This window comes from Muntiacus reevesi, chromosome 1, assembly GCF_963930625.1.
Source record: "Muntiacus reevesi chromosome 1, mMunRee1.1, whole genome shotgun sequence".
NCBI classification, from domain to species: Eukaryota; Metazoa; Chordata; class Mammalia; order Artiodactyla; family Cervidae; genus Muntiacus; species Muntiacus reevesi.
Window position 1 is genome coordinate 164707490 of NC_089249.1, and position 143419 is coordinate 164850908.

The following is a 143419-nucleotide window of genomic DNA, read 5'->3' on the forward strand; positions in this document are numbered from 1 at the left end:
CGAGGGCCAATTATTAAAATTTCAGGAAATTTTCAGGATTGAACAACTGCTGGTAACTTGAAATTGGCTACAGTGGGAATATTTACACTCCGGAAATAGGCAAATGCTACAAACTAGGCCTTTCCCACTGCCCTCCTCCCCGACACCAGTGGTGAGATCCTTCCCCTCAACCAACACATAGACTTGCCTTCCAACACTGTCATCAGTGATGGAGAATCACAGGTCTCTTGGGCCCACAGGGTCCTAATCACAGAATCTGCCCCAGCACAGCCAGCCCCGCTTGCTCAGGCATGCACAGGGCGGGCAGCAGAAGACACAGGCCTGAGCAGAGCAAACTGGTTGTTCTCAGACTCAGGGTACACTGGGTAGTGGCTAAGATACTGGAGTCTCACACACCTGGGATGTTATTCCAGTTAGATCTCTCTTGGCTGTGTGGGTTTAGCAAAGTTTCTCGCATACTGGGGCTCAGTTTCCTCATCTGTAAAATGGGGACAGGGGACTTCCCTGGTGGTCCAGTAGTTAAGACTGTGCTCCCACTGCAGAGGGCATGGATTCTAACCCTGGTTGGGGAACTAAGACCCCACATGCCACATAGCCCCCAAATTTAAAAATACTAATTAAATAAAATGGGGACAGTCCTGACCCAGCAAGATGGTTTCCAGGATTAAGTGAGAATGCCATCAAGGTGAGAGGAAAACTTCCACACCTGGGCCTGGTACAGACAGGTATTTAGTAAATGTTAGCCAATGCTGTTGTTACACCTCCACACACATTCTGGCTGAATGCTCGCTCTCACTCTCTGCATCCTGGAATGGAAGGGCTCAGTGAGTTGCTGAGAACAAAGGCAGAAAGAGGCAGCTCAGTTTTCCAGCTTTTATGAAAATTAATAACATTAATAGATCACAGACATATACATACATACAGACTGCTATGTACATGGTCATTAAGTTATTAATTAGTCTCTGTATACAACGTTTCTACATTAGTGTTCCAGGCTAGGCCCGATCAGTCCTTGGCATATTCACAGTAGCAGTCCCTGGGCTTGGCCCCCAGGGTGGTCACAGGGAGGCCGGTGACTGATGCCCGCCCCATGATAGGCACAGGAGGTGTCCTGGGTTGCTTACTATGAAGTCTTTAGCTCCCTTCCTGGCATCTGGAGACCAGCTATTCAGGGAGCAGGCAAGCGGGCCTCGAGTCTTTGTGTGGCCTGGTGACCCAGGCCCTGTATATAGTGGCTTTGGGACATCCAGTAGGCACTAGAGGATGCTGGCCAGTTCTGTAGAGTCTGTGTCAGAGCAGCCCGAGCTGCTGGCCTCTTCTCTGCAAGAACCAGGATACAGGTTAGAGGAAGCATCCTTACTCACCTGCTTGTTCCCCGAGGGATCTTGGCTCTGCAGGCTTAGCTGACTGCCAGGTTAGTCTAAGTCACAGGACAGTGTTTGTTTACTCCCACTCAGCCCAGAAACTGCTGGTAGGTTTGTTCACTGTTCCTGCTGCCCTCAAGGCACCCCAAGCTCCAGTACTACACCCTGGCCTGGGCGGGTTGATGAGCAGGCGTAACTTACTCCACCCTGCCCTATGGTCTTCACGCTGAGGTCCTGCATGCCAGGAGAGCTGTGAAGAGTGTGGGCTCTGGAGTTAGAATATAGGGGCTCAACCCCCAGGTCTGCCCTTCATCACTTGTCACCCTTCCCGGTTAAGCCTCAGTTTCTTCATCTGCAGAGTGTGAATCACAGGAATATCTGACGCCCAAGGCTATTAAGATGACTACAGGAGATCATGAGTACACTCTCTAAAATGTAGACCTCTTAGGTGACAGGGATTTTTGTTTGTATCATTCACTAGACCGAGGCCTGGCACGTAGGCTTCCCATATACATACTTGTTGAATGAATAAATGTAAAACCACTCAGCATAAGCAGACAGCAAAGGGCTCGAGAAACATTAACTAGACTTCCCCAGGGGTCCAGTGGTTAAGAATCCACCCTCCAATGCAAGGGGATGTAGTCTTTAGCTCCCTTCCTGGCATCTGGAGACCCATCAATTCGATCCCTGGTTGAAGAACTAAGATTCGATATACAGACGGGCAACTAAGCCCGCATACTGCAACTAGAAAGGCCCTATGCCACAACTAGAGACGCCTGCATGCCACAACAAAGATTCTATGTGCTGCAACTAAGACTCAATGCAGCCAAATAAATAAAATATTTTTAAAAAATAAAATAGTCACACACACAAAAAGATACATCAACTGCCATTGTGATGAACTGGCAGAGGGGAAGGGGAGAGGAGGAGCGGTGGAGGGGAAGATGTGTGGGAGGCAGATCTGAGCTTGGCCGCTCCAGGAGGCGCTTTTCAAGGGCTTAGACTGGATGATGCCCTTTTGTCCACCAACCATCCCTTGCCCACTCACCTCAGAGCCTGCAGGGCCTTCTTGTTCTGCCGCCTCTTCTCCTCGTCAATGGGGTACAGCTTGAAAAGCAGCAGGCCTATGAGGATGAGGACTATGGGAGCCATGGTCACCAGCATCTTCAGCGTGAACTTGACACGTGCCGGCTGGGAGCAGCCACGGGTCTGGTACCCGGTGAAGCTGTGGGGTCCAGTGGTTAGGGGAGTGGTGAGGAGGGGGCACCTGAGGCCTGCCCCTGCCCAGTACTACCCAGACCCCCACCCCACTCACTCCAGACTGAGGGTGGAGATGCCCAGAGAGACGCCAGAGGCAAACTTGGTGAAGAAGACGTAGAAGGAGAAGAAGATGGGCTCAGTCCCGTGGATGTGGGGCTGCTTCAAGTGGAAGTCATCAATGACGTCGGGCAGCATGGACCTGCACACAGTGGTGGCAGCCGTGAGCACCCTCCCACCTAGCTACCCCAGGCCTCCGCTAGCCCGTGTGGTCCAGGTCAATAAGAGCACTCCTCTGGGAGCTGGCGGTTCTATAGTACACACACACCGTTCAATGAGGAGATGGCAACTTCACGTGACTCAAAAAAGAAGGCCTCTTCCTCTGAGGTGAAGTAGCCCCACATGCAGTTGCTCAACTGGGCAAGTAAAGTGCAGGGTTTGAAACCCCATTTCCCACCCTGACTAGGTGTGCTCAAGCAGTTCACAATCTGCACAACTGTACTGGGAGGACCTCCCCTGCTCCCAACCTGGACCTGCAGAATGGCCTGCAGAAAGGGAAGATTCTTTCCTCCACAGATTCTCCCTAAGGAGTTTCAGAACTGGGGAGCTGGGAAGCTGGGGAACATACCAAGGTGGACCTATACACACACACACACACACTTACCACGGTAGTAAGAAGGCAGCTGCTACGCTGATGCCGGCTGCCACAGCCACCACGTATGTGACAATCAGGTTGCTCTCCATGAGGGCCACCAAGATGAGAAATGGCACTGCTGACTAGGAGAGTGGGTGTAGGAAGATGAGTCAGCTCGGAGGCTCCCAGTGCTAACCCCCAGGTCAGCCCAGGCCCTACCTCTTCAGCCCCACTCACCGAGATTCCAACGTACACAGCTGTCTTTTTGCCAAACCGGGTTAGGAACCATTGCCAGATAGGGATGGTGACTGTGGCTGAGAACTGTGGAGGGGCAAAGCGGGTGAAGGAAGTGGGTTAGAGCCCTGGAATCCCTCCTGCCCTTCCCAGGACTCCAAAGGTGCTGCCAGCCCTGACCAGGAGCAGTCAGATGCCATCTTCTGGAGTGCTCCACGGCAGCTGATGGCTCTTCAAGGGGCTGGGACAAAGTCCTGATCTTATCTGCTGCCCTCTAAGCACAGAACTCTGAGTTCTGGCCTCCACGTCTTTGCTTTCACTATGCTTTCTACTTGAACATCTAACCCCAATCCTTTCTTTTTTCCCCAGTGTTACTGAGATATAATTGACAAGAACATTGTACTAGTTACTAGTTCAAGGTGTACAATATAAAGATAATTTTAAAATATTTGTCTGTGCCAGGTCTTAGTTGCAGCATGTGGGATCTTTTTTTTTTCCCCATAGTTGCAGCATGCAAACTCTTAGTTACAGGATCTTCAGTGACAGCATGTGCATTGGGAACATGGAATCTTAGCCACTGGACCACCAGGGAAGTCCCAATAAAGATTTGATATATGTACCCAAACTTTTTTTCATAGTCCTACCTAAGCAACTGTAGGTCAGATCCAAATGTTCTGAGAAGCTTCCCTCATCCCTCATGACCTTGGGCCAGTTTGGGAAATATCCTCTGGCTATCCAAAGAATCATCTCACAGCCTAAGCCTCTTCAGCCACCCTTGGGGCCCCACACGCACCATGATTGCCAGGAGCAGATTCTGGAATTCGTTCCGAAAGCCCAAGGTGTAGGTACAAAACAAGGCGAAGTTCCCCTCCACCAGCTGGGGGCCAGGAAGGCGTAGCAGGAAGGAGGACAAAGAAACAGATGATGCTGGAGCTGAGCCTCGAAGACTCTTCGCATGTTTGGGGGACCTCTGCTCACCCCACTCCCATTCCACCCGTCCCACAGGCCCTGTCACATTCTAAGGCCTATCCCATCCTCTATTGCACTCCCCCATCAGGCTGAGCATATCAGAGTCACACTCACCATGAAAGCCAAGGAGGTGAAGAGGAAGCCGGCAATAAGCTTGATGTACGGCCCATGGCTCATGACCAGTCGGAGGCCCCGAAAGAAGGGCATCTGCTTGGTCTGCTGAGTCTCGTAGGATTCTGGGAGCCAGAGGGGACAGTGAGCAGGAGCAGAGGCCCCTCCCAGAGTCTGAGTCCCAGGCAGAGGGACAAAAACTGCCCCATGATGGGGCCTGCACCCCTCCCTGGGACCCCTCACCTCTCTGTTCCCGCACGCCCAGGGTCAGGATGACAGCACAGATGACATAGATAGAGGCAATGACTCCTGCCGCCAGCAGGTATGCATTTTGCTATAAAGCAGGTAAAGATCACATAGAGACACAGTCAGTCTGATTTCATCCCAGCTCCCAGCAGCTCTACTCAATGACCTTGGATTAGTCCCTTCTCTGTGGGCCTCTCTGTCTCCATCTGTGAAATGGGAAAGTTAGCCTGGGCCTACTGCTGCTTCCCAAGGCTGGAACAAGTCCAGATGAACAAAAGGCTAAGAAGGCCAGGATGTGGAGTCTGAAAGTCCATAGTTCAAATCTCCCCAAACCTAGTCTCTGCAACTCACTAGTTATATTACATTGGACAAATTATTTAGCCTCTCAGTGCATCAGTTTCCTTATCTGCAAAGTGGCCATATTAAAACTGTATGTAACAAATGCCCAACAAATTATCAACCCTAGCCATTATTACTATTCTGAGGATAACAGCAAACCACCCCATCATTCCTCATCTTCCCCCATCCCTGCCCTGCTAAGGACTCACCGTTTCTTTGATTGAGGTGGAGCTCTGCGTGCGATTGGCTGTAGAAGCATTGACATCTGGGATACAAGGCGAATCTGCTTGGCCCACGATCTGCCCCTGGATTGCTGTGCCCAGCACTGTACCTAATACCTCCACGGTCATCCCTGAGCAGAAAAAAAGAAGTCCTTTGGAGGGCCGCATGGCTTGTGGGCCCCCAGGGAGGAAGGTCAGATGGATAGAAGCCCCAGAAGCTCTAGCCCCAGGTGATGGAAACAGCTCCAGATGGAATGGTTATAGGGTGGTAGGGTAGATGGCATCTTGGCTTAAACTTGTGGCATTGCTGTGTGACCACTGCCTGGTCCTTATACCTCTCTGATCTCAAGAGGGCAATCAGTTATTTTTTAGTATGGTTTCACACCTACTCCCAAGAGCAGAGAGCTGAGCCCATAAGGGAAGAAACATGGTAGAAGGGTCAAGGAGTGGGGGGACCCTGGGTCCCTGGTGGGTGGGATCAGTGCGCTGGGGAAACTTACGATAGGCAGTGGCAGAATCACGCTCACTCTGCTCCGTGCTGATGAACATGGTGAGAGCTGAGTAGGGAACGTGGAAACACTGGCATGGAAGAGAGGCCCTCGGCCAGTCAGACGATGGACAGACAGATGTGGCTTTGGGCACCAACCCCGGAGGCCCCAGGGACTTCCTTCCCTGCCCACACTCACCGTGACCAGCGTTTCAAAGAGGCAGTAGAAAAGCAAGTACCACAGGGTCTGGCCCTGGTGGAAGTCGGGCACGAACCAGATGAGGAAGTAGGCGATGATGGCCAGGGGTGTGGAGAAGATGATCCTGAGGAAGGGGAGAGTCTGAGTGGGGGCTGGATGTCGGGTCTGGCCTGGACTCTTCGGCAGCCCCACAGAGTGCCCGGCGGGAAGGAAATTCCTCCCTCTGGATCCACCCACTCTGGGGTCTCTGGGAAGGTACTGATGGCCAACCCTGGAAGGCCAGACTGAGACAGGGTTCTGGCCCACAATCCAGAGCATGGAGCATGAGGTCAGACCCTCCCAAGGTTTGCCTGCCTCTCCCCAGGGGTGAAGGCTCCAGAGACGGGGGCTTTCTATGGGCTCGGGGATAAGAATGGAGGCTGAGACTTCGGGGAGAAGGAGCAGCCCCAATGCTGGGGTTCTCACCACTGTGTGTACACACAGGACGAGGGAGGCCAACTCCAGGGGAAGGTTTCCTTCTGGAGCGGCCACAAGGGAGGACTGGGCCCCATGAAATAACTATAAGAGGGGGTGGGGGTGGCAAAGGTCTGCCTCCCCACATGTGAATCCCATGGTCCAGAAAGATCCCACATGCCACAGAGCAACTAAACCCATGCCCCACTACTGAGCCTATGCACTGCAACAAGAGAAGCCCACCACCATGAGAAGCCCATGAACTGCAGCTAGAGAGAGGTCCCTGTTCACTGCAACTGGAGAAAGCCTGTGTGCAGCACCCAAGGCTCTGTGCTGTCAAACATAAAATAAATAAAATTAAAAAAAAAAAAAAAAAAAGGCAGCTGAGAACCAAGGCCGTGGAGAACCGTGTTTAGAAGAAAGGCCCACAATTCAGGGATCCAGTTCTGGCTCTACTACTAACTATTAATAACTTGGTCTTGGGCAAGTTATTTAACTGCTCTGAGACTCATTTTCTCATCTGTAAAATAAGAGTAGTAAGAACACCTACCTCACCTTCAACATTTACTCAAGAAATATTCAAGTGCTAACTCTGAGCCGAGCACTATTCTAATGACTTGGGGTGTATCAGGAAACAAAACATACAAGTCACTGACTGCCCTCATGACATTTACATGCTAGTTGGCAAACAAAAAATAAACATAAGATATATACTATCCAGCCTTAAAAAGGGATGAAATTCTGAAACATGCTACAATATAAACCTAGAAGTGACACAAAAAGACAAATCTGGTATGATCTCACTTAGATGAGTCAGATTCATAAACAGAAGACAATTGGTTGCCAGGGGCTGGAGGGGAAGAAGGAATGGAGAGTTAGTGTTTAATGGGTACAGAGTTTCAGTTTGGAAAAAGTTCTGGAGATGATTGTTTAACAATGTGACCATACTTAATGCCACTGAATTGTACACTTGAAAATGGCAAAAACGGTAAATTAAAAATTTTTTAAATAGTCTTTTATCACACACACACACACACACACAAAAGCTACATACTGTATTAGATGATAATTAAGTGCTGTGGAAAATAGGAAGCAGGCTGAAAGGGATTAAGAGTATGGGAGTACAATCCATAGCCAAGTGGACAAAGTTGCCCTCACTGAGAAGGTGGCCTCTGTGCCAAGATGAGAGGGAGTTGGCCTTGCAGAGCTTGCAGGGCAAGGGTGCTCAGGCCGGAAATGTGCTCCAGTAGGTCTGGGAAGTAGCAAGGAGGTCAGGGGGCTGGAGTTTGGGAGATGGAATTAGGAGATGAGCTTGGAGAGGAAATGGGATACCAGGGCTCTACAGGCCATTGTAAGGACTTTGGCTCTGCGTCATTGGGTTGAAGTAGTTAATATTAAGATGCAGAGCAGCACTTGGGACACAGTGAGTGCTGTGATTATCACGCCAGGAGAGCCCAGCAGGAGACGTCAGGGAGCTGTAAGAGCCCTGGGCTGGGACTCCCACCTCAGGTCCAGCTCTGCTGCATCTCCCATGTGACCATGCTGACAGCCTGCCTCTCACTGGACGGCCTTGGGAACTCCAGGAAAGTGTTTGTCAAAGTCTTCCTGGTTTGAAAAGGAAGACTTAAATGCTGACTGAGGGCAGGGGCTTATCTGAGGCCTAGGAGGAGGCAGGGTGGTCCCAGGGCTCATGAATCCCTGCCTGGAAGGCCCAGCCTCTTCTTACACTGAAAGGAGAAGGGGCCCCAGGTCCTAACAGGTATGGATGGAGAGGAGGGTCATGTGTATTACATGGCAGCCTTCAGCACGCACTCAGACGGGGGTGGGGGTACCACTCAGAGAGATATTGCCAGGAGGTCCCACCCAGACAGCTGAGGACATGTCCAGAGACATGTGTCAAATCAGAAACCAGCCCGAAGGGCCCTCAGCTACTTCACCAAGCTGGCTGCCACACCTGCCCAGGCAGGCAAGATGGCCTCAGATCCTACCTCCCACAAAGAGGGCTTCCTCCCCTCCCCCTCCCTCGCCCCACCCCACCTCTCCCCTCCCCTCCACTCCCCTCCACTCCCCTCCCAAATCCTCCCAGAACAAGGGCTCCTCTGGCAGCCCTCGCCAAAATACTCCCGTCCAAGCGGTCGGGCTGAGGAAGCTGAGGAACCCAAAGTGACTGAAAGTAACCCGGGTTACTGCTGCCTCAGGCTGGCTGCCTGCCATTGGCTGTGCCTCATGAGGAGATGTGGCGGCAGGGCCCCGCCCCCAGCGGCCGTCAGGGAGGCGGGTACAAGGGCCCAGGCTCAGGGGCCAGGCTCCCTGGGAGCCCCAGCATCTTGTGCAGGTGAGGCAGGCTCTCCTGTCCCCTGGCCCCGAGGCCTGGATCAAAGGCCTCCACCTGGGCCTTGGCCAGGGGCTGGCGGGATTTTGGAGGGAGGGGGGCCTCGTGGGAAAGGAAGCTGTGGTGGGGGCGCAGGGACTGTGGGAAGAGCTTTGAAGGCCTTGAAGGCCGGAGACCAGGTACGGGCCCCTGGGGCAGGAAGGCGCCCACTTGAGCCTGGATGGGCCAGAGATGAAAGGGGCATGTCCTCCTCCCCCCAGCCACCAAGCAGGATGTCCTGGAGGGAGCCAGAGCTCCGGCCTCTTCGCCTGTCCCTTGTGCCTGCCTTTGCCGTCTGATCTGTGGCACCACCTCCCCCAACCCTGCCTCACAGTCTGAAGCTGAGGAGTGGAGGCTTTGTATCAAAGGAAAAGGTTGTTCTCAGGGTCCAAGAAGCCAGAGGTTATGCACTCCATTCTCGGTTTTATCTTCCACCCTCACCCCATCTCCAGGAGCCACTCTGCAGTGGTGCCCAGTTATATATTGCTTAATGTGTCAGGCACTGTTCTAAGTACGTTATATGCTGTGTGTATGTATTAGTCACTCGGTCATATTCAGCTCTTTGCAACCCCATGAACTGTAGCTCACCAGGCTCCTCTGTCCATGGAATTCCCCAGGCAAGAATACTGGAATGGGTTGCCATTCCCTTCTCCAGAGGCTCTTCCCAACCCAGGGATCAAACCCACATCTCCCACACTGCAGGCAGATTTTTTACTGTCTGAACCACCAGGGAAGCCAAGTACATCATATATTACAAAATTTAATTCTCACCACAACCCAGTGAGGAAGGCATAATTATTATCTCCACCGTGCAGATGAAGGAACTTGAGGCCGAGGTGTTAAATGTCTTGCCCAAGGTGGTACAGCTGTAAGTGGTCAAGTTGGTATTAAAACTGAGGCAGGCTGGCTCCACAGTGTAACCTTTCAACCACTATAGGAAGTGATGGAGTGGGAGAGGTTAGAATTCCAGTTTCATGGAAGGGATAGGACCTTGGGGAGGAATGGGGCCTGAGACAGGGGAATCTGCTGTCTAACAGCTGGACCAGCCTGAACTGGCAAGAGTTCCAGTGCCCATGACTGGGCCAGCTGAGGCCTTGCTGAGGCTTTTGCCACCACTCCTTCTTCTCACCTCCCAGTCTGTGACAAACGAGAGGGAAGGACCATGGGGTAGCAGACACACCAGAGGCCCCGCCTTCCACCGGCCTGAAAGACAATCTTCTACTCACCACGGCATGAGGCGGCCCAGGCGGGTCCAGGGAGATTTGCTAATGCAGAAGCCCACCAGGGGGTCTGTGATGGCATCCCAAGCTCGGCCCACGAATAGGATGATGGAAGCAGAGAAAGGATCCACCTGGGATGAGGAACAGGAAAAAGATGACGCCCTCTTCCTTCATCTGAGGGGCAACCTCAACCCTCACTGATGGGCAAAAGCGGGGCTGCCTCCCCACTTCGGCCAGGCCATTAGAACCCTGTACTGCTCCTGCCCAGGCCTCAAGCATCATAACTTGCCTTGTTAATAATGACAACAACAGTTCCCCAACAGCAGTGGTACTGTGTCTCCTGAGAAACTTACCCAGATTCGCCCCCTTCTGTCCTCCCCTCCACCGCCCTTGAAAACTCATCAATTAGAATGAATCCAGATTGCATTTCCTTGTCTCCCTCTCTCAAGTCCGTAACCACTCGATGCCAGAACAAGCATTTGAGGGACTTCCCTATGGCCTAGTGCTAAGACTCTAGGCTCACAATTCAGGGGGCCCAGGTTTGACTCCTGAAGGGGGAATAAGATCCCACATGCTGCAACTAAATGTAACTAAGATGCAGCGCAGGCAAATAAAAGCAGAGATAGCATTTGCTGGGTCACCACAGTGGCCCTCAGTTTTCCCATCTGTATAATGGTGTTATGATCCCCGTCTTACAGGGTTGAGCTCTATCTTGGATGTGGAAAAAGGATTAAATAGAAAAAATGTTGAGAACGTAGGCTGTCACTATCACTTCTGCCTCCAGAACTTCTCGGCTTATAGACAATTTTTCTGGACTCTTCTTCATTCATCAAGGCTCTGCTATTACTATCACTCCAGGAAGATGGAGAGGACTTTCCTCATCTGACTTTTCTAACTTTTTACATTTTGACAGGGGGTTGGTCATATTTTCACCCCACTTAGGACCCAGGGCATGGGAGTCGCTTGAAAACTAGCTGCTTAAAGGGAGTCATTTGTCCTTTCTGGGGCTCAGGGATCTCCATCTGTAAGTGAATACCACTAAGATGCCTTGTTTGGAAAGTCCACTTTCCAAACTGGTGTGTGCACCCTGAGAGTCTTGGCAGTTTGGCCTCCCATTCTTGCAGCAGACAAGGTGAATTCTCAGGATGCCAGGCTGCTGGCTGAGGAGCCCTGTGACACCCTAAGTACCCTATGAGGGCCCCTCTGTCCACTTGCATGCCTCTGCTCCTTAGGTGAAGGTGGGATGCACCTCATCCACAGGCCTGACAACATCCACCAACCCCTGAGCCAAGCCAGCTGACTGCAGTCCAGCTGGGGACATGGTGTGCCAGTCTCTTCTAAGAACATCACAGCAGGCTTTATTCTCTCACACCATTGCCTACCCCTCCAGGCTCTGTTGCTCTTGCCAGGCAAGGAGGAGTTGCCTGACCTTGCCAGCTAAGACTCCTGGGGCTGAGAGACTCCCCTTCTGGATACTCTCCAAAGCCTGACTTCTAATCCACTGTGACTCTGAGAGGCAGAAGTGTAGGGGTGCCTAGTCCCATTTCCCAGTTGAGGGAAAAAACCCTAGCCTAGAATCCATAGTCTCTCCCACTTTGGGATGATGGAGGAGCCATAGGGAGTTCAGTTCACTCACCTGAGCTACATCCAACAGGTAGATCTGTAGGAAGAACCCCAGGGCACATCCCGTCACCTGGTAAGGGGCTCCTCCAACTGCATAGCAAAGTTTGTTGCAAATGGACAACTGCTTTTTCTTCTTTGGTTCCTTCTGGGAAGAAGAGGAAAGAATGAAGAGACCCACGAGACTGGCCTCCATCCTAAAACTTTCCAGAGCCAGGACCATCCCTCTAACCAACTCTGCCAGGAAGGATAAGTCTGCCTTGCCCTGTTCTCACCCAGGGAGAGCTCACTTCTCACAAGAAAAGAGAGGTCTTCTCTGTTTTTAAAAATCTGGAAAAGGCAAATTCATACTGAGGAAGTATCCCCTAAGCCACCTCACCCCAACCCCAGATCCTTACCAGTGCACCATCCCTTAATGACTCCTCCCAAGGCCTCAGTCATGTTTCTTTCCAAGTTGAAGGGGGAGTATGCTCCAGCAGTGAACCTGTCCCCACCTAGCACCAACTGCCACAACCTGAAAATCCTCTTGTTGCCAAAAGCTGCCTAAGCCCAGGCCTGGCTCCCACCATGGTTCAGAGGGTAGAACCCACCTGCCTACTGGATGAGAGCTCTAGAGATCTGTACGGGCCCAGCCCAGTTGGCTGTAGGCACAGCTGTTCCTTCCATCTGTCCCAGAGCCTCCCTGGCCCGTGGAGGCAGCCAGACCTTCAGGCAAACCCAGGAGATGTCCTACCCTTCCTCTCCCTGCCCCCCTCCCCCAGAGCGCAGGAGATCTTGTTGTGGCGCAGGAGATCTTGTTGTGGCGACTGGCAGGTAGGGGGGTAGGAAGGCCTCTAGGTGCTGGGTTGGGCCCTCTCTGGGTGGGGCACTAGGGAGGTTAAGGTTGCCCAGGGAAAGTAGATTACTCATACATTGCAGCAGCATTAATTGCTTACCCAGGCTCCTTCCAAAGATCGGTTAATAAAATTAAAACGAAAAGGCAGTCGCCTCCCAGGCAGATATATTGCCTGGGATCCCTCTCTGGGGAAGCCTGATGTCACTGGGTCCTTCATTACGTCGAGAGAGCTGGGAACAGGGCCGAAAGTCAAGACAGGCAAAGCGCAGTGTACGCGCGACCCGATACCTACACTCACAGAGAGCCTACCGGATGCGGCTCCTTTAAGAGCAGAGCTCTTGTTTTATGAATGAACTTGATCGGCTCTCGCCGCCGAGTTGAGAAGCTAGCGTAGAATGTGGGGGTGGGGAGTAGGGGGATGAGAGATGGGGGACCAAGGTAGTTTCCCAGATTTCTGGGGTCTCCCTGCCGTCTAGGGCAGCAAACTTTAGCGGCTGATCACAGAGGAACGGAAAGCTGCTAGGCAGAGCCGGGCACCACGTGGAGCTCCCAGTAAGGCTGCTCTCCAGAAATGCCCAGAGCTGGGGTGGGCAAAGGAGGGGCCTGGCGCCTACAAACCTTTTCCATCACTCCCCGACTCCAGGGCACCCCCAGGGCTCTCTCCTGCCTCTGGGTTCTTCTGTTCCTGGCTTAGCCCAATGTGTCCCAGAACCAGGCTTATCCCGCGACGCCCCCATCTCATCCTGGCCCCCCATCCCAGACCCTCCACCTGGGTTGCGAGGACCTCACCTTCACCTGGACCGGGCGTTCACCAGCTTGGAGGATGCCGGTGGGCAGAAGTCCCGCGGCGGAGCCGCTCTCGGCGCCCTCTCCTTTGGCCATGACCCGCGGGCCACGCCGCCCGGGGACCGGGAGGCCGGGATGCTCCTCTGTTCCGCGGGCCTCCGCTCCGCCCCGGCTCGCGTTGTAGTTGTAGCCGCCGCCGCCACTTCGGTCGCCGCACACTAGTTAACCCCGCAGGCGGCTGGGCGAAGCACTCACTCCCCTGCACGCCCCCCGCGCCTCTTAAAGGTTCGCCCAGCCCTCTCTGATCTGGCCAATCCTGGAGCTTTGCTACCCCGCCTCCAGCCAATCCTGGAGCCCGCCGGTCCTCCCGCCTGCCCAAACCACCCGGCTGCTAGCTGGTGCCATCCAGCCACGTTCTCTAGTCCGGAACCCGTATCCGGCTGCGCGTGCTCCGCGCAACCTCGGGGGAAGGCTTGGAGACCCACCTGACGTGCACGAGGAAACTGAAGCCCAAGGCTAAAAGTGACCTGCCCAAGGACCCCCAGAATGAGTTCTCCCAGAGCCAGATCTACACCTCGTGACTTCAGGCCCGCAGGTCCAGGAAAAGTAGGGGCTCCAAAGCCCACTGCCCCCCTTTAACGTCTGGAGTAAAATCGAGTCTCCTGCTCTAAACCTGGAGTATGTAGCGCTGGCACTTTCCTAACCGACGCCCCTCTCTCTTTCCCCAAGATGGACTACTACTTCTTACGGACAGTGGCATCTTTGGGGCCCTCATGATGGAGAGAAAGGCTAGGTGAGGTAACGTGGCAGGCGGAGGCAACGCGTCGCCTCGGGCAGAAAGCCCCCAGTTTGTGGAAGAGAGTCGAGACCACAGCCATTAGCACACAATGATAGTAACAGCAGCATTTTATGGTGAATTTCCTCCAGGCTTGACACGATCTCCTTCAGCCCTTTAACCACCCTGTGAGGGTGGTACTATTATTATCTCCGTTTTACAACTCAAGGGAGGAAAACTCAGAGAAATGAAACAGCTGTTATGTGGTAGAGCCAGGGCTAGAAGGTTTTGCCCCATTTTAAAGCCTACCCTCTTCATAGCACCGCGCTATCCCTCTCAGCAAAAATGAGAAGGCTGAACCTGTCTTCCCAAGAAGCCCTGGAAGATAGGAAGCCCTGAGTTGAAACAGTCAAGGAAAAATTGGAAAGAGTGCTGAATAGTCTGCTCCTTGAAAGAAGGTGGGAGGGGAATTCCCTGGCGGTTCAGTGGTTAGAACTCTGAGGGCACTTGGTCACTGATGGAGAATTAAGATCCTGCAAAGCCTTGGGGTCTGGCCAAAAGAAAAACAAAGAGAGAAGATGGGAGGCCAGACAGATGTCAGAAAACAGTCTTTTACCACCCGTGTGTCCCTTGTGTCACCGTCACTCCTGGCTTCCCAGACACTCAAGAGGCCGGGAGGGGGCCAGATGGCACCGACCAGTGAAATGATTGCTCAAAGGCCACTCAGTCCTGTGCCTGTGGTTGCTGTGTCAGGTTCCTTTTTTCTTTCATAAAATCTTATTGCCAGGAGGAGAGATAAGGTCTCGTGGCCCCATGATGGCCACACCAAGCTTCCTCATCAGCCCTAGAAAATCCCCATCTTGGCACACAGATCTTGGCCACTGCTGAGAGCCAAGGTGAGGCAGCTGAACTGGTGCAAAGGGCCTGGACTGGCCCCCATAGCTGTGCCATGAGCTGTGTGAACTCTTCTGTCTCTGCCCTTCTCTGGGCTTGAGTCCACAGCCCTAACACCCTCAGCCCTAGGGGATTACACTGCATCAGAAGTGATTTAGACTCCAGTCAAACCATGAGCTCTCGCAAGGTAAGAATCACATCTTTTTCACTCCTGTATCCCCACTGACTAGCTGGGGGCCTGATTCGTAGTAGGAACCTAAATATGTGTTCAGTGATGCCTGCTCAGTCTCCCTGAGGTACAAGCACAGGGGAGCCCATTCAGAAAAGCCCCAGGCTCATCCATTTACTAGCTGTGTGGTTGATCCTGGGCAATCCAGTTAACTGTCCTACATATATAAGGTAGAGATATTAAGTGACTACCTGTTTTGAGTATGAAACCAGAAAATGCAGGGGGGAAGTGCTTAGCACAAATGCCTGGGAGCCGAGGCTGAGCTGGTCCCCCCTCTTGGCCCGATTCCAGTCTGAAAGTGTAGCAGTGTAAGATTCCAGATATGGCCTGACCAAGCCAGAACAATAGGCCTATTATTTCCCGCAGTCTGGACACGACACATTGTTAATGCAGCCTAAGACTGCTGGGCTTCGGAGTCTTTCTCTCCCATGACTAGTTCCCATCAGGTTGTGGTCAATTAAATTATTCAGATCCTTTTCACTGGAGCTGGGGTCGAGTCAGGTCTCTCCCCGACCCTCTGCTTTGTATAGTGTCTCCCCCTTCATGAAGCTCACAGAACGACAGGGTCTTCTTGCTTATTTCAGCCTGTTGAAATTTGTTTTCAGTGCTGGTTCTATTGCCTCCTGTTTCCTCTCCATCTCGGTTTATTTTTCTGGTTTTGTTTTGTTTTGTTTTTAATTTTGGCTGCACCATGTAGCATGCAGGACCCTAGTTCCCCTGTCAGGAATCGAACTTGTGCCCCCTACATTGGAAGGTGGAATCCCAGCCACTGGACCAATGGAGGAAGTCCTACTCCCTCTCTAATTTTAGATCCAGGCTGCTCCTTTCCACTTCAACTACACCATCCAGTCTGTTGATCAGGACAGAGTCCCACAATGCTCCACTAGAGACACCCTTCACCACTGACTATATTAGGGCCCTGCTTTTACACAACAGCTCCCAATTATTGCTGGGCAAGCATTGGGCTAAATGCTTTATGTATATACCATCTCATTTCCTCACAACATCAGTGGGTAGGTGATGAATCTGAGGCTGAGACAGGGAAAACAGGGGCCAGTTTTACACGCCCAGAGTCAAGCACCTTTTTCTGACCATGTGCTTGGCTGTAAATTTGTCACTTAGAAATGTTGTCTTCCGGCTGCACACAGTCCTGACCACGTGCCTCCATGGCCGTCTTGGCCACTCTCACTCCTGCCCTCTTTCCCGCTCACCACCAGGCCTGGAGCCCAAGGGGCTTTGCTGAGGCTCCAGTCCAACGTGGGCAAAAGGCAACCTTATCAGCTCCATTAGCCTCAGGAACCTGGAGCAAAGACCTGGACCGTTTCTTCACAGCAACATTCTTTTCATCTAGGATAGCAGTGAGAACAAGGGCTTCTCCCTGAGGAGCAGAAAGGCAGCTCCCCACTCAGGGATGAAACTACCCTTGTGGCCATCCTTGACCTTTTCTAGATGTAGCCTAGTCTCAGAGCCAAGGGCAAATACATTTCAGAGCTCCCCTTGTTGCTTCCACTTGTCTGTGCCCTCACGGTGCGCCATGCCCAGCCTGAAGGGCTTCTTCATACCCTAGTGTACTCCCCTGAGGGCCTGTGGGGAAGGAGACTGGGTCCCCTGAGCTTCTTTGGAGACAGAGGAGCAAAGATTCGAAGGACAGATCACTGGCTTCATAGTCTATCTCTACCATACAGTTTGTGCATATGTATGAGCTCAGTCACTCAGTTCTCTCGGACTCTTTGGCAGCCCCATAGACTAACCTGCTGGGTTCCTCTGTGAGATTTTCCAGGCAAGTATACTGGAGTGAGTTGCCATTTCCTTCTCCAGGGGATTTTTCTGACCATACAGTTTACTCCTGGGCAAATTACAAAATCTCTTTGAGCCTCACTTTCCTCACCTGTCAAATGAGGATAATAATTCTGTATATCTCACAGTGTAGTCATGAGCATTAAGTAGGGTTCATAGAACAGTGCTTGGCCTTTAGTAAGAACTTAAGCAGAATTCCCTGGTGGTTCAGTGGTTAAGAATCCACCTGCTAAAGTAGGGGACATAGGTTCAATTCCTGATCCGGGAAGATTCCACATGCTATGGAACAACTGACCCTGTGTGCCACAGCTGCTGAGCTACATGCTACAATTACTGAAATCCACGTGCCCTCAAGTGCTGCAACTACTGAAATCTACATACCCTCAAGCGCATGCTCCACAACAAGAGGAGCCACTGCAATGAGAAGCCCTCTCCCCACAACTAAAGAAAGCCCCTGTGCAACAACAAAGGCCCAGTATGGCCAAGAACTACATAAATAAATTTTTTAAAAAAATTCAAATGCCCCAGAGAGCTTCTTAATTCTGTTCAATAAATAAATAAATAAAAACAAAGAGTGGGGGTTGCCTTTTAAAAATATTCGTCATCATTATCAGCATCACCACGGTCACTATCATCGGTAGTATCTATTTGTGTGGTGAAACCACACCAAATAACACCATTTAACTCAGAGGGGAGAAAATTTGATTTAAATGGCTAGGGGCTAGATTTATATCTGGTGATTCAAGATGGTTTTTCTAACCCAGTGGGGTGCTGCCAGGACAGGCTAAGAGATTGTTGCTAAGTGAAGGTGTTTTCAGGTACCAGTGTTGTCAAGTGGAATAGCAATCTGTTATCCTGTGGTAAGATCTCTTTAGTCCTTAAATGGTGGATCTACCACCCTGACTTCTGGAAAAAAGGAGCCCAGCCCATGCTTTAAAACATACTTATCTCAACTTGTGCGTTCCTGCTTAGTCACTCAGTCATGCCTTATTCTTGCAACCCCATGGACTGTAGCTGACCAGGCTCCTCTGTTCATGGAATCTCCAGGCAAGAATATTGGAATGGGTAGCCATTCCTTCCTCCAGGGGATCTTTCTGACCCAGGGATTGAACCCGGGTCTTCTGCATTGCAAGCAGATTCTTTAATGTCTGAGCTACTAGGGAAGCCCACACTTATCTCAAGAGCCACTGGTAAGTTTATACCTTGGTTGGTGCTTATGGCAGAAAGCGAAGAGGAACTAAAGAGCCTCTTGATGAAAGTGAAAGAGGAGTGGAAAAGTTGGCTTAAAACTCAACATTCAAAAAACGAAGATCATGACATCCAGTCCCATCACTTCATGGCAAATAGATTGGGAAATGATGGAAACAGTGAGAGACTTTATTTTCTTGGGCTCCAAAATCACTGCAGATGGTGACTGCAGCCATGAAATTAAAAGATGCTTCCTCCTTAGAAGAACAGCTATGACAAACCTAAACAGCATATTAGAAAGCAGACAATACTTTGCCAACAAAGTTCCATCTAGTCAAAAGAAAGAAAAGTGAAAGAAAGAAAAGTGAAGTCGCTTAGTTGTGTCCGACTCTTTGTGACCCCATGGACTGTAGCCCACCAGGCTCCTCCATCCACGGAATTTTCCAGGCAAGAGTACTGGAGTGGGTTGCCATTTCCTTTTCCAGGGGATCTTCCCGACCCAGGGATCAAACCCGGGTCTCCTGCATTGCAAGCAAACACTTTACCATCTGAGCCATGGTTTTTCCATGTAGTCATGTATGGATGCAAGAGTTGAACCATAAAGAAGGCTGAGCGCTGAAGAATTGATGCTTTTGAACTGTGGTGTTGAAGAAGACTCTTGAGAGTCCCTTGGACAGCAAGGAGATCAAACCAGTCAATCCTAAAGGAAATCAGTTCTGAAAATAATTGGAAGGACTGATGCTGAAGCTGAAACTCCAATACTTTGGCCAGCTATTGCGAAGGGCTAACTCATTTGAAAAGACCCTGATGTTAGGAAAGATTGAAGGCAGGAGGAGAAGGGGACGACAGAGGACAAGATGGTTGGATGGCATCACTGACTCAATGGACATGAGTTTGAGCAAGCTCCAGGAGTTGGTGATGGACAGGAAGCCTGGTGTGCTGCAGTTCATGGGGTTGCAAAGAGTCGGACACAGCTGAGCTGAACTGGATAGTGGTGGTCTGGGGCCTGAGGCCAGGAAATGGCTGGGCAAGCATTGGAGTAGGCTGAGGCTATTCTGCACCCAGTCCTTTTGTCTTCCCTGTGGGGAGATGAAAGGGCAGAAAGTAGAAAGGAGAGACTCTTGAGAGTCACAAGAGAAACTCTTCCTTTAGAAGGTAGCTAAGAGCTCTTCAAGTCATCTGAGGCTACCAGTTGTGGAGTAGACTATCTCTTGCCATATCAATAAACAAGGATGTAATAGCCATCAGCGATTTCGGGCCTCCAGATGTGAATAAGGACTCCTAAAGGGAAAACAAAGCCTGAGATTCAGCAGATGCTGCCACCACACTCCCCCCGGCCCCCGCCGACCCCATGATTGCTGAGGAGCTAGGGGACGGGGGGAGTAAGAAATCAAAAAAAACAGGGTCCCAGATACTTGAGATGTGTATGAATGAAATGACTTTAATAATCCCAGACTCTCGCATCTTCCCATACATAGAAGAGTGCTAATTTCCTTAACTTGAGATATCTAGTTTTCCTTAAATAACAGTAACCTTTGATGTTCAGACTGCCTGCCCTGCTTCGTTACAAAGTTCTATATATCCTGACTCCTTCCCCCCAGCTCCTTGGAGAAGTTTCTCAGGACTACCAGAGACGCTGCCTTCCAGGCTTGAAGTCACAACATTCTCACCAAATAAAACACGTTCTGCTTTCAGGTTGTGACTATATTTTTTAGTAGACAGTTTTGGCAACCAACATGAAGGGACCCAGAGCAGATTCCTTCTCCTCCGCCTGAGCTCTATGGGAATCTGGAGGCTTGGTAACAGCAGAAGCCCCTTGTCCCCATCCATCTCCTTGGGAGTTCAGACGGATTTGATTGAGTCTCTTCTGGTTCTAGGATCTCTCATATTGGTTGAAGATCCTGAGTTTTATTTGGTGGGGTATAGCAGGTCCTTGCCCCCTCTCACTTGAAAGTTCTTGGTGGGGGGGGCACCCAGTTGAAAAACACTGGGGCCCACCCACAGTCTAGCTACTGAGTGGGACTTGGTTGAAAAATATGGAGGAACACCCCCTTCCCAGTTGTAAGACAATGAAAGGGGTTGGTTAACAGACACCAGGGAAATACCCATCCAGTTAGAAGATACCTTGAAATACCCACCGAGGAATCCTTGGGTCTTTGTTGGAAGACACTGAGGTTGCTACGTTGTAGGAGGCTGAGCAGTCTGTGTTGAGTAGTTAGGTAAGCGCCTAATCTGACTCTTTTCCTCAGTTTGGCTGCGTCAATAGAATTTGTCGGGATAAAAGTGAAGATATTCCATGAAAGCTTTACTCTGAGGAAAGGAACAAAGCTCCCAGCCAGTTACAGTTTTCTCAGGTGACTGAGAAATTTATGGGGGTGGTAAAGGCTGAGTCCTCATACTGAGCAGTGGTCCCATAGAGAAATCTTCTCATTAATTAAAAAAAATTGCTCACCTGGAAGAAACAAATAAGAACTGAACATTCAGCAACTCAAGCACCTATGGTGGTCTTAGACTGCCAGAGATAGACTCTGAGACACATAAGATGAGCTAAAATGACTCTGGGGTACTCTGGGAGGAGTTAGGCTCACAAGCAGCCCACAGGCCCACCACATGACTTCGCTAGGAAATTTTTATCCCTGACAAATTCAAGTTAAAATGGGAAATAGAATTTCTCAAAAGCAAAACAAAGGGCATCAGAAAGTCAACCTCTGACTAACACCCCAGCCAGATTCATAAGGAGCTCATACTTGCAAATACCTAGTTAATTGGAGAAATTATACTTTAATTGGAGAAATTATATTGAAGGAAATCTTACCCAAAAATTGAGGGGGTCTTTATTTTGTATGCAAAGTTAAAAACTGGCTTAGTAAAACTTTAAAGGGAAACTGACATTTCTCTGTGTCTTCGAGTTGTAAATGTTTCTACCTGATATTCCTAGGTTCTTCTGTGTTCCTGGGTTAATTTGTTTGTGTTTGCCCTATTTCTTGTTGTTCAGTCACTTAGTTGTGTCCGACTCTTTGCGATCCCATGGTCCACAGCACACCAGGTTTCTTTGTCCTTCACTATCTCCAGGAGTTTGTTCAAACTCATGTCCATTAAATGGTTGATGCCATCCAACCATTTTATCCCCTGTCATTCCCTTCTCCTGCCTGCAATCCTTCCCAGCACCAGGGTCTTTTCAAATGAGTCGGCTCTTCACATCAGGTGGCCAAAGTATTGGAGCTTCAGCCTCAACATCAGTCCTTCCAATGAATATTTAGGGTTGATTTCCTTTAGGATTGACAGGTTTGATCTCCTTGCACTCCAAGGAACTCTCAAGAATCTTCTCCAGCACCACAGTTCAAAAGCATTAAATCTTTGGTGCTCAGCTTTCTTTATGATCCAACTCTCACATCCATACATGACTACTGGAAAAACCATAGCTTTGACTAGACGGACATTTGTCTCTGCTTTTTAATATGTTGTATAGGTTTGTCAAAGCTTAAGAAGCAAATGTCTTTTAATTTCACAGCTGCAGTCACCATCAGCAGTGATTTTTGGAGCCCAAGGAAATAAAGTCTGTCACTGTTTGCATTGTTTCCTCTTCTATTTGCCATGAAGTAATGAGACAAGATGGGGTGATCTTAGTTTTTGAATGTTGGGTTTTAAGCCAACTTTTTCACTTCCCTCTTTTACTTTCATCAAGAGGCTCTTTAGTTCCTCTTCACTTTTTGCCAGTAGGGTGGTGTCATTTGCATGTCTGAGATTATTGATATTTCTCTTGGCAACTTTCAATCCAGCTTGAACTTCATCCATCCTGGCATTTTGCACAATGTACTCTGCATAGAAGTTAAATAAGCAGAGTGACAATATACAGCCTTGATATAATGATAACTAAAGTTAAAGGTATAGAAATTGGTGGCAGAATTTAGATAAAAGTATTATAAAATTATTATATTTAGATGGCATTTATATATGAAGGCTTCCCTTGTGTCTCAGCTGGTAAAGAATTCAGCTGCAATGCAGCAGACCTGGGTTCGACTCCTGGGTTGAGAAGATCCCCTGCAGAAGGAAAAGGCTACCCACTCCAGTAATCTGGCCTGGAGAATTCTATGGACTGTATAGTCCATGGGATCTCGAAGAGCTGGACACAACTGAGCGACTTTCACTTTCACTTACTTTATGTATGATGGTCATACCTCTTATTTATTTTAATTGTGGGATAGACAAGGCATATAGATTGCCACTAAAGAAGTATTAACTAAATGTACTGAGGAAACCAATAGAGTTACAAAATAAGTAAAAATAGGAACTAACATGCAAGGGCTAATAAAAATAAAAATAGTGATTTTGCTGTGGTTTAATTCATAAACACAGAAAGGTATTTTGCTGAATGCCTTATACAAACCTTTGAAGACATGATACATTAAACTTTAAAGTTAGAAAACTAAGCAACTGTCTTTGTCTCACAAATGTCTAAAAACCAGAATATGAGTACAGGCCACAAGGACCTGACACTGAGCCAGGTTAAGCAAGCAAGAACTAAAACCAAAGGAAAAAAATGGCAATTTTAGATTTGAACTGTTGAACTATTCCCTCGGCCAAACCTTACAGATAGTAAGCCTTTATCATCTGAGCAAACAACTTTTGTGTATTCCAACTGTTTGTTAACTAGTATGTTTATATTGTAATCTTGATTCTTAGCTAAGCTCTTTTTTTCCCTAGCTAAGCTTTTAAATGAAGCCATGAGATCCCTAGTTTGCCTATTTATGTCTGTGTACACATTATACATATAAGATATCTCTACTTTTTAAAAGTATTATTAGAATTGGATTTATAAAGAGCTCTATTTAATTTTAATAAAGAGAACTTGCATTTAAAAGAAACTGACCAAGATGACTTTCAGGTTCATGTTAACTAGGAAATATTCAATAGTAAGTTGACTCCTGATATTAATGTTTAAGTTTGTTGATCTAGTTAATATAGACATGTCATTAACAGTCATCAAAATTGAGTATAATACTGTATCATACCTATGCTTAATAAATAAGACCTTACTAGATCTCTTGAAAGAAAAATAACTTGAAATGATGTAACTTTAAGATAAATCTAAATGAGATAAGGACTCTAGGGTAAATTCTTTTTATATTTTAGAACTATTTAAAAATGATCTTTCCAACAAAAATAAAAGAAAAAACAAACAAAAAAATGATCTTTCCAGATACTTGGTAACTTAAAATTCTAGAGCTATTGCCAATTTAAGCTAAGTGATGAAAATTTATTGAATACCTAAAAGATCCTGAGATAGCAGTTGTTTTCTATAAGAACATAAATGTTTTTAGAAATTATCACCGGTGTTTATGCTCACCAGTCTATAGAATGCCAAGGTAAGACAGTTAATTAGTTTTACTAAAATTAAGGTTTTAAAAGTCAAGGATTCTCAGTTCTAATGAGGTGGATAAAACTGGAACCTATTATACAGAGTGAGGTAAGTCAGAAAGCAAAACACCAAAAAAAATAAATAAATAAAAAAGAAAGAAAAACACCAATACAGTATATTAACGCATATATATGGAATTTAGAAAGATGGTAACGATGACCCTATATGCGAGACAACAAAAGAGACACATATGTAAAGAACAGACTTTTGGACTCTGTGGGAGAAGGCGAAGGTGGGATGATTTGAGAGAATAGTATTGAAACATGTATATTACCACATGTGAAACAGATCGCCAGTCCATGTTCGATGCATGAGACAGGGTGCTCAGGGCTGGTGTGCACTGGGATGACCCTGAGGGATGGGATGGGGAGCAAGGTGGAAGGGGGGTTCAGGATGGGGAACACATGTACACCTATGGCTGATTCATGTCAATGTATGGCAAAAACATACATACACTACAATATTGTAAAGTAATTAATCTCAAATTCAAATTAAAATAAATTAATTAATAAAAAAAAGTCAAGCCTTCTAATTTACCACTATGCAAGAGATATAACAGATTCAGTTCGATCCCTGGGTCAGGAAGATCCCTTGGAGGAGGAAATGGCAACCCACTTCAGTATTCTTGCCCGGAGAATCCCATGGACAGAAGAGCCTTGCAGGCTACAGTCAGTCCATAGAGTCACAAAGAGTCGGACACGAATGAAGCGACTTAGCCCAGCACAGCACAAAAGTTGAGGGTTTAGATTTAAACATGTAATTTAAGCTGTTAGGTAGGAACAGTACAGTACTGCAATAATACAAACTTCTCAATATACAGTAAGAAATAGAATGTATGTTTTCAATAAAAAAGGCATGAGAAATGGAATTACACTTTGGGGAGGGAAAAGAAAGAATGAGCTGGTTGATTTTGTTTAAATGGAAAATGAGAGACTGAACACAGAAGTGATGAGAGACTGTGGAAAGAAATCCTGAGGAAAAAGGTTTGTACATAGTCAGGATTGACTGAGTTTGAATTGAAGTTAACTAAATGAATGAATGTACTTTGTTAAGTGAGTTAGTGCAGGACTGGAATTTGATTTCTCTCTGTTAAAAGTGGTTCTTTTTTTTTACTACAAATTGTGTGAGTTTCTGTGCCCTTAAGTTATCTATATTTGTTTTCCTTTAATTATTTTATTATTTTGGTTGAATAAGTATTCTTTCAGTGACCTATGATCCTGTATTTTAAAACCTTTTTGATATATCTAACAAACTTCCCAAATATCAAAATCTAACTAAGCTTGTCAGCCTTCAGCTGACTCTGGGATGGATGCTTTGGGAAAAAGAAAAATCTGTAAGACAAGTCAGAGACACCTCAGAGACAATGTTAAACTAAATTTATTTAGTATTTCTAATTGAAAAATATTATCAAGTGACAAAAAGTGAACTTTAGGTTATAATGTATGGATAAATATCATTAATACAGATATTCCAAAATTTATATGAAATCCCTAACATCTGATACATCCTGATATAATTTTATCAGTCATAATTCTAGAGATTATACAAGTGTTTTATGTTACAGAAATATCCAAATGTCCTAATTGCATTGTACTCAAATCTTATACCACACTATTTTAAGTTTTGTCCTTTATAGATTATCATAATTTTACATTGCTTTTACAAAATGAAGATTTTCAAGAAGACTCATAAAAAGAACTTTTAAACAATGGTGTTTCCGATAGCCTTAATGCCACTGAACTGGATAACAAAATGACAGATTCTAATGGAAACCTGATTACTTAAGGCAGGTCAACAGGAATCAGTTACATGAGACTGAATGAACTGATAAATATGATTTATAACCTTGACTTTACAAATTATGCTAACTTAAATCTGTTTCCCAGGTACCCTTTTTTCTCTTATACTGTGATCTACAACAGGTTGATAAAAAATGCCTTGTAAATGGGGATGAGATATTTGTCTTTTTCTCTCTGCCTGATCCTGCCAAGATTTGGCTTTCCACCTGGCTTTCTTATAAACCTGATGGTAACTGCAACTGGATTACAACTAGTTACATTAATCATTGCTTCAATTTGTTCCTTGTTTCCAAACTGTTTGTGCTTTTGTCTGCTACACTATGACTTTGTCAAGGTTACTAGCTACATTACTTATGTTTATTTTAAAAGATTGTTGTCTCACAGCATGCAGCCAGGCCTCCAGCAAATGTAATGGTGACTAGGTGACAAAGCAATTGATCAAAAAAAATATCATTGTGTATGCCATGCCATCAATAATTGTAATAGTGTAATTCTAGGTGTGGGAAGAAGCAACAAAGGAAATCCTAATAGGTTAAATCCTTGATCTGAATAGATTAGAAGATAAGAGGGCCCAGAGAATATTTTATTATTTATCAATGAGCCTAATCTGGAAATGCCAAAGAATATTTAAACTACCGCACAATTGCATTCATCTCACACACTAGTAAAGTAATGCTCAAAATTCTCCAAGCCAGGCTTCAGCAATACGTATAATTGTGAACTTCCAGATGTTTAAGCTGGTTTTAGAAAAGGCAGAGGAACCAGAGATCAAATTGCCAACATCCGATGGATCATCGAAAAAGCAACAGAGTTCCAGAAAAACATCTATTTCTGCTTTATTGACTATGCCAAAGCTTTTGACTATGTGGATCACCATAAACTGGATAATTCTTAAAGAGTTGGGAATACTAGACCACCTGACCTGCCTCTTGAGAAATCTATATGCAAGTCAGGAAGAAACAGTTAGAACTGGACATGGAACAACAGACTGGTTCCAAATACGAAAAGGAGTACATCAAGGCTGTATACTGTCACCCTGCTTATTTAACTTCTATGCAGAGTACATCATGAGAAACTCTGGGCTGGATGAAGCACAAGCTGGAATCAAGATTGCCAGGAGAAATATCAATAACCTCAGATATGCAGATGACACCACCCTTATGGCAGAAAGCAAAGAGGAACTAAAGAGCCTCATGATGAAAGTAAAAGAGGAGAATGAAAAAGTTGGCTTAAAGCTCAACATTCAGAAAACTAAGATCATGGCATCTGGCCCCATCACTTCATGGCAAATAGATGGGGAAACAGTGGAAACCGTGGCTGACTTTATTTTTCTGGGCTCCAAAATCACTGCAGATGGTGATTGCAGCCATGAAATTAAAAGACACTTACTCCTTGAAAGGAAAGTTATGACCAACCTGGACAGCATATTAAAAAGCAGAGACATTACTTTGCCAACAAAGGTCCATCTAGTCAAAGCTATGGTTTTTCCAGTGGTCATGTATGGATGTGAGAGTTGGACTGTGAAGAAAGCTGAGTGCTGAAGAATTGATGGTTTTGAACTGTGGTGTTGGAGAAGACTCTTGTGAGTCCCTTGGACTGCAAAGAGATCCAACCAGTCCATCCTAAAGGAAATCAGTCCTGAATATTCATTGAAAGGACTGATGTGAGGCTGAAGCTCCAAAACTTTGGCCACCTGATGTGAAGAGCTGACTCATTTGAAAAGACCCTGATGTTGGGAAAGACTGAAGGCAGGAGGAGAAGGGGATGACAGAGGATGAGATGGTTGGGTGGCATCACTGACTTAATGGACATGAGTTTGAGTAAACTCTGGGAGTTGGTGATGGACAGGAAGGCCTGGCATGCTGCAGTCCACGGTGTTGCAAAGAGTCGGACATGATTGAGCAACTGAACTGAACTGAACTGAATCTGAAAATTAACACCTGGAGTGATATATCAACAAGAACTTTTGCCTGATCTGGGATGAGCTTCCTAGTGCCGTGGGAAAAAAAAAATGGTCATGAAACATCTCCCAAATATGGTCGAATTTATGACCATGGTGAGAGACTGAAATAGAATATCTCCTTCCATATCAATAAACAAGGATGTAACAGTTGTCAGTGATTTGGGGCCTCCAAATGTGAATAAGGGCTCCTGAAAGGGAAAACAAGGCTTGGGATACAGCAGATGCCGCCCCAACCCCCACCCACGGTGATTGCTGAGGAGATGGGTAGAGGGGGGAATGTAGTGAGAAATAAAAAAAAAAAAAACAGGATGGTGGCCCCAGATGGCTCAGACGTATATGAAAGGAATGACTTCAATAATCCTAGGCTCTTGCATCTTCCCAAACATTGAAGAGCACTAAATTCCTTGAGATGTCAGATTTTCCTTAATTAACAGTAATCTTTGGTGTTCAGACTGCCTGCCCTCCTTTGTTACAAACTTCTATATATCCTGACTCCTCCTCCAGCATCTCAGAGCGGTTTCTCATGGCTACTGGAAATGCGGTCTCCCAGGCTTGAGGTCCTAACATTCCCACTGAATAAAACACCCTACTTTCAGGTTGTGACTGTATTTTTTAGTCAACAATATTCCTGTTGACTGGGCAACTGGATGTTGGTTGGGCAACTGAAGGACAGGAGAGGCTTCAAGGCTGATTCTCCAACTCAGGGCTGATTTCAAAGGCTATAGACCATTCCACAGGGAGGCTTCCTATCCTGGGCTTCAGTATTTGGCTGGGTGATGGGCCTAAGTTCTGAGCCTCAGTTGGGGCTGAGGGGCATGAAGAGTACCCAGAGGTTTCTTGAGACACCTGGTATACCCTTCCTTACCTAGTACCTCTGCGTCTTCTCATCCTCAACTCCCCCTAGTTCAAGGTCGTCTCCAGAAAAGAAAGACAGCCCTACTCCCCAGGAAGATTGACTGCTGAGGTGATGATATAAGAATTATGGAGTGGAAGAAGCTGGGTAGGTCATCCTTGGCTCAGAAAGCCACACCATCTGAGGTCACACCACAGCTCTGAGGGAGCCCCATTGGTTGGACCAGCCTACCAGGTGGTCCAAGATCAGGTGAGTTGTCCTCTGGGCAAGAGCCCAGAGATTAATCTCAGAAGAAGGGGTGGAGACTGAAGCTTTTACTGGCTAAAAGACTCTTTTACTGGCTAGCCAGGCCTCTGCCCTCCTTCTCCTTATGCTCATACCATATTCCTGCATACCTTGTTCTGCTGGCCTTCATCCTCTCAGAGCGCGAAGTTTTCAAATTAAGTAACTTGCTGGACTCAGACCAATGTGGTAGAAGCAGAACATGCCTTGGGCAACTCTGAAGTTCCACCTCCCATCTGGGCCTCCTTTTACCCATGTGCACAAAGTGTTCTGGACAGCCCAACACCATGTAATGACTGCTTCCATTTCCACTGTGTCATGCAGAGACCTCTAGTTTAGGTTGGCTACCTTCAGACACAATGGTAACCCTGTGATCTCATGTGATCAAATAGTGATAAGGAGCAAGAGATAAGCTTAGCTGAGGCCCTTAGAGAGTGGCCTAGAGGCAGGATCATCTCTGTTTGAGTCTATTGAATAGTTCTGTCTCTAGCCAACTCTGTGACTTTGAGGTCAGTTAAGTTTTCCAAGCCTCACTCATCTGATCTGTAATTTATCTGATCATAGTGTTATAGGATCAGGTGAGACGCGTACAAACAATGTACACATTCAAAACAAACCTTAGAGTTGGCTCTCAACAAATGTTCATTTCTTTCTTTTGATCCCTCTGATTGGCAGGCTGTCTTTGATTAATAGACAGTGGAAAAACACTTTCTGATCTGGGTTTAAAACTTAAAAGTTAAGGGCCTTAAATTAAAAAAAAAAAAAAAAGATACTTGGGGAAGCTGTAAAGGTGGACTTGGCAGTACATTCACTGAGACTATTTGGTGACCACTCAGCAAAAACAGGGGTGAATAAAGCATGGATAATTTCATCCTTTGAGGAAGTAACATCTAACCATGGAGACAAATATAAGCAGATTAATTTATGAAATGATATGGCAAAGGCCTAAAAGAGATCTGAATACACATTTGAAAACACTAGATTTGGGGTGGGGAGGGGCAGGGATGGAAGTCTGAGAAGGCTTCACAGAAGAGGTAGCAATGGAACCAAACCCTTCAGGATGAGTAAGAGTTCCTGAGATGGGGAAGCACATGCCAGGCAAAGGGAACACCTCAAACTTGGAAGTGTGGTGAAGGATGGTGGGAGCAGAAGCTCTGAGCAGCTTGGGCTGGCTGAGCATTCATAGGCTGGGGAACTGGTAAGCCCTGAGGCTGAGAAGATGGAAGGAAGACTTGTATCCTCATCCCAAAGACAGTGAGGAACCATTCAAAAGAGTCTTAGGGACTTCCCTGGTGGTCCAGTGGTTGACAGTCCCCTTGCAATGCAGGGGACGCAGGTTCAAACACTGGTTGGGGAACTAAGATCCCACCTGTAGAGTAACTAAGCTTGTGTGTCACAACTACTGAGGCCACGTACTCCAGAGCCCATGCACCACAACTAGAGAGCCCGTGTGCCCCAAGGAAAGATCTTGCACCTGCAACTAAGACCCAATGTGGCAAATTAATTAACTAATTAAAATATTTTAAAAAATATTCCAAGCAGAGGAGCAAAATGATCACATCTGTACTTTATAAAGGTGACACTGTCACTGGCCATCCTCAGACCCTCATCTCATCTCCGCTAGACTGTTGCAGCAAAGCCCTAACTCATCCCCTCTGACCCAATCCATACTGAGGAAGAAAAACACTTTCCTAAAAGTCTTATAATCTGGTCCCAGCCCATTGTGGGGATAACTTGAACTATCTTTTAAAACCATAGCAGATCCTCTGAGCACATCCTCTTGTTTCAGGCTATGCCCCAGCCTGCTGCTGCTGCTGCTGCTAAGTTGCTTCAGTCGTGTCCGACTCTGTGCGACCCCATAGATGGCAGCCCACCAGGCTCCCCCATCCCTGGGATTCTCCAGTGCCCCAGCCTACCAAGCATAAAAACAGGCCTATAAAGAGGCATCAACCCATGATAGTCCCTCTAGGATATATAATGTCCTTGTAAGAGCTTTCAAGATGATTACTTCCTTCACTCTGGGCCAGAGGAAAATCATGGGAAATGGTGGACTTGAATTCTTACCGCCCCAAAACAGAGCAATCCAGAAGTGTGGGATGTTGGGTTTCCCAGGTATATACTCATTCTTTACATCTCAACTCCAGTCCCCTGCTGTGACCACAGCATCCTCCTTTACGGCTCTGTTTGTCCCGGAAATACCTTGATCTGAAACACTTAAGGCAGTGAACTTCCTGGACATGCTCAGTTCTTAACATGTTTCATGTTTGTTCATTCTGTCTTCTCAGCCTCCTAGCAGCCCTGAGATGCAGGGATGAGACCAAGATCCCTTCATTTAGATGAGCATTCACTGAGCCTGGACTCTGTGTCAGACAGAGGCCTCAAGGAGTTCAGAGTCTAGAGGGAGAGACCAACAAGTAAATAAATCATTACCATAAGGATCTGATAAAAAAAAAAAAAATTATGACAGAGGGACACAGAAGAGAGATATGGGCAGGGTTGGCATGTTGTACAACTTTGAGGTCTATATGACTATTCCCCACTGGAGTTGTGCAATAAGACTGCCCTGGTCACGTGTGAGCCCAGAGAACATATCTGATCCAGTCAGGAAAGTCCACCATATACTAGCTGAGGCGGGAAGGGCAAGTTTGCCAGACAGGTGAGGAGTGAAGGACAATCCAGACAGAGAAACCAGCATGTATAAAGTGATAGAGTGGTGAAACAAGATGGGAAATGCTGGGAGGCATCAGGAAATCCATTTTGGCTGAAGCACTGAGCAACTAGGGAAAAATGTGCAGAGCTTCTTGTTAAATGAGTTAATGAATGCAAGAAGGACTATAACAACAAGAATCACCATCATCAACCTTCGGTAACCACTCATCTATGCCAGACACTGTACTAAGTGGTTTCAGTGAATTCCCTCATTTTAACATCATCACATTCCCATGACATCGGTTCTCCAATATCCTCTCCTCAGAGAAGTTAGTCAACTTGCTCAAGGTCACAGAGCTAGTGCCAGAGCCAGGATGGAAACTCAGATTCCTAGACTCTACATCCCTGAGCCCTTGACCATTGCTTCTCTCAGCAGCAGGGCCCTTAACTTTGGGCAGGGGGACCTCGGCGCAGAGCCAGGTGGGCACCAGCAGTCACATCAGCCCCGCTTTGGGCTTCACCAGCAGTGGTGTTTTCTTTGGCCATCAGCACTGACAAGAATCAATGGTTCCACTGAGATCCTGAGCAGAAGGGGGAAACGAGGAGGAAGCCTCATGAATGAATTCTCCGGGCATGTATGAAAAGACCCTGGGATTCCCAGAGCCTCCAGAAAGACTTTGAGTCAGGGTTGGGGTGCTGCAGAACCAGTCAAAAACAAAAACAAAAACCCACAATTTGATGACCTTGTGTTTATCCTAGGCATTGTGTGGCTTGGTTACATCGTGAAAAAAATGTCCAAGTCTTTCCAGCTATCTCACGTCACCTATTTTTCAAACCTATCAGGACCTCCCATCCCTCAATACACCCCCCGTGCTCTCTCAACCTTGCAGCCCTTCCTAGTTTTATATTGCCTTTCCTCCCACAGGGCTAACATTTCTTTTGCAGATACCTTCCCCTGTCCTCATCCTGGGTCAAACCAACTGATTTCTTTCTCTGCTACTACATCTGGCAACTGCAAGCTGCTGAGGAAACCCTGGAATCACACGAGGTCTTGGAGCTCACCTGCTCCCCAGCCCTTTGCTTGATCCTTGCCAGCTCACAGGCTCTTTTCCTCAGCCTTATTCTAGGGTGTCTCCCCCTCAACATGACCTTAAAGGACTTCTTCCTTTAACCCTCTTTTCTCTTTACCCCATCCCCTTCCACCACTTCAGTGACCATTTTTATACTAGTAGACTACACTGCATTCTATATTAATGTACAAATAACTCCTCGATCACAGTTCCACCCAAATCTGGATGCCTGAATGTATATTTCACATGGTTGTTAATGAAAATGAATTTTTTTTTGATTTGTTAGATACTGTGCTTGGTTACTAAACGTGGACCCTGACCTCAAGAGTTCACAATCTGCTGAACAAAGAGAACTAGGCAATTAGAACAGAGGGTGTTGGCCAGCAGAGCTGAGGGAACAAGAGGAGAGTCAACCGATCCAAGGAAAGTGTACCAGTTAAGCTTGGATTTGGCTCTAGGTCACAGAAAACCCCAAATCACAGTCATTACAATCAGTTAGAAGTCTGGAGGTAACTAGTCCAGAGCTAGTGTGGTGGACTTCTGACCATTAGAGACCATGCGCTTTCTGTTTTACTGTTGTGCCAGCTTCTGCCATTCTTAACGCAATGCTTCTATCTCTTTGTCTAGGATGGCTGTGCAAGTTCTGGCCTTGACAGTTGCATTCCAGTCAATCCCAAGGAGGAAGGTGTGAAAGCAGCACATTTTGCCTTTAAAAGCAGCTCTTGGGGATTTCCCTGGCTGTCCAGTGGTTAAGACTCTGAGTTTCCAATGGAGGGGGCACAAGTTTGATCTCTGGTCAGGGAACTAAGTAAGTCCTTTTATTCAGTTCATGAGGTTCTCACGGCAAGTATATACTGGGGTGGTTTGTCATTCTGTTCTGCAGTGGATCACGTTTTGTCAGAACTCTCTGCTATAACCTGTCTGTCTTGGGTGGCTCTACATGGCATGGCTCATAGCTTCGTTGAGTTACACAAGCTCCTTCACCAAGACAAGGCAGTGATCTGCAAAGGGACATGAAAGCCTGGCATGTTGCAGTCCATGGGGTCGCAAAGAGTTGGACACGACTGAACAACAACAACAACAGGGAACTAAGATCCTACATGCTGCATGGTGTGGCCAAAAATAAAAATAATAAAATAATAGAAACAGTTCCTGGAGGTTGCACAAAATCCCTCTGCTCACAAGCTGCTGACTAGCACTTAGTCACAGAACCACACCTAGCTGCAAGGAATTCTGGGAAACAGCTTTCACTCCAGGCCAATCTCTTGCCCACACACAGCTAAAAAGCAGTGTTCTATGACTTAGGACAAGCGGGGTAATAGATATTAAGGGATATTAGGGGACAACCAGTATTTTCAGCTCCAGAAAGCATCTCGATGAGCTGATGCTAAGCCTGACTTCTGAGGGATGAAATCCGTTAGTCAGGCAGAGTAAGGTGTTTTAGGTAGTGGGCTGCAGAGTACGTTGTTGGAAATGCAAGTGATTCAGGATGTCTTCAGCATGGAGTGAGGGAAGACACAGACAGGATCACATTATCTAAGGGGTGATTCTGAACCAGCCCAAGTCAAAGTTATGTTCCTCTAGAGATCAGCTGCCTGAATGTGGCATGGCCTTAGAAGTTCTGAAACTTTCCTTCTCCAGCCTGGAGTTCCGCAAGATGCCAATTTGCACTTGGGCTAACCCTGCTTAGCAGGGAGGGTCTGGAGCGGGGCTGCAGCTTTGAAGTAAACATCTAGGACCAGTGAGAGGCAGCAAAGCCATTGGCCTCAGCTACTTCAACTCCTAGTCAAAGACAGGGCAGTGCTCACATGAGCTACCAGCTGTAGTATCTTCCCCAGACACATCACCAGGCCTTCCAAAGGTTGTATTTATTTTCCCAGGCTGTGTGTAGAGTCAGGGCAGGGCAGTCAGCTGGACATGGAGCGTCAGGCATCTCTGAAGACTAGACTCAACTCTTTTGACTCGTACCCTACTGCCCTTCTCTGCTCTTTCAGTAAGTGAACAATGACCTTGGTCTGTGTCACCTCGGAGAATTCAGCAGGAATCCCAGATATGCTAATACCTCCCCACTGCCTACCGCCTAACCAAACTCTCCAGCTCACATTCTCCCCTTGCCCCACACCATGTACAGACATACCACATACACATATTGCTTAGACCACATACCCAGCTCCACTTCTGTCTCCACATTACAGTTACCCATACATGAAAGTCACATGCACACACCATACAAATGCACACGCCATACACATACCTATAGGCACAGCCCTCCAATTACCCTTCGTCATTTATAGGCCACACATTGCCTACAAATACACACTACACATGATATTTTAGCATGCCCATACCCACCACACACCATGCCACACATACATCCATACTTATACATGCATACACCTGCACATCACACCCAGACCCCCACTGATGATGGTCCCTGGGTTTGAGGGATAGGATCCTCAAGTTCCCTTATTCATAGCAACTCTTGCTTTCTGAGCTTTGATGAGACAGAAACTCAGTGAGGCAATCAGAGGGGAGAAGAAGGTACCCTGTCTCCCCCACCAAAACATATACACTCAGCCCACAACAAAGAAGGAAGAATGGCCTTTCCCCCAGTAAATGGTGGATTCCTGTTTGCACATGACATCAGGAACATGGAGTTCTAGGCAGGGGTTCCACTGTTCTAGTAGGGCAACTTGGCTCTGTCCCCACTGCCCAACAGATTCTAAGGACAGCAGTCCTAGCCAGAAGCCTAGAAACAAGGCTGTTCCAGGCCCACCAGTGTCACAGTGACAGGAGAGCCCTTACGCAATGGGCGTTGGAATGTGAAGGTCGTCTGCAGGAAAAGCCCTCACAGTTATTGACATCTACTCTGTGCCAGGCACCATGCCTGTGGGAACTCCACGGCCTTGTCTCTAGCTATTCTGACGTTGACTGTTGTCCCATAAAAGGACTGGGCCTCGAGGATCACATCCAGTAAATGACAGGCTCTTGCTTTGAACCTGGACCTGTTTGTCCCCATAGCACTGGTCAGGGACCTGATGTTGGGTTGGGATGCCGCAGTGATGTAACTTGATGGCAGGGGTGACCCCAGGAGAGAGCAGGCTGTGTGGGGCTCTGTTTAGTCTCTTCCCGTGCTCTCTCCCTCCTTCTAACTGGGGAGTGCTGAGGCAGGAAACCTCAGTCCAGGAAAGTGGATCTGGAGACTGGGAGGGTAGGAAACAGTTGGATGGATTTTGGACCAATGCTATAGGCTAAGCCTGTCCTGGATATTGAGCCAAAGCTGGTGCTAGGCCAGGAGCTGGAGCTACAGTTTGAAGCAGGTCAGAGCTAGAATCAGATTGGGGATGAGCCAGGAGCTGGAGTTGGAGCTGGAGCTGTTGCTGGAGGGAATCCGGGCCTGAACCTGCAGTCAGAGCCAGGATAGAGGAGTTGGTGGATGGAGGCTAAGGGACTCGCTTACAGAACATCTCCAGTATGTCAGGCACTGTGCTGGGCACAGGGGGAGAGATACAAAGGAGCTCATGCTACTCAGTAGGGGAGAGAGAGTCAGGAAGACCAAGAACTTTCATCCAAGATACACTTGGCTCTGGCAAAACAGCCTTCCATGAAGCTGGGCCTTTGAGGGTGGCCAGAACTTTAGTCGGTAGAGATGGAAAAGGGAGATTGTGGCCAGCCAAGTCAGCGGTGGGTGCAAAGGTTCAGAGTCAAGAAAACCCAGCCCAGGGCCTGTTCAGAGGAGGGTAAAGCAGATTCTGTTTACCTGGAGCAGGTCAGGGGAGCAGTGAGGTCACCACTGGAACAGAGGACCTGCTAGGGCATTTGCACTTTATCTCAGGGCAACAGCATATTGTTGGCAGGTGTTAAGGGCAATGACGTGGTCATACTTGGGTTTTAAGAGAGACCTTTGGAAGCTCATGTGGAAGAGGGATGGGGGTAGAGGTGGGAGAACTGGAAGGCAGGGAGACCAAGGAGGAAGCTGATGGAAACACGAACACAAGAGACCACGAGGTCCAAGCTCAGGTGGTGACTCCAGGAGTGGAGGAAAGGGGACAGATGCAAGATCTGTAAAGGGGATAGGATTGACAGGATTTGGTAACTGCTTTTTGATTGACTGTGAAGGCAAGGATGAAGCCCAGGGTAGAGCCCAAGTGTCAAGGAGACTGAGAAGCCATCACAGAAGTGGGGCCATCTCCGGAGAAACCACAGTGATGGAGCTTGAGTTCCACCCTTGACCTCCCAACTCTGCTTCTCATCAGTAGTACATTCTTGGCATATTACTTATGTTCTCTGTACCTCAGTTTCCTCTTCTGTAGAATGCAGAATATTGCAGGACTTCCCTGGTGGTCCAGTGGTTAAGAATTCGCCTTCCAATGTAGGGGACTCGGGTTCTATCCCTGTGGAACAAAGATCCCACACGCTGCAGGGCAGCTAAACCCAAGCATGCCAAAACTACTGAAGCCTGAGTGTCACAATATATAATCCATGTGCTACAACAAAAGATCTTGTATGATGCAAATAAGACCCAAGACAGCCAAATAAATAAACTTGTTTTTTAAAAGAAGAATGCAGAAAACTGTATTTCCCCCATAGGAAATTTCATGACAATTAGATAAAACACGCATGATGGTATCTGGTACATAATAAGAGTCAATGCACATTTCAAAGCTCAGCCCAGATCTCTGGCTCCCCAGAAAGATCGCTGGCCTCTATGGATGACAATTGCAATACCTCCTAGTCACAAGGATTGGGGTTTGCCTGACCTGTAGTTATCCTACCACGTGGCAGCTCTTGGTACCTCTGGACTTGTAACTTTCCCACAGCTGAGAATGTCCTGGTTTTCCTTTTGCTCACTCTGCCATCAGAAGGGCCCAGTTGGGCTCTTCCTCTGAGCTCCCCCTCTCAACAGTGTCCCAGAAGCCCACCAAGTGACCCAGGGTAGGGGAGGGGCGGCAAGAGAGAACTTCTGAAGGGCACTTAGGTAGGTGTTCAGAACTTGACTGGGGTCTTGCCGCCACCTTCCCCTTCAGGCAACATCAGGCTCTGGTCAGAACCCCTCCTCCCTACCTATTCCTCAATCCAGGGAGTCTAATGCTGCAGAAGGAGGATAGGGCCCCCTGGGGAGGCAGGCAGTGTAAAAGGAAGAGATTCTGGACCCAAGGTGCAGGCTCTTTTCCTCCTTTTACGTCTTCCAATTTCTTCTATGCCTTAATCCCTTAATAGAAGCAGGTCCTGGGGTCCATTCTGGATCTTCTGTTCTTCCCACACACCCCTGGGGGTAATTTTGCCAGGCATCCAGTCACACCTCTCTCTTCTGAGCACCAGATCCATTTATCTCACTGATCTCATGACTGATACAGAGTCTCAGACCCCACGTGGCTAAAAGCAAACTCATTGTCTTCCTCTGGTCCCTCAGGTCAGTGAATAGGTCTACCTCCCATCCATCCCCTCAGGCCAGAAACCCAAAAGTCAACCTGTCTCCTCTCTTTCCCCCATTCCTCACCTACTCTCAATTCTATGTGTGTACGCAACTCTAAGTGTGTACATGCCTACTCAACCCCGTGGCCAGCAGCCCGCCAGGCTCATCTGTCTGTAGAATTCTCCAGGCAAGAATACTGGAGTGGGTTGTCATTTCCTCCTCCAGGGGATCTTCCCCACCCAGGGATCAAACTGGCATCTCCTGCATTAGCAGGCGGATTCTTTACCCCTGAGCCACCTCAGAAGCCCCTCAATTCTACTGGGTTGCCCAAAAAATTCATTAGGGTTTTTTCCATACAATGTTTTGAAATACCTCTCACCTGTCTGCTCCTTCCCTCCAACTCCATTCCACCTCCTGGTAAGGTCTGCAACACCTTCCATCTAATCACTAACTTCTGGCCTCTAGCCCAGCTGTGAAATCCCGAAGAACTTCAGCTCCTTTTTTTGGCTCAGGGCATAAACTGTCCTATTATACAAATGGCATAAACTGCCCCATTCTGACATGCTTAAGAAATCTTTTTTTAGATGTCCCAGAAGGCAACGTTTTAAAACCAAGGCAATCAATAACCACAACTTAAATATAATATCTGCATTTCAAAATAAATTGTCCTTGCAGACCCTTGCAACAAGAGAATTGCCCAAGAGTTTTTTTTCCTAGGACAACAATTAACACCACTTTGCAACAGACTTAGGAAAATACGCTATAAATAAAGAGATTGCAGCTATAAATAAAGAGTGCCGCTAGCACAATACTCAACAGTATGTTATGAAACACAAGCTTCCCAGACCATAAATCTTTTGAAAAAGAAGTCAAAATCTGAGTTTCAGATGAAATTTCACAGTTTTCAAAGGTTGGCAGTTTTCAATATCTTTAAAACCACTGTTCAGACCCCGCAGTGTGCAACTGTTTGGGGAGCCTCTAGTGCATCCTCCAAGCCTCCACTCTTGAAACAGTCTTTTGCAATAATAAAAATTAATTTTTGAAAAGGTCCTGCACTTAATACTGACTGGTTGTTGCCATGACTCCAAGTGCTTCACATGTAATTCATTAATCCAACACTCAACAGAGTAGTGGAGTTATTATTCACTCATTTAATCCAACATTCCGTCCGAGGACAGTCCAGAGAGGTTAAGTCATTTACCCAAGTTACAGAGCTACTGAGTGAAGGAGCCGATTTCAACCCAACCATCTGACCACTGAGCCAACAGCTGGGAAAGTCCTCGGGATCATGGACCAGCGCCTCCGCAGCTCCATAACTGATGAACGCCTGAATGACTGAAGACGTGAAGGTGGATGGAGTCTTCTCCGCCCAGTAACCACCTGCCTGAAAGCGGCGGGCCCCGCCCCAGCCGCGAACGCCAAGAACGCGCGCCAGGGGGTCTGCGGCCGCTCAGCGGGAGCGGTCCTTGCACAATGCAGGTGCCGGTGTTCCCTCCCTTCCGCCACTTTGAGGCTCCTGGACAGGCCGGGCCACCGCTTCCTGCACACACACCCCAGTCTGCGACGTCCGGCTGCCCGCCCTCCACCCCGCAAGTCCCAGCCTTGGAGTCGGGGGAGGGATCACTTCCTGACTGTGGACTGGGGAGGTCTGCCAAGGGTGCCACCGCGGATTTGATGCCCCCGATCCTTCCTGTCCCGCGCCCCTTCGTTGACACACCGTGTCGGGGCCATCTGGGACTCAGAGGCAGTTTAAATTCAGCACCCACCGGGTCATTCCACAAGTTTAACAAAAATAGTTTCTAGGTCATGGAACACCTTCTAGGTGATGGGAAGGCCCAAGGGAGAGCTCCCCGTGGATAATCTCGTTTAATCTTCAGGAAAGCCATGCATGACGAGTATTCCTACCCTTATCTGACAAGTTGGATACTGAAGACCAGATTGTGAAGTGCCCTTCTCAGATCAGCAGTGAGGGGGTGGAGGAGCCCAGATTTGTCTGATAGCAGTGTCTTGCCTGTTCCTGCACAGTGTTCTGTGTAGCCCATCCAACCTTTTGGCCCAGGGACTGCAGCCAGGCCTGGGAAGACAGATCCGGAAGGCTGCTTCCCTGGCTCTCAGGAAGCATCCCTTCTGGTGGGGGAAAACTTCCTAGTGCTGGGTGATCTCAGAACTTACAGAAAGGCATGCCTGAGCACTTAAGTTCAAAGAGATTTCAGATGGAGGGAGTACACTGCACAAAGCCTGAGCTTGAGAGACGGCCTCCAGGTCAAGCTCCTGCAACAACTCAGCAATAACCGCTGCCTTTCCCCAAAACTCATCCTCCTACAGCCTCTGCCTGCTGAGATTGGATGCTCCATCCCTGGGGATATCTGAGTGTGTGTTTGGCAAAAGCCCATCTCTTTCCCACAAGACATGATGTGGGAAAGGCCTAGGTAATGATGTCCTGGTAAACATTTAACAACTGGAATGGGGACAGCCTGATTTGTAGCATTTGCGGGCTTCCACAGAGTAAACACTCCACCGTGGCCAATGTGAAGCTATCAAAGTTGGAGTTGTACAGTAGCACACAATTCTATAATACTTCCACCATAGCAGGTACAATAGATAATAGTAAAATACAGTAAAAAAACAAGTGGGGAATGATGAGTTTGGAGTCTCTACGATCTTTGTTTTTAATATTTATTTATATGTAAATTTATATAAAGTGAAAGTCACTCAGTCATGTCCGACTCTTTGTGACCCCACGGACTGTAGCCTGCCAGGCTTCTCTGTCCATGGGATTCTCCAGGCCAGAATACTGGAGTGGATGCCATCCCCTTCTCCAGGGGATCTTCCCAACCCAGGGATCGAACCCAGGTCTCCCGCATTGCTGGCGATCCTTTTACCGTTTGAGCCACCAGGGAATCCCTGGTAAATATATAAATGTATAAAATGAATATAGTTTTATTTTTTATGGCTGCGGTGGGTCTTTGTTGTTGCAAGCGGGGGCTACTCTCTAGTTGTGGTGTGTAGGCTTCTCACTGCGGTGACCTCTTGTTTCAGAGCACGGGCTCTGGGGTGTTCAGGCTCAGTAGTCGTGGTACACCAGCTTAATTGTCTTGCAGCATGTAGAATCCTCCTGGACCAGGGATTGAACCCATATCCCTGCATTGGTGGCTGGATTCTTTTTTTTTTTTTTGGTGGCTGGATTCTTAACCACTGGACCACCAGGGCAGTCTTAATTTAATTTTTAATGACCACATGTAACAACCAGCTTCCATGATTCCTGAAAAGGCAATAAGCAGCTCTCACGGAGTTGGTGCAAGCTTTTCCAGCACAGCACTGGGTCTAGGTAACTCAGGCCCGTGGTGGCAACTCCTTTGGCTGCCTCGGGTCTCCTACGCACAGGAGTCATTGTCTCTCTAGTCTGTGTTTCCCTCTAGTGGACAGAAGAGTCATTCCAGATGATTCTCTGGTTCCACCTGTGCTCAGAGCTCAGCACCCAGGTGTGGATGTCACTTTCCATGGAAAAAGTTTCTTAAGGGGAGTTCATATGGTTTCACAATTATCTTCACGCACCAGGCATGTAGCATTCGATCTCTATGAGGGGCAGTGCTTGCAGGGCCCCGGGGCCACAGCCATGACCACAATCTCCAGAGCATCTCAAAGTCCCATCTCACCCTCCATGTGACCGCTCAGGCTGGCTACATCAGCTCCCCCCCCGACCCCACTCCCATCAGGTCTATCTCTCAAAAAGGCAAACTTGTTAGCACCTGATTGTATTAGGGTTTATGTATTCATATAACTCATAGTCTGCTAGTGAAACACCAATGCGGACCATTCATATGCATAGGGCATATATGAGAAAGGCTTCCCTGATAGCTCAGTTGGTAAAGAATCCGCCTGCAATGCAGGAGACCCTGGTTCAATTCCTGGGTCAGAAGATCTGCTGGAGAAGGGATAGGCTACCCATTCCAGTATTCTTGGGTTTCGGTAGTGGCTCAGCTGGTAAAGAATCCACCTGCAATGCTGGAGACCTGGGTTCGATCCCTGGGTTGGGAAGATCCCCTGGAGAAGGGAAAGGCTACCCACTCCAGTATTCTGGCCTAGAGAATTCCATGGACTGTATAGTCCATGAGGTCACAAAGAGTTGGACACGACTGAGTGACTTTCACTTTCACGTGAGAAAATGGAGTCAGTTAGGTGCAGAGCTAGGGCTCCCTCTCCTGCATTATGCTCAAACTCTTCTTCCAGAACTCATCTTCCCAAAACAGATATATCTGTGTCACTCCCCCACTCACAAACCTCCTATGATTCTCAACTGCTTTCAGCTTCAGTTCAACCTCCTTCACCACACATTCAAGGCCTTGATTGAGACTCCATGCATATTGTTTACCTTGAATCTCCAAAGAAAAAAAGAAAAATAGCATTTTTAAAATTTTCTTCTGGGTCAGGCACTGTGCTAAACACTTGACTAACAGTATTATTTAATTCTCCAATAATGCTCCTAGATAACTATAACCACGTTAGAGGTGAGAAAACTGAAAGGCAGTACAGGCTGGCTCTGTGTGACCCAGCTTGCAAACAGAGAAGTTCTATATGTGGCCCACCTGTCTTTGTTCTTGAAAGCTGCCCTTGCCTCTCTAGCCCTGACCCCTTCCCCAGGTTGGCAGCAGAGTCAGGGGCAAAGATTCCAGAACTCCTTTCTCACTGCACTCAAAGTGAAGTCACATCTCTTAGGGTTCTAAGGAAAGGATTGCTTTTCAGTGAAACTCAAGCAGAGCCACAGACTTGGGAGAAGAAATCAGATTTTAATCTGATTAAATTTTCTGGTGTTGATGCCCTTCCTCTCCCCTCCTCCCCCCTTTCTCTTCCCTAATGCTCCCTTCTCATCTTCTCCTACCTCAGTTCTTTAACTTCCACTGGAATCCTAAACATCTTTAAGGCTCATATCAAATTTCCCTCCTCCAGAAAGCCCTCTCAGACCACCTGGCTCAGGAATCTGCCTAGTGAAAGTGAGAATTGTTGCAGTTTGAAAGGAGAAGATTTCTGGCTGACCATGAGGATTGATCACATGGGTTTATCTCCACTGATTCCTGAAATTCCATTAAAATGACAGTATATGGATTAGGGAGAAAAGTATAAACTCACAGGAGAAGGGAATGACTATTTAATGGGTGTGGTGTTTCTTTAGGGGGTGCTGAAACTGTTCTGAAAATTGTGGTGATGATTGCATGAAAGAAAGAAAGAGGAAACGTTAGACCCATACCTCACACCATGTACAAAATTTAACTGAAATGGATCAAAGATCTATATATAAATGCTAAAACTGTAAAACTCTTGGAAGAAAACATAGAGATGAGTCTACATGATTTGGCAATGAATTCCTAGATATGATACCCCAAAGAGCAGGCAACAACAGAGAAAGTAGATTAATTGGATTTCATCGGAATTAAAAACTTTTGTGAATTAAAGGACACTACGAAAAAAGTGAAAAAACAATCCATAGAATGGGGATAAACACTTTCAAATCATGTAATCTGAAAAGAGCTTTTCTGGTGGCCCAGTGGTAAAGAATCTGCCTGCAATGCAGGAGCCTCAGGAGATGTGGGTTTGATCCTTGGGTCGGGAAGATACCCTGGAGAAGGAAATGGCAACCCACCTCAGTATTCTTGCCTGGGAAATCCCACGGACAGAGGAGCTTGGCAAGCTACAGTCCATGGGGTTGAAAAGAGTCGGACACGAATGAAGTGACTGAGCATGAGCATGTATCTGATAAGGATCTAGTATAAAGACCTCTTACAATTCAATGGCAAGAAGACAAACAATTCAGTTAAAATATGAACAAAGGATCTGAATAGACATTCTCCAAAGAAAATATACTAACAGTCAATAGACATGAAAAGATGCTCAATATTATTAGAGGAAAGCAAATCAAAACCATAATGAGGGGAATTCCCTGGTTGTTCAATGGTGAAGACCAGTGGTAATTCAATCCTGAATATTCATTGGAAGGACTGATGCTGAAATTGACGCTCCAATACTTTGGCCACCTAATGTGACGAGTCGACTCATTGGAAAAGACCCTGATGCTTGGAAAGACTGAAAACAGGAGGAGAAGGGGATGACAGAGGACAAGATGGTTGGACGGCATCACCGACTCAATGGACATGAGTTTGAGCAAATTCCAAGAGATGATGAAGGACAGGGAAGCCTGGCATGCTGCAGTCCACGGGGTTGCAAAGAGTCGTACATGACTGAGCGATTAAACAACAACCACCAGTAGTTAAGACTTGGCACTTTTACTGCAGTGGCCCAAGTTTGATCCTTGGTCATGGAACTAAGATCCCACAAGCCTCAAGGTGTACCCCACCCCTCAAGAAACCACAATGAGATACCAGTATACACCCATTAAGATGGCAATAATCATAATAATAATTGAAAATAAGTGTTGGCAAGGATGTGGAAAAATCAGAACCTTTATACATCACCGGTGGGAATGTAAAATAGTGCAGCCACTGTGGAAAACAGTTTGGCAGTTCTTCAGAAAGTTAAAACATAGAGGACTTCACTGGGAGTCCTCTATGTTATTTAGACTCCAAGCTTCCTCTGCAGGGGCCATAAAAAAGAATGAAGTCTTGATATATGCTGTAACATGGGTGAACCTTGAAAACACAGTACTTAGTGAAAGACACCAGATGCAAAGAGCCATGGCTATTGCATAATTCCATTTATATGAAATGTCCAGAATAGGCAAATCCACACAGACAGAAAGCAGATAAAGGGTTGCCAGGACATAGGAGGGTAGGGAATGACTATGTAATGGTTATAGGTTTGGCAGCGAGAAGTGATGAAGGTGTTCTGAAATTAGATAGAGGTTATGGTTGCACCACCTTGTGAAACCCCTGAATTGTACACTTTAAATGGTTACAATGGTGAATCTGATGTTATGTGAATTTTACTTTTATTTTATTTATTTATTTATTGGCAAAGCTGTGCAGCATGTGGGATCTTAGTTCCCCAGCCAGAGACTGAACCTGTGCCCCCTGCAGTGGACGTGAGGGGTCCTAACCACTGGACCACCAAAGATTTCTCTGCTTTAATTTTTAAAAAGAAAGAAAGAGGAGGGGAGACAACAGCAATTGAGAGATGTGGGAGCTGGATGGATAAGGCTGGCTGCCTTAGCGAAAGGCCAGAGGAAGCTGAAATATAATTCTTTATCCAGGGAGTGGGGAGAAGGAGAGAGAAGTCTCAACAAGAAACAAGTCTATACCTGCCTCAGACCCGAAAACAGCTTAGGAACAGAAGATGCTGGATACCTTTGAAGACAGGTTGTCGGATAGCACTAAAAGGGAGGCCTGCAGGGAAGCATAAGGAGCTAGACTCCTAAATCTCCTCCTTCAACCTCTGCAGCCAAATGACTGCCCTATTCCACCTTGTCAGGAGGTTGAATTGAGAGGCTATGGATGTGGGAACACTGGGCACAGCTGAAAATAGGAGTGATGGACTGTACTGTAATCAGGGGGGATTTGCTGAACTATAAGACCCTCTCATCCATCCCCTTCCCCCTCTTGGTTCCCAGAACACTGGGAAACTTAAAACTTTGCCCTTGGTAGATTAGAGGAGACTTCTTTATGTGGAAATTTAAGAACCCACATATATAGACAATTGAAGAGTTCCCAGTAAAAATGCCAGATACCTGCTTAATCACCCTTTAGTGAAGTTTCATAATTGATAGACCCTCCTCCTGCCACATACACACAGAGCTTTCAGTGGGCTTTTAATACTTTGCTCTTTCGTGTAAATAAAAGCTGATATTATGGATCACCAGACATTTGATGAAAGTCTCAACAACAACAGGAAAAAAAAGAGCAAAACAAAAGGGGAGGTGGAAACAGATTCCAAAGAGACAGGGAAAACAGGTAGCAGAAGAAAACTTCAAAATTTATAGTGACTATAAAAGCTATTATTAATAGCCTCAGAGGGAAAAGAAGGGGGATGATTGTGTCCATGTCGGGGGGGGGGGGGCAGGGGGAACAGGAAGTTACAAAAAAGGAACATTTGAGAAACAAAAAAAGAGCTCTTAAAAATTATTTTTAATATAATAATCCAAAAATTAAGTCAATAGGTTGGAAGCTGAGGAAATCTCCCAAATAGAAGGCGGGGGGGGGGGGGGGGAAGGTAAAGAAAAATCACACACACACACACATAGAAGCAGAAATTGAAGAAAAGATAAGAAAAGGACAGCAGGAATTTCAGAAAGAGAGAAGAAAAGATAATGAATGGAGTGGGACAGTGTTTCAAAAAAAGTAATAATTGCAGAGTGCATGGATTTCCAGACTTGAAAGTTCATAATGCAGAAAGACCCTGCAATGTAGTTCTGACACTAGCTTTGCAGAGTAGGCCAAGTTTCACAGTCCTCTAAAAGACTGTTCTTCCTTCAGATCCCCACTATAAGCTCAGGGGTTTACAAACCACCCACACTTCTGACCAACTGATTACAAATTCAGGGGGTTCCCACTAAACCCTGAAGCTTGATAATACAACTAGAACAACTCACAGATCTCAGGAAAATGCTTTTCTTATGGTTACAGATTTATTATGAAAAAAAAAAAAAAAGATACAAATCAGGACCAGCCAAGAGAAGACACACAGGACAAGGTTTGACGGTCCCAAATGTGAAGCCTCCAGTGTTCTCCCCCTGTGGAGGCAGAACACATCGCCCTCCCAGCACATGGATATAGAGTATTGTTAACCAAGAAAGCTTCCCAGAACTTCGGTGTCCTGTTTTTATTGAGATTTCATTACATAGGCATGATGACTTGAATCACTGTCCACAAGATTAAACTCAATCTCCAGCCCCTCTCCTTTATCTAGAGATCAGACCAGTATCACGTGGCTTGATGCTCCAGTCCTCCTAGTCACAAGGCTGGTCTTTCTTGTTTGACCAACCCCTATCCTAAGTCATCTTAATTTATCCAGGGGACCACCGTAAGTAACCTCAGGTGCATGCTTAGTCGCTCAGCCATGTCTGATTCTTTGCGATTCTTTGGACTGTAGCCTGCAAGTCTCCTCTGTCCACGGGATTTGTCAAGCAAGCATACTAGAGTAGCTTGCCATTTTCTTCCTCCAGGGGATCTTCCCAACCCAGTGATTGAACTCTCATCTTCTACATCTCCTGCATTACAGGTGGATTATTTACTTGCTGAGCCATTCGGGGATGCCCGAGTAATCGCATGAAAACGAATTATCAGGGCCCTGGTAACAAGGACAGTCCTATCACTCTGAAAATTTGAAGAGTTTAGAGGCTACTTCCTATGGACAGGAGACAAGGGCCAGTCAGATTCTTTATTATACAACAGAGCCACACCAAAACACAGCAATGGAAAAAAAAAAAATTAGAAGGTCAGAGCTTCCAGAGGGAGAAACTAGTCACATACAAAGATTTGTATATTATATGATATAAATATTCTCAATAGCAATATCTGTTGCTAAGAAACAGAAAAGCAATACCTTTCAATTTCTTATTGTTGTTGTTTTTCAGTGGCTATGCTCTTTCCGACTCTTTGTGACCCCATGAACTGCAGCATGCTGGGTTTCCCTGTCCTTCACCATCTCCTGGAGTGTGCTCAAATTCATGTCCATTGAGTCAGTGATGCCATCCAGTCATCTCATCCTCTGTCACCCCCTTATCTTTTTGCCCTCAATCTTTCCCAGCATCAGGATCTTTTCCAATGAGTCAACTCTTCACATCAGGTGGCCAAAGTATTGAAGCTTCAACTTCAGCATCAGCCCTTCCAATGAATATTCAGGGTTCATTTCCTTTAGGATTGACTGCTTTAATCTCTTTGCTGTCCAAAGGACTCTCAGGAGTCTTCTCCAGCACCACCATTCTAACGCATCAATTCTTTGGCTGTCAGCCTTCTTTATGGTCCAACTCTCACATCCATACATGACTACTGAAAAAACCATAGCTTTGTCTATAACGACATTTGTTGGCAAAGTGGTATCTCTGCTGTCTAGGTTTGTCATAGCTTTTCTTGCAAGGAGCAAGCATCTTTTAATTTCGTGACTGTGGTCACCATCCGCAGTGATTTTGGAGCCTAAGAAAATAAAATCTATCACTGTTTCCACTTTTCCCCTCTATTTTCCAGGAAGTGATGGGACTGGATGCCGTGATCTTAGTTTTTTGAATGTTGAGTTTCAAGCCAGCTTTTTCACTCTCCTCTTTCACCCTCATCAAGAAACTCTTTAGTTTCCCTTCACTTTCTACCATTTGAGTGGTATCATCTTCAGAACTGAGGTTGTTGGTATTTCTCCCAGCAATCTTGATTCCAGCTTGTGCTTCATCCAGCCTGGCATTTTACATGATGTACCCTGCATCTAACTTAAATAAGCAGGATGACAATATGCAGCCTTGACATGCTCCCTTCCCAATTTTGAACCAGTCCATTGTTCCATGTTTGGCTCTAACTGTTACTTCTTGATCTGCAAGCAAGTGTCTTAGAAGACCTGCAAGGTGGTCTGGTATTTCCATCTCTAGAAGGATTTTCCACAGTTTGTTGTGATCTACACAGTCAAAGGGTTTAGCATAGTCAATGAAGCAGAAGTAGATGTTTTTCTGGAATTCCTTTGCTTTCTCTATGATCCAACTGATGTTGGCAATTTGATTTCTGGTTCCTCTGCCTTTTCTAAATCCAGCTTGGACATCTGGAAGTTCTCCATTCATATACTTCTGAAGCCCAGCTTGAAGGATTTTGAGCATTACCTTGACAGCATGTGAAATGAATGCAATTGTACAGTAGTTTGAACATTTTTTGGCATTGCCTTTGTTTGGGATTGGAATGAAAGCTGACCTTTCCTGGTACAGTGGCCACTGCTGAGTTTTCCAAATTTGCTGACATATTGAGTGCAGTACTTTAACAGTATCATCTTTTAGGATTTGAACTAGCTCAACCTGGAATTTCATCCCCTCTACTAGCTTTGTAGTAATGCTTCCTAAGGACCACTTGACTTCACACTCTAGGATGTCTGGCTCTAGGTGAGTGACCACACTGGTCATTAAGTTCTTTTTCGTCCTGTTCTTCTGTGTATTCTTGCCACCTCTTCTTAATATCTTCTGCTTCTGCTAGGTCCTTACTGTTTCTGTCCTTTATTGAGCCCATCTTTGCATGAAATGTTCCCTTGGTATCTCTAATTTTCTTGAAGAGAGCTCTAGTCTTTCCCATTCTATTGTTTTCCTTTGTCTTTTTGCATTGTTCACTTAGGAAGGCTTTCTTACCTCTACTTGCTATTCTTTGGAACTCTGTATTCAGTTAGGTATATCTTTCCCTTTCTCCTTTGCCTTTTGCTTCTCTTCTTTTCTCAACTATTTGTAAGGCTTCCTCAGACAACTTTTGTCTTCTTGCATTTCTCTTTCTTTTAGATCATCTTGGTCATTGCCTCCTGTACAATGTTATGAACCTCATCCATAGTTCTTCAGGCACTCTACTCCTTTGAATCTATTCGTTACCTCCATTGTATAATCTTAAGGGATTTGATTTAGGTCATACCTGAATGATCTAGTGGTTTTAACTACTTTCTTCAATTTAAGCCTGAATTTTGCAATAAGAAGCTCAGGATCTGTACCATAGTCAGCTCCAAGTCTTGTGTTTGCTGATTGTGTAGAGCTTCTCCATCTTTGGCTGCAAAGAATATAATCAATCTGATTTCACTATTGACTATCTGGTTATATTCATGTGTAGAGTCATCTCTTGTGTTGTTGGAAGCGGATATTTGCTATGACCAGTGCATTCTCTTGGCACAACGCTATTAGCTTTTGCCCTGCTTCGTTTTGTACTCCAACGCCAAACTTGCCTGTTACTCCAGGTATCTCTTGACTTCCTTCTTTTGCATTCCAGTCCCCTTTGATGAAAAGGACATCTTTTTTTGCTGTTAGTTTCTAGAAGTTCTCGTATATCTTCACAGAGCTAGTCAACTTCAGCTTCTTCAGCATTAGTGGTCGGGCATAGACTTGGATTACTGTGGTATTGAATGGTTTGCCTTGGAAATGAACAGAGATCATTCTGTCATTTTTGAGATTGCACCCAAGTACTGCATTTTGGACTCTTTTGTTGACTATGAGGTTTACTCTATTTCTTCTAAGGGATTCTTGCCCACAGTAGTAGATATAATGGTCATCTGAATTAAATTTGCCTATTCCTGTCCATTTAAATTTCTTAGGAAAATTATTTCTCATCTAATATTCTATGCCAAACTATCTATTCTAGCCAAACTATCAATCAGCTGAGAGGGTATAATAAAGTCAATTTCAGAAATGCGAGGACCAAAAATTTTACTTCCCAAGTAGCCTTTCTCAGGCAGTTGCTAAAGGATATGCTCTGCCAATGTGAGGAAGTAAATCAAGAGAGAAGAAGCAGGGACTTCCTTGTGGTAGAGTGGTTAGGAATTACTTTGCAATGCAGGAGATGTGGGTTCAACACCTGGTCAGGGAACTAAGCTCCCACATATTATGGAGCTACTGAGCCCATGCACCACAACTAGACTGTCCATGGGCTGCAACAAAGATCCTGCAGGCTGCAACTAAGACCCAGTGCAGTCAAATAAATAAATACTTTTTTTAAAAAAGAAAGAAAGAAGAAGCAATGAGCTCCAGAAATCAGGGGAGCCAAAACAGGAGAGAAGCAAAGGGAGTTTCTAGCATGATGGTGAAGGGAAGGTGCGAAATGACAGTTGTGAAGCAGACCTAGAGATCAAGTTCAAACCGTAATAGAAAGACAAAGAGCTCCTAGAGGGATGTTTCCAAGAAAGAAATGGAACCAATAGATTGATTACCTGACATGTTTGACCATATGAAGCAACCTTTGTAGTTCTTGTGGGAATGTGAAGGGTTAAATTTATTTACATAGATTAAAAATATCCATAGAAAGAAATATCTACATTGATATCTAAGCCAAAAAGAGAAATTAAAATTTAACTCTGAAAATAAATGTTTTAAGAGAGGAAATGTAGGGACTTCCCTGGCAGTCAAGTGGCTAAGACTGTGCTCCCAATGCAGGGGGCCTAGGTTCAATCCTTGGTCAGGGAACTAGATCTCACATGCCACAACTAATAGTTCACATGCAGCAACTGAAGATCCTCCATGCACCAACTAGAAAATCCCACATGCCACAGCTAAAAAAATAATTGAAACGTAGTCAGAGTAATCCATATTCACAATCCATAAACCATACTCTACAGTCAAAACATTATACATATTGAATATTTATTTCATAATTGATCTGTAAAAGATGCTTCCCAGGTGGCTCAGTGGTAAAGAATCTGCCTGCCAATGCAGGAGATGCAGGTTCGATCTCTGGGTCAGGGAGATCTCCTGGAGTAGGAAATGGCAACCCACTCCAGTATTCTTGCCTGGAAAATTCCACAGACAGAGGAGCCAAGTGGGTTATAGTCCATGGGGTTGCATGAGTTGGACACAACTGAGCACACACCCAAGTACAAGGAATTGATCTATAATTCTGTTTGGATGACTAAGGGAAGACAAAGTATGTGTGATGGAAAAGGAAATTTAAGAGCTACATCTCCTTCTTTTCTATTTTTTATAATTTTATTTATTTCCATTCATTTATTTTTGGCTGTGCTGGGTCTTCATTGTTGCGTGAGCTTTTTTTTTCCCCTAGTTGCATTGCAGTGGCTCCTCTTGGTTGTGGAGCATAGGCTCTAGGGCACATGGGCTTCAGTAAGTTGTAGAACGTAGGATCAACAGTTGTGATTTCCTTTCTCTGGAGTACAAGACTCAGTAGTTGTAGCACATGGGCTTAGTTACTCCAAGACATGTGGGATCTCCACAGATAAGGGATCGAAACTTGTGTCTCCTGTATTGGCAGGAAGATTCTTTACCACTGAGTCAGCAGGGAAGCCCCTACATCTTCTAGGTTTTTTTCCATCTCCTTCTATTTTAAATGTAAATAGGAATTTAAAAAATTCCTATTGGCCTTCACAGCCAAGAGCTGTAAGAAATAAATTTCTGTTGTTTATATGCCCTTCCCCCAATTTTAAAATTAGATCATCTGTATTGGTCAAAATATGGAAGGAAATATTAGGGACAAAAAGCCTGATAAACCAGTAGTTGCCTTTGGGGGGTGGGAATCAGGGGTGGTAAGGGGAGGGGAGAAGATTACCTTTTATTTTTTAAACTTGTCATACTACCGCACAATTGCATTAATCGCACACGCTAGTAAAGTAATGCTCAAAATTCTCCAAGCCAGGCTTCAGCAGTACGTATAACTGTGAACTTCCAGATGTTCAAGCTGGTTTTAGAAAAGGCAGAGCAACCAGAGATCAAATTGCCAACATCCGATGGATCATCGAAAAAGAGAGTTCCAGAAAAACATCTATTTCTGCTTTTTTGACTATGCCAAAGCCTTTGACTTTGTGGATCACAATAAACTGTGGAAAATTCTGAAAGAGATGGGAATATCAGACCACCTGACTTGCCTCCTGAGAAACCTGTATGCAGGTCAGGAAGTGACAGTTAGAACTGGACATGGAACAACAGACTGGTTCCAAATAGGAAAAGGAGTACAATACTGTCACCCTGCTTATTTAATTTCTATGCAGAGTACATCATGAGAAACTCTGGGCTGGATGAAGCACAAGCTGGAATCAAGATTGCCAGGAGAAATATCAATAACCTCAGATATGCAGATGACACCACCCTTATGGCAGAACGTGAAGAAGAACTAAAGAGCCTCTTGATAAAGGTGAAAGAGGAGAGTGAAAAAGTTGGCTTAAAATACATGTAAATTTTTAAGCCAAAACGTTGGCTCGACATTCAGAAAACTAAGATCATGGCATCTGGTCCCATCACTTCATGGCAAATAGATGGGGAAACAGTGGGAACAGTGGCTGACTTTATTTTGGGGGGCTCCAAAATCACTGCAGATAGTGATTGCAGCCATGAAATTAAAAGACACTTGCTCATTGGAAGGGAAGTTATGACCAACCTGGACAGCATATTAAAAAGCAGAGACATTACTTTGCCGACAAAGGTCCATCTAGTCAAGGCTATGGTTTTTCCAGTGGTCATGCATGGATGTGAGAGTTGGACTATAAAGAAAGTTGAGCGCCATAGAACTGATGCTTTTGAACTGTGGTGTTGGAGAAGACTCTTGAGAGTCCCTTGGACTGCAAGGAGATCCAACAGTTCATCCTAAAGGAGATCAGTCCTGGGTGTTCATTGGAAGGACTGATGCTGAAGCTGAAACTCAAATATTTTGGCCACCTGATGTGAAGAGCTGACTCATTTGAAAAGACCCTGATGCTGGGAAAGATTGAGGGCAGGAAGAGAATGGGATGACAGAGGATGAGATGGTTGGATGGCATCACCGACTCAATGGACATTGGTTTGGATGAACTCTGGAAGTTGGTGATGGACATGGAGGCCTGGCGTGCTGTGATTCACGGGGTCGCAAAGAGTCGGACATGACTGAGCGACTGAACTGAACTGAACATTTAGTTGATTTTGAAAAATTATTTACACGTATTTTTCTATTCAAAATGTGTTTTCAGAATAGTAACTGAGGAACTTCCCTGGTGGTCTAGTGGTTAAAAATCTGCCTTGCCATGCAGGAGAAGCATGTTTGATTCCTGATCAGAGAACTAAGATCTCAGGTGTCTCAGAGGAACTAAGCCCATGAGCCAGAAGAGAGTCCATGCACTAAAACCAGGACCTGAAATAGTCAAATAAATAAATAACAGAATTGTTTTTTTTTAAAGGAAATAAAATTTAAAATTGCAGAAAAACTGAATTTTTTCAGTTTTTGAATTCATGAATTCATCACCATCCTAGGTCCAGACATCACTCAGAAGCCAGAGCTGTTAGCCCTAAAAGCAGCAGCATCTCTGCAGAACAGACACACATTAACCAAGCTCAGGAGAGTAATATTTCAAATGAGATGCCAATTCATTAAGTTATAAGGGGAAGCAGGGCTTTGAAGCAGACTGGATCTTCTTGTTCACTGATGAGTGCATTCTCTCCCTGTGGGCGGATCTACATAGGGAACAGTGTGGTTTTCAGCAGGTTGCTTGGTGATCCAGAGCACAAGTGAAGTGGGGAGGGGGCAGTGAATTGGGTAGTTTCAAAGAATGATGTTTCCATCTCCCTTGTTCCTGGGCCAGCATCTTTGTCCCCAGATGGGGCTAGGATGACACTCTGGTGATTGCTTCTTGATCTCTTTTCGTTGATTGTCCAGACTCCTCCTTACTAGCACCTTCTCTTTAGTTGTATCGATACCTTTATTCAGGTTACAGTCTAGACTGAGCCTGACAGTGATTCTGTTTCCAGTAGGTAGACTGGCACATCTCTACTTTAAAGCATTAGAGACTTGTCTCCAAACAGACAACACATTTACAAAGCACCCCCAATGTGTCAGGCTCTGTTCTAAACTCTGGAGTTGCAGCAGTCAAGGTTGACATCTGTCCCAGCCCTCAATGAGCTTACAGTCTGGTGAGGAAAACAATGTATGCAATGTGAAGGAGCAGCCTAACTCTCAGAAGACAACTTAATTTACTTTATTCTAGTTCTTGAGGTGAGGGCACATCCTGGTTGTCTCCAGAAAACACCTACTACAACGCACCATGGGGAGGGGCTGTTGAGTAATGAATCTCATCTTGATAGGGAAAGAAGATCCATTTCTCAAGCACATAGTCCCAGCCTCCCGTGGATTCTATACCCCAAATCTTCCCAGTAAAATGATTTTCTGCTTAAATGCATCTGTCATTTGTAACCAAGAACTCGGACTAGTACAGCAACCATTTCAGATATCTGTAGACCAGAGAACAAGTTCCCAAAAGACAGTTCCAACCCCTCTGCCTCAGGGCTGCAACCAACCTGGAACCTTTCTGATCTGTGCCTTCCATTCAGCACAAAGCAGGACACACAGGCTGTCTCAATAAAATCTGGTTGGCTGAGTCACTTAGTAAGTTCAATCACAAGCTGTTCTATGTACTTAAATTGCAAAGCTAGTAAGAACTAGTTGCTGCCTTCAAAGATGTCCACATGCACCTTCAAGCTAACATATGCAAAACTGAGGCTGTCGTCTTTCTTTCCTTTTCTGTCAACTTGTATATCAACTCATACTTAGTGTCTCATGCTCCAGCCACACTGAACTGTTTGCACATCTCACATCCCTCTGCTGGGATTTCAACAGTGAGTAGCTTGGTGTTCTTAGAGCACAGCTGTGGGAAAGAAAGACAGCAGGTAATTGGGCTGCTGCTTGTAGACCAGACCTTGAAGGCCAGTTAGAGCATTCTAGATGTATTGACTGCTATCCCAGGTTACTTTCCTTGGTCTGAACAGAATACCCCATAGTTTAGCTTTTCCTCTTCTACTGAAGGAAGTCTGCATAGAAGAGGGTACAAGGTTTATATGTCCATCATCTTGGCCAGAGATGCAGCTGCAATCGAAGTTCTCATTTTACAGATAATAGAGGCTTCAAAGGACTTGACTGTAGAGCTAGCGAGTAGCAAAACAAAGGCTTGAATGAAGTTTCCAGACTCCAAATTCCCATTCTTTCCTGTATTAGGACAGCTCATACAGAGTGTTTTGTGTGTGTTTGAGGTAGGGGAATCGCCCTGATCTGTTCTTGGGGGAAAATTCTCCTTATCACCCATACCAGGGGCTAAGTTTGTTCTGCTTGCCTCTCCTGACCTAGTTCCCTTCCCTAGATACTGTATCTCCATAAATCCTCACAACAGTCCTGTGAGGTATTACCATCCCTTCATTATTATAGATGAGACTGAAGCTCAGAAAGTTTAAATTTCAGGCTCCAAAGTTTAAATTTCAGGCTCCGGAATCTTCACCACCTTGCTTCGCTGAGGTCCGTCCAGTTTGGGGAACACCAAGTTGATGAAACGGGGGCCGAAGGGTGATGGATGAAGACGGTGCCGGGGACCCGGCTGGGGTTTAAGGCTGAGGACCAGCAGGTGGCGCGGTGGAGGTGCGGCTGCCCCGTCCTACCTCACCCCTCGCAGGCCAGATGTACCAGAACTAAACGGGGCGAGCTCGGGGAAGTAGGCTCGCGGGGCGGGGAGTAATTTTCCTGAACCCAGAGTCTTCAAGGAGCTCCGTTCTCGTTCGGCCTCCAGAGGACCTCCCGAGCCTCGCTAAAGAGTCACGAGCCCAGCGGGCGACCGCCGGGCCGCATCAGCCAGCAGCCAGCTCGGCGCGCCCCCCTGTGCAATTCATTTGATAGGCCTGGGACTTCACAGCCCCCACCTGTCGACCGAGGAGGCGGGGCGTGGGCGGGGCTTGTCCCGTAGGGCCCGCCCCCTGTCCCTGAGCCGCGGGCGCGCGACGAGATATAAGGCAGCCTGGAAACAATGCGCCTGCATCTCGCGCTCCCGCGCCGCTCCCGGGAGCGTCCGCGCCGCCGTGCGCGAGCGAGGGCGGGAGCGCGCGCTGGGGGGCTAAAGCCTGTGTGCGGGCCTCGCACTCGGTGGCGCGCATGTGCAAGTGTGCGGGCTGCTTCGCTGCCCCGAGCGGGCGGGGAGCCGGTCCGCTCCAGGTGGCCGGTGGCGGGAGCGAGGTGAGGCTGCGGGCAGCCTGGGAACGGGCGCGGGTCCCGGGGGACGGGCTGAAGTCTGCCTTCTGGGCACAGCGCGCCCCCGCCCGACCCGGCCGGGCCCTCGGAGCTGCGCTCCGGGCGGCGCTGGCAAAGTTTGCTTTGAACTCGCTCCCTGCAGCCTAGTCCGCGCGCTGTGAGCTGCTTCCCCAGGCACGCTGACCCGGGGCCGGGCTGCCCGGGACGCTAGGGAAGGGCGCGGGCTCCAAGCCGTGAGGTTGGAGAGGTACGAGAGCCTGGCAGCCAGCTCTACTGGGGGGCCGGGGGACCCCTCCCTCCCTGGGCCCGCACCTGGGTCAGCACGTCCCCCTTCCCTCCCGCAGGGAGCGGACATGGACTTCGACTCGTACCAGCACTATTTCTACGACTATGACTGCGGAGAGGATTTCTACCGCTCCACGGCGCCCAGCGAGGACATCTGGAAGAAATTCGAGCTGGTGCCGTCGCCCCCCACGTCGCCGCCCTGGAGCTCTGGTCCCGGCGACGGAGACGCGGGCCCTGGAATTGGTCCTCCGGAACCATGGCCCGGAGGGGGCGCCGGGGACGATGCAGAATCCCGGGGTCACTCGAAAGCTTGGGGCAGGAACTACGCTTCCATCATCCGCCGAGACTGCATGTGGAGCGGCTTCTCGGCCCGGGAACGGCTGGAGAGAGCGGTGAGCGACAGGCTCGCCGCTGGCGCGCCCCGGGGGAACCCGCCCAAGGCGCCCGCCGTCCCGGAGTGCGCTCCCAGCCTCGAAGCCGGCAACCCGGCGCCCGCTGCCCCCTGTCCGCTGGGCGAGCCCAAGACCCAGGCCTGCTCGGGGTCCGAGAGCCCAAGCGACTCGGGTAAGGACCGCCCCGGGTCATCCAAGAGGGGGCACCCCATGGGTGGCCAAACCTCTGCCGCTGAGGTCAGGCACTGGGTCTGCGCAAGCCCTTCCGCCATCTCCCTCTCCCTCTGGCTGAAGCTGCCGGTGTAGCCCCCAGCGGTGTCTGTCTGGCACGTGGGAGTGTTAGTAAACAGTTTGAAGAAGTGGCGTGGGAGCCAGCGTCCCTTTGATGATGATTGGAGCCCCAGGGGACAAGGGAGACAGGGTGAGGCTTGGCGCTTAAGGGAGAACAATACGGGGATTGGACCATAGGGGATTTCTGCCCTCCGAAGGCTGGAAGGGGTCCCTTAAGGGTCACTCCAGACTTGAATTTTTTGTTGCTGTCTCTTTCTCTGGGAAACTCACTACCCTGGGGAGAGAAGCTGAGAAGCCTTTTGTGCAAAGCCAAAGCCTTCATCCTTTAAAAAACCTGGTCTCCTGCCTGCTTTATTTTAACATGACAATAATGGCTCCTGCTGCATCCCCCCTCTTACCACGTATTCATCCTCACCTTCACCCATGAGACAGGTAGTGGAGGAATGACTGCTCCCCATTAACAGATGAAAAAACCGAGGCTTAGAAATAGGAAATCACCAGAAGTGAACGCCAGCTTCCTGCCATCCAGCCAGCTTCTTTTGCTCAATCCTCCATCCCAACCAGGCACTTTTCTGATGTTTAGAGGAACTTATTGGTAGATTATCTGAGAAGTGGTACATCTTGCCATTTTGCTCTGGCCTGAGGTGGGAAGGTGTTCCTCTAGGACAATTCATCTGAGGGCTTTCAGCTGCTTCATTTGTATTCAACAAATGTTCACTGGCCTCTACTTTGTGCTAAGCTCTGAGGTTAGTGCTGGGGGTCACAGATATGGAGCTCCAGGCTCCCCTTTCCCATCCTTGAATGCAAGTGTACATCTCACTGAGCACAGCCTGCTGCATCTGTGACACTAGACTATGTTGTTCTTAGCCTAACCTCTTCTTCGTGGTGCCCATGAGAAATACTGGGGAGGATGTTTTATAGGGTGCACACTGAGGCTTTTGTCAGATAAATCAGGACTGAAAACTCAAGTAGCTTTTAAGAATAATTTACATGACCATTTACAGGGAACTGGGGAATGGGTATGGAGGTTGTCATACACTTAAGGGTGAGCATAAGGAAGGAAACACAAAGAATTAAAAGTCAATTTTTTTTTCCGGTTCACTATGTTAAGGTCATTTTTAACCTGCTTGCTTTTTACACCAAGACCTTCTGTTTGTTTAATGGCTGGAATGGGAACTTTGAGATCAAGAAACCAATAAAGATGTATTTCTACAAAAGCTGATGGAATGGTAGAGTGGAAAGTGCATTGTTTCGGGAATCTGAAGATCTTAGTTTTAGATCCAGAATGTTATAAAGGTGCTGTGTGGACTTGGCTGACCTGAGTCTCAGTTTCTGCTTTTGCACGTTAGGGAGTTTGACCTGATCATCCAGCTGAGGACATGTCCTTGTCTGGGTAGAGTTAGACGCTGCTCTCTGAAATGGAGAATGGTGTCTCATGAAATTTTTTTCTTAGGTAGAACCTTCCCCAACTATGGGGCTTAACCCTGAAGTATTAAAGGTTTGGGATGTGGGGAAACCTCCTGAATCATTTTCTAACCTGCCCTTTACCCTGAACCTGTTTGCAAGCTCCTGGTTCACTCACAGGCCACATGGCCCAGAACAAAATGCAACAGATTGCAAACAATGAGGGGGGTGGGGAGAGTGACTGACGGCAAAGCTCAGCCAATAGGGGCTAGGGGCTGAGTAAGACCGCATTCCAAACTCCGCTCAGACAGCCAATCACAGGTCTTGGGGCCAGGAGGGCTGAATGGTCAGGTTTTATTAATGGAGAAATAATGCGATTGTCCACACAATGGAAGCCTTCCTGACAAAGGGGCTCAAGCTTCGTGATTTGCGAAAGAGGCCGAGAACTGAGCTCTTCTGTTGTCAGGCTGAAATGCATAAAGGTGGCCTTCTCTGTGGGGGCTGCAAAACAGTGCGGAGCAGTAACGTTCTCCCCTAATTGTCCCTCTCCTGGCTGGGGTAACCTAAGAGATCTTGGAGTAAGGGAATGATAGAGGCAAGTCCAGGTGGTGCTAGTGTTTTGGCCCCTGTATCAAGACATTCCCTTGCCGCTCAATTCCTGCCCCCAACTCCTGACCCCCTAGCACAGGTAGCTTGGAAATGGTCTTTTGTACCTTTGTGAAGTTCCTGCAGCTTCTGCCGACCTGTGATTACAAATCCAATCCTCTTAAGGTCCAGGGAAGCGGGTGGGGCAGGCGACCTAAATGATGGATGACTTTAGAAGCCCATTGAACCCAGGAGCAAAATGCTCCTAAGGGAAACCCTTTCCCTCCCCTCTGTGGGTGAGGAGGGATGGGTTGTAGCCCTCCCTTCTCTGACTCTTCTGCTGAAAGGGATGGCAGAATAGAGAGGTGGGGGAATAATAGGATTTATAACTTGTGAAAAGTAACAATTCCCAAGTGCTGGCTGTGCTGGGCCGGAACAAAGGGCAGCTCTGCCCACAGACCCCTCATTTACAATTCTGATGGGGTATGAAAGAGCCCGACTGGGGAAGATCTTTATAGTTAAAACTTTGTCCCAGGCCGATAGCTCTTTCTCTCCATCCCGTCAGTGGGGGAGGGGAGAGCCTGTGCAGACTGGGGGCTGTTGGCTTGGGTCTGCCTTTTGTTCTTATCTAAGCCTTGCTGTGCAAAGAGAAACTGGAGAATATTTTCCTTCCTGCTTATTTCCCTTCCTTTCCTTCATACCACCCTTAGCCTTGATACAACTGAATCAGTTGTCTTTCTCCCCACTTGAATTTGTTTACATCTAAATTGGGAAGATGTTACCTCCTTTCCCAAACTCCAGCATGGGGTCTGTGTATGTGTTTCTCATGGAGTGTTTCTTCTTGATCTCTCTGACAGAGGGTGAAGAAATTGACGTTGTGACAGTGGAGAAGAGGCAGTCCCTGGGTGTCCGGAAGCCGGTCACCATCACAGTGCGAGCAGACCCTTTGGACCCCTGCATGAAACACTTCCACATCTCCATCCATCAACAACAGCACAACTATGCGGCCCGTTTTCCTCCAGAAAGCTGCTCCCAAGGAGAGGCTCCAGAGCCAGGGCCCCATGAAGACGGTCTGGAGAGAGATGCACCGGAGGAAAAGGAAGATGAGGCAGATGAAGAAATTGTGAGTCCCCCACCGGTAGAAAGCGAGCCTTCCCAGTCCTGCAACCCCAAACCTGTCAGTTCCGACACTGAGGACGTGACCAAGAGGAAGAACCATAACTTCCTGGAGCGCAAAAGGCGGAATGACCTCCGTTCCAGGTTCTTGGCCCTGAGGGACCAGGTCCCTACCCTGGCCACCTGCTCCAAGGCCCCCAAAGTAGTGATCCTGAGCAAGGCCTTGGAATACTTGCAAGCCCTAGTGGGAGCCGAGAAGAGGATGGCTACGGAGAAAAGACAGCTCCGGTGTCGGCAGCAACAGCTGCAGAAGAGAATCGCGTACCTCAGTGGCTACTAACTGACCAAAAAGTCTGACTGCTCTGTCTTCACGGAGACCCAAGTTTATTTTTTAACCTCCCCTCTCCCCCTTAGGAATTTGCACATTTCGGTTCAGGTGGGGCGGCCTGGACAATAGATTCCCAGAATGCATTGCAGCCGGTGCACACACATGAAGGGCTCGCATTCTTGGAAACCTTGCAACCCGGCTCGCCCTCTGCCCTGACTTGCGGGAGCGCTGTGGCTTCTCTGGCGCCTTTGGCTTCTCAGGCGGGCAGCACTGAGGAGACTTGGGGTCTATTGAGCTCACTAGCTCCGAAGAAAAGCCTGACAGATGCTATGCAACAGGTGGTGGACGTTGTCAGGGGGCTCCAGCCTGCATGAAATCTCACACTGCGGATGAGCCTTGGACTGAGAAAGGATGCTCCCACTGGTGTCTCTGGGGTGATGCTAGGACAGCTGGGCCTGGACGCTCTCCCCGGGCTCCTTTTTCCAGGAGACATACGAGCTGTCTTGAGTGAAGACGAGCTCTCAGACTTGATCAACAGGGACCATTACCTCACTGTCAGACACTTTACAGTAGCTGAGGAATCGGAAACCTTTAACATATATATATTCCCATGTTCATTGACACCCCCTCCTCCCACTCTCCATGCTGCGATCTTGAGAACTTTTAAAGAGCTTGGCCTTTTAGATTCTTTATCTTAAGGCCCTCCCGGCCCTTTCCTCTGAGGGCAGAGACCATCCCATCCTCACCAGAAACTTTTTTGGTTTCCTTCCACCTTTGTTATGCAGTGGGCTCTGAGGCCATTTCCCACAGGTCAGAAATACTTCCCCAGGACACAGGGCAAAGGGTCCCAGCCTGTGGCCGAGGGAAGGTTTGGAGTCCTGGCTGTGAACTTGTTCCCGTCCCAGGTGTTTTCCATCTTGGAAATCCTCTCAAAGCAGATGTCAGGCACCTGAGGGGGAAGAGCTATACCACTTCCTCTTTCCCTCCTCCCTCTCATCTCAACCTCTGACTGATAAGTTTGAAGTTCTACTCAGTTCAGTTCAGTTGCTCAGTTGTGTCCGACTCTTTGCAACCCGATGGACTGCAACCAGGCCTCCCTGTCCATCACCAACTTCCAGAGTTTACTCAAACTCATTGAGTTGGTGATGCTAGAACCATACAAACTGTGCTTCTCTTGCAACTCCAAGGAGCTTGCTGTCTCTGTAGCCACCCTTGGGCCCTCTGCCAGCCTGACGTGAGTCAGAATCCCATTCCCAGAATCTGGGCCTTATTGCAGTTCTTACTGGGAGAGCTGCTGGGACTCATCCAGTGCTCCAGAAGGCGGATGAGCTTCCTGGTGGGTTTGTAAGAAGCTTCCAGGAGCTCTGCTCAGTGGACCATGATGGGTTTTACCCAACTGGGCTCAGCCTCTCCAGGTGGATTCCAGGCACAGCCTCTGGTCTGAGAAAGTCACCTAACCCAACAAGTGTCATGTGGGCAACCCTAAGTCTAGCCTGGAAGAAAGATTGGCCCTTCTAGCACTACGCTCAGGGCAGCAGGTGCCTACTGGATGGGGGTTTGAAAATGGGGGAGGGAAGGATGCTAGAGCGCTATATGTGCTTCTGGGAAGCCAGCTGCTACTTCTAAACCTGTTATGCACAATGGTCTGTTCCTGAGGTTGCTTCCTGGCCTCAGAGAACCCCAATGGAACTTTGCAAAAAGCCCCCTGCTTCTGGAGCTTGGTTTTGGGGAGCCAACTGACTTCTGGAACTGTCTTTGGAGAACAGGTGGGATGTAGGTTATTGATGTCTTACCTAAAGAGCTCGTGTTTTATAAGCTGCTGTTGGGTATTATGCTGGGAGCAGTCTTCTTTTTAATACTGTATTTTTGTATGCCTTTTGCAAAGTGGTGTTAATTGTTTTTGTACAAGAAAAAAAAACTCTGGGGCAATTCTCCTGTTGCAAAAGTCTGATTTATTTTAAAAGGCAGGTTTACCTGAAATTTTGTATTTAGTTGTGAATACTGATTGCCTGATTTTAAAATGTTGCCTTCTAGGACATCTTCTAATAAAAGATTTCTCAAATGTGTCAGAGTGGGGGGGGGGGGGTGCAGCTTATGCCCACCATGTCCCCCAGAACCAAAGGACTCTGTTTTTTAGGGTAGCCACAAGTGATCTCTAATCATGTTGCTAACCTGGTCACTCCACCCTGGGTTCCTGAAATGCCATTTCAAACATGTCTAAACAACGTAAGTTCAGCACTCAGTAAACACGAAATTGTCTTGTGAATTCCAGAGTGCTGAATCTGTATCTTAGAAGGCTTGAAATCCTGGTGTTCCACCATTAACTCATTCTGTGCCTTTTACCTTTATCTGAAAGCCCTAGTTTCCCTACTTGTAAAATGGGGATAAATGCTACTTCCCAAGGGATTGTTGTTACTTAGTTGCTAAGTCGCATCCACCTCTTTTGCAACCCTATGAACTGTATAGCTTGCCAGGCTCCTCTGTCCATGAGATTTCCCAGGTAAGCATACTGGAGTAAGTTGCCATTGCCTTCTCCAGGGGATCAAATTCATGTCTCCTGCATTGGCAGGCAGACTCTTTACAACTGAGCCACGAGGGAAGCTTACCACTGGGGATTAGCAGACATTAAATGTAGACTTTTTCTTTTTCAGCTGCAAGGCTTGTGGGATCTTAGTTCTCCTACCAGGGACTGAACCTGGGCCATTGGTAGTGACAGTGCAGAGTCTTAATCACTGGACCACCGGAGTATAGCCTTTAAACTGCTTTAAACTATAAAGGCTTAAATCTTTTCAGGTGGTACTTTTCTTGCCATAGGTATTTTGGATGTGAGGGCGATCTGGTTGTGACATCTGTCACCCCACTGATCGCCAGGGTTGATTCGGCTGATCTGGCTGGCTAGGCGGGTGTCCCCTTCCTCCCTCACCGCTCCATGTGTGTCCCTCCCGAAGCTGCGCGCTCGGTCGAAGAGGACGACCATCCCCGATAGAGGAGGATTGGTCTTCAGTCAAGGGTATACGAGTAGCTGCGCTCCCCTGCTAGAACCTCCAAACAAGCTCTCAAGGCCATAGGTATTTTAATACCTTTTTTTTTTTAACCATGCCTACCGCCTTGTGGGCTTCCCAGGGGGTACTAGTGATAAAAGAACCTGCCTGCCAGTGCAGGAGACAGAAGAGATGTGGGTTCGATTCCTAGGTTGGAAGATCTCCAGGGATTGGGAAGATCCCCAGAGAAGGGAATGGCAACCCACTCTAGTATTCTTGCCTGGAGAATCCGCATGGACAGAGGAGCCTGGAGGGCTACAGTCCATAGGGTCACAAAAAGTCAGACATGATTGAAGTGACTGAGCATGCATGCATGCACTGCCTTGCAGGATCTTGATTCCCTGACCAGGGATCAAACCCATGCTGCCTGCAATGGAAGCACAGAGTCCTAACCACTGGGCAACCAGGGAGTTCCCTTGCAGGATGTCTTTTTTAAAATTTTATGAGAATCAGTGATAGGATGTGATTTTTTTTTTCTTTCTCCTTTGATTAATACAGGAATATAGTTCTCAGAAATTTGCCCTAAATGCAAGAGGGGAGACTTTAATAATAGCCACTCTTGATGGAGCACTGCCTATGTCTAAGCACCACGCTCCTTCCTACATGTTAGACCACACCAATCACGTGCCAGGACTACAGAAGGGGGAACCGAGGTTCTAAGAGTGAAACGTAACTGCCCAACGTTACACAGCTAGTAACTAAATGAGTTCAAGGGATTTGAAGCCAGCTCTGCCTACCTCTAGAGCCAGAGGTCTTCACCACCACATAATAATGATTAGCTTCTTTTGTTATCATGGGGTGTGTTGAGGAAGTAGACAGGGAATTTCATCACTTAACTGCTTGCTGGCATTCTCCTTGGGGCCACTGTGCCTGCCACTTATCAGGAAGAAGTGGAGCAAATGTCCTGTGACCAGCCACTCTGCCACATTTGTGGGTTGAGTAAGTTCGTCTTGCCCCAGAGAAGCCCCTTCTAGGACTGTGAAAGGAAAACAGGGGCAGGTCAGAAAAACCATGAGCATCATGGTAGGAGAAGGCCGCTGTATGTCATGTAATCCTGCCTTACAGCTGAGACCTGGGGCGATATTGCCCACCTGCATTCCTGTGAAGCCTGAGTCCAAAAGCTACTATAAATTCCTCACATTTACAAAGTGACTCTCCTCACAACCTGGTAAGTAAGCAATATCTGCCACTTGGTACTGGAGCCCAGACAGCTTTGTTTTTTGGCCACACCTTGTGGCTTGCGGGATCTTGGTTACCTGAGCAAGGATGGAACCCATGCCCCCTGCAGTGGAATGGAGTCCTAACCACTGGATCGCCAGGAACTCCCCGAGACAGGTTTCTTGCTCAAGGTCACAGAACAGAATCCAAATCCCCAAACCAGTCATCTGTCAGGTAAACTTCCCACTCCACCCCTATGACCCCTAGGTCCCCAAACCCAGGGCATAAATAGCTGTTTGATAAAAACAGACTTGGATTACTGGGATAATTTCCTTAAAACTCCATATCGCTCTTTTAGTTATAGTCACTCTGTTCCCACTGAATTAGAGTGGCTGTGCTGGATCTTCGTAGCTGTGTTCGGGCTTTCTCTAGTTGCGGCAACCAGGTTCTACTCTTCCTTGCAGTGCGAGGGCTTCTCATTGTGGTGGCCTCTCATTGCGGTGCATGGGCTCCAGAGTGCGGGCTCAGTAGTAGTGGCACATGGACTTAGTATCAGACCCACGTGCCCTCCATTGGCAGATGGATTCTTAACCACTGGACCAGCAGGGAAGTCCCCATTCTTCTGCTTTTGAGGCCATTTGTTAAGAAATGAGAATATTTGTAGGCGCTTCTGTCCCTTTACTAGACCTTGAAAAAATTCACGAGTCCTCAGTAAAATCCTAAGAACTCCTAGGTACAGAGCCTAAAGCTGATCCTAATGTTGCTTTACAAAGCTTAATTCTCACAATAACCTGGAGGAAAGAATGGTATCAGCCCCATTTCACAGGTGAGCAAATTGGAGCTCAGAGACATTGAAGTCATTTGTCTGAGCCCAGACAGCTAGTACAGACTGCCTGACTTGTCTGACTCTTAAGCTTCAGTTCCTTTGAGTCTGAAACTCTGCTGAGAAAGGAGTGGGAATAAAGCCATCTCCTGGGGGGAAGAAAGGGTGTTTCTGGAATGTGAAGTATTTTAAGCTCCTTCCTAGCTCACTTCTGCAGACTCCTACCTCTATCTTTGTCTGAAAATAGCCAGGAGTTTATTCCTGGATTTTGGAGAAAATTTTCTACAAATTAGGTTTGCCTCTGAATAGTACACCTAAGGGACTCCATACCCCTCCCAGAGATGTGGACGTAGGTAATAAGGAACAGCTGAGAAGACACACGTGGCATGGAAAAGAAAGGCCATCTGATCTGTTAGACAATCAAAGGCTAAATGGAGTGCTTAACTCCTGCCCCTACTGGTAGCTATTTTAGGGGGACTGAGACAGGTTGAACTATCTTAGAAGTGCTGAATTTGTCTTAAGTGCCCCTGGAGTCAGGATATTTCAGAATATGCACTTTAGAAGGAGAAGGGATGGGGGGGGGGGGGTGGTGGAGGGGCAGGTGGTGTGGGGAGGTGGGGGGTGGGGATGGTTTTGTTGATCTGGAAGGTGATAGGGAGTGTGAAAGAGGACTCAAAGGATAAGATAACCAGTGGGAGATGACTGGTGACTGGTGACCGGGGAGGGTAAAGTGGAGGTCTCTAAATACGTCAGCTAAAGTTCCATGGGGGTGTGGACATTTCTACTTTAAGCTTAGTGGGCAGCTCTTAATGTCTTTATTTAGAACTGCTGCTAAAGGGATCAACTGTATTAAGACTGGGCTTCCCAGGTGGCTCAGTGGGTAAAAAAAGTAAAGTGAAAGTGTTAGTCCCTCAGTCATGTCCTACTCTTTGGGATCCCATGGACTGAAGACCTCCGGGCTCCTCTGTCCATGGGATTTTCCAGGCAAGAATACTGGAGTAGGTAGCCAGTCCCTACTCCGGGGGATCAATAGAATCTGGATCTCCTGCATTGCAGGCAGATTCTTTACCATCTGAGCCACCAGGCCTGCAATGCAGGGGACCCAGGAGATGAGGGTTCCATCCTTGGATTGGGAAAATCCCCTGTAGGAGGGCATGGCAACCCGCCCCAATATTCTTGCCTGGAGAATTCCATAGACAGAGGAGCCTGGTGGGCTACAATGCATAGGGTCAAAAAGAGATGGACATGACTGAAGCAACTGAGCGTGCACGCACCTGTATTAAGATTGCCATTTTTTTTTTTTTTTTTTTTTTTGATGAGTAAATCTATATATGATCTTAAGGTCTCTAACCAGGTGAGTTATTAAACAATTAATACTCAGTGCCAGGGGTCAAGTTGGTGCCCAGGAAGTAACTGTTGAGTCACCTCTAAACTTGTGGGAAGTAGTATGGTTAGGTAACCTCCCACAACCAACAGAGCTCAGTTCCAAATCAAGCTCTCCATTTTCCAGCTTTGTGACCTTGGACAAATTATTTACTTCTCCCAGTCCCAATTTCCACATTTGTAAAACAAGTATAAATCATAGCACCTGCTTTTTAGGGTTGCAGTGAGCAATACTAAGTGCTCAGTAAATGATTAGTATTATTTAAACCATTTAACAGAGAAGGCAATGGCAACCCACTCCAGTACTCTTGCCTGGAAAATCCCATGGACGGAGGAGCCTGGTGGGCTGCAGTCCATGGGGTCCCTAGGAGTCGGACACGACAGAGCGACTTCACTTTCACTTTTCACTTTCATGCACTGGAGAAGGAAATGGCAACCCACTCCAGTGTTCTTGCCTGGAGAATCCCAGGGATGGGGGAGCCTGGTGGGCTGCCCTCTATGGGGTCGCACAGAGTCAGACATGACTGAGTGACAGCAGCAGCAGCAGCAACAGCAAACCATTAACAAGCCCCACCTAGAATACCAATTAATCATATTTAAAAGGTGATAGAAGGGATTGGTAAAATAAGAACTCTTCCCAGAAGGAGTACTTAAAATAATCTGGGGTGGATGTATTAATGCCTCAAGAAGCAATAAATCATCAGGGAAAGGAGTAGCTAGGATCTGGGGAGACTGAGATGAGCAGAGAAGGAAAGAAGGGCAAAGACCTGAGTCTGACTGGTCCACAGCATCCCATGCCCCATGGCAGGCAGGAGGTAGGAGTCTGTGATGCTGTTGCACATATGGGCCCTCCATTTGTCCTTACTGGGCACTGCGATGTCTTCAAACTGAGCTGGAGTCAATGACTCCGTTCAGTCATTAAATTCTCTAATGTGTATTTTTGTTCAGGCAGTGATCCTCAAACTTGGGTGGGCCTTAAGAATCTGGAGAAATGACAACTCACTCCAGTATTCTTGCTTGGGAAATTCCATGGACAGAGGCATCTGGTAGGCTAGTACCGTTCATGGGATTGCAAAAGGGTTGGACACAACTTAGCGACTAAACAACAAACAAATTCCTAAAACCTTGATGTAGTAGGTCAGGGCCAGGATAACCTGATAAGCTTGCTGATAAGCAAGGAGGAAGATGGAATCCTGTGGTCACACTTAGAAAAACACTGGAATAAGGGGTTAGAGCCAGGTCTTGTGGAGATACAAAAATATTCACAGAAGGTGCTATAGATGGCATAGTATAACGGTTAAGAACAGGGACTTGGGGTTACTACTTGTGTGATGTTTGGGCAAATCATTCAATCTCTCCAAGTCCTAGAAGTTTCCTTCTCTAAAGTGGATATAATATTAATACCTACCTCATAGGACTGTTGAAAAGATTAAAAATAAATTACTGTATGTAAGTGCTCAAAATAGTTCCTGCCACATAGTAAGAACAATGATATATGAAGTGATGGTTCCTTATGGAAGTTTCAGTTCAGTTCAGTTGCTCAGTCATGTTCGATTCTTTGCGACCCCATGGACTGCAGCATGCCAGGCCTCCCTATCCATCACCATCTCCCAGAGTTGCTCAAACTCAAGCCTATCAAGTCAGTGATGCCATCCAACCATCTCATCCTCTGTCATTCCCTTCTCTTTTGCCTTCAGTCTTTCCCAGCATCAGGGTCTTTTCCAATGAGTCAGTTCTTCATATCAGATGGACAAAGCATTGGAGTGTCAGCTTTAGCATCAGTCTTTCCAATGAATATTAAGGACTGGTTTCTTTTAGGATTGACTGGTTGGATCTCCTTGCAGTCCAAAGGACTCTCAAGAGTCTTCTCCAACACCACAGTTCAAAAGCATCAATTCTTCAGTGCTCAGCTTTCTTTACGGTCCAACTCTCATATCCATACCTGACTACTGGAAAAACCGTAGCTTTGACTAGATGGACTTTGTCAGCAAAGTAATGTCTCTGCTTTTTTTTTTTTTCAAATGGAAGTTTATGAGCGTGCAAACATGATCACAGAATAAGGCAATATGTATTTCAAACAAGGGCTGCAAGCCTCAGAAGGGGAAGAGAGCACTTTGGAGTCATCAAGAAAGTTTTTGTTGGAGATACTGTGACTTTAACTGGAACTACAAGTCCCAGTAGTATTCGGCTAAGTGAAGAGGAGGAAGGTGTTCTAAGCTAAGGGAATAGCTATGGGGAAGAGAGGATTGGGAAAGTTATGTGAAATCTGGGGAGGGATCTGGTCTGATTTTCAGGCCAGGTGGTCTCATTTTTGTAGAACAAGAGAAGTTGCACTAGATTTCTAAAAGGATCCTTTTACCACAAACATCCTCTGTGATTCTTTGAAATAGGGAAGTCAAGAAAAGAAGCCGATTGTGGTTTGGGACACAATGAGATTGAGGTGCTGGGGTCATTCAAAATAGAGCACCCAACAGGAAGTTGGAAATGTGACATTAAAACTTTGGAAAGGGGGTTGAAATGAAGATACAGGTTTAAGACTCACCAAGATACAAAGATGATGAAGGCCCACAGTGCCAAGTCACAAGAAAGAGAAAGGGCCAGAGAAGCAGAGGAGAGGACTTGAAGAAGCCATGAAATTAGAACCAGAAAGGACCTCTGATGGCTCTTCATCTTCGGTCTTTTTGCACCTCCCAACTCTGATTTTGCAGCCTTTGGGGGTCCCCGGGCATGTGTAGGCTCCCTTGGCAATCTGGGAAGGCAGATAGTGAGCTCCTTTTGAGAACAGGAACTTGGAGTTACTACCTATGTGATGTTTGGGCAATCACTCAACCTCCCTGAGTCTTAGAAGTTTCCCTCTTCTGGTGTGCTCTGGAGCAAACTCTATAACACAACATAAACCCTACGACATGGTGAGCTCCACTCTCTTCCCCTCACTTGTTTTGAGCACTCTGATGCTCCCAGATTTGAGCTGGCCAATCAGCAAAGGAAACAATAATGGAAACAGACAACCACCAAACCAATGGAGGGTGTTATAATCACTCACAGGCACTGTACTGGGTTGTATTTTGTCCCCCAACTAAACTCATGCCTATCCAGGGCTGTGAATGTGACCTTATTTGGAAACAGTCTTTACAAATATAATCAAATTAAGGTGAGGTCATATTGGATTAGGATGGGCCCTAATCCAATGACTGGGATCCTAAAGAGAGGGAAGTGGGGACAGAGACACACCCACAACAGAGAAGATGGCCATGTGAGACAGACAGGATTAGAGTCACACTGCTGAAAACCAAGGAATATAAAGAATTTCCAACAACCACCAGAAGCTAGAAGAGGTAGGGAAGGATTCTTCACTAGAGGGAAGCATGGAGTGTGACCCTACCAATACCTTGATTTTGGGCTCCTGGACTCTAGAACTGGGAGAGAATATATTTCTGTTGTTTTAAGCCATCCGGTTTGCAGTAATTTTTTATGCTAGCCTGAGGAAACAAATACAGGCACCAAGTTCATCATGAAATATTCCATCAGGAAACTTTTTCTTTTTTTAAAATTTAGGATAGGGGTTAGGCTGCAAAGCACTGTTTTTTTTAATTTGTGATTTTTTTAAAAAAATATTTTTTTATTTGGCTGTGTTGGATTGTGGTACACGAACTCAGTAGTTGTGGCACATGAGCTTAGTTACCCTGTGGCATGAAGGATCTTAGTTCCCTGCATTGGAAGACAGTTTCTTAACCACTGGACCACCGGGGAAATACCTAATTTGTGATTGTTTTTTTTTCTTAATATTTATTTGGCTGTGCTGGTTGTCAGTTGTGGCATGTGGGATCTAGTTCCCTGACTAGGGAATGAAGCTGGGCCCTCTGCATTGGGAGTGGAGTGTCCTAGCCACTGGCCCACCAGGGAAGTCCCTTAACTTGTGATTTAAAATAAAATTTTATGGCTGCACCATGTGGCATGTAGGATCTTAGTTCCCTGATTGAACCCAGGGTCCTGACAGTGGAGGCATGGTGTCCCAAACACTGAACCACCAGGGAATTTCCAGCACATTGGATTGTACCAAAAATCTAGTGTTTGTCTTTGAACCAACTTTCTTCTCTTATTTTAGGAACAGATGCTTCAGGCCTTTCATGACACATTCCTCCTCCTGTTGTAAATGTCGCAGCGTCCATTAGAATTCCAAAAAGTTCAAACTTTCCAGATGCTCCATTTTGAATGATCATTCCACTTTAACGGCTTCTCCCTACCTTTCTTTCTTTAAAAAAAAAGATTTTTTTTAATTGGGTCATTGTCCAGATTTTCCCTCTACCTTTTTGCACTTCTCCTTTTCAGTCATGTTTCCATGCCCATCCCACCCCATGTACTGCTCTCAGTTTCCTAAAGGTAAGGTGAGGCAACGTAGATGTTGCCCAGGTTATATCTGGCCTAGGATAGCGCATACACATACACAGGTGGGGACAGTTAGGTGGCAGACTGTGGACTTTCAGAAGGGCAGGCAGGAAGCATTATCCTCCAGGTAATTCGTCTTCATAGTATCTCATTCCTGCATTTTAGACATGCTCTTCTAGACTGAACCTATCTCAGCATTTTAAGAAATAGTTTCATTTATTTTTGGCCGTACCGAGTCTTTGTTGCTGTGCGGGCTTCTCTCTAATAATGGGGAGCAGGGGCTGCTCCCTACTTGCCGTTCTGGGGCTTCTCACTCTGGTGACTTCTGTTGCAAAATGCTGACTCCAGGTGCATGGCCTTCAGTTGTGGCATGTGGGCTCAACAGTCGTGGTGCACAGGCTTAGATGCTCTGTGGCATGTGTGATCTTCCCGTATCAGAGGTTGAACCTGTGTCTCCTGCATTGGCAGGTGAATTCTCTACCACCGAGCCACCAGGAAAGCCTGCATATTTGCCTTTTAAACTAAAAAAAATTTTTTTACTCCAAATAGTCTGTAAGCAGTGGAATATATAGAAGATGGGCTTCCGAATCCTCCACCTCTAGATATACACGTATATTTTAAGTGAGAGACTGCCTTTGCTCTTGAGCTGTCTTTCTGAATAGGTTTGAGCTGCTTCCCATCTGGCCTCATATAAAGCAGAGAGGGGTCAAGGCTAATACCTGGGCATGACTACAAATAGCTTTTCTGACTCCCTTTTGCCACCTTTTGTTTCTTTATTTCCCTGCAGTGCTCCCATTAGAGCGTGTTGGTGATGCTAGAATCTGCCTGCCAATGCAGGGGACGCAAGAGACACAGGTTCGATCCCTGGGTCTGGAAGATCACCTGAAGTAGGAAATGGCACCCCACTCCAGTATTCCATGGACAGAGGAGCCTGGGAGACCACAGTTCATGGGGGGTCGCAAATAGTTGGACATGTCTGAGCACATTGTGTCTTAGAAATACTTATTAACTCTTGATCAGAGACTTCAATTTCCCAATTTTTACTTGAACTTGATCTCTCCAATTAGGTTTTCAAGTTACAGGTTATCTTTAAGTAACTATTCTTAGTATAGTTTAGCGTTCAGAAGATCATTAGGGAGACCTGGGTCCAAAAAGTAGCCTAGAGAAATTTAAAAATATGTTCTCATTCTCCTTTGCTGAGGCTGGCAAAATTAGAATTACAATGAATGGAAATAGTATGATTTTTTTTTTTCCCTCACTTCTCCTTTCTCCTCATTTGTTTAGGACTACAGGCTCCATTCTGATTTAGGAGTCAGAATGAAATTCCTGCTCAGTATTTCAGTGATAATTCTCCCCATGGTCTATAGGATCCCTGTTCTCTTTGTTTCTATAGCAACAGTCCTGTGTTGCTTGGTTAGAAGCAATTTTCTACTGCTGTGGTGAAGCCCCATATTTTCATTCCTTGCTCCCCTGTTGCCTCGGTAACCAGCCTCTTCCTCTTCTGGTCTCTCAGTAGTAAATTCCACTCCCCCCTTCTTCCTCCCTCTCTCTCTCTTTCTCTCACACCAGTCACCTGGTCATGACTCAGACAGTGCTTTCCCATCTGTAAGTGGGCCTCCCCTGTCATGGTCAGATTGTCATCATGATATTAGCCTCCCTTTTGCTTTATTTGCATCATTTCTCTGGCCTTCCTTCTCTCTGGTGGTTGTCAAGGTAACTGTACCCTCGGAAAATCTCCAGGCAAAGGCTCTACAGTTAACAACCATCATGTGAGAGTGTCTGCCAATATGTGGCCACACATCTCGATTTTAAAACAAGCCCCAGGCGGGTACCACAAATTGGAGAGAACAAGGCTTTTGATCAAAGCAGGCTGGATTGAGAAAAGGAGGTACAGGGGACCCTGCGACATGTGACTATAAGTCTGAGGCTGGGTTTGCAAGAATAGCCATTATGCCAGTAGTGATCCAAGTGATTGAGTAATGTATTTATTGTCAGTCATTCTAGACAGGTCTATCATATGCTGTAACCATCCAGGGGTGATTCCTCTGGCCCAAGGGTGACATGACCTGAGAGCTAGGCAGAGCCAAGTAGTAATCTCAGGGAGAAAGCAATTAGAACTCTTGAACTTGCTAACAAGGGGTGAGTAGAATAGGTATTTAGGCATTTTCACACATTACTGGAAATTTCTCTACCCTTAGGCTGCTGCTCTTACCTCTTTAGTGAGGCAGATGGGGTGTTACTATTATAATAACACAAAGTGTTCAACAAATGGTGGTTATTATGTGCCAGGGCATTGTAGCAGGCACTTTTCAGACATTACTTCATTTTCTCCTTATGGCAATCCTGAGAGGTATTTAATGATGAGAAAACTAAGGCTAAGCTAATTGTGTGAAGTCACTCAGCTGATAAGTGGCAGAGTTGGAATTCAAATCCATGTTCATCTGACCAGGTGCCCAGGATCCAGATTCCTGGACCAGGGATCCAACCCCTGCCTCCTGCAGTGGAAGTGTGGAATCTTAACGCCTGTACCACCAGGGAATCCCCCCAAAGCCCTTTCTTAAAGGTTGGGGAGTCACCAGAATTTTGGTTCTCTCTGGACTTGATTTTTCCCCATCCCTACTGTAATCTGAGGGTTGTTACTATATCCTTTCTGCCTTCCTTATTTTCCCTCTGTATGTTGTAGGTTGTTTACTTGCTTAGTTTTCTCTCTGTTCTCACCCCATCTCTTGCATCCTTTCACCAAAGAGATGAAAAATTTTGTTTTGCCTTCTGATTGTGTCTGAGTTTGAGTTGTTGGATGAAAACATAACAGCAGCCCTCTTTTCCTGAGAACTGGGAAGATCTGATCCTAGAGAAGGTCACACCTCTGAGCTCACTGACTGTAGCACTAGGTAGGCAAGCCATTCTCTCTATTAACATATCATTATTGGGTGTCTTTTCAGTATCAGGTACTATACTGCATCCCTGGGTCGGGAAGATCCCTTGGAGGATGGCATGACAACCCACTCCAGTATTCTTGCCTAGAGAATCCCATGGACAGAGGAGCCCGGCAGGCTGCTGTTCTTAGGGTTGCAGAGTCGGACACCTCTGAATCGACTTAGCACGCACCCAGGCACCCACTGTACTGGAGATACAGTAATGTCCCAGGCAGAATCTGTTCCTTGCCTTTACAGAATTAACAGTCTGGAGAGAAAGTCAGACAGTAGAGGTCAAAACATAATTTCATACTATAATTAGGGCTATGAAGAAAAAGAAGTGGGAGCTAGTTAAAAAAAGAATAATAGGTATAAATCTATTTTAGATACGACTGATACGTTCCCATTTAAGAGAGGAGGTAGTTGAGGTTTTCACACTAGCTAGTTGATGGCAGTCACAGCAGGAGCTTCTGAGCTTGGGGACCTTAGCCCCTTGTCTCCTCCTTCCCTCCGCCCTTTCCCTCTAGAGCCCGAGGTCCGCGCAGGCGCACTGACGGTTGCCATGGGGACAGCTGATCCGGCGCAAGCGCAGACGTCTCCAAGATGGCGGCAGCGTCGGCTGCCAGAGTTGTGTCTGTGGGCCCTGGTCTCCGGGGCCTGCAGCGGACACTACCCCTCGTAGTGATTCTCGGGGCCACGGGCACCGGCAAATCCACCCTGGCGTTACAGCTCGGCCAGCGGCTCGGTGGCGAGATCGTCAGCGCTGACTCTATGCAGGTATGACAGTGCGGCTGTCCCCGGCCTGGGGAACCGGAGGCCGCGTGCGGGCCTTTGGCCGAGTAGATATCCTGTCGCTTGGTGGAAGTGGGTGAACTCCGAAGCTTGTGGGGCGGCGGGGGCAGAGGAGGGGCACCCATAATTAGTAGGCGCCCACCATACGCCAGACATCGTGCTAACATCTCATTTACTGCTGACGACTTTACTGTCCGGTGTGGGTTTATTATTTTCCTTTTACGAATAGGGGAGTTCACCTCGGGAGGCGAAACGACCGCCGCCGTCTCACAAAGCGAATATGTGGAGGCGATGGTGTTTGAACCTACAAGGTTGACATATAGGCGTCCAATACATACCTCTTGATTGAAAACTATTCCAGAGCTTTTGCTATTTAGAATTTCCAGCGAAACCAGGATAAATCATTTACCATCTATGATTGTCTGCTGAGGGAATCGATCACCGTGGATAGTCTTGAGACCTGGATTCTCCTCCCTAATCTGCCATCGGCCACGTGACCTAAATAAGGTCGTGATTTGTGCTTCGATTCAGGGTGGGTGACATTTGGGGCAAATCTCTGATGGAGGAATTACGAGTTAAGAGTTTTTACAGAGTAAATGAGATGCTTGGTGTGAAATGCCTGCTGCTGAACCTCAGCAAGGGGGAGCAGTCCTTCTCCCCACTGTACCCCATAAACCTCTGGGGCATGGTCTCCACCCTCATTAGTTCATTTGGGGTGACACGACCATCAGCACATATCAGGTGATGGGGGTAATTCAACAAATATTTGTTTGCAGCCTCTAATTTGTGTTGACTTTGAGAGACAGACTTTAGCTCTAATCCCAACCTTGCCTTTTCTAAAATATGCAACCTCAGCTTGACCTCTCCATGTCTTTGTTTCTTTTGTAAAATAGGAAGAATAAAATTAGTAATGCAGTATTATTGTGATGATTAAACAGATTAAATATATAAAACGCTTAATATAATATGAGGCAGGTAGTAAGTGCTAAAAATATGGTAGGTGCTGTTTTCTGCAAGGCCCTTATGGGGAGACAAAACTGCAGTCCTTGTTCTCAAGGAGTTTAGTCCAGCTAAATATGAAACAAAGGAAATTAATACATGTTTGAACTGAGATTTTCATGATGCTTTGCAAGGTACAGGAGTGGGAGGTGGAGAGGAGAGAGACTACAAATTTTAGATCTTACATCCACGGGGAAAGTCTAGCAGGTGTGTGGAGAATGCAGCAGGTATGATCCATGTTAGGAATCTTAACGCTCAGAGGTTTTCTCTTGCCTGGTTTTTTCTTTTCCCCTCCATAAGTGTGCATCTTTTACTCTCTTTGTTTAGGTGTTTACTTAGATGTCACCTTATTGAAGCCTTCTCTGACCATCTTCCTTATTTTATTGTTGTTGTTGTTGTTTTTTACCATCTTATTTAAAACAGCACACTGTTGCCCCCTGTTCCCCCTCTTCCTCATTTACCACACTTAGCAGGAAGCTGTTCTCAATAGAACATCTTAATTTTACATCTGTTTTTAAGTAAATTGGCAGGTCCTGGCAATAAACGTTGGTAATTGCTCTGTAATAGTGTTATCCATTATTCAGAAATGTTTCTTCACTCATATCTGTGTACCACAAGGTTGAGCTTGCTAGAGGTCTTGCTCAAGGTAGAATAGTTAGACAGTTAGACACTTTGTGTCTTGTACAGTGCTGATGATATGGTAGATCTTTAACATTTGATGAAATATTTGTTGGTCTGTCTCATCATAATCACACATCCTGATCCATTTAGATTCTTCCTGTGGTTGTAAGTAACTAGAATATGAGAATTAAATTTCTTTCATCCTTGGGATGCCATGAGGATTTAATTGTGGCATGAAAAACACTTTGAAGATAACTGAGCTTTCTGAACTGGCTATGAAAGAGTTGGTTGCTCAGTCAATGATTCTTTGTGACACCATGAACTGGAACCCGCCAGGCTCCTCTGTTCACAAATTCTCCAGGCAAGAATGCTGGAGTGGGTAGCCATCCCCTTCTCTGGAGGATCTTCCTGACCCAGGGATTGAACCCAGGTCTTCTGTACTGCAGGCAGATTCTTTACGGTCTGAGCCACCAGGGAAGGTTGTGTTTAATTTTGATTAAACCTGGGATATTCATAACATTTCCTCTCATACCTATTGAAAAGCTTTGACCTTTGATTTTTACTTTTTGGTTCAATTAATGAAATAAAGTATCTCTGCCCCTTTCACTGTGGGTATACACAGTTCTTCGTTTCTACCATTGCTTACCGTGCCCCTGATGGGGTAGTGCTCCTCTGCTTGCTTTTTAACCAACAGAATGAGATGAGGCTTTTCAGTGACTTGAAGTTGACTGAGAAAATTTCTGTCAAACTTGTAAACAAGTGATACTCTTTTTTTAGAAGTTAATTTATTTTTAGTTGTACTAGGTCTTCATTGTCTCCCGAGGCCTTTTTCTAGGTGCGGGGAGAAGGGGCTACTCTTTGTTAGGGTGCACCGGCTTCTCATGGCCGTGGTTTTCTCCTGTTGCAGAGCACAGGCTCTAGGCACGTAGGCTTCAGTAGTTGGAACATGCAGTTTCAGTAGTTGTGGCTCGCAGTCCCCAGAGCACACAGGCTGGTTGTGGTTTGAGGACTTGGTAGCTGCAGTTCTCGGGCTTAGTTGCCCTGGGGCATGTGGAATCTTCCTGGGCCAGGGATTGAACCCGTGTGCCCAGCATTGGCAGGCGGAGTCTTATCCACTGTGCCACCAGGAAAGTCCCAGTGAGTGATATTCTTAATGTTGGAGGTAACCAGCTTCTTTTCTTTTTTTCATTTTATTTTTTATTAACCAGCTTCTTGAAAGAGCAGTTTCAGTTAAATCCATAAGCAGAATTATAACTTAAATTTGTATAGCACTTTTTATAAAATGCTTCTGTATATGCTTTTTTTATCCTCACAATAACCTTGTAAGGTAGATACAATTATCACTTCACAGGTAATGACACACAGGTCTCACAGTAAGTAGCAGACCTGGAATTGGACATAGGTCTCTACTTTCCATGCTCAGTTCCTTATCTATACACAAAATTGTCATCCCTTTTAGATGAGGCGGGAGCTATGGGAGTCAGTCATTAGAGAGTGCTTCTTAACTTGTATGACACTCATCCTTCACAGGAGTATGTTACATTTTGGTCAAGATATAAAATGTATTTTAGGATTCATATTGTGAATCGTAGTGTGAATTCCTAGTGATATCTCAGGTTGAGTGTTGAACTAAGTGGTGGCCACGTGATGGATTGCTTAGGGGGCTAAAACTTAACTGCAGCTGAGATATAGTTTAATGTGAATAATTTGATGGTACCAAAGGCAGAGAATGTTTACTGAAACAGAGAAGAAATGAAGGCCTTGTAGAGCACCTAGAGCGAGCAGTAAACTTACCTATTATAACAGCCACACAGGCTAAAGGGTGACCAAGTGGAAAGTGCAATAATTAGAAAGTTTTTGCAAGTTTCCAGATTGACCTTTCTAAACCAGCATTTGAATTTTAATAATCTCAGAAGTATACCAGTAACTCAGAAAGGATTGTAAAACACTGTCTTAAATCTTAAATTGTCTCACACCTCATACTTCTTGTATCATCCTTTTGTCCTACCTTAATTGTTGGGTCATCCCAAGGCAATCCCAGCAGGGCAGTTCCCATCCAGAGAAAGTACTTGTTTTTGTAAACATTGAAGAAGTAAGTGCTGTAAGTATTGAGGTAGCTTCTTTGAGATAAAACCACAGGGTGTTAAGGGTCGTGTGTCTAGGGTGATAATATTGTTACGGAATGTAGATAATGACTTGCTTTTATAACCAGGTAACACCTGAGGTCCTGCCTTACCTCGTGCCTCTCATTCTTGCGTCATTGGTTTGTTGAGTAGGAAGTCAGAACTAACTCTCTGAGGGATTACTTGCTTAGGGACTTCTGGGCTCAACTGTGGACTTTACATGGTAGGTCTGACAAAAGTGGAAAACAACCTTTGTGCTTAATTTTCTGAGTTTTCCAGACTCCAGTTTCACAAATTGTAGAAGCATACATATTCTCAGCTAGCAGTAGGAGTCTAAATTCAAAGAAGGACAGGTAATACAATCCCTGTTTTCCAGGATGGAAAAACTGAGGTGCAGAAAGATTAAAGAGCAGACTAGAGATCACACTACAAGACACTTGCACACCTGGGAATTGGATCTGGATCTTCTAACTCGTGTAGTGTCTGATATATTGCAGGAAGATGATACTGAAGGTCTTCTTTTCAGTCTTTTCTTGGTATGTAAATTTAAGGTACAATGCTTCATCTTCAGTGACTTGATGAAACATTGTACTGAGAAATTTGAAGGCACTTGTCAAAAGATGTACAGTGGCTGCCTGGAAATACAGACTACCAACTATATGCCAAGAGAAAATAAACAAAGTGTTCTATTTGGGTTTATAGAGAGGAAGTATCTCTAATGCCTAATTAGTTCTTCAAGTCCTGTGGAGAAGCAGTAGTCATACATAGGAGCACAGTTCCCTTGTGTTTGCCTAACCCTCCAAGAGGAGAAGCAAGTTATTTTTGGCAGTCTGACTAGTAAGCAGGCTGTGTGTCATCTAATAAATGTGGAGTTCTGCATTCTTTGTCTGCTTTGGAACATAATTTAGGAGCAGTGGTTTTTTTTTTTTTTTAAACCAAAGGACTGCTTGTCTGATAGTGCTTAAGGGAGATCTGGCTTGCATGGGGGAGGGATATGAAAGAAGAGATGGGATAGTGGGTTACAGTGGCTTACTAGGCATGAAAATGAAAGTTATAAAAACCTGTTAACTGAGAGGAATGAGGGCTGCCCAGAGTCTACTTGCCACAACTGACAGAGGCAGTCTTTTAAAGGACTAAGCATGAGAGTGAACCAGAGGAAATACCCAAAATTTTGGCTCATCTAGAAAAAATGTATATTAATTTCTAGATTTCTGGGTTCGCCTTCATTGTGAGTGAGTTTGGTTTTGTTTGGCTATCGTATTAAGCGTGGGTGGGTTGTACACATATATTTAGGGTTTTTTTTTTTTTTCTTGCAGCTGTGGGAAGAATTTTAGAGTTAAATCTGCCATGTTATATAAGGAAAGAGAAGTGGCTACTGGCTAAATGGGAAGACATAGGAGAGCACATGTGGGTTGCAGTTTCAGATTTGTGAGGATGAGGTGCTGCTCTGATGTTTCAGTGTGGGGGCAGGGTGCTGAAACAGCTCGGCTTCACGAGGGAGTATATATATGAGGGGTGTAAGTTATTTGGGTTACACAAGAATTCACCTGTGTGCTCTGTATGTACTCTAGTATGGCTTAACCAAATTGGTTGTGGTTTCTTGTGTAGTTTCTTGGATTCTTTAGATAATTTGAATCAGACCAGGTTCCCTTTTTCAGTTTACCCAGAGCTTCTGAGCTGGAACTTCACCACTGCTCCTTCCTCATTATGGCAGCCAGAGTTCAAGCTCTTACCACTGTGCTGTGAATAATAATTATACTGAAAATGATAACAATAATAAAATATATGTCAGGCAGTGTTTTAAAAGTTGGTCATATATTTTCTCATTTAATATGCTCACTGCAACCTTAGGTGGTAGGCAGTATTATCTCACCCTTAAAAATTGTTTCTTGAACCCTCATCTCTGTGCTATTTTGTGGTTTTTTTTCTCTACCTCTTCCTGTTTATTTATCCACTCATCTTCCATCCCATTCTTTTCCTGTATACCACTGTATACGTTTTATCAGGCAGAGAAGGAAAAAGAATATTCCTGATGAAAGAAGAGCATGAGCAAAGTAAAGGAAGGCAAAAATGCATGGTATGTTTTTAAGGCATGACCAGCAACTGTCATTGGCATAGACACTAGAAGGGTAGTAGTCAGAGGTGAAACTAAAAATACAGACCCTGAGGCCCTTGAGAGGCATGCCATGAGGCTTGGGGTTTTAAACATGGAAGTGACAGTAAATCTATTTCAGAAAGTAACTGAGGCCTGGGTGGAGAATGGGTTAGAGAGGGATAAACAGTTTAGGATTCTGTTACATTAGCCTGAGTAAGAGGGGCTGGAGTTGGGTTGTGGCTGGGAAAAGGGGTAATTATTTTGATGTTTTGGAGACAGAACCAATAGGATTTTGGTTACTGAACTGGAAGCATTGTAAGGAAAAAAGATGGAGAACAAAGCCTTTTTGTGTTTGGAAAAAAGAAAACATGCTGTTTTAAAAAAAATCCAAATAATATACAAAAGTTCAAAGGAAATATCACCATAATCTTAGCGTCCGAAGATAACCATTTTGACATTTTGGTGCACATCCTTCTAGACCTTTTGTTTCTGTATTCGTACACGTATGTATATGTGTTTTTTCCAATTTACAAAAATTATAAAATACATATAACAAAATTCATCATCCTAACCATTTTTAACTGTGCAGGTCTGTGGTGTTAAATGCATTCATGATGTTGTATAACCACTCTCCATTTCCATAATGCTTTTCATCATGCAGAACTGAAACTCTGTAAACAAGGTCCTACTGTATATCACAGAGAACTATATTCAATATCTGATTATGAACCATAATGGAAAAGAATATAAAAAAAGAATGTATGTATATGTATAACTGAATCCCTTTGCTATACATCATAAATTGATGCAACATTGCAAATCAACTATACTTCAATGAAAAACAATGAGTAAAAAATAAAGAAAATTAGATATTTCAAATTAAAAAAAAAATCTAAAACTCTGTACTCATTAATTAATAACTCCCCATTCCTCCTTCCTCCCAGCCTTGGCAACCACCATCCTGTATTCTGTGTCTGATTTTGACTACTCTTATATAAGCGGAATCATATGGTATTTGTTTTTTTTGTGACTTGCTTATTTCACTTAGCCTAATGTCCTCAGGTTCATTCATGTGATGCTTTTTAACATAAACTGACTCATACATTTCATGCTGCTCTGTCTCTTGCTCCCTGTGGGGGGCCGTCCCCTTAAGAATATGTTACAGTTACTTTTGTGTGTTAATGTATGTTACTTTGTATCAGTGGTCTCACTCTGGGGTCCTTTACCCTCCCACCCCCACCTCAGGGTGCACTTGACAGTCTCTGGAGACATTTCGATTGTAACAAATGGAAAGGTGGGTTCCTGGCATCTAGTGGGCAGAGGCCAGGAATGCTGCAGTACATCCTACCACATGTAAAACAGCCCCTCCCAACAAGGATTTACCTGGCCCCAAATGTCAATATAGTGTACTGAGGTTGAGAAACCCTGTTCTACATTATTGTTAGCTTTTAAATTTTGAAGTAATTACAGATTTACACAGGGGTGTCCATGTCCAACTCTTTGCGATCCCATGGACTGGAGCACGCTAAGCTTCCCTGTCCTTCACCATCTCCCAGAGCTTGCTCAAACTCATGTCCGTTGAGGCGGTGATGCCGTCCCACCTTCTCTTCTGCCGTCCCCCTCTCCTGCTGCCCTCAGTCTTTCCCAGCATCAGGTCCTTTTCCAATGAGTTGGCTCTTCGCGTCACATGGCCAAAGTATTGGAACTTCAGCTTCAGCTTTAATCCTTTCAAGCAATGTTCAGGCTTGATTGCCTTTAGGAGTGACTGGTTTGATCTCCTTGCAGTCCAAGGACTCCCAAGAGTCTTCTTCAGCACCACAGTTCAAAAGCATCAGTTCTTCAGTGCTCAGCCTTCTTTATGGTCCATCCATACACGACTCTCACATCCGTACATGACTGTTGGAAAAACCATAGCTTTGACTATGTGGACTTGTGTTGGCAAAGTAATGTCTCTGCTTTTTAATGTGCTGTCTAGGTTGGTCATAGCTTTTCTACCAAGGAGCAAGCGTGTTTTAATTTCATGGCTGCAGTCACCATCTGCAGTGATTTTGGAGCCCAAGAAAATAAACTCCATCACTTTCTGTTGTTTTCCCATCTATTTGCCGTGAAGTGATGGGGCTGGATGCCATGATCTTCGTTTTTTGAATGTTGGGTTTTAAGCCAGCATTTTCACTTTCTTCTTTCACCTTCATCAGCAGGCTCTTTAGTTCCTCTTTGCTTTCTGCCATAATCCTGTACTGAGTTATTTTATTGTTCACACTGTTTCAGCTTTGATTAGTGGGTGCTCTTTCATGTTGATGCTTGTATTCTTTGGCATGTCCCATATTTGTTTGTTTAGCACTTCCTTACTTTCTGGCACTGCAAGATGCTTTCATCTTACATATGTCTTGTTTCAGTTCTAGAATCGGCCATTTTTCCAAGGAACCTTGGTTCCTTTTACTGGTGAATGGTATTCAGATACAAAGTACTGGGTGCTAATTGTGCTTGTTGCTACTAGGATATCATTGCTTCTAGTCCCTTCAATGGGAAGAGCTAGGCAACATATGTATATACACTAATTCATGCATACCCAAATATCTATGTTTATTTCTGTATATATCTGTGTAGATGTTAAAATAAACTTGAGTTTATACTGATACCTCTGACTCTCTATTCCACCACAGGTTTTATTCTGATCTTTCCTTCTTGTTTGTGACTTCTTCCTCAGAGGTATAAACCTGGCTCTCCTTGTCTACAAATATTTTCTTTTTTTGTACAACCTGTAAAATAGTTTAACTAGTTAATCCTGTGAGGAACAAATTTACCTACTAGAGTACAATGTTTGTGTATAATTCATTTTGCAATTTTAGCCATATAGTATCTAGCCATAGCATTGTTTTACAAAGTTATTTAGGTCAACTCCCCTTCTCCCCCTTCAGTGAGATTATGTCATACATCTGTGATATAATTAGATTCATTCATTGCAGACTGCATTCTGTCCTGGTTCCTCAGTCATTCTGGTTATTATTATTTTTAAGTTTGCATACAGGAGAGTGCATTCATTTTTGTGTACAGTTCTTTGGGTTTTACAGATGGAGAGAGTCAGGTATCTGCCATCACATATCATACCGAACCGCTTTTTACTCTAAAAATTGCCTTGTGTGTCCTCTTTGTAGTCACCTCCTCTGCCTACACCAGTTTTTGGCAACCACTGATCTGTTTTCCATCCCTGTGTTTTGCCTTTTCTAGAAGGTAATATACGTGGAGTCATACAGTATTCAGCCTTTGGGGTTTGACCTTTTTTTTTTTTTTTCTTTTTGGCCACGTGGTAGCATGTGGGATCTCAGTTTCCCAATCAGGAAACTGGGGCCTGGGGTCAAACCCAGGCCCTCTGCAATGGAAGTGTGGAGGTTTAACCACTGGACTACCAGGGAAGTCCCACAGTCTGACCTTTTTCACTTAGCAAAATACATTTAAAATTCTTCCATGTAGTTGCATGAGTCTGTTTCTCTTTATTGTTGAGTATTATTCCATTGTATGTTACATGTCCTTTCATCTATGAAATGCCACCTGAATTTCCAGTTTAAAGAAAGCTATTATAAACATAGCTAATGATTTAACTTTACCGCACTGGTTAACTAAGAGAATAGTTTCCTAAAATAGTCTAGGAAACTACTAAGCTGTTTTTCAAAATGACTGTACCATTTTGCATTCCTACCAGCACTGAATGAAAATTTTTGTTTCTTTGTATTCTTTCCGAATTTGGTATTGCTGCTTTTAATTTTAACAATTCCAAGAGGTGTGTGCTGGAGTCTCATTGTGGTTAATTTAAATTCCCCTAAAGGTTAGTAACGTTGAACATCTTTTCATATGTTTACTTGCTCTCTGTATATCTTTGGTGAAATGTCTGTCTGATCTCTTTTTGGGAGGGGCTTTCTTATCGTTGAATTTTAGGAAGTTTTTTAAAATGTATTTTGGGTGCAGATCCTTTATATAGAATGTTATTTGCAAATATTTTCTTCTAACCTGTATCTTATTTTCTCATTCTCTTCAGTGTCTTTCCCAGAACAGTTTTACGTCTTCATTAAGTCCAGCGCATCTGTTTTTTCCTTCATGGGCTGTGTCTTTGGTGTCATATTTAAAGCTCACTGCAGGGCGCTCCCGGCGCCCAGTGGTCAGGGCTCAGAGCTTTCAGTGCCAGGCTCCCGGTTCAGACCCTGGTCTGTGAACTGAGACCACATAGGCAGGGCCTACCAAAGAGAACAAAGCAAGAACACAGAACAAAACAGACTCATTGCCAAGCCCATAGACATGCTGATTTTTCTCCTGTTCTTTAAAAAAGAGGTTTATATATACAACACACACACACACACACACACATATACAGACACACGTGAGTTTTTTAGCTTTTCATTTTACATTTAGACCTGTGATCTACTTTAAGTGAATTTTTATATAAGGTTGTGAGATATGTATGGATGTCCAGTTGAACCAGATTTGATATTGAAAGACTGTTCTTTCTCCACTGAATTGCCTTTGCACCTTTGTCAAAGACCAGTTGACTATTTTTGTGAGTCTGCTTCTGGGGCCTCTATTCTGTTCCATTGATCTGTATGTCTGTTCTTTTGCCAGTATCACTTTGTCTTTAGTTACTGTACCTTTATAATAGGTCGTGAGATTAGATAGTGTAAGCTGTACAACTTTCTACATTATTGTTTTTGATCTCTGTGTAGTATTCCATTTCATAGATGTATCATAATTTACTTAACCATGTTTCTTCTGAAGGACATTTAGTAAATTTAATTTTGGGTTTGTTTGTTTTTTTTCTTAATAAATGATGCTAAGGAAATGGCAACCCACTCCAATATTCTTGCCTGGAGAATCCCATGGACGGAGGAACCTGGTGGGCTACAGTCCACGGGGTCACAGAGTTGGCTATGACTGAGCGACTTCACTTTGACTTTCGCTTTCAACCCTCAGCTGAGAAGACTTTCAGCTCTTGTGTTTGCCATTGATTTTTTTTTTCCTTGAGTTCTCAAAGACCTGTGACCATATTTTTTTTAAGTTGCCTGTTTTCTAATTGCATCACTTTGCACACTGTTGTCTAATAATATGTGGTATTTAGAATGCCTTCTTACTTATTTTGAGCAGCCATTGCCTGTATTTTCGTAGCACCTCCTTGGTTTTCTTTCTTTCTTTTTTTCTTAAAATTTTTTTTTTTCTCCTTGGTTTTCTTACGTGAACTCATCTGACAGGGAAATGCAGCTTTTTTGTTTGCCCTCTCTGCATACTGGACCGTCTGAGTCAGTGTTCTAACTAATCCCTGATGGTCTTTGAGCTACTGTTCTACCAGACTCAGTAGTTATGTGCTTCAGGAATTTTTCGATAGAATTGGTCCTATTAGGAGACTCTTGGTGTCACCTTTGGTATCTTAAAAGCTGGTCCCTTTGCTGAGGCTCTTAATTTTTTGAAAACTTGATGCTATTTCAGCTGAAAAAAATTGGCAAGGCTATTTTAAAAATTGAGGGAAGCCATTTAAGAAATTGAAAAGTAATCACAAACAACATTGGGTAGTTGTGACTTTCAGTTCTGTATCAGTTGAATTTTTGTGTGCTCTTTCCCCTGTGTACGTGGTGGTTCTATTTTTCTCCAATAAAACTTTTTATTAAAAAAAAATAAATGAATGATGCTGAGATGAACATCTTTGCACACACATCTCTTCCTATTTGTGTGATTCTTTCTTCAGGATAAATTTCTGAAATGGGATTGCCGGATGAGAGGGTGCACATGTTACTTTGTTCTTCCAATTTTCTAAGAGCTTTATTAGAGGATATACTTAAATTTTTCTTATCAAGGTTAAATTAATGTAATATTAACCATTTTAAAATGAAAAATTCAGGGATTTTCCTGGTGGTCCAGTGGTTATGATGCCACACTTCCACTGCAGAGGACACTGGTTTGATCCCTGGTTGGGGAACTAATATCCTACATGCCTTGAGGTGCAGCAAAAAAAAAAAAACACCACTAATTTAGTGGCACTTGATAGATTCACAGTGTACCTCTATCTAGTTCTGAAAAATTTCCATAACGCTGAAAGAAAACCCCATAACCATTAAGCCATTACTTCTGAGTTTCCCTTTCCCCCAGCCCCTGGGAGCCACCAGTCTGCTTTTAGTTCCTATAGATTTTATCTGTTTTGGATATTTAATATAAATGGGATCATATAGCACATGACCTTTTATGTCTGACTTCTTTCACTTACATTGATTGTAGCATGTATTGGCGCTTCATTTCTTTTTGTGGTTAAATAGATATCCATTGTATGGATAGATCACAGTTTGTCCGTCTGTTGACGGACAATAGCACCTTTACGCTGTTGTGAACAGTGCTGCCATGAACATAGGTTTACGTGTTATTTGAGTATATACCTAGGAGTGGAGTAGAATTGCTGGGTTATTTGGTAATTCTGTAGCTTTTTGAGGAATTGCCAAACTGTTTTACACAGTGGCTATATCATTTTGCATTCCCACTATCAATGTATGAAGATAGCAATTTCTCCACATCATCTCCAACACTTACTTATCTTAAAAAAAATTGTAGCCACCCTAGTGGATCTGAAAGTAGTATATCATTGTGGCTTGGATTTACATTTCCCTGGTGACTGTTGGACATCTTTTCATGTGTTCGTTGGCTGTTCATGTATATTCTTTGGAGAAATGTCTGTTCGGGTCCTTTGCTCATTTTTAAATTGGGTCTTTTTTTTCTTTGGTCTGTTGTTTTTTGTTTGAGTTGCACACATTACATTTTTTCTCGTTGCTTATCAAATTTTTAAAAATTTTTAATTGGAGGATAATTGCTTTACAGTATTGTGTTGGCTTTTGCCGTATAACAATGTGAATCAGTCGTGAGCATACACATATTGCCAGACTGCTTTCAAAAAAGTTTACATGTGGTATGTCTGTTTCCCCTTACCCTTGCAATTCTGTGTGTTATCCACCTTTTTCATTGTTATCAGTCTGGTAGACAAGAAATGGATTTCATGTAAATTTCATTTTGAGATAAATTGTCTTTTCAAGGGTGCCTTGGCCATTTGTGTTTTTCTTTTTTGATTTCCTGTTCAATATCTCTTGTGCTTACTTCTGTATAGCAGTTTTCATTTTTGTGTTTATTTGTCCAGTCTCATGAATTGGAAATATTTTTTCAGTTGGTCATTTGTCTTTGACTTTTATGATTTTTTTTGCCATATTAAGGCTTTTAATTTGTATATTCTTGTACACTTTTTAAGAGTACAAGTTAGCTTTAACATTCTTTTGGAAAGAGTTCATGACTGAAGTTTATAATCCATTAAGCTGTTGGAATTTACAGATGTGAATAAAAGATGTTGATTCTCTAGTATAAATGAAGATACATCCAGGGCCTCCTTGCCTTCACTCTGCATGTTACTCTCCTCTTGGGGTCTCATGTAGCTGCAGATTAAACGTGGGATCCGGCATTATCCAGGCTTACTTAGGTCTGCATACCTTTAGTTAGCTACTTTACTTTCTCTCTTTTTTCCACATCTTACTGCCTAGCACAGTAGTTGCAACAGTGGTTCTCACCTTCAGCTGTTCTTTGAAATCACCTAGAGAGCATTACAAAAAGTACTGGTGCATAGGCTTATGCTGCTGCTGCTGTCACTTCAGTTGTGTCCAACTCTGTGCGACCCCATAGACGGCAGCCCACCAGGCTCTGCCGTCCCTGGGATCCTCCCAGCAAGAACACTGGAGTGGGTTGCCATTTCCTTCTCCAGCATAGGCTTATAGTAGTCAGTAAATACCTGTTGATTCAGATTACATGATTTGCCTAACTTTTCAGGTGCCAGTGTTCTCTCCTAAATTATAGCCCTAGTTTTTACTCTGAGGTCTTCATTTAGCTCATTTATTTCACCCTGGTTGTAGTTGCTAAGTCATGTGTCACTCTTTTGGGACCCCATGGAATGTAGCCCGCCAGGCTCCTCTGTCCATGGGATTTCCCAGACAAGAATACTGAAGTGGGTTGCCATTTCCTTCTCCAGGGGATCTTCCCAGACCAGAGATTGAACCCCAGTCTCCTGCATTGTTGGCAGGCAGATTCTTTACTACTGAGTCATCAGGGAAGCCCATTTAGCCTGGTAGGCAGCTTTATTTACTGGGAAAACTGGGTTTTAGTCCCAACTTTGCCACTGACCACTGTATATATAACTTTGGAAAGTTCCTACTGGTCTCCAGGCTTTAATTTCCTCTTGGGTATGTTAGGGAGGGGAAACTGATTGAACCAGATCTGTTTAAGTCCAGATAGTAAATATTTTACGCTTTGTGGGTCATACAGTATCTATTTGTCACAGGGTCTGAAACCCCTTTCAGCTCTGGTGTTTTGCAGTTCTGTTCTTTCAAACTTTAGTCAGGGATCTCACCACAAAAAGCCAAGGAAAATATAGATACCAAGTATTTTGTGTACTGCTTACCATTTGTCTGGCACAGTTCTAAACACTTTGCATGTATTAACTCTAATCCGCAGAATAACCCAGCAAGGAGTGTAGGTGCTGTTTTTATCCCCATTTTACAGAGGCAAACTTGAGGCAAACCTGCCAAATGAAGGCTACAACTGGGTAGTAGAGCCGGGTTTGGACCTGATCCATTATGTTATGCTCCTCTCCCTGCCTTAGACATACACCCCCAAATAATGGAACACATCAGCTATTATTCTCCATCTTAAGAAAAAGTATCAATGAAGCCATCAAGAGTGGGCCAATCTTGAGGCTGTGAAGATGACCAAATAGAACCTTTATCATTAACTGTTTTCTTCTCTGAAACCAGCCCTTCGGTTTCTGTCTCAGCGTTGTGGTCATATGGCAGTGTCCGCGTGTGTGTTTCTAGCTTTCTGTCACACTTACTCTTTCTTTCTTTACTTCCTTTTGGCTGTGCTGGGTCTTTGTCACCTCCTCTAGTCGCGGTGAGTGGGGGCTCCTCTCTCTGGTTGTGCGCAGGCTTCTCTTTGGGGCGGCTTTTCTTGTTGCGGAGCACGGGCTCCAGGCATGTGGTCTTCAGTAGTTCCGACGCAGACTCTGGAGCTCGGGCTCACTGGCTGCGGCGCTCGGGCTTAGCTGCTGCACACCACGTGGATCGCCTTCCCGGATCAGGGGCCGGACAGGCGTTCCCTGCTTTGCTAGGTGGACTCCCAACCCCTGGACTGCCAGGGAAGCCCTGTCACGTTTCCTCTGGAAAACTTTGAAGGGCTTCAGCGTATGGTAACTGTTTTCTCCTCAGCTTCTCAAATTTAATTTCACCTCAGTAGAAATTCATTACTTCAGGCAAGCAAACAGACTAGGGTCAAATGAGGATAAAAATTCTACTGATAAGGGGCAGCAGAGGGGGCTTCCCTGGCAGTCTGGTGCTTACGACTGTGCTTCCGCTGCAGTTTGATCTTCTGGTTGAGGAACTGAGATCATGCACACCATGTGTCATTGTACCTCCCCCACAAAAGGCAGCAGAAACTGCTTGTGTTATAGGCAAAGCACCCTGCTTTAGTCCTACCTCTCCTGCCATCAGTTATATGGCCAGGGTTGCTCTCTGAGCCTCAGTGTTCTCAATATAAAAGTCCAGGTGATTAGACTAGTTATGTTATCTCTGAATTTCCTTATATCCATGCTTCATCAGTGTTTGCAGATGGACTTGTAAGCACCCACTGCAAAGGCTCTGCATTGCAAATTTTCTCATTTTCACTTAAAAGTATGTGCTAATTTTGCATTCTCTGTTCTAATCTCTCTGTATTTATTAGATGTCAAAATGTTTCAGATGCTCTTTGCCACCAAGTAAGATTGATTAGACACTGTATTAAAAAGCAGAGATAGCACTTTGCCGACAAATGTCTATATAGTCAGAACTATGGTTTTTCTAGTAGTCACGTATGCATGTGAGAATTAGACCATAAAGAAGGCTGAGCACCGAAGAATTGGTCCTTTTGAACTGTAGCGTTGGAGAAGACTCTTGAGATTCCCTTGGACTGCAAGGAGACCAAACCAGTAATCCTAAAGGAAATCAAGCCTGAATATTCATTGGAAGGACTGATGCTGAAGCTGAAACTTCAATACTTTGGCCATGTGATGCAAAGAGCCGACTCATTGGAAAAGAACCTGATGCTGGGAAAGATTGAGGGCAAGAGGAGAAGGGGGCAGCAGAGGATGAGATGGTTGGATGGCATCACTGACTCAATGGACATGAGTTTGAGCAAACTCTGGGAGATAGTGAAGGACAGGGAAGCCTGGCGTGCTGCAGTTCATGGGATCTCAAAGATTCAGACATGACTTAGTGACTGAATAACAACAACAAAAGATAGATTCCCTGAAAGAATACATCGCATACATATTATGTATGCACTTTTAATTTGTTAACCATAGCCTTATGTGATTCTAGTCCCTTTTCCTTTGAAGAGAGATCTCTATAGGAAAGTAAAAGACGTCACTGGCACTATAAATTTCAAACCACTTCTATTACTAGACTGACTAAACATGTCAAGGTACTGGTTCTCCTGCTTTCTGGGCATCTCAATCTGTCTGATTTATTCAGCATGTCTGCAGTTGGAGCTCTCCTAAACAAAGCTATAAGAAGTAGTTGCCTACCGTTATGTTCCTATAGCTAATTCATCGTTTCTAATCTAGTAAAGTGTAAATTGTTTTAAAAGTTATCATTTTATTAAGAAAGAAAAGTTAGCTAAGAGACTGACCTTTTGTCTACTCTTCAACATCTCTTCAGTTGAATAACCAAATTCAAATTACTTTAATTAAAAAAGAAAATCAGCTTTCTCTTGAGTGTCAACATCTTAAAAAACTTCTGTTTTCCTTTCACCCTCCTGTGCCAAAACTTTTCTTGAAACTTGGGCTATTAGAACTAGAAGCCTTGCTAGTTGTAAGGAACTTGAGGTTCCAGGAATAAAAACTGACTTTCCAAATTCACAAAGCTGATTTGTTTGGAGCAGAGATTAGCAACATAGTAGGGAAAAACACTGACTGGGAAGTAAGAAGACATGGATTCACAGTTTGTCTCTGCCACTAAATAGCTGGGTGACTTTGGGCAGATTGCCTAATGTGTCTACATTTCTATTTCCTCACTGGTGAAATGAGGCAACATAACTTCATAGAGAATGAAACTCTTAGCATAAAATCTAGCACCCTATATCTCCAGCCCGGAGTATTCATTGAATATATTCCACGTGTTAGACACTGTGCTAGATGTTGGAACTAGAGATAAAATACAGTCTTCCCTCAGAACTTGTAGTCTAGTGGAGGAGATCGAGATACTTCTCATGTATAAGAAGTTCTGTGATAGAGGTAATGTGGGAGCATGGAGGACAGGCACAGATTGGGGAGAATTGGGGAGAGATCTCAAAGCAGGCTTTCATCAGAGGTGATGCTAAAGGGTTCGGGGATACATGAGACCAGATTTTCATTTTAGAAAAATCACTGGCTACAGTGTGTACTAAATTGGAGGGGTTATATCCTAAAGGAAGGAAGATCAGTGAGGAAGCTGATGGAACAGTTCAGTTGAGAAATCATGAAGCCTTCAGTTGATAATGGCAGTGGGCAGTGTGATGGTGGTAAGCTTTGAGATAGTTTTAGGAACTCATATGGATAGAAGTTGAGGGAGATTAGAAATGTGGGGGAGAGAGAGATGCTGGGATCATGTAGTTTTTACTTTGATTAGGTGGTTCACTCAGGTGTGGGTGGAAAGGTAAGGCGATCAGTTTTGGATATAGCAGGTTTCAGGCGCCTGCTTGGGGTGGTGCTAAAGATGATGACAGCTTTATATTGCTGCTTCCTATAGGGCAGGCCTATTCCATGTGCTTTACTGTATCATTTATTTAATTTTTGCAATAATCCTTTGAGGTTAGATTTAAGGTTATCCTTACTTTATAAATGGGGCTTCCCTGATAGCTCAGCTAGTGAAGAATCTGCCTGCAATGCAAGAGACCCCGGTTTGATCCCTGGGTCGGGAAGATCTGCTGGAGAAGGGATAGGCTACCCACTCCAGTATTCTTGGGCTACTCTGGTGGCTCAGATGGTAAAGAATTAGCCTGCAATGCAGGAGGCCCCGGTTCAATCCCACGGTTGGGGAGATTCCTGGAGAAGGGAACGACTACCCACTCCAGTATTCTGACCTGGAGAATTCCATGGATTATATAGCCCATGGGGTTGCAAAGAGTTGGACATGATTGAGTAACTTTCACTTACTTTTATAAATAAGGAATGTGAGGCACAGAGAGGTTAAATACCTTGCCCAAGGTTACATAGCTAGTAAGTTTTGAAGCCATGATTTAAATCCTGGCAATCAGACTCTATAGAGTTCTTACTGTTAACCACTTCAATACTGTATTTTATAGTTCTCACTGATGATGGAAATGTCTACGAGGGAGTTAAATGTACATCATGAGAGAGAACTAGATTGTAGATAGGATTTGGGGAGTTAAAACACACACACAAAAAATGGTTATAAAGGCCTTGGGGGTCACCCAGAGAAAGTTTATAGTATAGAAATGGCATATGGATGCTGTAAAGACTGCCATTTCTCAGTATTGTTCCTATGACATGCTTAGTAGCTCAGCTGTGTCTGACTCTCTGTGACCCTATGGACTATAGACTGCCAGGCTCCTCTGTGGGATTTTCCTGGCAAGAATACTGCTGGGTTGCCATTTCCCCCTCCAGGGGGTCTTCCCAACCCAGGGACTGGACCGGAGTCGCCTGCATCTCCTGTATTGCAGGTGGATGCTTTGCCCTGAGCCACTGGGGAGCCCCCTTTTCCCATGACAGACGTTGCTAATAGGTCGGGGGAAGGTGCTGTGAATAGGAAGAAAACCTGGAAAAGATGGTGCCATATGAAGTCCCAAAGAAGAATGATTTATGAAGGAGAGCTTGGGTGTATCAGATTTTTGTATTTTCCATTATGTGTTTTGAGAGCTTAGTAGAAAAAATGTTGTATTTGGCAGTCAGGGTTCCTTAGAGATCTGAGTGAGTGAGATATCCATGGAGCAGTGGGGATCAGCCAGCAGAGAAGATGGATGGATAGTTATTATAGATTGATACATAATCCAAGATTGTGGTTTTCAAGGTAGGTATAATCCCTAGAGGTGAGAAAGGGCCTTCAGAGAAATTGAGGAAAGGATTTCAGGATATAATTTGGATTGGGAAGTAAATGAAGTCAAAAGGGGGAAGATAACTTGAGAGGATAGAACCAAACTGGTGGGGGGCAGTGTTTCCCTTTGCTTGTAGACAACTGTGTTGGTGCATCATAGCCAACCAACCCTCGGACAGAGCTCCAGGATCCTCCCAGTGCCTCTTCTGATTAGCACGCTCATTGGGGCCACCCGACAGCATGACAACCCCAAAGGGTTGGAGCTTAAAGGAGGAGGACCTTAGGCTGTACACATTTTGGGAGGAGTATTTCCAAGGTGAAATTTCTCTGAATCTGGTTTCTCAGTTTTGAGACTCTTGACATTTTGGGAGCTGGGTAGTTCTTTGTTGTGGAGGCAGGGGCTGTCTTATGTATCGAAGGGTGTTTGGCAGCATCCCTGGCCTCTACCCACTAGATGGCACCCCCACTACCAATTTGTGACAACTAAAAATGTTTTTAGACGATGCCAGACATCCCCAGTTGAACGGTTCAATGAAGACCTACAAGACCTTTTAGAACTAACACCCAGAAAAGATGTCCTTTTCATCATAGGGGACTGGAATGCAAAAATAGGAAGTCAAGAGACACCTGGAGTAACAGGCACATTTGGCCTTGGAGTATGGAATGAAGCATGACAAAGGCTAATAGAGTCTTGCCAAGAGAACACACTGGTCATAGCAAACACCCTCTTCCAGCAACACAAGAGAAGACTCTACACATGGACATCACCAGATGGCCAACAGTGCGATCAGATTGATTATAATCTTTGCAGCCAAAGATGGAGAAGCTCTATACAGTCAGCAGAAACAAAGACGGGGAGCTGACTGTGACTCAGATCATGAACTCCTTATTGCCAAATCACACTTAAACTGAGGGAAGTAGGGAAAACCACTAGACCATTCAGGTATGACCTAAGTCAAATCCCTTACAATTATACAGTGGAAGTGAGAAATAGATTTAAGGGACTAGATCTGATAGACAGAGAGCCTGATGAACTATGGATGGAGGTTCGAGACATGGTACTGGAGACCGGGATCAAGACCATACCCATGGAAAAGAAATGCAAAAGAGCAAAATGGCTGTCTGAGGAGGCCTTACAAATAGCTGTGAAAAGAGAAGTGAAAAGCAAAGGAGAAAAGGAAAGTTACATCCATTTGAATGGAGAATTCCAAAGAATAGCAAGGAGAGATTGAGGACAAGGACCTTTTCTAAGTCTTTGCATACCTAATATCTTGCAGATTATCTGGCGCATAGTACACTGTCAGTAAATGTCTACTGAGATAAGCCAGTTTTGTTGATAATTGGATAAATAGGTTAAATCTGCAGTTTCTAAGAGTATTAGAGTTATCAGGCCTCAAAAAGAGGCTAGAGTTCCCTTGGTATTGTCAAAGTCTGATTTGTGTGGAGAAGCGTTTTATCCCATCATTTCTTTTTTTTTTATTTAAAAATTAAAATTATATCCAGTTATTTCTGTGAGGACAGAGTCCTCTGGGAGAATGGGAAATGGAACAGAATGACGTGTTGGCTTTAAAAGATAACACAGATCCCTTTAGCTCTTCTAGCACCTGGAGCTGACTGTGCTGTAGGTAATAGTTTCAGAGTTTCACTGAAACTATAGGTAAAGCTGGGAAATAGGCAGAATGTCAGGCAATCAGTTGCAAACCTAACCTATTCTGGTGGAATGATGCTTTCTAGGCAGGTAATAAAATTATAAGCCCAGTTGTGGCATTTACATTAATATGAATGAAATGTGACATTTATAAAACTGATTGGTTTCCAGATTTGTTTGCATGTTTATCCTTAATGCAAATATATAAAATGTTGCTCTGTTTTACTTTTTGGCCTAGCAGTATGATTTTAATTGATAAATAATGTATACCATAAAACACATAATTTATAACTGCATAGTTCAATAAGTTATCAACAAGTGAAAATACCTGTGTAACCACAACTCAGTTCAAGAAATAGAACATTACCAGTCCTCTCAATAATTTTGAAAAATGCTATATGATTCAGCAATTCTACTCTGGGTTATATATTCAAAAGAATTGAAAAATTCAACAAATCTTTGAAAATTTTATGTTATTGCTAATATTCATTAATTTCTCATTGTGTCTAAGGCTCATTCTATCGAGCCTTTTTAAAGTTATTGGAAAAATATACACAACAAAGAAGTTACCTTTTTACCATTTCAGTGGCCGTAAGCACATTCAGCTTGTTCTGCAGCCATCATCATTCACCATCTCCAGGACTTTTTTCCTCTTCCCAGATTAAAATTCTGTACCCGTTAGACATTGATTTCCCATTCCTGTCTGCCCCAGCCCCTGGCACAATGACAGAGACCATTCTGGCAACCACCATTCTACTTTCTGTCTCAGAATTTGATGATATATGTCATAGTAATATGATATATGTCATATAATATATGTCATATAGTATTTGTCCTTTTGTACTGGCTTATTTCACTTAACATAATGTTTTTGGAGTTCACCCATGTTGGTGCTAGTGGTAAAAAATCTGCCTGCCAAGGCAGGAGACATAAGAGATGCAGGTTTGGTCTCTGGGTCAGGAAGATCCCCTGGAGGAGGGCATGGCAACCCACTTCAGTATTCTTGCCTGGAGAATCCCATGAACAGAGGAGCCTGGCGAGCTACAGTCTTTAAGGTTATGAAGAGTCGGATATGACTGAAGTGACTTCACATACATGTTACAACAAGTGTCAGAGTTTCTTTTTAAGGCTGAATAATCTTCCCTTTGTACATTGTACAGCATTGTACAGGGATTCTAATTTCTTTACATCTTCACCGACCTTTTTTTTTTTAAATAATAACCATCCTAATAAAGTGCATTCAGGTTTTTTTAAAGAGTCTTTTTGTTATGGAAATTTTGTGATATAAAAAAGTAGAGCAAGTAGTAGTTGAACTCCCATGTATCTGTCACCTTTGCTCAATAATTGTGAAAACTTGGCCAGTCTTGTTCCAATGAAAATCTCTTTCTCCCCCATTATTGGAACTCAGACGCCAGTCATCATAAACTTTAATTAATTAATTTAAAAATTGAAGTAGTATAGTTGATTTATAATATATAAACTTTCTCAAAGACAAAATAAAGCATAAGACAATATTATTAATATAAATAATGTTTGTGAATTTTCCTTGGGTCATAGCCATGTATTTGATTCAATGATCCATATCTCTGTGTCATTATTAACAAATATGTTCTCAGCGTCATTCTTGCTCTTGTATAGTGTAGATATAGATATACTTTACCTGTGCCTTTCATCTACCCTTGCCTTCTTGCTTGTTAACAATTTTATTCATGAGTAAAATTTTGTAATACACAGTTACTGTGATCACAGGCTGCATAGTCATTTGTAAACACAACTTTAACAGCATATCAGTAACTGCCAAAAGTCATATTAGAATGGAAAAGGGTGAAGCAACATCATTATAGACATAACTTTGCTGCTGTTGTTTAGTGCTGACTCTTTTGTAACCCCATGGACTGTAGCCCGCCGGGCTCCTCTGTCCATGGGGTTTCCCAGGCAAGAATACTGTAATGGGTTCCCATTTCTTTCTCTATGGAATCTTCCCTACTCAGGGATCAAACTCACATCTCCTGCATTGCAGTCAGATTCTTTGCTCCTAAGCCACCAGGGAAGCCCTAAACATCACTTTGAGTCACTTCTAATATGCTTTTATTGAGGTATATATTTTCTCATGCAAGGAGATCCATCCAGTCCTTCCTAAAGGAAGTCAGTCCTGAATATTCATTGGAAGGATTGATGTTGAAGCTGAAACTCCAATACTTTGGCCACCTGATGAGAAGGACTGACTCATTTGAAGACCCTGATGCTGGGAAAGATTGAAGTCTGGAGGAGAAGGGGACAACAGAGGATGAGATGGTTGGATGGCATCACCGACTCAGTGAACATGAGTTTGAGTAAACTCCGGGAGTTGGTGATGGACAGGGAGGCCTGGCGTGCTGCGATTCTTGGGGTCGCAAAGAGTCGGACAGGACTGAGCAACTGAACTGATATATTCTCATACAACGTATATATTAGTTTCAGATAAACAACGTAACGATTTGATGTTTGTGTATATTGTGAAATAATTACCATGACAAATGTAGTTAACACCTGTCACCATTCATAGTTATAGATTTTTTTTTCTTAGGATGAACCTTTAAAATTTACTGTTGTGTGTGTGTGTTAGTTGCTCAGTCATGTCCAACTCTTTGTGACCCCATGGGCTATAGCCTCCAGGCTCCTCTGTCTATGGAATTCTCCAGGCAAGAATACTGGGATGGGTTTCCATTTCCTTCTCCAGAGGATCTTACTGACCCAGGGATCTAGCCTGGGTCTCCTTGCTGTCATGTCCAACTCTTTGTGACCCCATGGGCTAAGCCTTCAGGTTCCTCTGTCTATGGAATTCTCCAGGCAAGAATACTGGAGTGGGTTTCCATTTCCTTCTCCAGAGGATCTTTCTGACCCAGGGATCTAGCCTGGGTCTCCTGCATTGGCAGGCAGATTCTTCACCATCTGAGCCACCAGGGAAGCCAAAATTTACTCTTAGCAAGTTGTTAATATGCAGTAGTAGTTATTATTAACTATGCTGTATATTACATCCTCATGACTTACTTATTTTATAACTGGAAGTTTGTATTTTTTGACTGCCTTCACCCATTTTGCCCACCTCATACCCCTGCCTCTGGCAACCACTAATCCTTTATCTACACAGCTTCAATTTCTCTCTTTTTTAAAGACATATGCTTTCATTTGTAGTACTTCAATATACTGTATACCTCAGTATATTACATATTGCTCATATGTAGAAATACCATATTATTCAGCAAAAAATAGAAAATTTTTATATTTTTATACTGTAAAAGCATATTATACCTAAAAGTTAACAAGAATTCTTTTATCAGATACCTTGTTTGTGTCACCCATATCTTTATACTCAGGTTCTTTTAATCTGATGGTACAGGAGACAAAGGATTACTAACAAGTTGCTCAAAGATGACAATTTACATTGCTAACCAAGATTCAGTTACAGTTTTTAGTTTGGTAACTCTGTGAGCAAGAACTCTGGTTATTTACAACCATTCTTCCTGATATTTGTTGGCTTTTGTGTATATACCATAAATAGTACAATAGGTGGCCACTGCCTTCAGCAAATAAGGTGAGTTTAATTCTGGGATTGATTTACATTTATGTGTTTGTTAAAATTGGCCATTTTAAGGGGCTCCAGAAAATATGCCTAAAAGCAAACTATAGGATGAAAATGTATCTACAGATTTATCTACATATCTGATAGAATGTGCTGGTAGAGACTATGTTTACATTTTGGCTTTTTCGGAAGTGAGGGCTGGTAATTATACATTTGCAGCTGTGCATTTCCTTAATGATAATATCAGTGTTAAAAAATGAGAATCTACTTATAGGTTAGAAGTCCTCTACTGGCAAAATCAAGTTGTGTAAATTCTTTACCATTGGGTCATTTGATATCTAAACTACAGCAGAGCCAATGAAAGGCTGTGGGAAAAAGAAAGGAACACACAGTTATTCACTTTTCCCCTCCTATAGTTTTCTTATTTTGCACAGCAGATCCCAGTATGTGCTACTGCGCTTTATAACTTTTGGAGGAAGTCTTGTTCAAGATACAAAGAAAAGAGCTCCCTACAATTTAAGATTCTGTCAGTGTTCAGGTGTAAGAATGTAGTTCTGTTGTCAGGCACAGATAAACAGGTTAAAGGCAGAGCTAGTTCTTTCTCTATGGCTCTGTTTATATGTTTTCTTGTGCTGTTTTGCTGGTGAACCATTTTCTTTTTGTTTGAAGATAGTTTATATCTTTGTTCGTTAAGTAACCTCAGTAGCTGAGAGCACAGAGGCTTCAGAGTGATGGTGACACTGAAGTTATTGTACATTCTCCTTCCGTTGTTGCAGTAATATATAGATGGTAGTAACATAATGACCCTTATATGGAATTTGCGTAGTTCAGCTGGTAAAGAGTCTACCTGCAATTCAGGAGACCCCGATTCGATTCCTGGGTCAGGACATTCCCTTGGAGAAGGGATAGGCTACCCACTCCAGGATTCTTGGGCTTTCCTGTTGGCTCAGATGGTAAAGAATCCACCCACAATGCAGGAGACCTGGGTTTGATCCCTGGGTTGGGATGATCACCTGGAGAGGGGCATGGCAACCCTCTCCAGTATTTTTGCCTGGAGAATCCCCATGGGCAGAGGATCCTGGCGGGCTACAGTCCATAAGGTTGCAAAGGGTCAGACATGACTGAACGACTAAGCACAGGCAAAAAGGAAGTAGGTATTAACTCATTTAATTTACACAGCAACCATATAAGGTAGATATTATTATCCTCATTTTACTGCTGAAGCATTAAGGCACACAGAGATTTGTAAACTGACTACTCCAAGTACAGCTAACTAGTAAGTGGCAGAGTTAGGAACTGATCTGAGGCAGCCTGGCGCCAGGGTCCTTCCTCCTAGCTGTTATCCTTTATTGTTGTACTTACTTGACACCCATTTAAGTAAAGGGAAATGTGAGATAAAAAACGTTCTTAACATCTTTGTGGGCTCTGTGGAACTTATTATTTGTTCATTCAGTGCTCCCTGTAGAATCAGTGATTACAGACAGAACATTTAATCTAAAGCATTCATCCCTATTTTCAAACTGGTATTTTCAGATCTGTTCTCCATCTGAGACCTTGCATTTAGAAAAAGTACACTTGAACTTTTTAGTTGAATTGGCAGATCAAGAGCTTACAGACAGGATATTGCCTCTGAGTATTTAGACTGTATTTGCTGACCCCCTGAAGCAGTAATTTGGCACAGTGTTTCTGCTAAGAGTTCTGCAGTATTAGGGGTTTTGACTTCAAAGTGTGTATATGTGTGTTTTATATATATCTTTGTAGATAGACCACTTCTCCACAAATGGAGCCAATCTTACATAAATTCTGAAAATCTTTCAGAGCCATTTAAACCCAAAAAAAATCTAAGCATTTGAAGTAGAACTATGTGCAACACAACATGTTACCTTTCTGGAGACTTGTGATAAGTAGAGTAAATAAAGCAATCTGCCCACTTTAAGGGCTTGAAGTTCAGGCCAGAGAACCTCCAGTTAATCTTGCAGAGTTAGTTCTTATTTGGGCACCAATTTACATATACTTTTTATCTTTAAGTCTGAGTGAGTAACCACTATTTGATAAAAAAACAAACAAACAGTGTTCTGATTTCTTCTGCGTCTTTTGTCTTGGATTATGTGGATCTGGCTGTGCTCTGGTTTGAACACATTTCCTCTGGTGGTTTGGGTCAGTCAAGTGTTTGGTTGCAGTGAGCAATAGATCATCATTTCTGCCCATGAGGTGTGCATCTTATGGAGTAGATGACTTTCTCACACTAATTTTCTTTCCCCTAGGTTTATGAAGGTCTCGACATTATCACCAATAAGGTTTCTGCCCAAGAGCAGAGGCTGTGCCAGCACCACATGATCAGCTTTGTGGATCCTCTCGTGACGAATTACACAGTGGTGGACTTCAGGAACAAAGCAACTGCTCTGATATCCTTTGGGGAGATAGCAGCTAGGCTTGGTGGCTGCATGGCAGCCCAAGCCAAGAAAGACCTTTTCTTTGTAGTGACAGTTTCTCCTGAGCAGAGATACCCAAGACAACAGTAGCATCCCCATCGGAACTCTTTGGATTGAAAGATACAGTGTCCTTGCTGCTGAATCTTTTTCTCAGACTGCAGGGTCAGCATCACTTAGGAGCTTATAGAAGTGCTGATTTTGGGCCTCATTCTAGACCTACTGAATCAAAATCTGCATTTAACTAGAGTCCCAAGTGATTCATAGGTGTATTAAAATTTGGAAAGTGCTGTTTTAGTGGAGAGAACACTGACTTAGGAACCAGAAAATCTGTGTCCTGGTTTTAGAACCGCCTCTTTTGACCATATAAATGTCATTTCATTGGGTAAAGCATTTATCCACTGAACTTGTTTCCCATCCTTTAAATGGGGATAAGGAATTAATTTAGAAATATAACGGGATTATAGTAGGAAAAAATAATTCTGGGTAACACCAAAGAAATTTTGGAAAAAAGAATAACATGAGAGGGCTGCCCTTATATTTTAATGTCCAAACTGCCTTTACTATCTGGACTACTATATATTAAAATATAACTGAAAAGTCATAATAGTTGTCATAGCATGAAAATTATATAATACTAGACAAATTTATAGCACAGATAAGAAAAGCCAGATACAACTTGAAGTTGCATGTTTGTGTGTATGTATGTATTTTATGATCAAGGTGACATTTCAAAACAATGAAGAAATAATGCAGTAGTTTATAATTTTTCCTGGGACAGTTAATTTTTTTTTTAAGTGAAATCAGGTCCTTATTATATGTGACATAAGTTCCAGATGGATTTCAGAGTTAAATAAATGTCTTTTTTTTTAAATGAAACTTTGAAACAAATGAGATAACATGTAATTGAGTAGTTATGTGATATTAGAGTAGGGAAGGACTTTGTAGATATAATCTTTTTCTAAGGATTTTTTAATTCAACTTTTTCTTTTTTATTGTGTTTAAGTGTATGTAAAATTTACCATTTATAAGTTTAGAGTTCAGTAGTCTTGAGTATATTCACATTGAGCAGCCGTCACTACCATCTATGCCGATAATAGTCTATGCCGATAATAGTCTTTTTTTTTTTTTTTTTTTTTTTTAAGGAAAGTAGCTAGATTTGGATATATTTTTGTATTACCAATATAAGAATTTGTATTGGTAAGAATACTGGCTTCCCTGGTGGCTTAGACAGTAAAGAATCTACTTGCACTGCAGGAGACCCAGGATCCATCCCTGCGTTGGGACGATCCCCTGGAGAAGGAGATGGCAACCCACTTCAGTATTCTTGCCTAGAGAATTCCATGAATAGAGGAACCTGGAGGGCTATAGTCCATGGGCTACAAAGAGTCGGACATGACTGTGTGACTTACATTAGCTACTAGCCATTGGTAAGAGTGTATTTCAACTATTTCAGTTCCTATGTTTTTATCCTAAAGAAACCTTGCCACAATTATACCAGGAGATAAGTGGTAGATCTCATTTTAACAACATTATTGCTCTTAACAGCAAAAACATATAAATACCCAAGTTCCTACTTAGAGAGGAATATATAAAATGTGCCTTGTTCATTTAAGTACTTTTTCAGCAGTGAAAATGATGAAGTTGTAGTCCCATGCATTATGGAGGAAGAATCTTATACTTAATTAAAGGGGGGACATACAATTTGTTTCTCTTTTTGAAAAATGGACATATTTCTTATAATCCTTGACTGGTAACATCTTTTTCCCCACCCTACCCCAACCTCTTATAGAGGGTTTCTGATAGAAAAGAGGTCATCTATCTCTGCCCACAGAGTGGCTGGTAAAGGGAAGAAGTGTATAAATGAGTCTTTATCTGGGTTGAAAGTCTCTTTATCAGTTTCCCTCAGAAGCACAGTTACTCTTAAAGTAGATATTATCTTTTTAACAGAGATTCTAAAGAGAAGAATTCCAAGTAGCAGGGTTATGAGAACAATAATGACTAAAGCAAATTGTGTGCTTACTCAGTAGAAAAAAGTATTTCAGGCATTGTCTTATTTTATTTGCATTGTCACATGTAATGCTCATAAGAGCTCATGAGAATTTTACAGGTGAGAAGGCTGAGGCTTAGACAACTTGAATGACTTGCTGAGCGTTGGAGCTGGTAATTGAAATCTATTATCTTTACATCCGATGCTTCCCAGGTCATCTGGTAGAGTTTCAAGTGTAAAATATATACTACTACGCCAGAATGGTGAAGACTGACTGAGTCTAAGAACCACGGCTTAGAGAAACCAGTTCATAATTTGCCTTAGAAGATAAAGTCACATAATGGATGTCATTTTCGTGGCTTCCTGAGCAGATGACATTTGGTTCTGTGAGAGTTCTTTAGGCTTGTGTTTGTTTAGCTGATTTGGAATACTAAGCAGGCTTTGAATTTGAGCATCAAGGCTTAGAAAGTTCTGGAACTGGAAAGAATTACTATCATGTGTCTGTCTCTGGTTTTTGCAAGTCCCTCCAGAAGTGATAGGAAATGATTCTGAAAACTCATGAGAAACAGTAAAGACTAGTATCAAAAATATGACAAATGAATGTGGTTTCTTACTAATCCCCTACTTCCAAGTGAGTCAGCATTTTCTTCTTGTTATTAAATATTTTGATGTCTTTCTTAACGTTCACATTGAAGATATATTTGCCCGAGATAAAATTCCTATTGTCGTGGGAGGAACCAATTATTACATCGAATCTCTGCTCTGGAAAGTTCTCGTCAATGCTAAGGTATGTTTAGTTCCCTTGTAGTTCAGTGAGGAAATGGGTTCTTCTTTCTTGCCAGCTGATTTTAGTGGGAGGAAAGTTGACTCTTGCCTATTTCTTATACTCAGCAACTGTACTAATTTTCCTACCTAATATTCTGAAGCAAGCGCCATTTCCATGTGTGAATTGTGCTCCTCTAGGCTGGCCTAAGGGCAGCAGGGGCTGTATGTGGGGAAAAAAGGTTCTCTGTGGATTCATTAGCATCGCCATGTAAGTTAACAGTGTGTTAGTCTGATTCAGCATTTCCCGGCTGTAACAATCTACATGTCAGGGGGATACCTGGCATCAGCCTTTTTACAGAGGTGCTATTGTATAGGGTGGGACTTTGCAAACTCTGCAGTATGATATGCTGGAAATTCTGGTCCATTCTTGGGTCATACTTGTTGAGAAGCTAGACTCTTGGATGTGTTAATAGATGTATTAGCCGGGGTAGCTCGTACTTCTGACAAGGAAGCAGTGTACCTGAGTACTTCCCCAGGCAGTAGATCCTCTTTCCTCTTTATTTGCTGTGGCCTCGTAGCACTACCGAAGTGTGCTGGACTTTTCTGTTTATGATCTCTCACTATATGGCAAGACCTTCTGGTTGATCTCAGTTGTCTTCCTAACACTTAACCAAAGTGCCTGGCACATACCGTGTCTCAGTGTTTGTTGAATTAAATTTACTTCTAAACCTTTGTTTGCTAGCCCCAGGAGCTGGGCCCTGAGAAAGTGGTCGACCGAAAAGCTGAGCTTGAAAGGGAGGACGGCCATGTTCTCCACAAACGCCTGAGCCAGGTTGACCCGGAAATGGCTGCCAAGCTGCACCCACATGACAGGCGCAAAGTGGCCAGGTGAGGAAGCTGGGGCCACCGACCCCACGCCCCTTTAGAGGTAGAGGGCAGCCAGTTCTTCAGGGTGCCTGGGTGGCGAGACAGGTTTGGTAAGAGCATCTAGTGGGGATTGATGTTATTAGCGCAGCAGGTTAGGAGGCCCTGAGTTACCGCCTCGGTCCTCCCTCAGGTAATAGTCGCAGCCTGCTTTGTTGTGACGTTTCGTCATGCAGTGCAGTCGTTCCCTGAGGCCTGAGCGCTCTGGCTTCATTTTCTGTTTGGCCTTTGCTTCTATGACAGTTTTCATATGAATTTTTTCTGGCATGCAGCAGTGGCTGAGTTCTGCCCCAGCACACTGCCCACTGGCAGGCAGGTTTTATTTTTATTTTTTCCCATAACTTGATTTATTTACTTGTTTTGGAGGTGAGTTTTATAAATTGTCTTATATTGATCAGCTCACCTTAACACGTGGAGACTTTCTTGAAGGGAAGAGAGAGATGATCTTAGTTTATTAACCATGTTTTCTTAAGTTATTTTGAAATTGAAGCCTCATATGTTAAGTGTGGTTTTCTCCCTCCCTCCCTAGTATTAAATGGTTTATTTTTTCCTCCATAAATATGCATCTTCATTGGCTCCATATTCTGTTCACTTCTGACCACATCTTCATTTTATCAGTCATCTTATCTACTTTTTTCCTTCCAGTTTTCTTGATATATAATTGACATACAGCACTTATAAGTTTAAAGTATACAGTGTAATGATTAATTTTACATACATCATTATATTATTACCACTATAAGTTTAGTGTACTTATATAGATAGAAAATAGAAAAATATTTTTCTTGTTATGAGAACTCTTAGGCCTCCCTCTTAACTTTTATTTATAGCTTACAACGGTGTTAGTTTTATTTATCATGTTGTACATTCCATACCTAGTACTTGTTTATCTATAACTAGAAGCTTGTATCTTTTGACTAACTTTATTCAGTTCCCCCTTCTCCCACCCCTAGCCTCTGGTAACCACACATCTGATTTCTTTTTCTTTTGTTTTGAAGTATAATTGATCTGGAACACTGTGTTGATTCCTAGTGCACAACATAGTGATTTGATATTTCTATACATTACAGTATGATCACCACTTAGGTGTACTTTTATGCAATGCTGGAGATGACACCATATCTGGCAGAGTAGAGGCTCTAATGAAAACCTACTATATGGATGTTTATACACTTTAAATATTGTAGCAACATTTGATATTGATAGGGGTTATGAAATATTCCACTCAAGTGTTCTAAATCAGTGTTTCTTTTTTTTTTTTTTTTTTTATTAGTTGGAGGCTAATTATTTTACAATATTGTAGTGGTTTTTGCCATACATTGACATGAATCAGCCATGGATTTACATGTGTTCCCCATCCTGCATCCCCCTCCTACCTCCCTCCCCGTCCCATCCCTCTGGGTCATCCCAGTGCACCAGCCCCGAGCACTTGTCTCATGCATCCAACCTGGACTGGCGATCTGTTTCACACTAGATCAGTGTTTCTTAAGCCTTCTCTTTTGTCCACTCTGTCCTTGAAGCTTTTTTAGAAAATTTTTTCTCTTGTTGTAACTCTCTTCCTCCCCTCTTTGACATTTTGATACTAAAGAATAAGATTTGGGTTATGGTTACCCTTTGGAAGGCTGCACTTGATTACACTATCTAAGTGTTTTTTGCCCCCTTGAGGTCAGTATCACCCTGTTAATAATGCATATTCTAGATAATGAAGTATATATTTTCCAGTATTCAAACATTTTGTTGTAAACATTTAATAGAAATCTTCCAAAACTTTTTTGGAAAACTCAGGGATACTAGATGAACGTTCATTTCTGTATTGTTTGATGGTATGATTATCTGTTCCTTTCATTAATCAATTCTTATAATTTCTCTTTGTTTTGCTACTTCTAAAATAGTAATGAGTTGAGGATATATTTTAGCAAGAACAATAGGTTCTGAGCAGGAGTTCCAGAGTCTCTAAAAGAAGATCCAAAGATCTTTTTCATCTTTCTTTTTGTTTGAGGCTGTATATTCTAACCTCCAGATAAGTAAGATATCTATTACTACTTTTTTTCCCTTGTAAGGCCTCTTTTGAAAGACTGGTCATGGGCAAAGACGAGGGGTTTCTACTCTTGTGTTAGGGTTTCAGGAAGTAGAATTGGATCAGGAAGGGATAGATCACTTTCAAGCTGATAAGTTGCAATCACCCAGAGTGGTAGAGTATAGATTTGAGAGTTAAATTACCTAGTGCTGCATAACATAGTAGATACTAACAGAGTGGATGGTGGCTTAAGTATGTGAATTCTTTCTTCAGGGATCTTGGTGTAGTAGAGTACTGAATTAGTCTGAAGCATTCTTCATTAATTTTAGACATATTTAAAAAGGAAGTTGACGAGCTGGATATACAGCATACTTTAGTACTGTGGGAAAGGCATTCCAGCAAGACTAGACTTGTTGGCTTGTAGCAAGGTGTCCCAGCAAGCTTTTACTGCTTACTTGAAAGTAAATATGTCCTATTCTGTTTGTGTAGAAGAAACCTGTTGCTTCTGAACCTAAAGATTTCAGACAATTTTATGTATGTTTAGAAGGGTAGTTTTATTTTTTTTAAGTTTTCTTTATAACTCTTTTTTGTGTAGCTATAGGATTGCTGTATAACCCCAGACCTTCATGTGTTCAGGGGCTTAAACGGTGAAAATGACAATGAGGCATTCTATAATAAATAGCCTCTCTCCTGTTTTACTTGAGAATTAATATTTCCTAATGGTTGTTATGGATGTGCCTACTCTACTCTTTCAAATGACTTAGGAGCCTGCAAGTGTTTGAGGAAACGGGAATCTCTCATAGTGAATTTCTTCATCGTCAACATGCGGAGGAAGGCGGTGGTCCCCTTGGAGGCCCTCTGAAGTTCCCTAACCCATGCATCCTCTGGCTTCATGCGGAACAGACAGGTAAAAGTCCTTTAGTATCCCAGAGTCCATCTGAGATAAAGCTTATAGTAATACATTGCTGTATATAAAATGTTTAAGCCAACTATACCTCAATAAAACGTTGTTTTGAAAAAACATACATGTTCTTAGTGGCATATGAATGGCTCATAATAAGCGCTAAGCAAGTGTTCGCTGTTAATTTTATTATCATTACCAAAAGCACAGTGTTATTTCCATGGGTACTGGTCTGGAAAGCAGGTAAAGGTATTCCTGAGTATAATGTACCAAGGATGAGATAAGATGGGATGGGAGAGGGGCTGCTATCCAGAGAAGATCCAAAGGAGAAAGAGAAGGATCCTGTGGAAGGAGATCTGACTCTCTGAATTGGCTAGTGCTTTCTCCTTATATAATAAGATGATGTACCTCATTCTTGCTGTTTTTATTGAATTGCAGAGTTTGTGACTGAATATAATTATGAATTATTAGATAATCTTTGGACTCTGAACTTTTTCTTCCATTTGAACAAATTCTCTTCTTTGTGGCAGCTTATGCATTCATCATGTATAGTACGCATCTTCGGCAGGCTTGCTGGTTGATGAGTTAATTTGATTCAAGTTCTAGATGAGCGCTTGGATAAAAGGGTGGATAACATGCTTGCTGCTGGGCTCTTGGATGAACTAAGAGATTTTCACAAACGCTATAATGAGAAGAAAGTTGCAGAAAATAGGTGAGAATTTGGCTGTTACTGTCATGTACTCTTCATCCCTTGCTTATGGTCAGAAGACCATAAACCCAGTACTGGCTCTGGATCTACTTGTTTATTAGCCTTCGTCCTTGGCATTGGCTCCGCTTGTAGGAGGGAGGGTTGGTGTACTTGTATAGTTGCAGTTTTCTAATCTCACAAACACTCCCAGGAGTTAATTTTCAAAGGAAGTGACCTGGGAGCTGATTGGGGGGGTGTAGAGGAAGGATTTCAGAGAGATGGTGCCTGCTCAGGATCTCAGTTTCTCCATCTGTGAGGTGAAATGGTTCAGCTAGATCATCTCCAGGGCCCTCTAGCTCTCAGATGCAATGGCTTATCCACTGATGCTCTCTTGTTCCCAGCCAGGACTATCAACATGGTATCTTCCAATCAATTGGCTTCAAGGAATTTCACGAGTACCTGATCACTGAAGGAAAATGCACACCAGAGATTAGAAACCAGCTCCTAAAGAAAGGTGTGAATTCTCCATCTAACCTAGCCTGGGACATCCTTGGGTGATAGAGTGTCCAACTGGTATGGTCAGTAAGAACTGAGGCTGAAAGAGCCCCAAGTGGCCTTCAGCTCAGAATGGAGATGTTCACATACCAAGTATCCACCAGCGCGCTGATGTGACTGGTTGTCTCTGATGCCAGGCTGGCTGGACCTTCCTTGCGGCAGAGTGAGAAGTGCTTAGAGGTTCTTATATTCTGCTTTGTCTTTTAGGTATTGAGGCTTTGAAACAAGTGACTAAGAGATACGCCCGGAAACAAAACCGATGGGTTAAAAACCGTTTTTTGAGCAGTAAGTCTCCTTGTTTTTCCATATGCTTTGGGTCTGCTTTCAATAGAACATCGGTATTCTCAGCTCACCCAGAAAGTAACCTTTAGTTTCTGGATCTGACCTGGGGGGTGTTGCATAAGTGATTATCCAGGGGTGTTTTCTTTTGATACCTCAGGAAACAGTTCTTCCCGAGGAAGAACCTGCCTTATGCCTTGAACACCCGAGTACCGGCTGCAGCTAGAAGGAGTGAAGTAGCAATATTCTCTTAGCAGAGGTGGTGCTTGGGGCTGATCTTAGTTAGCTTCAGATTTCATACCTGAAGAACAATCAGATGTCTACAGGAAGGCTTTCCTAATTAAAATGATTTTGGGGCCAGATAAGTAGTATAAAAAGACAAAACCTTTACCAATTCTCCTAGCATTACTTTTGTGTTCAGATACGTGGTGTTTCAGGCTGCTGCACCTCTTAACTTCAGTTGAATAGCGCTTTTAAGGAAAAGGGAAGGAAATTCTCTTTCATTGGACCCTGTACTATATCCTTAGTACTAAATTGGGTGCAGTACATTTATTACTGGGACTTCAAGGTGGGCATTTTTCTTTTCTTTCTGAGGATAAGTAAATAGAGGCTTAGAGAAGTTAAATAACTTGCTCAAAATCCCCTTGCTAATAAGCAGTAGAGTACTGGATGCAGGCCTGACTCCAAAGTCCATACTCAGCTGTACACCCACTGCACTTGTTTCCTTCAGCTATACCTTTAGCTGGATAGAATTAGTATTGGGCCTTGAGTCAGGAGTGGTATGGTCATGAGCTAAAAGATTAATTTAAAGGAGATTAAGCATAAATGAAACCCTGTTTTTATCTTTTGGGCACTTTTTAAATATGCTTTTGAATCAACTCCTGTTACCCTTGCCATTGAATTTCTGTTTTCAGTTAGTTACAGGTAAGTACAGCCGAGGCCTCCCCCTCCTCCCCAGTGCCTCTGAACAGAGATGCCTTGGTCTGTGTTGTTTGACCCCTGGATCGCTCTCTCAGTTCTCTTTCTCTGCCAGAGTTCTCTATACAGCTCTTCTACTTACCTTGCTTTCTCTGCACATCCTTCTAGATAGAAGTCTTTTTGTCAGCCGAAACTGAAGTTCACTACTACAGATTTCTAACACAGCCTCTTTTCTCACCAGGCCTAACAATTAGTCTGTAACAAAAGATGGGGTTTTTTGGGGTAATGATTTGGAACTTCTTCCTGTGGTAAAGCCGCAATAACCCCCCATCTCTGAGTCACTCAGGGTTGATGGCACAGTGCATTGTATGCTCGTTCCTCATTCGTGTGTGTGCCCACACAGCCCTGGTGCTGGAGTGAAAGGCACAGCTGCCCTGTAAATCAGGAACTGCGTGTGATTGGCCAGGGGCTGGTCTGCTGGGATACGGCTCTGGCACAAAGCCAGAGGGACTTCCCCACCCCAGCTTGGCCTTGGAGCTGAGCCAGAACTAGCAGCTGGGAGCCGAGAACTTGTTGAAAGGTGCTGAGACAGGGCACAGAAGCCCAACAAAGGACTCAGAAGGGAAAGGAAAATATAGAGTGGCCTGGAAACAGGTGCAGAGCTTAGCCAAGGCCAGGTGTGCTGTGGATGCTGCCTGCACCCTCCCAGTCTCACCTTTCCGTGTGGTGGCAGGTGCAGCCCAGTCCAGTTTATGAAGAATCTTATTTGTGGTTGGCACAATCAAAAGGCCAGCACCTGCCAGCCGTTGGCATTCCGAGGACTTTGATGTTTTTGTCCATGGGGTGATGCTCTTTACCTTTAGGCAACTGACTTAACCTAGATGTGGAAGAGAATTTAGTGTGTCCTCAGACTGAGGAAGCCACCAGCAGAGGCTAAACATGGTTGGCTCAGTTGGATGAAATGTCTGTAGCTGTACATTTGGCTACCTCCAGTCTTACCTCCATTCAGAAGTAATTCGCCATAGGGTGTTTCTTGAATACTTCTCTAGATCTGTTTCTTAGAAACTGGGCTCAACTACTTCAGTTCCAAGGCTTTTTTCTAATTTTCAGATTCAGCAGCTCCCTGGCTTATACCCTGCTGTTGCCAGCCCGTGATTATCAGTATGGTATTAATGAGTTTTGTGAGTGCCAGACTGCTGAAGGGAGATACACAAACCTGAGATTAGTGTCTTTTTCTAAAGAAAGCTGTGAACTCTCTTGCCACAGAGTGACATCACCATCAGATGATATGGACCTTAGAGCAGGTGTTCACTTCAAGCTGCTAATATCCCCCTATAAGATGCTGCCTTTTATATTGTAGCCCATATAGTGGCCACTGGGGCTGTTTCTATGTGTTGTTTTCCTGAGTGATCTGGGAGATCCCACACTCGAGACCCTAGGTTATATAGCTAGACGTGTTGGCTCCAGACCGATCAACCTTCTGGATCTTTCTTGTATTGTGTGTAGTTGTTTGGTTTGTGTTACTGATTAAAAGGAATGGCATGGTCAGAATGTTTATTTCTTTGGCCCCATGTCTTTCCCTTGAGGATTTTGGAGTCCTGGGAGCAGAATAGATTGGGTCTTGGAAGCTGACCTCTCACAACTTTTCTTTGTCATCATTAGGACCTGGTACCGGTGTCCCCCCAGTATATGGCTTAGAAGTATCTGATGTCTCGAAGTGGGAGGAGTCTGTTCTTGAACCTGCACTTGAAATTGTGCGAAGTTTCATCCAGGTGATTATCAATCATGGTCCCGTCTATTGTCTGATTTTCAGAGAGCTTTGTGTAGCTGACACCTTTGTTGCTATGCTGGGGAATGAAGCATTCTTTTCCATGGAATAAAGCAGAAGGGCTGGCTGCTTTTGGATCCCTGGAGGCTGCGTTTCTACTTTCACATTCAGAAAGGTTGTTGTTAAAATCTGTTCACAGCCCACCTGCTCTCTGGCATGAAAAGAAGGAATCTTGGGAAAATCTCACTCCTCTTAATATCTGAGAATGATATCCAGATCTCTTTGAACAAACGCTTTTTCCCCATCCCTGCCTTGTTTCTTCCAGGGCCACAAACCTGCAGCCACTCCAGTAAAGATGCCAAGCAATGAAACTGAGAACAAGAGAAGTTATCATATGTGTGAGCTCTGTGATCGAATCATCATTGGGGACCGTGAATGGGCAGGTAAGAGTCTGGGGTAGAACACAGAGAAATCTGTAAGGGTGGGTTCCAATGACTTCATGAAATTTAAGGGCTTTGGTAGCTTGAATGCTGGAGTCTGCTTGTTTGTAAAAAGATGGCCAGATTCCTCTAACAGCCTGTGTTCAGATTTCATGGAGGCCTTCTCAAACGGAAGAGTTGTCTCTGTTTTCTGAATTTCAAAGGAAGATCGTATGCCCTCTAGCTTTGGCTGGAGTAGATATTTTATACTGAGAGGTTGGCAGTTAACTGTCCAGAGCTCCTTTTACTTTTGTAATCCTGCCTTAGAGGAGTTTCATGGCCTCTCATATTTAGACCTGTGAGGGTGAGGTAGGATTTTAAGGGAAGCCAGGCAACTTACCCAAGAGACCAAAGGGGCAGAAACAGCTGGGAGGGGACAGGAAGTGCAGTTACTCCTCCTGAGTACATTCTTCAAAAGTGGTATCTCCAGTAATTTTTAAGGTAATGTGTTGAAATGCTGTTGGTTACATAAACTGTGATGAAAAGTGTTAAGGGGAACTGTGTGGAAGCAAGACTGTCAGATACTCAGAAAGACAGTGGTGAAAGGGTACTCTTCTTTACAAGGTGCTTCCAACCAACCCAGGATTGGCCTCCCGCAAGGTTCTAGTTCCTTGCTTCAGAATCTAGGTCTGTCTTTGCCAGAGTCAGCCGCATTGCACTTCTCTGTCGGATTTCTACAGTCATCCAGCAAAGCCCAAAAGGGTCTTAGCTGCCAAGCCTTGGATTTACGTGGTATTCAGAAACTTGTTCAAAGCTCACTCCTTTTACGCACAAGTAGGACTTGTGTTTTACCCAGTGACTGGAATCCTCCTGTTCAGAGGACTGCTTTGCATGGTTGGGATTCTCACAGAAGTAGATTTTTCTCCCCATACCAACCAATAGAACTATGAGTTCTATTAACTGTTAACTCTGGCAAAATGAACTGCATTGTCAGAGTCTGGGGATGGCTGTGATTGCCCAGGCGGCAGAAGAAGCCTCGATTATCGTTGGTTCATAATGATGAAAGGGAAAGAGAAAGAGAGTGGCTGATTGTTTTTTCTAAAGGAAACTTAGTGGTTCGATTTGTCGAATGTCCTTCAGGGATTGCCATAGAGAAGCAACATTTGTGAGCCTTTGTGAGTGGAGCTTGTGTGAGCCTTCTATACTGCCATCTGTCAAGTCCCTGCTCCCATCTCCTGCTGCCGTAGGGAGTCAGTCCAGAGGTCATTTTTTGCCTTAGGCTCTAGCTGGAGACAAAAGCTGACTTTTTCCCTCAAGTAAATTTTTCCCTGACTTCTAACCTCTTCCTTTCCTACTTGGCTTCTAAATCCCTAAAAATGATGTTTTGAGTAAGTGTAAAAGAGAGTTTAATCTCGCTGTCTGTCTTTTTAGGTATTTCCAAATAAGATTTCCTTGAAAAAGAGCAGGCTAGTAAAAAGGAACTTCTTTGAGTTACAAGCTGAGAACTGCCTTTGGGGTGAGAGGTCAGAAATTGATATCAGCCAAAAGTAGCTTTTTACTGCTTCTTTGACCCCTTGAAAGGGACCATCAGAAAAGAATACTTGCTGTGATCTCTCTCTGCATTGTGTGCTAGAGAATGTGAATGTCTGGGTTAGCCATTCAGATGGCTTATCTGACGTAGGCAGAGGGTTGTCACACCAGGAGGGGCAGCCTGAGCAAGTTGGTAAGAAGTGAGAAGACAGCTCAGGGTACTGTAGGCCTACAATACAGACAAGAATTTGGATTTGTAACTTTTGAGCCGTGTGAGTTGAAATTGTATCTGTAACAGGCAGCCCCATGTGGAAAAATCGAATCTCGAGCCCTATTCTGGAAAATTGGATCTCTTTTTGAGCTATAGCTAAGCCAAAGAACTTACCTGCTGTGTGACCTTGGACAAGATGTAAGATCTCCATGAACTTCAGTCTCCTGTATAAATGGGCTGAATAATACTGTCTCGTAAGATTGTTGTGCAGATTAGTGATAGAAAGCACCCATGTGATAGACATGGTTCATGGTATAGCTCTCTCTAGTTTGCTAGCTAGCTGGGCATATGACTTATTCTTCTTTTAAAAATGCTAAGCAGGTATACCAATACATGTGTTGATCCTGTTATTGTTAGAGACAAGGATTATATGGTTAATTTTGTATGCTACCAGAATTAATTGTAGAAAATCCTAATTTTTTTTTTTTTATCTTAGCACATATGAAATCCAAATCCCACTTGCACCAACTGAAGAAAAGAAGAAAGTTGGACTCTGATGCCATCACCACCGTAGAAAGTCAGAGTGTTTCCCCAGACCATGACAAAGAGCTTAAAGAAAAGGGATCCCTTGGGCAGAATGATAAAGAGCTGAAAGTCAGCATGTAAGGGACTTGTCCAGTGACCTTTGCAAAAGTGGCAAGAGTCCAGTTCTTCCATTCAGTGCTGTGGTTTTAAAGTCTCATGTTCTCTGCCGTGGAGACAGTAGGTCCTGTTAGCTCCTTGTGTGGCTGATGTGTCTGGTCTGGTAATGATGAGTTCAGGAAAGGAGTTTTTCTTTTTATTTTTCTTTTAATCTTAAAGGTTCTATTTTTAAAAGAGACACAGATTGCACTTTTTTATATTTGATCTTCTTGGTGATAACTACTGGGATTCACTGTATCCCTTTTAAAAAAGTTTTATGTCCTTGACTCTGGCTGGAAATACCTAATTTCCAGACACTTTTATTGCTGACTGAATTATTGTGAGCCACAGTTCCGGAGTTCTGGATGGGAGTGAATGGCAGGAAAGGATCAGCCCCAGTGAGATAACTAAGTGAACCAAACCAGTTTCAGGAATTCCATAAAGAAGCAGAGAATCAGACTGAGGTGGCTGGGACTTAAAGTCTGAAGACTTTGACATTTGTTGAGCTCTTCCTGTGTGATAATCACTGGTATATTCCTGTTGAGTTAGGAATCTATTTTTATTCAAAGTTAAATAAAGAAAAAGTTTTTAGGCGCCTCTCTAGTGCTTAAAAAGATATATATGTGATGTCTAACTTATATATAGTGTGCTTTGTTTTCAACATGAGAGCTTTTTCTCAAAGTCAGTGTTCTTAATATGCTATTTGTTTATTTAGCAGATGCTTATTGAGCAGTTCATTATATTCCTGGAAAACATCTGGAAAGGGTCTTTTTGTTTGTTTGGCATGCGGGATCCTAGTTCCCCAAACAGGAATCAGTCTTGTGCCCCCTGCAGTGAAAGTGTTGAGTCTTAATCACTGAACTGCCAGGGAAGTCCCAGGGGGACTTTTTTTTAATTTGAGATTTGTTATTTCTAGTTGAAACTCTCTTACTGGAGTGAACTGAGCTACCAGCCATATATGAATGTAACATAAAGTTAAGCATTTTTAAGTTCACAGTCCAGCAGCATTTATGTTATGCAACCAGAGTTTTTTCATCATCCCAAACAAACTGTGTACCTATTAAGCAATAACTACCCACTTAAACAGTATTTTATTTGTTCAGAATCTAGAATCCACCTGCAATTCGGGAGACCTGGATTCGATCCCTGGGTTGGGAAGACCCCTGGAGGAGGGCATGGCAACCCACTCCAGTGTTCTTGGCTGGAGAATCCCCATGAACAGAGGAGCCTGTAGGGCTACAGTCCATGGGGTCACAAAGAGTTGGACATGACGGAGCAACTTAGCACGCACACACACACTGTATGAGAGGCCCTGAGTAGGCTAGAGGGATACGGAGACAAAATGAAATGTGATTCTTGCTTTTGTAGAGCTTGAAATATTGTTATCTATACACAAACAACAAATTTAGGTGAGAGAATATCAAAAACCATAAAGGCTGTATAGAATTTCACTTGGAGGGAAGAGAGAAGAGGGATCATGGAAAAAAGAGTATTTCTACCAGACCTTAAAAAGCAATTCTTGGTGAATGTATTGTGAGCTATGCAGAAATTTTATTTTTTAGATTTTTTTATATAGTTCAAAAATCAAAATGATATAAAAAGAGATATTCATTGAAAAATCTCGCTCCTACCTCCATCCCCTTCTTTTATAATCACTTACTTATATGTAAGTGTATATATTTTTTATGTATATCTCATGAGTTTTTTAAAGTAATTAAGAACAAATGCAAATGTATATTCTTGTTTCTTCCCCTTACTCAAAAGATAACAAGTAGTGCACACTGTCTTCATTTGCTTCCTTACTTGTTGGCAGTACCTGAGTGTGCGTGGGTTTCTCCTGCCTCCTCAGGCAGGTCTCCTGTTTCTTTTCTTTACCACCCTCCTGAAGGTCACCCAGTTGACCCCAGGCCTTAAGTAAGGGTTCACTAACGTTTGCTGAACTTCATTCAGATGCCAGGGTTAGGCCAAAATTAGCCTCTGAGGAATTCGCAGGCTGTGGCCAGCTTTTTCATTCAACCAGCACATATTTTTTTTTTTTTTAATTTTTATTTCAACCAGCACATATTTTAGAACTTACTCTGAGCAAGGTGCTGTGCTAGACTCTGGGAGTTCAGTGATTACAAAAGCCCACATTGGTCAAATAGTTACAGAATTACAGCTGTGATAAGGGCTGTAAAGAAAGGACCCTCCCTGTGAGTACAGGTAATCCGCAGCCCTGCGCCTCCTTTCATGTGTGTGTGTGTGCGTGCGTGCGTGCGTGCATGCATGCGTAGGTGTGTACTGAGGTACATGATGTGGCACAGCACAAGTCTGGAGCAAAGACTGCACATAGTGGCATGTGATCTGGAAAGTCGGATTTCACAACTTCAGTGCCTTCTTCCCCCGACCCCTCACCTCCAGTCTGTGGGATGCCCTGGATTCCTTGAGTTTTATTGATCCTTACTCACATTACCTGATTTGAATCTCAAGAGTAAATGTATTTTTTGGTCAAAGAAGAAATTGTCATTGAATCCACATCATCTTATTCTCTATATTAAATGTGGTGTAATTTTCCCAATCAGTGTATTAACTACTTCAGGAGCTGATGAGGTGGGAGGTAGCATCTTCCCTCTGGAAGTGGAGAGGAATCCTTACTGTGAGCCAGGCAGCACCATGCAGTGTGTATACATTAGCCTCTCATACAACCCTGGGAGAGAGACTGTTTTTGTATATGTTCCCCAGTGGGGAAACGGGCGCAGCAAAGGTACCTAAGCCAGGACGTGGCAAAGCTGGAATTGAAGCGAGGCCACAGAATTCAGGATTCAAGCTGCTGAGCCCTGTGTTAAGCTGGCAGATTTTAAAGAGGAACCTTAGTCTCTGAAATGCTCTTCACTCAAGTTGCTAAGTATGTTTTAAACCTTAAAAAAACTTAAATGGAGAAGCAGGAAAAACTAGTTTTAGTAATCCTTCCTTAAAAAACCTTTAATCCATTCATTTGAAATACCTGGAACTACAACTTCTCCTTGAACTAACCGTCCCTATCTCTGTGACAGCTGGCAATCAGGGATTTCTTGAAAGAGAAAAATTCAAGCACCCAGTATTTGTGAAACACTTCAGTCTAAAGTACTGTGGTTGTGCCCACTATCCCTATTCTTGTTGTTTGGTCGTTTCAGTTGTGTCTGACTCTATGTGACCCCATCGTCTGTAGCCCACGAGGCTCCTCTATCCATGGGATTCTCCAGGCAAGAATACTGGAGTGGGTTGCCATTTCCTCCTCCAAGGGATCTTCCCAACCCAGGGATTGAACCTGCATCTCTTGCGTTAGCAGGCAGATTCTTTGCCGGGTTCTTGGAAACTGTCAATTCAGTAAGATAAAATTTCCTGTACCTGCAGCAGAGGGCCTGGGGAAGGCAGAATCCTCGCTAGCAGCCTCTGCTCTCTGGGAATCTACTTGGTGGTTCTCAGCTGAGGCACTGCTTTGAGGTCGATTGCCCCTTTCTGCCTGCTGCCCTGTGAATGACTTTGCTGTTGTGTGTAGGGAAGGAAGCAGTCCTGCCTAGTGATTGTCATAAGTGTAGAGGTGAGCGGGTCCTTAGCACCTTCTTGTACAGGTGGGGAAACTGAGGCCCCAGACATGGGTGTTTCATAGTTACAGGTGGTGACAAAGCCAGCACAAAGCTCAGGTCTCCTCTGTCACTCAGCTGCCCAGTCTCATACCAGATCTCATTTGAGGGCAGAGAAGGACCACCTTTGGGCATTTTGTTCAGCCTAGAGAGGATGAGAAGTGCCCCAGTTAATCCCTAGACAAGCAGAGCCTGAGTGTCGGTGCAGGTACCTAGAGTCTCCAGTCCGTGGCAGTGCTGTCTAAATGGCTTTGGCAATTCCCACTCTCAGCAAGCTACTCAGAGCCATCTACCTCTGTTAGTAAAAACCTTCCCCTCAGTTTATTTTTTTTTAATTTTTAGAGGATAATTACTTCACAATATTGTGGTGGCCTCTGCCATACATCAACATGAATAGGCCTCCCCTCAGTTTCAAGAGAGAATTGACAGATATAGTAGAAATCTTGATGAGACTTTAGACACTTATAGTTCAGACAGTGCTGTTTTAAGTAGGCAGAAAATATTTTGACTCTGGAAAGAGGTGAATTCTTAGTCTTGAAAATATTTTGAGTTTAGCAAGAGAACATTTCGTCTATAGCCTAGGTTTGTGGTTTGAACCTTTGTATTGACAATTCTCAGTAATTATTTATATTCTTAGCCTCAGTTCCACATTCTACAAAGATTTTTTGCTTAAAACACTTAGCACGACACTTAAAAAAAAAAAACAAAAACTAGAAAGAAGGCTTTTACAAATTCAGCAACCTGTCTGTGTATCCCCAGCATCTAGAAAGTTCAGTATTTGTTGAATTAATTGTGTGAAAGCCTCGAAGTTAGTGGATTTCTACATAAGTAATCTGTTTTTTAATTGTTAAATAGCCTTTAAGTGGGATGAAAAAATCTTGGGATAGTAGCCACAGAAAGGAATTTCATTATTTGATTATCACCTACTTGGGTGGTTAGGGCTGTTTTCTGAAAAGCTGGCTAACAGGTCATTTGTAAAGCTGTTTTGAATACATACAAAGGCCTCTGCATGGTTGTATTAGTTAGGGTAAAAGGCTAAGCTGCAGTGACAAAGAGATTCAACAATACAGTGGCTTAAAGAACAAAGAAGTTTGTTTCCTTCTCACGTAACAACTCTGAGGGGAGTTAACATTTCCGAAGTGAGCGGTCCAGGTCAGTGGGGCAGCTCCGCTGCGAGCGGTCATTCAGGGACACAGATTCCATCTATATCACATTGCCTGTCCACCGTCTAGGGGGCATTGTCAGCACTGCCTGCTTAAAGTTGGGTCGTCTCTGGTTCCAGTCAGTGGGAAGGGGACAGAGCGTGGAGGAAGGCTGGGACCCTGCAACGGGACATATAATTTTGCTCACTTTGCCTTGGCAAGAACTTAGCCATGTGGCCATATCTACCTGCAAAGAAGGCTGAGAAATGAGTCAAGCCATGTGCCAAGAAAGAATGGGAGAACAGATTTTGCTGGGCAACTTGCAGTCTTCACTGAATTAGTCTCGTGGAAAGAGCACTGGTTTATCTAATTAGCTCTGATAGCTTGCTAGGGGCACATCTCTTATTTCCCCATCTGTGAAACCAGCGAGTGAAAGGAGCTGGCCTCTGAAACATTTCAAAAAGTAAAGCTTGAGAAATTCTTGGCTGCTGAGATTTTAAGATGAGTATTAAAGTGTTAGAGTGAACATGAGACTGAGTGAGCCTTAGGGCCAATGGCTAATGCCCTATAAAGGTGGTGGAGAGGGAAAGTCAGAAGGCATTTCGATGGCATTGCAGGATGCCTGAGTTAAGGGCTGTGACCGTCTACTTCCAGACTTTCTGATGTGGAAAAAAAAGAAACTGCTATTTGTACCTGCAGCTGAAGGCCCACCTGTCTAATTTGCTGTTGGTGTAACCCAGGGAAGGTTTTGCTCATGTAGCCCGAGTTCCCTTGTTTATAAAATCGTGTTATTACCTCCATTCCAAGGGACATTGTAAGGATTAAATGAGGTCCTTTTGAAGGCAGCATAGTGTTTGGTGCTTCAATGACCAGTAAGTGGTAGGCATAAATTGGATTTATTTGCTTTGTTGGGGAAGAAATAGTTAATGCTACTTAAGTGGTGATTTATGATATGTTGTCAGTTTCCAGAAGTTATCAGGGCAAGATTATATTTAAAACTGACTGGCTTGATGTTCCCTTGTGCTAATGGACAGGAACGGTGCCTCAGGCTTTATCTGTCACCCAACTAGTTGTTAGTCGTTATTTTTGTTGTTGTTTTTAATGCATATGATTCTTCTTGGGTCAGCTTGTTTGCATGAGCAGTCTCATTCACCTGAAATGTCCTTTCCCCTGCTCTTCACTTTGTAAACTTCTGCACATACTTCCAGGCCCAGATGTGATGCCCTCTTCTTAGACAAAGTTTCCTTGGCTCCTCAAGGGAGGCTTAGTTTTTCCTTCCTTCATGTTCCCATAGCAGTTTATACATAATATCAGCATGTGCTTTTATGTGGTGCTACACACCAGGCATGTTCTAAGTAGTTTGCACATAATAACTCATTAAGTCCTTACAACAGCCCTATGAGGTGGTATCATCATTGTTGTTATTAGCTCTGTTTTTCAGCTGAGGAAACCAAGTAGAAAAGTAATTTTCTGGAGGCCAAACTGGGATGTGAAACTAGGTGGGTGTTCTTATCCACCATGTTCTTTCTTTTTTTTTTAATATTTGTTTACTTATTTATGGCTCTGCTGTGTCTTAGTTGTAGCATATGGCATCGAGTTCCCTGACCAGGGATTGAACCCGGGTCCCTTGCATTGGGAGCACGAAGTCTTAGCCACTGGGCCACCAGGGAAGTCCCTCCACCATGTTCTTTTACCTCCTCTTTATGTGCTACCGCACATGTCCCCTGTAACTGTTGCTCTCATTGGAGATTAAGTCCTGCCATGGTGTGAGTCCTATCTTAAGGCGAATGTGAGACACACAGTGGGTCAGTGGGTACCCAATAGATATTAAGGCTGGTTTAGACAAGACACAACTGCATGTCTAAATGTAAAGATGGCTACTTTTTTTTTTAATTGCACTGGGTCTTCGTTGCTGCATGAAGAGTCTACTCTGTAGTTGCAGTGCAAGAGCTTCTCATTGTGGTGACTTGTCTTGTTGAGCATGGGCTCTAGGGTGCACAAACTCAGTAATTAACAGCTCATGGGCTTAGTTGTCCCTTGGTATCTTAGTTCCTAGACCAGGGATCAGACCTGTGTACCCTGCATTGCAAGGCGGATTCTTATTCACTGGACTACCAGCGAAGTCCCTAAACATGGCTACTCTTCATTAAGTGCTTCGCCGTGTGCCAGGTTTTTTGTGTGAAGTACATGTATACTTTGGAGCTTCCCATGTGGCTCAGCGGGTAAAGAATCAGCTTGCAATACAGAAGACACAGGAGACACAGGTTTGATCCTTGGGTCGGGAAGATACCCTGGAGGAGGGCGTGACAACCTACACAATATTTTTGCCAGAGGATCTCATGGATGAAGGAGCCCCACAGGCTACAGTCCACGGGTTCTCAAAGAGTTGGACATCTGAAGTGAACTAAGCACTCATCCAAGTGCATACCTCATAATGATTTCTTTAAGCAAATGAACAGGGTAATGTAATCAGTTCAGTTCAGTTGCTCAGTTGTGTCCGACTCTTTGCGACCCCGTGAACCATAGCATGCCAGGCCTCCGTGTCCATCACCAACTCCCAGGGTCCACCCAAACCCCCATTTTATAACCAGGGATACATGTACAGAGAGCTTCATGATGGCCAGCAGAGTAGACATGCAAATACTTGCTGAGGACTAGAGAGAAAGTTCTGTGAGGATGGTGACTTTTGTCCACTGTTAACTGCTTCATCCCTGGCACCTACAAGGGGCCTGCTGCTTGAAAGACACTCAGTTAATGTTTCTTGAGCTAGGATATGAAATCAGTTTGGGCTAACTTAAAACCTATGCTCTAACCATTATGTTGTACTTCTTCAAAGGCATTCCTTTAGGGCTTTATAAATGTACAAATTATTTATATCCCATCTATATGTAAGAAGGAAGGTGATGGAGGTGATGGAATCCCAGTTGAGCTATTTCAAATCCTAAAAGATGATGCTGTGAAAGTGCTGCACTTAATAGGCCAGTAAATTTGGAAAACTCAGCAGTGGTCACAGGACTAGAAGAGGTCAGTTTTCATTCCAATCTCAAAGAAAGGCAATGCCGAAGAATGTTCATACTACCACACAATTGTACTCTTCTCACAGGCTGGCAAAGTAATGCTCAAAATTATCCTTGTAAGGCCTCAACAGTAGGTGAACCCAGAACTTCCAGATGTTCAAGCTGGATTTAGAAAAGGCAGAAGAACCAGAGATCAAATTGCCAATATCTGTTGAATCATAGAAAAAGTGAGAGAGTTTCAGAAAAACATCTGCTTCATTGACTGCACTAAATCCTTTGACTCTGTGGATCACAACAAACTGTGGAAGATTCTTAAGAGATGGGAATACCAGACCACCTCACCTGCATCCTGAGAAATCTGTATGCATGACAGGAAGCAACAGTTAGAACTGGACATGGAACAACGGACTGGTTCTAAATTGGGAAAGAAGTATGTCAAGGCTATATATTGTCACCCTGCTTATTTAACTTACATGCAGAGTATATCATGTGAAATGCTGGGCTAGATGAAGCACAAGTTGGAATCAAGATGCCGGGAGAAATACCAGCAACTTCAGATATGCAGATGACACCACTCTTATGGCAGAAAGCGAAGAGGAACTGAAGAACCTCTTGATGAAAGTGAAAGAGGAGAGTGAAAAAGCTGGTTTAAAACTCAACATTCAAAATACGAAGATCATGGCATCCAGTGCCATCACTTCATGGCAAATAATGGGGAAACAGTGGAAACAGTGAGAGACTTTATTATCTTGGGCTCCAAAATCACTGCAGATGGTGACTGCAGACATGAAATTAAAAGATGCTTGCTCCTTGGAAGAAAAGCTATGACCAACCTAGACAGCATATTAAAAAGCAGAGACATTACTTTGCAGACAAAGGTCTAAAACTATGGTTTTTCCAGTAGTCATGCATGGATGTGAGAGTTGTATGATAAAGCTGAGTGCTGAAGAATTGATGCTTTTGAACTATGGTGTTGGAGGAGACTCTTGAGAGTTCCTTGGGCTGCACGGAGATCAAACTAGTCAATCCTAAAGGAAATCAGTCCTGAATATTCACTGAAGTACTGATGCTGAAACTGAAGTTCCAATACTTTGTCCAGGTGATGCGAAGAAGTGACTCATTGGAAAAAGCCCTGAAAGACTGAAGATAGAGAAAGTTTGAAGGCTGGAGGAGAAGGGGATGACAGAGGATGAGATGGTTGGATGGCATCACTGACTCCATGAACATTAAGTTTGAGCAAGCTCCAGGAGTTGGTGATGGACAGGGAAGCCTGGTGTGCTGCAGTCCATGGGATCGCAGAGAGTCAGACATGACTGAACTGAACTGAACTGAACTGATGTATAAGAAGGAATCAAGACAAGAAAAAGAAAAAAAAAAAAAAATTCCTGAAGAAGTAACTCTACTACTAAGATGTTTGTGTTAGATAAGAGTTAACAGTTACAAAAGAAACAGGCCAGACTCAAACTACCTTTAGCAAGAAAGTGATTTTTACGATAGAGTTACTGAGGTGTTTTATCAGATTCAAGCACAGAGAAGCATCAAGGCCCCAGGTACCACCAGTGCCGGTGCCGTGGAGTTCCCCTCGCTTCAGTCCCTGCAAACAGGCTTTCTCTGTGGTGCGAGGCAGGACTGCCGTCGCAGCTAAGCTTTCCATCTTGCAGCTTTTACATCTGAGAGACTCTGCTGATGCTTTCTCTGGTTCTAAGTTCAAAAGTGCTGAAACATCTACACTCATCAGGATGGATTCTGTTAAAATAGGAAATCCTAAGTGTTGAGGAGGATGTAGAAAGATTGAAACCCTTGTGCACTGTTTGTGGGAATGTCAGATGGTACAGTTGCTATAGATAACAGTTTGGTGTTCCTAAAAGTTTTAAAAGAGAATTGCCATCTGATCCAGTAATTTCATTTCTGGGTATATACCCAAAAGAACTGAAAGGAGGGTCTTGAGGTTTTTATACACTTGCAGTCATAGCATTATTCACAGTAGCCAAAAGGTTGAAATAACCCCCACATGTTCATCAATAGATGAACAGATAACCAAAATGTGGTATATACATACAATGGAATATTATTCAGCCTTAAGGAAGGGAATTCTGACACATGCTGCAGTCTGGATGAACCTTAAGGATATTATGGTAAATGAAATAAACCAGTCAAAAAAAAAATTGTACAACTCCACTTACATGAGGTATCTGAAGTAGTCAAATTCAGAGAGACAGAAAGTAAAAAGGTTGCCAGGGCCTGGGGCTAGGAGGAAATGGGGAGTTGCTTAATGGGTATAGTTTCAATTCTGCAAAATGAAAAAAGCTTTGGAGATTGGCTGCACAACAATATGAAATGCACAATGCTACTGAACTGTACACTTAAAAATGGTAAAGATTGTAAATTTTATGTTATGTATGTTTTACCACAATTTAAAAATAAAGGTCCCGGGAAAGGGGTTCATTAATTCAGCTTGGATCTGGTGCTTACCCTGTGGCCCATCAGCCAGGGTAGGACGGAGTCTTGAAAGAACAGGGCAGTTCCCATGGAAACCAGCTAGGTGGAAGTGAAGTGATTTCCAGAGGTGGAGCATGGGGGTTGCTGTGAGGGAGGGTAACTGGATGTGCAAGCAGTGAATATCCACTGTGGAGAAACTGCCTTCTAGTCAGCAAGATGCTTGTTTTTCGAAGCAGCAGGGGTGATTATGTTGTGTCCAAACCACTGGGGTATCACTTGCATTTATCTTCACCATCAGTCATCTGTCACAGTCACTCCTTACAGAGATACAGCTCACTGTGGTTTAACAGAGTTACATATCTCATTAGTCTTTGCTAAAAATCTTTGAAATACTTTCTACAAATGAGCAATCAAACTCACAATGTTCAAGTGTTTTAATGTAGAGGTGGTGTCAGCTGTGAGGGACTCAAAGCCAGTTTGAAATCATTTAGGTATAAAGAAGGATTTACTGGCTCATGGAACCTATGGACAAGTGAACAGCCAAGCCCCTCCTGAAAGGCCGGTCAGGTGCCTATGGTATCAGGAACAAGTGCCGCCAGGGACTCAGGCACCACCAGCACGGTCTGCCCCGCCTTTCCATTCTCGTGTGCTGACTTCACTCTCTCCTCCACGCCCACCAGTTTTCTTCAAATGATTGCTGGAAGCTTCTACACCTCACATCAGAAGTGGACCTGAGCCCCAAGTTCATAAATCCTAAGGAGGGACTCTTTTGAGTGGAGCTGAATTCTGTTGTCCACCCCCTACTCCAGATTAATCAAGAGAACTGGTCACTTGAGAACATGGCAGCTCATTATAGAAACACGTGACTAGCTTGGGGCTTGAGGAGAAAACAGTTTTCAGAAAGATTGATGCTGAGTAGAGAGAACAATCGGTGTCTGCAGCAGTGACACCGAGCCAGTTTAGTGGCAGATGAGAGAAGCTCAGGTCATCTGACTGCAGCCTTCAGTGGCGCGCGTGCATGGACACACACACACACTGCTGAATGCTTTTCATGGAGAGGAAGGCCCTCTGTGCAAGGCCCGCACATGCACATGGCCCTCTGTGCAAGGCACGCACATGCACACACACACACTGCTGAATGCTTTTCATGCAGATGAAGGCCCTCTGTGTGCAAGGCCCACACATGCACACACACACACGCTGCTGAATGCTTTTCATGCAGAAGGAAGGCCCTCTGTGTGCAAGGCCTCCAGGACAGTGCATCTCACCTGTGAGGCTGGGGTCAGCCTTTGAGTCACCAGATTTGGAGTGATGAGCCATCTGAAAGTGAGACTAGAAAGAGAACCGTTTAGGCCTATATTTTTGGTCTGAGCTTCCTTGTTCATTATGAAGGGGATAGAGGGATACAGACCATTGTATAAATGTTATTTGTGGATTCAGAAATGTATCTGGGTCCTGTTAGATCTGAATAATGAGGTAGAGTTGCATGAAAATCACTGAGTTCTTGATGGCAGATAGAAGTGCCAGTCCACCTCCTCAGACGTTCACAGTCAGAACCCTCACATGCTTTTTAGACACTGCCTTCTTGATAATGACACTCGTGCCTTTCAATTGTTCTAAATGTGAACATATAAAGAGAACAGGGAATTCAGTGATCATCTGATTCAGTTTTCAAACTTGCTTTAAATGTGAATCCTTTATGTGTTTTTTTTTTCTTTCTCTAAAGAAAATGTCACCTGAACTCCAATATATATAATATAGATAAGAGCAGAGTGACTTGGGGTCTAGGTGGGTCACAGAGGACTCTGAACTGTCTGATTCAGTCCCTTCTCCTGTGGAACACACTTTGAGAATCACAGATCTAGAGCAGCCTTTTATTTCACAGATGAAAAAGTTGAGGCTCAGAGAGGCTAAGTGGGTCCCTGAAAACACCACAAAGAGCAGCAGAGCTGTGACTGGAAGCCTGGTCTCCTGCCTTCAGAGTTGTGTTCTTTCTACTATTTGACACTGCTTCTAGCTATTTGGAATGAGCACTCCAACAAAGTAGTTGTATCTTCCTTCAGGCACACGATAACTTGAATTGGACTAACATGAAGGCAAGTAGAGAACTTTGGGAGCCTAATCCAATAAGCAGATAAAAGCTTTATGGTTACCAACATCTGTTTAAATTGTCTGACAGACTTGATGGGTGCTTACTATTCCCCATTTCAGGTGCTGTAGATCTATCAGTGAACAGGACAATTCCTGTCTTCAAAGAAGTTCAAGTCTTCCAGGCTGTTTCAGTGAATGTGATAAATGCTGTCTATAATAGAGATGATTGTATCTGACCCAGTTCAGAGGAGCCTGGGGAGACTTTCTGAAGAAATGAAATCTAAGCAAACACCAGAAAAAGTGACAGGAGTGAGTCAGATAGGGGAATGTTAGGAGAAAGGCTGGCTATAGGATTTAGGTCATAGAGGGCCCTGTAAATGATTAACCCCAAGATAACAACCTCAATGGGTTTACTGGAGAAATCACTCTAGGTTGGAGGCAACCTAGAGGCAATAGAGGCAGGGGGATGGTTCTAGTGTCAGTATTTATCAGGTAGAATTGGCAGGACTTGATTGGTTAAATGCTGGTGGTGAGGCAGTAAAAAGGGTCCTTTGGCCAATATGGAGAGCACTTCAGGAAGAGAATGCCTGAGGATTGGCTGGATGTATCGGACGAGTTCCCTTTGGAACTTGAGATTGGCCTGTCTGCAGAGAATTCTAATGGGAGGTAATGTATAGAACTGGCTATTCAGTTTAGCCTGGAGAGAATTTGTGTTGAGAGAGGTTTTACTAGTTTAGGTAGGAAAGTCAGGGAAGACCCTCTGAGGGATGATAACACCTGAGTGCAGAATGCTGTGGGCCGTGCATAATTCTAATTGCCACTGGAAAGAGTTGAAGAGGTCTTTTTGGTTTGTCTTTTGCTGTTTTGTCTGTTTGATTTTAGCAATGTAAGAATATAATCTGATTTGCAAGTTAAAAGATCAATTTGGCGGCTATGTGGAATATGGACTCTAAGGATAGGGAATGTGGAAGCAGGAAAAAGATGTTCTGGCTGGAAGCCTGGAGTTCAGAAGTTCTGAGTGGGTTGATGGTTGTTACCTGCCTCCCTGCCTTGGGACAACCCCTCCCCAGTTTATCTAATCCCATTCATGATTAGATGTGATCATGTAAATTAGAGATCACTTTTACATAGACATCTTTCTGTGGAAAAAGGAATCAGAGAGTCCAGCCCTCTGTGAGATAAGAAACCCTGCCCCTGGGTTCTAGTTGATTAGACAAGTGTAGGACCCAAGGCTAAGCCAATCAGACTCCTCCCAAGGATTTCAAATTACAACTCAATCTTTGCTGGGTATATCGAACACGGAAATGTAATGTTTGAACACATACACAAAATAAATATTGGTTGTATGAACGGGTGCATGGCAAAAAAGCTCTGCAGAGAAAGAGGAAGAAAAGCAGATGTGCCAGGGAGGCCCAGACGAAAGAGCTTACTGCAGGCTTCCCACCCACTTCCTGGTTTTTGACCCTCCCTAAGCCTCAGGGGCTTCCTGGGGTTCCTGGACACCTCCATTTCCTTTTGAAAAGTCCCAGTTTTGCTTCTGTGAATTTCTTTAAAGTGCAGTTTAAGGAACCCTGCTCCGGGGGTGTGCGCCGATTACTGCTGCTGTCCAGATGCCCATGATGCTCTTCTCACCTGCAACTGGTGGGGCCCTTGTTCCCCACGGCCTCGTCAACTTCGGGCTTCCTTACCTCTTTTTTTTCTTTTTCCGCCTAGTTTTATAGTCCTGTAATGTTGTCTTAAGGCAATTGAACTTGCACTCACTTTATTCACTAGTGAAAGTAAGTGAAAGTGTCTGAATCTTTCTGACCCCATGAACTTTAGCCCACCAGGCCCCTGTGTCCATGGGATTCTCCAGGCAAGAATACTGGAGTGGGTTGCCATGCCCTTCTCCAGGGGATCTTCCCGACCCAGGGATCAAACCTGGGTCTCCTGCAATGCAGGCAAATTTTTTACAGTTTGGCATTATTGTAAGATAACTTTGTATTCATCTTGTTTGCAGTTTAAGCCCTCCCTGAGTGAAATTCAGTTTCATACATACTTAATTTAGTTCTCTGAAAAATAAGTATGTATTTGGTTTCGTGTTGTTGTTTTTATTGGTACACATATTTCCCCACATACTCTTTCTTTCCTTTTAATATTCTACAGAAGATAAAACACAAATCAAGCCAGTCATCAAGCATCTGTGGACTTCCCACTGATCAGCCCTGGGGATATAAACTGAGGCTGTCAGGGCTCCCCCGCCCCCGCTTTTGCACCCCCTGTGGAAGCTGGTTTCGCTGGCCCTCCTCTCCTCTAGGGCCACAAGTCCTCCCTGCATGATCTCAATGATCTCATCTGCTCCCAGGCCTCGGCTCCCGCTTGTTTCGCAGGAAGAGCAGGCTTTGGTGTTTGCTATGTTTTTATGATATGTGACTTTCACCCTATGCACTTTGTATTCAGAGTTTGAATGTTTGGTTTAACTCATGGGAAACTCCACCGAGTTATTTTTGTCCCTGTCAGAAACACCGTGGTTCTGTCCACAGCTATGCCAAGGTGAACCGGCTCAGGCATTACGCTGTGTCTTCAGATGGCCCAGTGGATCCGATAGAGCTCACCGACTTGGACTTTTGCCCTGGGGGCTGCCCTGCAAGGCCCTGGCAGCGGTGAGGCTGCCTGTGCCACAGGGGTGACACGCTGGGCACCTCTTGGGAGGAGCCAGGCTTGCCTCTGCCATCTGGACTAAGTCTGCCACCCAGCGCAAAGAGGGATATGAGGAGTTTGGGGGAAATGGATACATGTGTATGTGTGGCTGAGTCCCTCGGCTGTCCGCCTGAAAGCATCACAACGTTGTTAATCGGCAGTTGTTGTCTAGTCCCTGACTCTTCGGCAGCCCCTTGGAGAGGAGCACAGTCAGTGTCAAGAGACTGCCCAGCGGCTGGGTCAGGCTGTGCTAGGACAGCCCAGCCAGCGTCAGTCACCATCCATGGCGCTCTGCGTCCGCGCTGCCGTCACCCGTGCTGAGGAACACAGTCCCCGCTCTGCTCCTCACTTGCCGGTGAAGGCCTTCTCTTAACAGCTGCCTGCCGTTGCCCTGGAACCCATCACCCAGCAGGAGATGGGGGCCCACCCATGCCATGCCCTAACTGAGCCATTTTCTGTGGACACACACTGTCCACAACAGCTCAGGAACCTTATAAGCCTCAAAAAATGAAAAGGATGGGATCCTGTCACTGAGTATCAGAGTTGTAGGAAAGTCTTCAGAACAGACACTGAGACTGTGACCCTATTTCCCATGGCTACACCCCAAGCCAGACTGAGCCCCTGGGAAGGAGCAAGCACTGAGTTGGCTTCATCACTGTATCCCTAACACATGGGTGGTGCTTGGTAGACATTTATTATGTTGAAAGAATGAATGAAAATCACAGCTTAGTGGGGAAGACAGATACACAAGCACATCATTCTAATACAACCCAAACACTGAGATAAAAGACGATGGAAGAGGAAAGGGGTCCAGAGACATAGTGATTTCCCGAGGCTATACCAGAACTGGTGCCCAGGTTTCTCAGGCTCCCTGCTCTGGAGCGCCACTGGGGCAGGTGGATGGATGCTCTGGGGGGGGATGTCAGCCTGCCTGTGCTGCCGTCTCCCAGCACTAGCTGCAGCTGATGGGCTCTGGGTGCATGACCCAGACTAGGGAACAGGGTCTCCCTTCCCTGCTTTTGCCGTTGGGCTTCAGAGATGCCAGTCCATTTCTGAGCTCATCTGCCCCGAGAACTGAAAGCTGGTCGTGTTTGGCCATGTGTTCAAGGAAGTAGAAAGTGAGGCCCTGAGAGGGAGAGAAGCTTGCTCTCCTCTCCATGTTTCCCCCATCACACACACCACCTATATTTATTTATATATTTATTTGGCTGCATTGGGTCTTAACAGTGGCACTCGTGATCTTTGTTCAGTCATGCAGGACCTTCCATGGAAGTGCACAGACTCAGTCGTTGTGGCGTGTGGGATTAGTTGCCCCACTGCATGTGGGATCTTAGTTCCTCAACCAGGGATCAAACCCACATCACCTGCATTGCAAGGTGATTCTTAACCACTGGACCACCAGGGAAGTCCCCTGCCCCATGGCTTTAAAGAGCCTGCCTTGTTCCCTTGAGGCCTGGCTGCCCCCTACCCTTGGGTTCCTTGAGACATCTCTGAAGACTTGTATTAAATTCTCTTTTATTCAGTTTGGCTGAGCGGCTTTTGTTCTGTGCAGCCAAGAGTCTTGGCTAACATTTACGTCATTGATGTCACCATCACGCTCTCAGCAAACACTTCCATACCTCCCACCTTGCCCCACACTTTGGTCTGAGAGCTTTACATGTAATAACTTGTTAAATCCTCATAACATTTCTCTGAGGTAGGTAGCACTATCATCTCATTCTCAGATGTGGAAACTGAGGCACAGAAGGTAAGTAACTTGCCCTGGTCACACAGCTAGGAGGTGGTGAAGCTGGGATTCACTCACATCCAGACAGAGCCCATGCCCAACACTGCAGTTTTACCATATTTTGTTGAGCTGAAGTTTGTATTTTTAGACATCTTTAACGCATTCTCTTGGAAGATTTTCGTTCTAAATGCTAACCACCACCAGGAGCCCTGAGTGAGTCCTAAATGAAGCTGGGTGGGGCCGAGAGCCTAGATCGCTCTGTCTGCCTCCCAGGTCCTGCCTCTCGCTTTGCCGGGCCTGGCAGAGGAAGCGCGGGAAGGAGCTGCCAGGCCAGGCCAGGGCTTGGCGGCAAAGCTGCTTGTGCGCGGGAGGCCAGAGCCGCGCCCTGGCACCTGGCAGGCAGCCCGGCCCCACCGTTGAGAAAATACCTGGAACAAAGGCGTCCTCCCGCCACGACTGGCCGCCTCTCCTGTGCCTGCAGCGCCGAGGCTGAGGAATCTGACCCCGGGGCCAGGCCAGGCCGGGTCCTTAAACGGCCTCAGGAGGCCCAGCCGGGAACACCCGCCGGGCTTTCTGGGGTGGGCATCCCAGGGGGAGCTCGTCCTCTCACCCCATTTTCACCCAGGGGCTCTTTGGGCTGCCTGGACTTCCGGTTACTGCCACTCTCCCCCCAGGTGTCTTCACAGGGCAGGTGGTTCACAGCTCTAGGGCCTGGCGACCCCCAGCCAGGGGGGCCATCTCATAGCCCTGGCTGCTCAGCGGAGCAGACTGGACGGGTGAGAGCCCCTGGTGGAGAGCCAGTGATCCCACAGAGGAATCTGAACTAGGGGCCCAGGAGAGTGAACGGTAGAAAAGACTCTGGACACCCGCCTCAGGGCAGTGGCGTGGTTCTTGGTGGACATATCCTGAGCAAAGCTGGACGCTCCTCAGAGGGGAGAGCCAGCCTCCTGAGGGGGTAGCCAGCCTATGGCCCTTTCCTTCTCCTTTCTCCCCGCCTTCCTGTGAACAAGACTTCGGGAGCATGAATCGGCAAGAGACCACCCCACCGCAGCTCTTACATTCAAAAAACCACGGAGCCCCAGGCCCAACTCCCAGCCCCAGCCGGCAGCGCGCCCCCCTGTGCTCTAGTGACCATGTCAGCCGGGCCACCGCCAGCCCGTGTGGTGCTTCTGGTGACTCAGCTGAGGAAGCTGCTTTCTCCAGGTGGACACAGCCTTCAGGGCCCCCAGCTGTGCCAAGCGGAGCAGGGCGTGGAGCTGGACCTCAGCCCCCGCTTGCTTCTCGTTTCTGTGCATGTGTGCAGACCCAAGCGGCGGTGCTTCATGCAGAGCAACAAGGCCTGGGAGGAAGATCCCCAACCGGGACCCTCGGCCCCTGATTCCCAGGCCAACCCCTGTTCCCCTGACCTGGATATTCCCTGGGCTGGATGAAGGAAGGCCATTCCAGAGGTGATCCCTCTTCACGGGCCCGAACCAACTCTAAAGAGCAGGGCAAGGATTCAAGAGGGGTTCCCTAGAAAAAGCTCCCCACACCACTGAGGGACGCCTTCTCCGCAGGCAGCACCTCCTGGCCCCGGGGCAGCCCCTGGAGGAGGAGCTCCCAGCTCCGTTGGTGGCCTCAAAGCCACTCTGGGGGCAGGATGCTAGCCAGGACATGCTCTTGCTCCTGGTGTGTCAGTCTATGTGGACGATCAGGCAGAGGCGGCACGGAGCCAGCACACTCTGGTCCGTTTTTCTGGTCCCTGTGCTTACTGCTCTGTGCTCGGACCCAGGAGCCTGGAGGCTCGGGGCCTGGCCAGCCTGCTTCTGCTCATTTCAGTCCCTGTAGTTCATCACAGAGCCCAGGGCATGGGGCCCTGACCCACTGCAGAGCCAGCTCAGAGCGCGGCCTGCACAGATGAATGAGAGGATCATCCAGAGAAAGAGGCCCTCATAAGGCCACTGGGGCTGCCAAGGCCTGGGGTCCCAGGACCGTGGCCCCAGCCTTCCCTGCAAGCAGGACTTCCTAAGCCTCACGCCCTTTTCTACAGAACGGCATCAATGACGCCTGCCTCCCTTGGCTGCTGCACAAATTCCTATTAATAATAAGAACAGCAGCAGTAACAATAATATAGCCACCACTTCTCGAGCACTTCCTCTCTGTTAGAACTTTGTATGAATCCTCACAACAGTGCAGGAAGGAGTTGCTCTCCCCATTTTACAAAGAACTTGGTAATGACTTAGTGAAGAGGAGCCTTGCTCAGGAAATGCAGCTGGATCCCTTGAGTGTGCAGGGCAGTGTGGGTTGTGTGGGGTCCCTGGTGTCTGTGGAGTTCACAGCTGGGGAAGGAATCCCCACCATGGTCCAGAATCCATGCTCTCAGCCTGTCTTCCCCAGGTCACCTAAGTCTAGGACCAAAGTCAAAACTGCCAGGAGGCTGGAGTCCTGGGCTCTGGTCCCCCTTGTGCTCCTAACTGGTTCTGCCACCTGGGTCAGTCACTATCCCTCCCTCACCCGGTTTATCCTAATGTAACGTGAGAAACAGGGATCAGATGGCTGACACCAAGATCTCTCACCACAAAGAAAGGCTGGAAGTTCAGGCAAACATGGAGCCTGTGTCTGGATGTCTGGCTACTCTCTGCCCCCTGGTGGACACAAGCAGCCTAGCACCCAGGGGGAAACCCGTGCTACGTGCCAAATCACTTCAGTCGTGTTCCACTCTTTGCGACCCCATGAACAGGTATGACCTAAATCAAATCCCTTACGATTATACAGTGGAACTGAAAAATAGATTCAAGGGATTAGATCTGATACAGCGCCTAAAGGACTATGGACGGAGGTTTGTGACATTGTACAGGAGACAGGGATCAAGACCGTCCCCAAGAAAAAGAAATGCAAAAAGGCAAAATGGCTGTCTGAGGGGGCCTTACAAATAGCTGTGAAAAGAAGAGAAGGGAAAAGCAAAGGAGAAAAGGAAAGATATTCCCATTTGAATGCAGAGTTCCAAAGAACAGCAAGGAGAGACAAGAAAGCTTCCTCGGTGATCAGTGCAAATAAATAGAGGAAAACAATAGAATGGGAAAGACTAGAGATCTCTTCATGAAAATTAGAGATACCAAGGGAACATTTCATGCAAAGATGGGCACAATAAAGGACAGAAATGGCATGGACCTAACAGAAGCAGAAGGTATTAAGAAGAGGTGGCAAGAACACACAGAAAAACTGTACAAAAAAAGATCTTCATGACCCAGATAATCATAATGGTGTGATCACTCACCTAGAACCAGACATCCTGGAATGGGAAGTCTAGTGGGCCTTAGGAAGCATCACTATGAACAAAGCTAGTGGAGGTGATGGAATTCCAGTTGAGCTATTTCAAATCCTGAAAGATGATGCTGTGAAAGTGCTGCACTCAATATGTCAGCAAATTTGGAAAGCTCAGCAGTGGCCACAGGACTGGAAAAGGTCAGTTTTCATTCCAATCCCAAAGAAAGGCAATGCCAAAGAATGTTCAAACTACCACACAATTGCACTCATTTCACACGCTAATATAGCTCAAAATTCTCCAAGCCAGGCTTCAACAGTACATGAACCGTGAACTTCCAGATGTTCAAGCTGATTTTAGAAAAGGCAGAGCAACCAGAGATCAAATTGCCAACATCCTTTGGATCATTGGAAAAGCAAGAGAGTTCCAGAAAACATCTATTTCTGCTTTATTGACTATGCCAAAGTCTTTGTGTGGGTCACAACAAACTGTGGAAAATTTTTCAAGAGATGGTAATACCAGACCACCTGACCTGCCTCTTGAGAAATCCGTATGCAGATCAGGAAGCAACAATTAGAACTGGACATGGAACAACAGACTGGTTCCAAATCGGGAAAGGAGTACGTCAAGACTGTATATTGTCACCCTGCTTATTTAACTTCTATGCAGAGTACATCATGAGAAATGCTGGGCTGGATGAAGCACAAGCTGGAATCAAGTTTGCCGGGAGAAATATCAATAATCTCATATTTGCAGATGATACCACTCTTATGGGAGAAAGTGAAGAACTAAAGAACCTCTTGATGAAAGTGAAAGAGGAGAGAAAAAATTGGCTTAAAACTCAACATTCAGAAAACTAAGATCATAGCATCCAGTCCCATCACTTCATGGTAAATAGGTGGGGAAGCAGTGGAAACAGTGGCTGACTTTATTGTTCTGGACTCCAAAATCACTGCAGATGCTGATTGCAGCCATGAAATTAAAAGACGCTTACTCCTTGGAAGAAAGTTATGACCAACCTAGACAGCATATTAAGAAGCAGAGACATTATTTTACCAGTGAAAGTTCATCTAGTCAAGGCTATGGTTTTTCCAGTAGTCATGCATGGATGTGAGAGCTGGACTGTAAAGAAAGCTTAGCACCAAATAATTGATGCTTTGGAACTGTGGTGTTGGAGAAGACTCCTGAGAGTCCCTTGGACTGCAAGGAGATCCAACCTGTCAGTCCTAAAGGAAATCAGTCCTGAATATTCATTGGAAGGACTGATGCTGATGCTGAAACTCCAATTCTTTGGCCACCTGATGGGAAGAACTGGCTCATTTGAAAAGACCCTGATGCTGGGAAAGATTGAAGGTGAGAGGAGAAGGGGACAACAGAGGATGAGATGGTTGGATGGCATTACTGAAGTGATGGACATGAGTTTGAGTAGGCTTCAGGAGTCGGTGATGGACAGGGAAGCCTGGTGTGCTGCAGTCCATGGGGTCACAAAAAGTCGAACATGACTGAGCGACTGAACTGAACTGAAGTAAATGCAGGAGATCTAAGAGATGCCGGTTCGATTCCTAAGTTGGGAAGCTCCCCTGGAGAAGGAAATGGCAACCCACTCCAGTATTTATGCCTGGAAAATCCTATGGACAGGGGAGCCTGACAGGCTACAGTCCATGGGGTTGCAAAGAGCTGGACACGACTGAAGTGTCTTAGCACATGTCCTACAAGTAATCCACTTTATTAGTTTTTTATGTATCCTTTTCAGGTGAGTAAATACTATCAAATATGGATGTGCATTCTTATTCAGTCACACCCCTCTTTTACTCAAGGGAGGACATACTATACTCTGCATCTTACCTTTTTCACTTAAGAAAGTGTTTTGGGGACGTCTCTGGTGGCCCAGTGACTAAGACTCTGTGCTTCCACTGCAGGGGCCCTGGGCTTGATCCCTGGTCAGGGAACTAGATCCTGCATGCTGCAACTAAGATCTGGTATGGCCAAATAAATAAATAATTTTAAAATATAAATTATATTTCAAAAGGAGTTCTGTAGTTTAATCAGTCCATAGAGAGCTTTCTTCTTTGAGCTTCCTAATACGTGATGGGGTGTAGCAGAGTTTATCGGCCAGTTCCTTCCTTATTACACTTGAGCTGTTTCCAGACCCCTGGGTATCACAAACAAGGCTGTAATGAGTGATCTTACCTGCCCAGGGCTGATGATTAGGCAAGAGTGTCAAGGGCACAGCAAGAGTGTCAAGAGCACGGCAAAGGCAGGGCTGAATCAATTGTTAAAATATTGAAATGCTTGTGTGGTGCCGGGTAAAGAGTAGCACCGCATCTGTGACAATCAATAAACTTACAAAACTCTGCTCCAACGCTTCAGTTCAAGCTGTGCTTCTAGGCTGACAGGACCTCCTGGTTGATTAACAATGTCAGGACCAGCTGGGAGGATGGGCCATGCTGCAGGGAGACTTTGGGGCTGCATTCAGCATTCTTTACAGAACATTTTGTATTTTAGAACATTTGCTGGTTTATCATTCTCCTCTAATTATCTAGCTCCTACTGCTTGTATATATTTTAGTTTTCACTGAGCTTTTATTGGTTCATTTTAATTCTTGTTCAGTAAGATGCATGCACTGCTTTGATATCTGTAAATTTAAGACTTAGAGTAAAATGTTAAAAACAAACACCAAAATGAAGAAACATGAAATGTTGGATGTTTCTGAATATTTCTTTTAAATAGTTTAAATGTGAATCTTCCTTTCCCGGGAGGAAGAAGAAACAACAACCATAATCCATCACAGCCTGGGGTAGCTTTTTATTACTGTGTCCAAATCTACAGAGACTGGGGAATTTATTAATATGCAAGAATCAGTACAAAATCAGACAAATAATTTACATTTATAGAATAAAAATATTGATAGTTTTGTGCTTCAGATTATTATGGACTGGGTGCACATGCTAAGACACTTCAGTCGTGTCCGACTCTTTGGGACCCCATGGACGGTAGCCCGCCAGGCCCCTCTGTCCATGGGATTCTCCAGGCGTGAATACTGGAGTGGGTTGCCATTTCCTTCTCCAGGGGATCTTCTCATCACAGGTATCCAGCCAGCATCTCTTACATTTCCTGCATTGGCAGGCAGATTCTTTTCCACTAGCCCTATCTGGGTGATTCAGATCAATCTTATTTTTGAGGAAAAGTTGGACATATTCACTTAAAAATCATTCTATCTAACACCTGAATGGGTTTAAATGAGTCCCTTGGGAATTCCATGGTGGTCTGATGGTTAGGGATTCATGCTGCCACTGCAAAGGGCATGGATTTGATCCCTGGTCTTGGAACTAAGATCCCACAAGCCAAGCAGCTTGGCCACAAAAAGAAGAAAGAAAGCAAGCACCTCAACTCTATACCATCACAATCCCTGAAATTGTACTAAGCGCATCCTAGATTGCAAATTTCTCCAGGTGTTGGGCAAAAGCAAAAGAGTAAGTCCCCTCTGGACTTGGTCTCTGGAGGAAGATAACACCACTCTCAGCCTGAAATTGTTTCTGTAAGGAGTGTTCCAAATACAGTGATGACCCAGTACATGCACATATGTAAACACAAACACACAGCAAGCACATGAGGAGTTAACATGAACAAAATCAGTACAATAGATGAAAAAAAAAATAAACCTCAGAGATTTCAGGTGTTGGAGCTATAGACAGATCTTTATTGTATTTTTCAAGTGTTTTTCTTTTGGGCTATTATTTTCTTTTCTTTTGGCTGCACTGTGAGGCATGAAGGATTTTAGTTTCCCAACCAGGGACTGGGGCTTCCCAGGGGGCACCATGGTAAAGATCCCACTGGAGAATGCAGGAGACTTAAGAGATGTGGGTTTGAACCCTGGGTCGGGAACCCCTGGAGTAGGAAATGGCAATCCACTTCAGTATTCTTGCCTGGAGAATCCCACAGACAGAGGAGTCTGGTGGGCTCCAGTCCATCGGGACACACAGGGTCAGACATGACTGAAGCGACTTAGCACACAGCACGCAACCAGGGATTGAATCCCTACCCTCTGCAGTAGAAGCACAGAGCCCTAATCACTGGACTGCCAGGGAAGTTGCCCAGTATTTGTCTCTCTGTGTGACTTATTTCACTTAGCATAATGCCCTTGAAGTTCATCCACATTGTTGCAAATGGCAAAATTTTGTTCTTTTTCATGCCTCAGTAGTATTCCACTGTATATATGTACCACATCTTCTTTATCCATTCATTTGTTGCTGATCTTTTAGATTGCTTCCATACCTAAGCAATCATAAATAAAGCTACTATGAAAATTGGGGTGCGTGTGTGTTTTCGAATTAATGCTTTTGTTTTTTTAAAATAGGTACCCAGGATAGAATTGCTATTTTTAGTTTTTTGAGAAACCTCCATACTGTTTCCCACCGTGACTGCAAGGGCCTAGCTCTTTCTGAAATGAGCAGCAAGCCAGTCTTATCCCCTGGAGAATGAATGGGCACATCAGCCTCCTGTGGTCCCCTTGACCTGCCCTGTCATCTCTCTGATAAGCTGCAGAGACTGCTCAGTGCCAGGTAGTTTGATTGAGTCCAGCAAGGATAGACAGGGGCTCTCAGGGCCCAAGGTGGCTGCCTTCCCCAATAATCCAACCCCTCAACACTCCACATTTGTAAATGGAATTCAAATTTTCACATGAATAGCCCATCCTATCAGAAACTCAGATTAGAGCCCATCAGCAGAAGCCCAATCGGCCATATGAGTCCAGGCTGCAGTAGTGACCCAGGCTCCTGGACTCAGCCAAATGAGTAAGTCCCAGAGGGATAGGTAGGGATTGTTTCAGATAACCTGAGCTTCCTTCTTTGTGCTGTAGGTGGACTGTTCTGCTTAAAGAAAGAAAGTGAAGTTGCTCTGTCATGTTTGATTCTTTGCGACCCCATGGACTGTAGCCCACCAGGCTCCTCCATCCATGGAATTTTCCAGGCAAGAATACTGGAGCAGGTTGCCATTTCGCTTAGACTATGGCCTTAATTCAAATTTACATGCATGCAACCATGCACCCACGAGGGAGTATAGAGCTAGACTCCTAGCCACTGCAGCCACCCAGGAGAGCTTAGACGGACCTGCTGACCTCGGACCTGTGCCATCTCTGTGGCTTCGTGGCTAAAGCAAAAGGTGCGTCTCTGGTTTTGTTTTTTTTTGGCCGCGCCATGCAGCTTATGGTCTCCTAGTTCCCTGATCAGGGATCGTGCCCCTGCAGAGGAGGTGCAGAGTCCTATCCACTGGACCCTCAGGGAATTCTAGGTGGGTCACTGACTGTGGTCTTGGGATCATGGTCTCTGTTGACAAGGAATGACTCATACTGCTATACAGAACCGGGGCTCAGGGTATGCTCCTGGTTCCTAGAACTCCCCTTCATCTGGGAACCCAGACAAAGAAAATGTGACCCAAGGGGCAGGGCAGTTGTCAATAATTACAGAGGGTGATAGGTAAGTCAGAAAGCAACCCCCGTCCCTAGTGGGGAAGCATTCATGCCTCACTCTCTCCCACATACAAACATGTGGGAGACTTTTGGGGTAACAGACTGGGGCCAAGTTGGAAGCTATACATGCAGTGGGTTTCACCATAACTAAGGGACTTAGGGCCAAGGGCCCAGCACATTTTGTTGGCGCAAGTCAAAGAGGTTATTTGAACAAAAGCAAAACATATAATGAACTTCAACTTTGGGACTTCCCTAGTGGTCCAGTGGTTAAGGCTCTGAGCTTTCACTGCCAAGGGCAAGTGTTCAGTCCCTGGTTGGGGAACTAAGATCCCACATTCAGCATGGCCAAAAATAAAATAAAATAATAATAAAGGAAACAAACCCCCAGACTCAGCCTTCAATGTTTTCAGATGACAGAATAAACTCTTGTAAAATATGCTATTAAAAAAATTCTTCTGGCTCATTGAACCCTGAAACTTGGTCAAAGGATGCTTATAAAGCTATGTGAGTTGAAGGCAAAAGAAAAAAATCAATAACATTAAGCCAATTAATCAAGTATGACATTTAAATTAATGATCTTCATGACTGGGTTGATAATAGAGATATTCTATAATATATAAAAATCTCACACACCTACTAAACTGGAGAATATCAGTAGTAAGTTTTCTAAAGAAATTCTCAATTTCATTCACTGTATGTTTTTTCTACTTAATTTACATGATTTTATATAAAAATGTAGGACCTTTCTTGTTACCTAGTCCAATAAACAACCAAAATAATAAAAAAAAAACTTACACAGCATTATAATGGTTAGAATAACTTTGAATATAAACAGTTAGTTCAGAACAAGCTAAGAAAAGTTTTAACACCATGAACAATATCACTGCTTTTGAAGAAAAATTCTCTATTGAGAGGACACAGCACCTAATAATGATCATTTTTTTTTAATGATGATCAATTTAATGGAGAAAGTATAAGAAGAGTTTAATGTCAAATCATGGCTCAGATGACAGTATCATTTAGCTAGTGACAACTGCATTATACGAGTAACATGCTCACATTGTCTAAAAACCAATATATGATTTGGAAACCATTAGAATAATTTGATGAATAGGTTGCATACGTGCTCAGTCATGTCTGACTCTTTGAGACCCCACTGGGCTGTTGACCACCAGGCTCCTCTGTCCAAGGAAATTTTCCAGGCAAGAATACTGGAGTGGGTTACCATTTCCTCCTCCAGGGAATCTTCCAGAGCCAGGGATAGGACTCCCATCTCCTGCATTGGCAGTTGGCGTCTTTACCACTGAGCCACCTTAGAAGCCCATAATGAATAGATTATCACCTACAATTTGTGTCACTTGTTAATCATAGAAGATGTAGTGTAGATAAAAGGGAATATTTTAAAATTATTGCTATACGAGCATATTGCAACATACACATACATTTTAATGATCACACCCACTTGTTATATATTTTGAATATCATCCTTTTACATATATCATTTCTCAGTCCAGAGACATGTCTATACAGCAAATTCTCACAAGAAGGATTGCTGAGTCTAAGTGCAAGTGCATTTAAAATTTTGACAGATACTGTCAAATTGCCCTTGGTAGAGACTGTACTATTTTTGTACTCCCATCAGGAATTTACGAGTACCTGTTTCCTCACAGTCTCATCACAGCTGTATTGATAAAATTTTTGATTTTTTTTTGTTCTTTCAATAGGTGTGAAATTTTAGCTCAGTGCAATTAAAACTTGTACTTTCTTATTATGAGTGAAGTTGGCATATTTTTTATATATTTAAAGATTGCTTGCATCTCTTTTCTTGTGAACTGTATATTGATGAAGGTCATGTCAAGCATATTAAATTTTATTTATTTTATTTTTTTAATTCTAAGAGCAATAGGAAAGTGCTATAGGGTTACTTGTTGGGAATGAATATATGCAGATTTGTGCTTTATAAAAGCACTTCTTGGACTTCTCTGGCTATCCAGTGGTTAAGACTCCATGCTTCCAATGCAGGGGGTATGGGTTTCATCCCTGGTCAGGGAACTAAGATCCTGTGTGTTGTATGGTGCAGCCAAATTAAATAAATAAATAAAATAGAGGAAGCACCTCTGCAGCTATATCCTAAATCTTCTCCCTTCACAGTATCCCGTTTCCCTGCAAAGAATAGTGCAAAATTCCCAGAAGACTGGAGAGATGGAATTCTGAGCACAGAAGAAGTGTCCTTGGATAGGAGGGAATTGAGGGAGGAGAAGGCAGTTGTGTGACAGCTTCTATTTTCTCTGTCAAGTAGAACATTCCGTCATTTGCCAAGTGTGAACAGGCTAGAAGAGAAGATAGAAGTCTGAGAACAGTGTGTCTAAACAAAACATAATAAAAGTGAATAGCAGCCTTGAAGTTGGTGACTATGAATTTAGTGTCACTTACACGCTCTGTAGTTCATGTTCTTCGGCAACTGAGCAGCCTGGATGTAGGCACAATGGAGATGGGTGGCTGGGTTCACCCAGAGTTTGGAGTTTTGATGTGTAAGTGGTGAAGGCGATGGGGTTCAGGATGTTTGAGGAGGTGATGAACAGGGGACTTCCCTGCTAGTCCAGGGGTTGAA

General features: G+C 44.7%; 3 protein-coding genes across 7 annotated transcripts; 2 read left to right on the forward strand and 1 right to left on the reverse strand.

Annotated features, from left to right (window-relative positions):
* Positions 1-859: 859 nt before the first annotated feature.
* On the reverse strand, positions 860-13568 carry MFSD2A (MFSD2 lysolipid transporter A, lysophospholipid). Of its 4 annotated transcripts, none has more exons than XM_065930014.1 (14): positions 13356-13568; positions 11742-11873; positions 10112-10236; positions 6062-6185; positions 5876-5954; positions 5364-5506; positions 4813-4903; positions 4573-4694; positions 4283-4366; positions 3493-3576; positions 3286-3398; positions 2680-2823; positions 2413-2589; positions 860-1320 (listed from the first exon to the last, which is right to left on the reverse strand). In XM_065930014.1, the coding sequence occupies exons 1-14, from the start codon at positions 13440-13442 to the stop codon at positions 1257-1259; spliced, it is 1569 nt and encodes a 522-aa protein (XP_065786086.1). In that variant the 5' UTR covers positions 13443-13568; the 3' UTR covers positions 860-1256. The 4 variants fall into 4 exon arrangements, with proteins under 4 accessions (XP_065786086.1, XP_065786076.1, XP_065786069.1 ...); XM_065930004.1 differs by having other exon boundaries at positions 11742-11870; positions 13350-13568; XM_065929997.1 differs by having other exon boundaries at positions 13350-13568.
* Positions 13569-56048: 42480 nt separating this feature from the next.
* Positions 56049-62664, forward strand: MYCL (MYCL proto-oncogene, bHLH transcription factor). Its single transcript, XM_065930035.1, has 3 exons — positions 56049-56243; positions 56603-57107; positions 60073-62664. The coding sequence occupies exons 1-3, from the start codon at positions 56163-56165 to the stop codon at positions 60669-60671; spliced, it is 1185 nt and encodes a 394-aa protein (XP_065786107.1). The 5' UTR covers positions 56049-56162; the 3' UTR covers positions 60672-62664.
* Positions 62665-74968: 12304 nt separating this feature from the next.
* Positions 74969-115998, forward strand: TRIT1 (tRNA isopentenyltransferase 1). 2 transcript variants are annotated; one of them, XM_065915759.1, is made up of 11 exons: positions 74969-75142; positions 101591-101731; positions 104428-104532; positions 105253-105398; positions 108216-108358; positions 108953-109064; positions 109442-109554; positions 109803-109880; positions 112455-112564; positions 112886-113003; positions 115217-115998. In XM_065915759.1, the coding sequence occupies exons 1-11, from the start codon at positions 74969-74971 to the stop codon at positions 115384-115386; spliced, it is 1410 nt and encodes a 469-aa protein (XP_065771831.1). In that variant the 3' UTR covers positions 115387-115998. The 2 variants fall into 2 exon arrangements, with proteins under 2 accessions (XP_065771831.1, XP_065771838.1); XM_065915766.1 differs by having other exon boundaries at positions 104434-104532.
* The last annotated feature ends 27421 nt before the right edge of the window (positions 115999-143419 follow it).

Coding starts and splice junctions, on each gene's coding strand:
- MFSD2A (XM_065929997.1), bottom strand. CDS start 13,442: ATGGCCAAAGGAGAGGGCGCCGAGAGCGGCTCCGCCGCGGGACTTCTG. Junction 11,874..13,349: donor AACGCCCGGTCCAGGTGAAG/GTGAGGTCCTCG, acceptor TCTTCTTCCCAG/AAGGAACCAAAGAAGAAAAA. Junction 2,824..3,285: donor GCTGCCTTCTTACTACCGTG/GTAAGTGTGTGT, acceptor CACTGTGTGCAG/GTCCATGCTGCCCGACGTCA.
- TRIT1 (XM_065915759.1), top strand. CDS start 74,969: ATGGCGGCAGCGTCGGCTGCCAGAGTTGTGTCTGTGGGCCCTGGTCTC. Junction 112,565..112,885: donor TTGTGCGAAGTTTCATCCAG/GTGATTATCAAT, acceptor TGTTTCTTCCAG/GGCCACAAACCTGCAGCCAC. Junction 113,004..115,216: donor TGGGGACCGTGAATGGGCAG/GTAAGAGTCTGG, acceptor TTTTTATCTTAG/CACATATGAAATCCAAATCC.
- MYCL (XM_065930035.1), top strand. CDS start 56,163: ATGTGCAAGTGTGCGGGCTGCTTCGCTGCCCCGAGCGGGCGGGGAGCC. Junction 56,244..56,602: donor TGGCCGGTGGCGGGAGCGAG/GTGAGGCTGCGG, acceptor TCCCTCCCGCAG/GGAGCGGACATGGACTTCGA. Junction 57,108..60,072: donor CGAGAGCCCAAGCGACTCGG/GTAAGGACCGCC, acceptor TCTCTCTGACAG/AGGGTGAAGAAATTGACGTT.